The sequence below is a fragment of the Salvelinus namaycush genome, chromosome 11 (assembly GCF_016432855.1).
Source record: "Salvelinus namaycush isolate Seneca chromosome 11, SaNama_1.0, whole genome shotgun sequence".
Taxonomy (NCBI): Eukaryota; Metazoa; Chordata; class Actinopteri; order Salmoniformes; family Salmonidae; genus Salvelinus; species Salvelinus namaycush.
In genome coordinates this window covers 1,751,543-1,895,721 of record NC_052317.1, presented here as the reverse complement: position 1 = coordinate 1,895,721, position 144,179 = coordinate 1,751,543, and the positions used below count along the sequence as shown (strand labels likewise).

General features: G+C 42.4%; 3 protein-coding genes across 7 annotated transcripts; all 3 read left to right on the top strand.

Annotated features, from left to right (window-relative positions):
• The first annotated feature begins 52,613 nt into the window (after window positions 1-52,613).
• Window positions 52,614-71,410, top strand: phb2a (prohibitin 2a). 2 transcript variants are annotated; one of them, XM_039003623.1, is made up of 11 exons: window positions 52,614-52,699; window positions 54,881-55,010; window positions 60,878-60,962; window positions 61,272-61,351; window positions 62,191-62,375; window positions 62,709-62,838; window positions 66,350-66,453; window positions 67,598-67,675; window positions 68,774-68,859; window positions 69,669-70,114; window positions 70,326-71,410. In XM_039003623.1, the coding sequence occupies exons 1-10, from the start codon at window positions 52,679-52,681 to the stop codon at window positions 70,105-70,107; spliced, it is 1,338 nt and encodes a 445-aa protein (XP_038859551.1). In that variant the 5' UTR covers window positions 52,614-52,678; the 3' UTR covers window positions 70,108-70,114; window positions 70,326-71,410. The 2 variants fall into 2 exon arrangements, with proteins under 2 accessions (XP_038859551.1, XP_038859553.1); XM_039003625.1 differs by lacking the exon at window positions 69,669-70,114.
• Window positions 71,411-87,000: 15,590 nt separating this feature from the next.
• On the top strand, window positions 87,001-103,183 carry ttc19 (tetratricopeptide repeat domain 19). Of its 3 annotated transcripts, none has more exons than XM_039003620.1 (11): window positions 87,001-87,111; window positions 87,385-87,476; window positions 87,732-87,823; window positions 89,888-89,998; window positions 90,181-90,219; window positions 92,818-92,874; window positions 93,145-93,206; window positions 96,203-96,297; window positions 100,690-100,844; window positions 101,093-101,255; window positions 101,823-103,183. In XM_039003620.1, exons 2-11 carry the CDS (start codon window positions 87,461-87,463, stop codon window positions 102,029-102,031), a joined length of 999 nt encoding a protein of 332 aa, XP_038859548.1. In that variant the 5' UTR covers window positions 87,001-87,111; window positions 87,385-87,460; the 3' UTR covers window positions 102,032-103,183. The 3 variants fall into 3 exon arrangements, with proteins under 3 accessions (XP_038859548.1, XP_038859546.1, XP_038859545.1); XM_039003618.1 differs by having other exon boundaries at window positions 87,279-87,476; XM_039003617.1 differs by having other exon boundaries at window positions 87,001-87,476.
• A 555-nt stretch (window positions 103,184-103,738) lies between these two features.
• On the top strand, window positions 103,739-108,272 carry LOC120055707 (mannose-specific lectin-like). Of its 2 annotated transcripts, none has more exons than XM_039003621.1 (4): window positions 103,739-104,009; window positions 106,998-107,164; window positions 107,501-107,594; window positions 107,777-108,272. In XM_039003621.1, exons 3-4 carry the CDS (start codon window positions 107,505-107,507, stop codon window positions 108,041-108,043), a joined length of 357 nt encoding a protein of 118 aa, XP_038859549.1. In that variant the 5' UTR covers window positions 103,739-104,009; window positions 106,998-107,164; window positions 107,501-107,504; the 3' UTR covers window positions 108,044-108,272. The 2 variants fall into 2 exon arrangements, with proteins under 2 accessions (XP_038859549.1, XP_038859550.1); XM_039003622.1 differs by having other exon boundaries at window positions 103,740-103,876.
• The last annotated feature ends 35,907 nt before the right edge of the window (window positions 108,273-144,179 follow it).

Genomic DNA, 144,179 nt, shown 5'->3' with positions numbered 1-144,179 from the left:
CTTGTAATTATACTTCAGTATTCCATAGTAACATCTGACAAAAATATCTAAAGACACTGAAGCAGCAAACTGTGGAAATTAATATTTGTGTCATTCTCGAAACTTTTGGCCAAGACTGTACAAGAGAGTCAAGGAAATGGTTACCAAGTTATAGCAGCAATCTACCTCACCAAACAAAGTGAGAAGAATCAGAGCACCACATTTAAGCTGCCCAGCAACACCTGTTGGAGTGGTGTTGTCATCATGTTTGACAGTCTCCTGGAGGGGAAGGAGTCTCTGGCCATATCACAGTCTGCCGATATGGACAGCCCCATCAAGAGGATCCTGGATGATGTATTTTGGGAGAAAGTGGTAAGCAGCCTGAAACCTGTAGCAGTAGCCATTGCACGGATTGAGGTAGACAATGCCATCCTGTCTGATGTTCAGACTCCACTTGAAGATGTAAGAGAAGAAATCCGTACTGCCCTGCCCACTTCACTGTTGCTCCAAGCAGAGGAAACTGCAGTTCTGAAATATAACAAAAAGCATGAAGACTTCTGCCTGAAGCCCATACACGCCTCAGCGTACATGTTGGATCCCAAGTATGCTGGCAAGAGCATCCTGTCTGAGAGATCAACAAGGCCTATGGTGTCATCACTACCGTGTCTCGTCACCTTAGCCTGGATGAGGGCAAGGTTCTTGGCAGTCTGGCGAAGTACACTTCCAAGTAAGGGCTTCGAGATGGAGATGCAATATGGCAGTCGTGCCAACATATCTCATCAGCCATCTGGTGGAAGGGACTTTGTGGATCTGAGGCTCTTTCCCCTGTTGCCTCCATCATCCTCCAAATCCCACCAACATCAGCCATCTCAGAGTGCAACTGGTTCTTGTTTGGGAACACACACACAACACAAGGGTTGAAGAATTGGTGGCCATCTGTGCAAATTTGAGGCTTTTTGAGCCTGACAACGAGCCATCCTCAACAAAGTTGGAAAGTGACAGTGAAGATGAGGCCTCAGAGTCTGATGTTCAAGAGGTGGACATTGAGGTGGTCCAGGGAGAAGACATGGAAGCCTGAGAGGAAGACAACCAAAGCTTTAGTTTCTAGAGTATCATTTTACAGAGATGATACTTTTTGGGAGATGCATTGGATCATTCAATATTCCCTTTCTTTTGTAGTTCAGTGAAATCATCCCATGTGAAGAGTCAACTAATTTAATTAAAGTTGAATTCGTAACTACATATTTAATTATTTTTTTTCTATTTGAAGAAATGAAAAACTTGTGAGGATCAGTAATATATATTATCATTGTTCCTCTCTAACTTTCCAGTACTATGTACAGAAGAGCTCTACTAGCACTTGTGAAAGTTGTGTCGTGCAGATAAAGCACCACCACTTCTTAGGGCAGGGTTACTCACAGCCGAGCTTTGAGGTCCAGAATACTCCAGAGTACTTATTTTCCTGGTAGTTAAAAGGGGCACTGCAGTCAATGTGATTTTCCTGTTTTTTTAAATGATATTTAAACACTCTGAAATTATGAAATTGGTGATAATGCCATTTTTGTGTAAGAGCTGTTTGGAGAAAAAAATGCCTGGAATTTCAGACGGTTCAGGTGGGATGAGTTTTTGGCCCAGATCATGACTAGTGATAAACCGATGACATTTTTGGCTGATACCGATATCCGAAATGTTCCTTGCAAAAAAGAAAACGATACCGATAACCAATATTAAACATTTTAGCATTTTAGCACACACACATGGACACAGCAGTCTAAGGCACTGCATCTCAGTGCGAGAGGCGTCACTACAGTCCCTGGTTCAAATCCAGGCTGTATCACCATGATTGGGAGTCCCATAGGGCAGCGTACAATTGACCCAGCGTCGGCCGGGTTTGGCGGCATTGTAAATAAGAATTTGTTCTTAACTGACTTGCCTAGTTAAATAATGGTTACACACACACAGAACAAACAAAAAAATTGCCATATGTACGTATGTCCCCATTACCAGTAAAACATAATCAAAACCTATTTCTTTCACTTACTTGCTGTGCTGTTTCGTTGCTCAGTCTCAACCATCAGCCATCAGATTATTTCTTACCAATGACCAGAAATCTTTTATTTGCATATGGATCCTCCTACTTTGAAGGGGTAAAGTCTACACCCCTCAAACTCAACTCTGGACCTCGAAGATAGTTCCACTGCATTTTGTATTGTTCCGCTCTAATCAAGGACTGATATAGACCAGGGACACCAGGTGTGTGCAATTAATGATCAGGTAGAACAGAAAACCAGCAAGCTCAGGACCTCGTATGGTAAGAGTTGAGTACTCCTGGTCTAGACGATCCTATCCACCAATCAGGGCTGTGTATGTAAATATTTACATTTGTATCAATACGCCCACACGATCAGACTGAGCATTTTAAAAATGGCAAAAGGACGCTCAGGGATATAATTAATAAAAAATATATTTGGAGTTATCTTCATGAACAGTGACGATTTAAAAAATAAAATTAAGAAGACTGCATGAGGGGGCTTTAAGTAATTGATTGATTATCTTCACAGATTGTACAGAGATTCCACTAATCTGACTTCAAGGTTCTCTTCTCAGTAAGGTGTATTTGCCCCTCCACCCTGACATCAGTATACTGTGCATCGAGTATTCATGTTAGTGAGATAAAACGATGCCTGCCAAATGTCCCGTCATCATTTTTGCCTCAGCATGGTTTGAGGAGCATTGCAATATAGGAGGCTAGCATATGATGTGTAGCGACGAAAAATGCACTTCCTTGGAATCTTCCAACAGGCATGAATCAAATGCTGCAAACCTACCATGTTCTCCAACTTTTTCATCATATTCAGTCAGGGATCGTTACTCAAGATAAACTAGATAAGAATTAAGTCTTTGCCTTGGCAAAATGCTTTTAAAAGATTAGAGCACATAATGCACAAAAAAGGATGATCTAAAAGGCTTAAAGTGAAGTATCTGTAGCGCTAAATGGAGCGCTACACGTGCAACACAGCATTCTTAACCTAGCCCACAAAGTCTGCTGTGTGGATCGAGCAGTCATTTGAAAGATTACGGACATTTCAGCGAGACAACTTGAAGGCGAAATCAGTATGAAGGGGTTGCTTAACTTTTTCCACATTTTGTTATGTTACAGCCTTATTCTAAAATTGATTTTAAAAAATGCTTTTATCTCTCTACACACACAATACCCCATAATGACAGAGAAAACAGGTTTGGAATTTTTTACATATGTATTAAAAATTAAAAACTGCACCATGCTGTGGGTATGTTTTTCAGAGGGAGAGACTGGGAGACTAGTCAGGCTCGAGGGAAAGAAGAACGGAGAGATCCTTGATGAAAATCTGCTCCAGAGCACTCAGTACCTCAGACTGGGGTGAAGGTTCACCTTCCAACAGGACAACGACCCTCAGCACACAGCCAAGACAACGCAGGAGTATTTGTACTTATTATGGATCCCCATTAGCGTATGTTATCATGTGTGTATGCATGTGTCTGTGCCAATGTTTGTGTTGCTTCACAGTCCCCGCTGTTCCATAAGGTGTTTTTTTAAATCGAATTTTACTGCTTACGTCAGTTACTTGATGTGGAATAGAGTTCCATGTAGTCATGGCTCTATGTAGTACTGCGCACCTCACAAAGGCGCGCCTCTGTTCTGGACTTGGGGACTGTGAAGAGACCTCGTGGCATGTCTTGTGGGGTATGCATTAGAGGTCGACCGATTAATCTGAATGGCCGATGAATTAGGGCCGATTTCAAGTTTTCATAACAATCGGAAATCTGTATTTTTGGACACCGATTTGGCCGATTTAAAAAATATATATAAAAAAATAAACGTATCTTATAAAAAACAATCAATCAATCATAATCACTAGTTAACTACACATGGTTGATGATATTACTAGTTTATCTAGCGTGTCCTGCGTTGCATATAATCGATGCGGTGCATATCGTTGCTCCAATGTGTACCTAACCATAAACATCAATGCCTTTCTTAAAATCAATACACAGAAGTATATATTTTTAAACCTGCATATTTAGCTAAAATAAATCCAGGTTAGCAGGCAATCTTAACCAGGTGAAATTGTGTCACTTCTCTTGCGTTCATTGCACGCAGAGTCAGTGTATATGCAACAGTTTGGGCCGCCTAATTTGCCAGAATATTATGCAATTATAACATAACATTGAAGGTTGTGCAATGTAACAGGAATATTTAGACTTATGGATGCAACCCGTTAGATAAAATACGTAACGGTTCCGTATTTCACTGAAAGAATAAACGTTTTGTTTTCGAGATGATAGTTTCTGGATTCGACCATATTAATGACCTAAGGCTCGTATTTCTGTGTGTTATTATGTTATAACTAAGTCTATTTGATAGAGCAGTCTGACTGAGCGGTGGTAGGCAGCAGCAGGCTCGTAAGCATTCATTCAAACAGCACTTTCCTGCGTTTTGCCAGAAGCTCTTCGCTGTGCTTCAAGCCTATCAACTCCCGAGATTAGGCTGGTGTAACCGATGTGAAATGGCTAGCTAGTTAGCGGGGTGCGCGCTAATAGCGTTTCAAACGTCACTCGCTCTGAGACTTGGAGTAGTTATTCCCCTTGCTCTGCATGGGTAACAATGCTTCGAGGGTGGCTGTTGTCGTTGTGTTCCTGGTTCGAGCCCAGGTAGGAACGAGGAGAGGGATGGAAGCTATACTGTTACACTGGCAATACTAAAGTGCCTATAAGAACATCCGATAGTCAAAGGTTAGTGAAATACAAATGGTATAGAGAGAAATAGTCCTATAATTCCTACAATAACTACAACCTAAAACTTCTTACCTGGGAATATTGAAGACTCATGTTAAAAGGAACCACCAGCTTTCATATGTTCTCATGTTCTGAGCAAGGAACTTAAACGTTAGCTTTTTTACATGGCAAATTTTGCACTTTTACTTTCTTCTCCAACACCTTATTTAAACCAGATTGAACATGTTTCATTATTTATTTGAGACAATATAATACATCAATAAAATCTATTTAAAGTTAAAATAAGTGTTAATTGTTCATTCAGTATTGTTGTAATTTTCATTATTTCAAATATATATATAAAAATCGCTTTTTTTGGTCCTTCAATAATCGGAGTTGAAAAATCATAGTCGGTCGACCTCTACTGTGTACATCCAAGGGCCAGCCGTGCTGCCCTGTTCTGAGCCAATTGCAAATTCCCAAAGCCCTTTTTTGTGACACCTGACCACACGACTGAACAGTAAGTAGTCAAGGTGCGACAAAACTAGGGCCTGTAGGACCTGCCTTGTTGATGGTGTTGTTAAGGCAGAGCATCGCTTTATTATGGACAGACTTCTCCCCATCTTAGCTACTACTGCATCAATATGTTTTGACCATGACAGTTTACAGTCTAGTGTTACTCCAAGCAGTTTAGTCATCTCAACTTTCTCAATTTCCACATAATTTATTACAAGATTTAGTTGAGGTTTAGGGGTTTAGTGAGTGTTTTTTTCCAAATACAATGCTTTTAGTTTTAGAAATGTTTAGGGCTAACTTATTCCTTGCCACCCACTCTGAAACTAACTGCAGCTCTTTGTTGAATGTTGCAGTCATTTCAGTCACTGTAGTAGCTGACGTGTATAGTGTTGAGTCATCCGCATACATAGAAACTCTGGCTTTACTCAAAGTCAGTGGCAAGTCAGTGGACCTAAACAGCTACCCTGGAGTGGCTTCGGGACAAGTCTCAATGTCCTCAAGTGGCCCAGCCACTGGATCCGATCGAACATCTCTGGAGAGACCTGAAAATGTTATTCAATTCAAAAAGGGGATTTGATTTGAAAATAGCTGTGCAGCGTCGCTCCCCATCCAACCTGACAGAGCTTAAGAGGATCTGCAGAGAAGAATGGGAGAAACTCCCCAAATACAGGTGTGCCAAGCTTATAGCATCATAATCAAGAAGATTCAAGGTTGTAATCGCTGCCAAATTTGTAAGTCGCTCTGGATAAGAGCGTCTGCTAAATGACTTAAATGTAAATGTAAATGTGTTAAGAAGCAGTGCGGCTTGGTTGGGTTGTGCTTCGGAGGACGCATGACTTTCGACCTTCGTCTCTCCCGAGCCCGTACGGGAGTTGTAGCGATGAGACAAGATAGTAATTACTAGCGATTGGATACCATGAAAATTGGGGAGAAAAGGGGGTAAAATTAAAAATAAAAATAAAATGATTGAGAATTTCAATAAGCATTTTTCGACGGCTGGCCATGCTTTCCACCTGGCTACCCTTACCCCGGTCAGCAGCACTGCACCCTCCACAGCAACTCGCTCAAGCCTTCCCCATTTCTCCTTCTCCCAAATCTAGTCAGCTGATGTTCTGAAAGAGCTGCAAAATCTGGACCCCTACAAATCAGCCGGGCTAGACAATCTGGACCCTTTCTTTCTAAAATGATCTGCCGAAATTGTTGCAACCCCTATTACTAGCCTGTTCAACCTCTCTTTCGTGTCGTCTGAGATTCCCAAAGATTGGAAAGCAGCTGCGGTCATCCCCCTCGTCAAAGGGGGGGACACTCTTGACACAAACTGCTTCAGACCTATATCTATTCTACCCTGCCTTTCTAAGGTCTTTGAAAGCCAAGTCAACAAACAGATTACCGACCATTTCGAATCCCACCATACCTTCTCCGCTATGCAATCTGGTTTCAGAGCTGGTCATGGGTGCACCTCAGCCACGCTCAAGGTCCTAAACGATATCTTAACCGCCATCGATAAGAAACATTACTGTGCAGCCGTATTAATTGATCTGGCCAAGGCTTTCGACTCTGTCAATCACCACATCCTCATCGGCAGACTCGACAGCCTTGGTTTCTCAAATGATTGCCTCGCCTGGTTCACCAGCTACTTCTCTGATAGAGTTCAGTGTGTCAAATCGGAGGGCCTGTTGTGCGGGCCTCTGGCAGTCTCTATGGGGGTGCCACAGGGTTCAATTCTTGGACCGACTCTCTTCTCTGTATACATCAATGATGTTGCTCTTGCTGCTGGTGAGTCTCTGATCCACCTCTACGCAGACGACACCATTCTGTATACTTCTGGCCCTTCTTTGGACACTGTTAACAACCCTCCAGACGAGCTTCAATGCCATACAACTCTCCTTCCGTGGCCTCCAATTGCTCTTAAATACAAGTAAAACTAAATGCATGCTCTTCAACCGATCGCTGCCTGCACCTGCCCGCCTGTCCAACATCACTACTCTGGACGGCTCTGACTTAGAATATGTGGACAACTACAAATACCTAGGTGTCTGGTTAGACTGTAAACTCTCCTTCCAGACTCACATCAAACATCTCCAATCCAAAGTTAAATCTAGAATTGGCTTCCTATTTCGCAACAAAGCATCCTTCACTCATGCTGCCAAACATACCCTTGTAAAACTGACCATCCTACCGATCCTCGACTTCGGCGATGTCATTTACAAAATAGCCTCCAATAGACTGCATCCAATTTATACAGTAGGGTATCACAGTGCCATCCGTTTTGTCACCAAAGCCCCATATACTACCCACCACTGCGACCTGTACGCTCTCGTTGGCTGGTCCTCGCTTCATAATCGTCGCCAAACCCACTGGCTCCAGGTCATCTACAAGACCCTGCTAGGTAAAGTCCCCCCTTATCTCAGCTTGCTGGTCACCATAGCAGCACCCATCTGTAGCACACGCTCCAGCAGGTATATCTCTCTGGTCACCCCCAAAACCAATTCTTCCTTTGGCCGCCTCTCCTTCCAGTTCTCTGCTGCCAATGACTGGAACGAACTACAAAAATCTCTGAAACTGGAAACACTTATCTCTCTCACTAGCTTTAAGCACCAGCTGTCAGAGCAGCTCACATATTACTGCACCTGTACATAGCCCATCTATAATTTAGCCCAAACAACTACCTCTCCCCCTACTGTATTTATTTATTTAGCTCCTTTGCACCCCATTATTTCTATCTCTACTTTGCACATTCTTCCACTGCAAATCTACCATTCCAGTGTTTTACTTGCTATATTGTATTTACTTCACCACCATGGCCTTTTTTTGCCTTTACCTCCCTTATCTCACCTCATTTGCTCACAGTGTATATAGACTTATTTTTCTACTGTATTAATGACTGTATGTTTCTTTTACTCCATGTATAACTCCGTGTTGTTGTATGTGTCGAACTGCTTTGCTTTATCTTGGCCAGGTCGCAATTGTAAATGAGAACTTGTTCTCAACTTGCCTACCTGGTTAAATAAAGGTGAAATAAATAAAATAAATTTTTAAAAATGGAAAGAGCAGGTGTCCCTAATGTTTTAAATGTTATATCACTCTTGCAAAAACTACTTCATTCCTATCGTCATTCATCTTATGTCCGCACAAAAGAATGTTGAGTAATTCAATTTACTTCCAAAAAATGTCCTCAAGCAGTCTGTAGGCTATAGATTCACATCGTTTTTTTCTAGGTTATGTAGCCTACACGTGTCATTATGGCGTGAATTACTGGCTTTTGGATGACTGCTTTTATTAAAATCGTAAGCTTACCTGCACCTGGTACATAATTCAGTCAAATAGGAGGATTGTTGAAGTCGAATAGGCTAGTTCAGCACTTGGTTGCTGAACCTTTTCACCACAGAAGGCTTGGACAGGCTGTCCCTTGCTCACGGAGTTGACTGAACACGGAGTTGACACTCTGTTTTCGTATCCAGCTAGCTCCTACCCCATCGGCGAAGAGAGGTCCCGGACCATTAGTCAACGATCAGCGTTTCTCAAACGAGCCAAATTACTATCACAAACTAACGTATTGATTCTGAAAGGAGCCCGGGTCATGTTTCCAATATTTACACAATTGTAAATGGTATTTGTTTCAAAATTGCAGCAGCATTGCGCTCGGGGCTATCTATTTAGGAGGGCAGAATGAATGGAGCTTCCGTTGTCCCAACCCCTGAAGAGACAGTGCACTCTCGCTCTATCTGACTCGTCCGCTCACGTGCCCCCCCCCCCGAAATGAACGAGAATACAGCCTGAATCAACGTGAGATGTCGTTAACCCGACATGCTCTTTTGAGAAGACGCGGGCGGCAACATGAATATTTTATGACATTTCATAACAAGTACTGCTCACAGTTGTTTTTACCCCCCCCCCCCCCAAAAAGATATTCTACTATTTTTCTGTGCAGGCAGACATGTGTTATGAAGGTTAAGAGCCTAAAGCCAGCAAGATTCCCATGTCATCCATTTGTGCTTTTCAAAGAAATGGAGAAACAGAGCAGAATCTATGCAATTTTCCACTAGTCTACCAGAAGTGATAAAGCGTTAGGTTTGAGTGAAATAACTTTTTAAGAATCGTAAGTCAACCTCTCAACAGAGGCAGCCTAATCAATTTAGTCCTTGTCGGCAGTAGCTGAGATCTAATTTAGCCAAAACATGCAACCGTGGAGAGCAGGCAGGCTTGTGATGGGCGTTCCGGCTCTTTTCAGTGAGCCGGCTCATTCGGCTCAGCTCACCAAAAAGAACCGTCTCTTTTGGCTCCCAAACGGCTCTTTAAAAAAATATGTTTTGTATTTTTTCAAGTCAAACAGTTGGCGATAGTTTGACTATGATTGGTGTTAAAAAAAATCGAATTAAATTATTAAATGAAATCATACTCTACCTTAACCACAATGTATTTAAAATGCATTGGTTTGTTATGAAAATGAATGCTATTAAACATTTGCATTTAAAGTATAACGTTTTAATGTATATAAATAAAGTGCATATAAATGTAACAATTAAAAATGAATACCATCTGAACAACATAATGATAGAATATTGCACCATATCAAAGAAAAATAAATAACAATGTGAAAAACTGCAGCATCCCACTTAAAACATTAAACTGGTTCCTCTTTTCTCTCTCTTCTTTATTGTTATGTTATAACCAGCAGCACACAGCAATGTTGACCATATTTAGCTTTTATTAAAGATTTGCATTCAGAAACGCAAGCTGCCTCACTTTCGAAGGGCTGATGCGGTTTCTTCTCTCAGTAATTATTTGTCCCGTTTTTGAGAAGACCCTCTCAGAGGGAACGGATGAGGCCACTATGCAGAGTCTCCCTGTCATGACTTTAGTAAGCCGTGGGTAGACAGAGGCCTTGTTCTTCCACCAGCTCAGAGGATCCTTTCCTGAGTCAAAGGATGCCATCATCTCTACCCTGGCCATTGTCAATGCACCTGTTGATGCTCTGACCCAAGAGGAATGGGAGGTGGTGAACGAGGTGTGCAGAGTCCTGAAACCCTTTGAGCAGGTCACTGTGGAGATCAGTGGAGAGAGGTACAGTAAGCAGTTATTACTGCATCATTATTTAATCCAGTATTATTTATGTATATGAGCAGTAGATGAGAATGTACTATCAGTAGACAAAACATGAACCTGAACTAATAAGTTACTGTTCTCTCTTTTCAGCTATGTGACAGCCTCAAAAATGATACTCCTGTGTAAGTGTCTTCAGCGAATCACAGCCAGCCGCTAGAGAGAAGCAAATATAACCACAGGACATGTAACAGAGTTGATGGACATCCTATGTTCATCACTGGACAGAAAGTTCCACAGAATGGAATATAATCATGTGCTATGATAGAAAACTTGACCCCAGGTTTAAGAAGTTAGCCTTCAGTGATGCCAGAGCAATTGATGAGGCTCTTCAAAGAATAATCTCAGCAGCAGGGAGGGACAGCCCCAGCAGTAAACATGTATTTTCTACGCAGACTAAGTGAAAAAATGTATCGTTGTAACGGTTGTCCTCCTCCTCTTCGTCCGAAGAGGAGGAGTAGGGATTGGACCAAAGCGCAGCGTTGTTATATGACATAATGAATTTATTAAAGTAATGACGAAACACGAAAATACTTCAACAAACTACAAAACAAAATAAACGATGTAGACAGACCTGAACTAGAGAACTTACATAAACACGAAGAACGCATGAACAGGTACAGACTACACAAACGAACGAACAAACGAAACAGTCCCGTGTGGTGCACAGACACAAACACGGAAGACAACCACCCACAAACAAACAGTGTGAACAACCTACCTTAATATGGTTCTCAATCAGAGGAAACGTAAAACACCTGTCCCTGATTGAGAACCATATCAGGCTAAATGACAATGAACCTAAACATAGAAACACATAACATAGAATGCCCACCCCAACTCACGCCCTGACCAACTAAACACATACAAAAACAAGAGAAAACAGGTCAGGAACGTGACAATCGTCTAGAGAGGCATAACATGAACACTCAACAACAGGAAGAATAGCTGCTGCTTCGGCAAAAGCTAATGGGGATCCGAATAAACCAGTAAATACCAACATATTATGCAAAATACAGAGAGCACATTTCATTCAATTAAATTGATTCCACATCAGTCTTCATTGGGGTGCCTGATATTCTCTTGCCACTGCACAAGTAGATCTTATACAGTAAATAATTATGGGATAGGGAAAGTCAATTTCTCAGGTCAATGGACTTAATCAGACTGTTTCCTATTCTTGTCTGAGCAAATTGGTACATGGTTGCCTGTAGTGATGGGCGTTGCCTCTGTCTACCCACAGCTTACTAAACAAGGCCTCTGTCTACCCACGGATTACTAAAGTCATGACAGGGAGACTCTGCATAGTGGCCTCATCCGTTCCCTCTGAGAGGGTCTTCTCAAAAACGGGACAAATAATTACTGAGAGAAGAAACCGCATCAGCCCTTCGAAAGTGAGGCAGCTTGCGTTTCTGAATGCAAATCTTTAATAAAAGCAAAATATGGTCAACATTGCTGTGTGCTGCTGGTTATAACATGGCAATAAAGAAGAGAGAAAAGAGGAACCAGTTTAATGTTTTAAGTGGGATGCTGCAGTTTTTCACATTGTTATTTATTTTTCTTTGATATGGTGCAATATTCTATCATTATGTTGTTCAGATGGTATTCATTTTTAATTGTTACATTTATATGCACTTTGTTTATATACATTAAAACGTTATACTTTAAATGCAAATGTTTAATAGCATTCTTTTTCATAACAAACCAATGCATTTTAAATACATTGTGGTTAAGTTAGAGTATGATTTCATTTAATCATTTAATTATAATTTTTTTAACACCAATCATAGTCAAACTATCGCAAACTGTTTGACTTGAAAAAATACAAAACATATTTTTTTAAAGAGCCGTTTGGGAGCCAAAAGAGCCGGCTCTTTTTGGTGAGCTGAGCCGAACGAGCCGGCTCACTGAAAAGAGCCGGAACGCCCATCACTAGCCTGCCTGCTCTCCACGGTTGCATGTTTTGGCTAAATTAGATCTCAGCTACTGCCGACAAGGACTAAATTGATTAGGCTGCCTCTGTTGAGAGGTTGACTTACGATTCTTAAAAAGTTATTTCACTCAAACGTAACGCTTTATCACTTTTGGTAGACTAGTGGAAAACTGCATAGATTCTGCAGTTTGGGAGCCAAAAAAGCCGTCTCTTTTTGGTGAGCTGAGCCGAACGAGCCGGCTCACTGAAAATAGCCGGAACGCCCATCACTACAGGCAACCATGTACCAATTTGTTCAGACAAGAAGAGGAAACAGTCTGATTAAGTCCATTGATCTGAGAAATTGACTTTCCCTATCCCATAATTATTTACTGTATAAGATCTACTTGTGCAGTGGCAAGAGAATATCAGGCACCCCAATGAAGACTGATGTGGAATCAATTTAATTGAATGAAATGTGCTCTCTGTATTTTGCATAATATGTTGGTATTTATTGGCTTATTCGGATCCCCATTAGCTTTTGCCGAAGCAGCAGCTATTCTTCCTGTTGTTGAGTGTTCATGTTATGCCTCTCTAGACGATACATTTTTTCACATAGTCTGCGTAGAAAATACATGTTTACACTTCCTGTATCAATGACTTAAGACCCTATTGACCCATATTTGCCCACATCATTATACTTCGGAAGGAAGAGGGTTTTGTGTTGTGGATTTATAGGCTCAAAAAGACAACTGTTGACAAAAAGCTATTTCGATAGAGATTCTCCATTGACAGTCCTTTATAGTCCAGGACTAGGCTCAATCTGTTTCCGGGAAACCAGATAATATAAACCTCTTCATTAAGCTTTTACTGACCTAAAACACTCCCACATCTACATCACAAAATACAACACAACATCATCACATTTTCCATGCATGACAATAATAGACCTTTGTTGACCTATCTATTTTCATCAAAGACTACCAAAGCAGCAGACTGGATTGGAGCCAGTCTCTTCATTTGGAACAGAGACCTCTGGATTACAGACACATTTCCGTTTGGGATTAAGATTATCATTCAATTACATTTGATATTTTGTTCCCCCATAAACAGCGAGACAAGCTCATCCACAGATGGTGTGGCCAAAAACTGTGCACCAGTCACCAATGTAAGAATGATTTCAACATGGAAATTGGGATAATATTTGTTTGAGTCATTGATCATTAAGATTTCAGTCTTTAGTCACCAATTTAAAAAGAAAGTGTTTGAATTCCCAATGTGTTATTACTATGATTTCAACTACCTAAAAGCACAACCAAATTCTCTTGGAAAAACAATGTCTGATTTTTGGTTTATTTGTCATCTAAACGTGTTATCACTGAACCTTCAACCATTTAAAAGCACAACAAAGTTCAAATATACAATGTCAGATATTTTGTATTGACACAACTTAATGTGTTATCACTATTATTCATCTAATATCACAACCAAATGACCTGGATTGCAGTTGAGATTACATTAAATGTACATAGTGCAGGCAATCAACGCTGTTCAAGATTCTGCATAGATTATTATAGCAATTGTGAAGATTTCCACAAACCTGTGATCTTTGCATGCTATGTTGAACATGCACACTTTCTATGATTACATAAGAAGACATTTACAGCTACAGTAACCTCAATATGGCCATGGATGTGTTAAATAAATACTGTTACATTAGTTTGTAAGATAGCCTTAAATTTTCTCTATTTACTGTAATTACAAAAGTAATATTGAATTGTGTTTGGTTGACAACACAGCCAAATTTCAACATTTAAAATAGACGTATCTAATGCTTCAAATCAAATCAAATTGTATTGGTCGCGTACACAGGCTTAGCAGATGTTGATGCGAGTGTAGCGAAATGCTTGTGCTTCTAGTTCTGACAGTGCAGTAATATCTAACAAGTAATCTAACAATTCCACAACAACTACCTAATACACACAAATCTAAAGGGATGGAATAAGAATATGTACATATAAATATATGGATGAGCGATGACCGATGACCGAGCGGCATAGGCAAGATGCAATAGATGGTATAATATTCAGTATATACATATGAGATCAGTAATGTAGGATATGTAAACATTATTGAAGTGGCATTATTAAAGTGACTAGTGATCCATTTATTAAAGTGGCCAATGATTTGAGTCTCTCTGTGTCAATGATGGCTGTTTAACAGTCTGATGGCCTTGAGATAGAAGCTGTTTTTCAGTCTCTCGGTCCCAACTTTGATGCACCTGTATTGACCTCGCCTTCTGGATGATAGCAGGGTGAACAGGCAGTGGCTCGGGTGGTTGTTGTCCTTGATTATCTTTTTGGCCTTCCTGTGACATCGGGTGCTGTAGGTGTCCTGGAGGGCAGGTCATTTGCCCCCGGTGATGCGTTGTGCAGACCGTACCACCCTTTGGAGAGCCTTGCGGCTGTGGGCAGTGCAGTTGCTGTACCAGGCGGTGATACAGCCCGACAGGATGCTCTCAATTGTGCATTTGTAAAAGTTTGTGAGTGCGCCTTCTTCACCACACTGGTCCACACTGTGGGTGGACCATTTCAGTTTGTCCGTGATGTGTACGCCGAGGGACTTAAATCTTTTCACCTTCTCCACTGCTGTTCCGTCGATGTGGATAGAGGGGTGCTCCCTCTGCTGTTTCCTGAAGTCCACGATCATCTCCTTTGTTTAGTTGACATTGAGTGAGAGGTTGTTTTCCTGACACCACACATTGTGTCGTCTGCAAACTTGATGATTGAGTTGGTGGCGTGAATGGCCACGCAGTCATGGGTGAACATGGAGTACAGGAGAGGGCTGAGAACACACCCTTGTGGGGCCCCAGTGTTGAGGATCAGCAGAGTGGAGATGTTGTTTCCTACCTTCACCACCTGGGGGCAGCCCATCAGAAAGTCCAGGACCCAATTGCACAGGGCGGGTTGAGACCCAAGTCCTCCAGCTTAATGATGAGCTTGAAGGGTACTATGGTGTTGAATGCTGAGCTGTAGTCAATGAACAGCATTGATTTGGTTGTGTCTAATTGTGTTGCTTTCCTGGGGCTCTAGGTGATGGCTTTGTTGTGGAAGGTTTGGGAATCGCTTCCTTTTAGATGGTTGTAGAATTTAACGGCTCTTTTCTGGATTTCTATAAATGTTGTACACGGAGGATATTTTTTGCAGAATTCTGCATGCAGAGTCTCAATTTGGTGTTTGTCCCACTGTAAATTCTTGGTTGGTGAGCGGACCTCAGACCTCACAACCATAAAGGGCAATGGGTTCTATAACTGATTCAAATATTTTTTGTCAGATCCTAATTGGTATGTCGAATTTGATGTTCCTTTTGATGGCATAGAAGGTCTTCTCTCTCAGCTCGTTCACAGTTTTGTGGAAGTTAACTGTGGTGCTGATGTTTAGGCTGAGGTATGTATAGTTTTTAGTGTGCTCTGGGGCAACGGTGTCTAGATGGAATTTATATTTGTAGTCCTGGCAATTGGACCTTTTTTGGAACACCATTATTTTTCTTACTGAGATTTACTGTCAGGGCCCAGCTCTGGCAGAATCTGTGCAGAAGATCTAGGTGCTGCTGTAGGCCCTCCTCTCTCTCTCTCTGGTCAAGTTAATAGGATCATGTCAAATTGGGTGTCAATTGAAAGCTAAGAGTCTATATTTTGTTAGAAATTAATGCATATATAGATTTCTCCACCATTTTCCATCCCCCAAAAATTTAATAAGCAAAGGCTTTGATTTCTGGTCGAACAGATGGAAAATGGGTCTCAGAAAAAGTCTTAAAAGGTATTGGAAATGCATCAAAACACAATAAGGTTGAAGTAAAGACCCCTGCCAACTAATATCAACACTAATATTTAGTTTTGGAGAAATTTCTTCTGCCTAAATTTAAGGAACATTGAAATTCCGTTCCCAAAAACACACATATCTTTAAGATATTTTCTCATTTCTTTCCCTCTGGGTAGCACAGGGTTTTTGTCTTGGGGACCGAGATGTTTCTCACCATAGAGCTGCCGATGATGACAGCTGAGGAGGGAGGATAATTGCATTTCACAGAAGTAAAAAGTAAAGGTAGACCTAGGTAAGGTAGACCTCAATTAGTTACAGTTGATTTACTGATATCAAATTTGCTGATGAATTACTGATTAAAACTTGAAATTCCATGACCGAATTGGAATTTCTGCAATAGAATTGGCTACAATGGAAAATCATAGTAGTCACAAACCACAGTTAGGTTCACAAGCTTGGACAGCACAGTACAGCACAGCACAGAAGAGCACAGTACAATACAGTAAAGAAAGTAGAGTATAGTTCAATACATTACAGTACAGTACACAGTAGAGCACACTATAATATATTGTATTTTACTGTACTGTACTGTACAGAACTATACTTTACTGTACTGTACTGTACTGTACTGTACTGGCTTCTACTCTACTGGTCTGTGGTGTACTGTACGACCATATTATATAAAAATTATATTAAATCATATAAAAATTAGATCATGTTACTCCAGTGCTAGCCTCTCTACACTGGCTTCCTGTGAAAGCTAGGGCTGTTTTCAAGGTTTTACTGCTAACCTACAAAACATTACATGGACTTGCTCCTACCTACAGTGCATTCAGAAAGTATTCAGACCCCTTGACTTTTCCCACATTTTGTTACATTACAGGCTTATTCTAAAATTGATGAAATGCCCCATAATGACAAATCGAAAAACTGTTTTATTTAGCAATAAAAATATCACATTTACATAAGAATTCAGACCATTTACTCAGTACTTAGTTGAAGCACCTTTGGCAGCGATTACAGCCTCAAGTCTTCTTGGGTATGACACTACAAGCTTGGCACACCTGTATTTGGGGAGTTTCTCCCATTCTTCACGGCAGATCCTTTCAAGCTATGTTATGCTGAACAGCTATTTTCAGGTCCCTCCAGAGATTTGTGATCGGGTTCAAGTCAGGGTTCTAGCTGGGCCACTCAAAGACATTCAGAGATTTGTCCCAAAGCCACTCCTGCGTTGTCTTGGCTGTGTGCTTAGGGTCGTTGTCCTGTTGGAAGGTGAACCTTCGCCCGGGTCTGAGGTCCTGAGCGCACAGGAGGAGGTTTTCATCAAGGATCTCTCTGTACCTTGCTCCATTAAAATTTCCCTCAATCCTGACTAATCTCCCAGTCCCTGCCACTGAAAAACATCCTCACAGCATGATGCTGCCACCACCATGCTTCACTGTAGGGATGGTGCCAGGTTTCCTCTAGACGTGATGCTTGGCATTCAGTCCAAAGAGTTCAATCTTGGTTTCATCAGACCAGAGGTGGTCTGAGAGTCTTTTAGATGCCTTTTGGCAAACTCCAAACGGGCTGTTATGTGACTTTTACTGAGGAGTGGCTTCCGTTTGCACACTCTAGCATAGAGGCCTGATTGGTGGAGTGCTGCAAAGATGGTTGTTCTTCTGCAAGGTTGTGCTGTCAACTGTGGAACCTTATATAGACAGGTGTGTGCCTTTCCAAATAATGTCCAATCAATTGAATTTACCACAGGTGGACTCCAATCAAGTTGTAGAAACGGATGATCAATGGAATCAGGATGCACCTGATCTCAATTTTGAGTGTCATAGCAAAGGGTCTGAATATCTATGTTAATAAGGTTTTTTATTTTTTATTTTTTTATAAATCTGCAAACATTTCTAAAAAACTGTTTTTATTGCTGCAGAGGATAAGGTCATTAGAGTTAACGGCACCTCAAATTGCAGCCCAAATAAATGCTTCACAGAGTTCAAGTAACAGACACATCTCAACATCAACTGTTCAGAGGAGACTGCGTGAATCAGGCCTTTATGGTTGAATTGTTGCAAAGAAACCACTACTAAAGGACACTAATAAGAAGAAGATACTTGCTTGGGTCAAGAAACATGAGCAATGGACATTAGACCGGTGGAAATCTGTCCTTTGGTCTGATGAGTCCAAATTTGAGATTTTTGGTTCCAACCGCCGTGTCTTTGTGAGACGCAGAGTAGGCGAACGGATGATCTCCGCATGTGTGGTTCCCACCGTGAAGCATGAAGGAGGAGGTGTGATGGTGTGGGGGTGCTTTGATGGTGACACTGTCAGTGATTTATTTAGAATTCAAGACACACTTAACCAGCATGGCTACTACACCATTCTGCATCCCATCTGCTTTGTGCTTAGTGGTACTAACATATTTTTTTCAACAGGACACCTCCAGGCTGTGTAAGGGCTATTTGACCAAGAAGGAGAGTGATGGAGTGCTGCATCAGATGACCTGGCCTCCACAATCACCTGACCTCAACCCAATTGAGATGGTTTGGGATGAGTTGGACCGCAGAGTGAAGGAAAAGCATTCAACAAGTGCTCAGCATATGTTGGAACTCCTTCAGGAGCATTGAAAAAGCATTCCAGGTGAAGCTGGTTGAGAGAATGCCAAGAGTGTGCAAAGCTGTCTTCAAGGCAAAGTGTGGCTACTTTGAAGAATCTAAAATATAAAATATATTTTGATTCGTTTAACACTTTTTTGGTTACTACATGATCCCATGTGTTATTTCATAGTTTTGATGTATTCACTATTATTCTAGAATGTAGAAAATAGTAAAAATAAAGAAAAACTCTTGAATGAGTAGGTGTGTCAACTTTTGACTGGTACTGTATTTTCCCCAAAATTTATGGGGGTTGGAAATTATGCAGATAATTACATTGATAGAAGCTACAATCTATCTGCAATATTAAAGCTGATATACCCCCTAACAAAAATTCTAAATGAAAATGAAGGGAATGTGTCATGACACCCCATTCTTTCTGCAGACATTGTTGAATCTTACTTCGGAGTTTTTCGAAAACATGGACACATAAAAAGAGATTTTACAGAAATTCTCTTACCAAACTTTGCATCTGCACAGTTCTCCCAGTAGATGCATGTTTGTAAAATATTCAGTGTAAATTGTTAAAAGTAACTTTAAATGTTTTCTGTTTGGCATACTGACACCACTCTCTCACTCATTAACTATTTTTGTCAATTACATGAATTCTTACCAAGGACAAGTGGTGTTGGCCTCTCAGGCAATCAAGTATGTGAAAATCGATTAAAGGCCTGATTCTACCCTGGATTGTTGATTTGGAGGTAATACAATGACGGGGGCAGTCATCACTTCAGAATCACAAAGGAAGACGCTTGGTATCTCTCAGGATAGAGTCTCAAAGGTCTTACATGCCTACTGTGTGTGTGTTTGTATGTGTGTGTGTGTGTGTGTGTGTGTGTGTGTGTGTGTGTGTGTGTGTGTGTGTGTGTGTGTGTGTGTGTGTGTGTGTGTGTGTGTGTGTGTGTGTGTGTGTGTGTGTGTGTGTATGCATGTGTCTGTGCCAATGTTTGTGTTGCGTCACAGTCCCCGTTGTTCCATAAGTTGTTTTTTTATCTGTTTTTTAAATCCTCAGCAATCCAAGGAGATTTAACAGTTTTTACAGTCATTTACTTAATGGGTGCGTGCTTATTAGTAACTGGAATAAGTAGTTTCATAAATGCGTCAAGTGCAGCGTCTGGTTGCTCCTCATTACACACCACAGACCAGCAAATATTCTTTACATCATCAACATATGAATCACTACAAAAGTTTTTGTATGACCTCTTATACACTTTATTAGGCCCAACCTTTGGAACTTTGGTTTTCCTAGATATGGCTATTATATTGTGATCACCACATCCTATGGATTTGGATACTGCTTTAAAGCAAATTTCTGCAGCATTAGTAAAGATGTGATCAATACATGTTGAGGATTTAATTCCTGTGTTGTTTGTAACTACCCTGGTAGATTGACTGACAACCTGATCCAGTTCCTGGTCCTGGTTACAGTTTGACGTTTTTTCTTGAGTGGGCAGCTTGATGATAGCCAGTCAATATTTAAATCACCCAGAAAATGTACTTCTCTGTTGATATCACATACATTATCAAGCATTTCACACATATTATCCAGATACTGACTGTTAGCACTTGGTGGTCTATAGCAGCTTCCCACAAGAATGGGCTTTGGGTGAGGCAGATGAACCTGTAGCCATATAACTTCAATAGTATTTAACATTGGATTGTCTCTAAGCTTTACAGGAATGGGGTTCTGAATATAGACCACAACACCACCTCTTTTGGCATTTCTGTCTTTTCGGTAGATGTTATAACCATGTATTGCTACCACTGTATCATCAAAGGTATTATCTAAGTGAGTTTGAGAGATAGTCAGAATATGAATGTCATCTGTTACAAGCAAGTTATTGACTTCATGGACCTTGTTTCTTAGGCTACATATGTAAATATGGGTTCTTTTTAGCACTTTTCTGGGTAATTTACCAGTCATTGTTTCAACGCAGCCTTGAAATGCGTGGACAGAGTCCAGGAGCCAAGATGATTTGGATGGACTCCGTCATTCCTGTACACTATCTTCTGTTTCCAGAAGGAGTCAACGTTATCAATGAAAGTGACTCCAGCAGAGCTACAGTAGTATTTTAGCCAGATGTGTAATGCCAGCAGTCTGCTGAATCTTTCACACCCGCGACCCAACGATGGTACCCGACCTGAAATTATTGGTCGCTTTTCGTAGTCTTTAATTGCTAAAATCAGTTCTTTAAAATCAATTTTGAAATGTTCCGAGCTAGCCCTCCTGATGTCGTTTGACCCCACATGGACTACGACAGTGTCACCTCTCGGCATCTGTGGTAGAACAGTCGGAAGCAGCCTTGTTATGTCCTGTACTCGTGCTACTGGGTAGCACAGGGTTTTTGTCTTGGGGACCGAGACTCTATGGTTTCTCACCATAGAGCTGCCGATGATGACAGCTGGTGATGTTGAATGGGCCGGTCTCTCAGGCAGCCTCACGGTCTGGTGATGTTGAATGGGCCGGTCTCTCAGGCAGCCTCACGGCCATGCAGAAATATGCCTAAGGCAAAAGGTACACATGATTGCCTTTCAATAGTACTGTACTCCCACCAATCCAACAAGGATCAGTTAAACTTATCTATTAAAGCATCCATTGTTTTGAGTGACATTTAACAAATCTAAGGGCATTACAGATTGTGCGATAGATGTTTAAAGGTAATTTCAGACTAAGCCAACATAGGCACTGTTTACTATGAACACAGTGTCCACTAATGTGAGAACATTGCTTTTTAAATTTCAATCACGCTCTAACGCTGAACTCCCGACATACAGATTGACTAGAGCCCCTAAAGCAGAATCCATTGTAGAAAAGACAATTCGTGATTTAAAAAAATACCTTCAAATGATCGTGTTCCACCAATGCAGAAACTGGTGTGCATCTTGTTTCTAGGTGTTAATGAATGTATAGTTTGAAGGAGGCCTTCAAGGTCCACTCTCCATTTTGAGAAACTGGGTTGTGTTCATTAGGCACCAAACAATTTTGTGATATCCAATTGGTAGTTACAGTCTTGTCCCATCGCTGCAACTTCTCTTCACAGTCCCCAAGTCCAGAACAGACTATGGGAGGTGCACAGTACAACATAGAGCCATGACTACATGGAACTCTATTCCACATCAAGTAACTGACGCAAGCAGTAAAATTTGATTTAAAAAACAGATTAAAAAACACCTTATGGAACAGCGGGGACTGTGAAGCAACATAAACATTGGCACACCCACACCCCCCCCCCCCCCCCCCACCCCCACACACACACACACACACACATACGATAACATACACACTATGCATACACATGGATTTAGAACTGTAGATATGTGGTAGTGGTGGAGTAGGGGCCTGAGGGCACACAGTGTGTTGTGAAATCTGTGAATGTATTGTAATGTTTTAAAATTGTAATGGGGATCCATAATAAATACAAATACAAAAATACGTGCATTTTGCCAGTATGAGCTGTGTTCTTGAGCATACAATCTTGACAAAATAACTAGAGTGTAATTCTATGTTCTTTACACCCAGGTTTCATTGAAATGAATGGGAGCACCTCACTCTCTGCTAAAGTTCTGCATCCAGTGTAGCCTGCCTGTGAGACTCGCCGATTTGACATGACCAAACAGCAGTGTGACCAACAATATTACAGGAGCGCCAAGCAATATTACAGCCTCTATCAGCAGAGTACACACCGGTACTCCCCGTGTCACCAACTGGGGTGGGTGTGAAGATGACTTTAATTGAATTTCCTCACATCCTGACGTGTCGCCACTAAGTTTGGCTCAGTTTCTATAGCTGCCCTGCTGAGTTGGAGAACTGAGTGCCAACTTTCAGAGCTCTGTCTGCAGTTCAGAATGGCAGCAGTGGGAGGAGGGAAGGAAGGGGGGAGTATTAGGACATATGGGGTGCTGTCAAACCTCCATGCCTCTAAGGTCAGACGATGAGACAGCGATAACAGGGACATACTGTATGTCCCCAAAACAGCACCAGTAAAGTGAGAGACAACTTTCATTCAGGTCATTATCCACTGCTCCCATTACAATCCATGAACAGATCCAGAAAAACGTTCAAAAACTGCAGCATGTTGGGAAACAAATCTGGCGCTGTTAAAGATTGTCTTCATTACTTTGACCCAAAAGACAAAAAGCTTCTGGTATAGATTGTTGTTTGCACCTAAATCATCTGCTGACAACTAGTAACAGGTGATGGTCATTTCCGTGTACAGTAAAAAAAAAAACATGAGCACCAACATGTGAAGTTCATATCAACACTTCTATTTCGTTTTTGAGGAATTTCTCTTCCTTCTGTAAGTTTAAGAAAACATTGCCTTGTGCCTTGAAATTCAGTTGCCAAAAACCCTACATATCTTTAAGATATTTTCTAATTTCTCTACTTCGTGAATAAGGAGGGAGAATAAGGAAAGTTCAAGAAGTAAAAAAGTAAAGGTAGACCTATCAATTATTTATAGTGTTTTTACTGATATGAATTGCGTTTATGAATTATTAAGCGATTAAAACTCGGAATTCCTCTACCAAATCGGTAACGGAGTTTCCCAAAAATTGGTAACGTAAGTTCTGCAATTGAATTGGCTACAATGGGAAATCATAGTAGTCACAAACCACAGTTGGATTCACAAGTGTAGACAGCACAGTACAGTACAGCACAGTACAGTTAAGAAAAGTAGAGTATAGTTCAGTACAATATACAGTAGAGCGCACTTGTCACGACTGTCGAAAGGAATGGATCAAAGCGCAGCGTGGTACGTGTTCATGATAATTTATTCAAACTGAACACTGGAACAAAATAACAAGGTAGAACAAAACGAAACAGTTCTGTCTAGTACAGACACAAAACAGAAAACAACTACCCACAAAACACAGGTGGGTAAAGGCTGCCTAAGTATGATTCCCAATCAGAGACAATGATAGACAGCTGTCCCTGATTGAGAACCATACCCGGCCAAAACATAGAAATAAAGAACATAGAATGCCCACCCAAATCACACCCTGACCAAATCAAATAGAGACATAAAAAGGCTCTCTAAGGTCAGGGCGTGACAGCACTAGATTTTGAGTACCCTATAATCTACTGTACTTTACTGTACTGAACTATACTCTACTTTACTGTACTCAACTGTACTCTACTGTACTGAACTCTGCTGTGCTGTACTTTGATGTCCAAACTTGTGAAACATACAGTAGATGTCTATGATTAGTTTAGATTTGGTGAGGCCCGGACCAACCAAATTTGGTCTTGTTTGGGGGCAGAGCTCATTAAAATAATAGCCATTGTGTAGAATAATACCCACATTTGCAAAGTAGGATATTGCATATTTACACATTTTTGTACCTATTTAAGATACATCACCATGAAGAGAATGACAATCATATCATATCCATAAGTATGCATTTCTGTGTAGTACAGATCAGGGACCCATGATGAAATTCTGTTAACGCTATTCCGTTACCGGGTGTAAATCCACTTCACTTACTGTCGTTCAATAACCAAAATAGATGTAGTTATTGAAAGTCAGTGTGTCATGTCATCGCTGAGACTCCATTCTTTCTGCAGTTACCAAACTTTGCATCTGCATAGTTCTCCCAGAAATGTATTTGTTTATGTTGTTTACATTGTGCATAGAGTTGTATGGTTAGTTACATTTTAAAATAAATTGTTTTTCTTTGGCATACATTTTAAGTGAAAAATCTGAGTCTCAATGCAATTCCGTTACCGTGTAATTGCCCTGATTCAAAATCTGAAAAGACACAATTTGTCAAAGCTACCTCTAGCGAGGAACCAAGACACAACAAAATACCGTCCAACCTTGCAGTTCCCTTTCACTCGGTCACTGTATAACATACTATGGGGGAGTCAATCACATTCAGCTGAAGAAAACTGAAATCAAACCAAAAGGGCCAATGGATGCCGAGCCCGCCCTCGGATGCCCCCGCCTTCCTGGCAATAAATTCTTCGCTCTTCAGCTCACAATTTACAAACTTTTGAAGCACATGAAGACTACGAGATTTGACTCCGATTTATGTGCCGGTTAGTGGAGCGAGAGTACTCGTCCCCCTAGATGTTGCGAGTTTTGGGTCTTGGTGTCGGGTTTTGTGTTTGCTAAATGCTACTTTCTGCTTTGCTTGTGTAGCCAGCGCTTCCTTGCTTGAGTAAGATGGCCAGTGGTAAGAGTAAGTTCGAAAAGGCTAACCAGCCGAGTCCGGATTGTGGGGATGATATACTAGTCCTGGTTGGCTCTGGAGGGCTTTCAGAGTGTGAACTGGCTTTGGATTCGACGGGGGAGAGTTGTGTTGTAGGGGGGGCAGATCACCCGGGGGTGGATTAGCCGTCTTCTCCCCCAGCTGTGAAGCGTTGTTTACTCTTGTTTAAAGATCTTTGCAGATGAGCTAAAGGCAACCTGGGATTCCCCTCATCCAGCCAGGCTGGTGCTACCAGATTATGGCGGGTTCATGAATGTAGAGAGTTAAGGAGGGGGCCGAGGTCGTTTCCACATCACCAATAGATGGAAAGCTGACGAGTTACTCCTAGCATGGTGCTTCTGAATAAACAGTGCTGGTTCTCTGCAGATCAGCTGGACAAAGTGTAACAGGCTGAGGGTGTGGCGACCCGGTCATTGAGTGTGATCACAATGCTGCGGATGTATCATTTCAATCTGCTGCAGGAGCTGAATAAGACCGTGGAGGCGGGAAGCCGGTTTCAGAGCTTCTCAACAAAATCTGGGCTGCGGCTGATTTTGTGCTGCATCTGTCCCGGCGGTACTATCCTGGCTGTGGGGGAAAATATGGGGGTGACAGTGGTGGCTCAGTGTCACTTCTGGTTGACGTTGTCCCGAATTCCTGAGAGGAACAGGCGGCTGTATTTGGATGAGCCAGTTTTGCCAACAAAGTTGTTTGGCTCGGCTATGGAGTCCTTATAGGCGAGGAGAAACAAAAACAGGACGCTGCTCTACGGGCCCTTTTCCTACTAAAATCCTTCAATGTCCCAGTCCTTAGGATGGCACTCTGCCCCTTTAAGAGATAAAGTATGGGAGACTGGCAGCGTGCTCCATCCAGCGGCGGGCATATGCAGTTTCCCTATGGGTGATGAGGAAGGTGACAAGGGGGTACGGTCTGTAGTTCGCTGTGCGTTCATGGTGTCCTTACGTCATTGGTCCCAGAGGTCCTAGCGCCTGTCTTGAGAGAGGAGATTTCCACTCTCCTTCTAAAGCAGGCTATTTGGGTGGTCCCACGTGTCAGAAGTACAGAGCGGTTGATACAACCGGTACTTCTTAGTTCCCAAGAGCGATGGAACGTTGCGTCCCATCCTGGACTTGTGTACAAGCACCTCAACGTTTGCAAGTGTTTGGTGCTGCCTTTCGGGCTCTCCCTATCCCACGCACCTTTTCTATGGTGGTGGAGGCAGCTTCAGCACCGGTGGGGTGCCAGGGAATCAGAGTATTGGCCTATCTTGATGATTGGCTGGTCATAGAGGAGTCAAGGGAACAGGTGTAACTCTACGCTGCCACAATGGTTTCCCATATTCAGTCTCTGGGGTTCATAGTGAATCACAAGAAAAGTTGTTTGACTCCGGCTCAGCGCATTCAGTTTCTGGGTCTTGTTCTGGACACAGGTTTGAATCATGCGTTGTTGTGATGGTCGCATTCCAGCTCTGTCTAGTACGGTTCCAGCTGAGGCACTCTGTGCCTTTTCACTTGAGCCTGCGGTTATTGGGTCCGATGGCCTCTATGATAGCTGTGGTGCCTCTGGGACTTCTGTTGATGCGTCTGTTTCAATGCTAGGTGATTGCTACGCATCTGGACGCATCTTGTGACTGCCATCGGTGGCTCAAAGTATCTGTCGTGCCTAAGGGGCCCGCGACTGCTGTTGCAGGGGGTTCTCATGAGCCGGGTAGTGTCCCACAAGGTGATCACAACAGACACATCCTTACTAGGAGGGGAGTGCTGTATGTGGGCTACTCGAAAAGAGGGATTTGGTCAACAGCGTAAAGGGCACTGCATATCATTAATCTAGAGCTACTGATTGTTTTGCTAGCACTGAGGCATTTCCTTCCGATGTTGGAGAGCCAGCATGTGTTGGTAAGGTTCGACAACAGGATGGCAGTGGAGTACATCAACAGGCGGGGGGGACGTGGTCTCTCTCTCTCCAAAACCTGGCCGTTATCTGCTTGTATGGAGCAGTGCACATTTCCTGTTGCTCAGGGTGACGTATGGTCCCAGATCTCTCAACGTGGGTGCGGATCTACTTTCAAGGGGGCTCATATCTCTATGGGGTGGGTTATCGGCAGAGCCAACAGATCTTTACGCGTCGCAAGAAAACGCACATTGTTGTCTGTACTTCTCAATGAGGGATCTGGGCACTCCGTTGAGAATGGATGCTTTGGCGTATCTGATTCAGGCCACCGTGGAGAGGGTCCGTCAGGATGGTCTGCTGTTGAGTCTGGCGACTCTTCGTTGGTTCCCGGATATCAACCGCTTGTCAGGCAGGGATCCGTGGAGGGTTCCGTGTCTTCGGGATCTATTGTCCCAGGCGCACAGGAGAGTTTGGCACCCACGACCGCAGATATGGGATCTGTGGATTCGGCCCCTGAAAAGTTTGATTTGAAGGCTAGGGGTTTACCCTCGAACGTGATTACGACGATACAGTCAGCGCGTGCGCTCTCTACGAGAGGGTTGTATACATACGTAGTTGTGCTGTTGTAGCAAAGGTGAGTAGGACTCTTCCAACTTATAAATCAGAGCTGGAGACCAGGGTTCAATCCCACCTGTGACACTGTATACATGTATATACAGTGCATTTGGAAAAGTATTCAGACCCCTTACCTTTTTCCACATTTTGTTCGTTACAGCCTTATTCCAAAATGGATTAAATACATTTTGTTCCTCAATCTACACACAATACCCCATAATGACAGACAGAACATGTTTTTAGAAATGTTTGCAAATTCATCACAAATAAAAACTGAAAACTTATTTACATAAGTTTTCAGACCCTTTGCTATGAGACACGAAATTGAGCTCAAGTGCGTCCTGTTTCCATTGATCATCCTGGAGATGTTCCTACAACTTGTTTGGAGTCCACCTATGGTCCACCTGTGGTAAATTCAATTGATTGGACATGATTTGGAAAGTCACACACCTGACTATATAAGGTCCCACAGTTGACAGTGCATGTCAATACAAAAACCAGCCCATTAGGAGGAAGGAATTGACAATAGAGATCCGAGAATGGTTTGTGCAGAGTCACAGATCTGGGGAAGGGTACCAAAAAGCATTAAAGGTCCCCAAGAACACAGTGGCCTCCATCATTCTTAAATGGAAGGAGTTTGGAACCACCAAGACCCTTCCTAGAGATGACTGCTATGCCAAACTGAGCAATCAATTCGGGGAACAGTAGTTATATTCATAACTGTACTTTTTCCTAGCCTGTGGGAAAATACCACTTACCCATCAGATTTCATGTGAGGATTCAACTTGAGTTTACTTTCTGCATTGACATGGAACATTTCCTTTCATTCCATACAGTAATTTCACATGCTGAAAGCCAACCAACAAGCTGGATGTGTCAATCAAAGATTAAATCGTCTGCCTAAAACTGTCAGTTTCATAAAAGCTTGTGCCATCTGTTAACTTTATGCTATAACCATGCACTGAGTCCATATCAGGGGACATCTTTACATGACACGTTTTTGATATTCTACAGAATACAGACCATTTCCAATACATATTTTCTGTTTTGTGGATATGCACCATATCCTGACCATTTCTGAATACAAATGTGTCTTTTAGACATATAGGATATTGGGATTACTCCGAATACCACACATGGACATTTCCTATGGCCGGATATGGACTCATTCAATATCCTGAGATATGTGACATCCTATTTTCCCTCTTCATGTTGACAAATACTGACTGTATGAATCAAATCAAATTTGATTTGTCACATACACATGGTTAGCAGATGTTAATGCGAATGTAGCTTGTGCTTCTAGTTCCGACAATGCAGTAATAACCAACGAGTAATCTAACCTAACAATTCCACAACTACTACCTTATACACACAAGTGTAAAGGGATAAAGAATATGTACATAAAGATATATGAATGAGTGATGGTACAGAACGGCATAGGCAAGATGCAGTAGATGGTATCGAGTACAGTATATACATATGAGATGAGTAAAGTAGGGTATGTAAACATAAAAGTGGCATAGTTTAAAGTGGCTAGTGATACATGTATTACATAAAGATGGCAAGATGCAGTAGATGATATAGAGTACAGTATATGCATGTACATTATATATTAAGTTGCATTGTTTAAAGTGGCTAGTGATACATTTTTTATCAATTTCCATCAATATCCATTATTAAAGTGAGCTGGAGTTGAGTCAGTATGTTGGCAGCAGCCACTCAATGTTAGTGGTGGCTGTTTAACAGTCTGATGGCCTTGAGATAGAAGCTGTTTTTCAGTCTCTTGGTCCCTGCTTTGATGCACCTGTACTGACCTCGCCTTCTGGATGATAGCAGGGTGAACAGGCAGTGGCTCGGGTGGTTGTTGTCCTTGATGATCTTTATGGCCTTCCTGTGACATCGGGTGGTGTAGGTGTCCTGGAGGGCAGGTAGTTTGCCCTCCAGGAGGTGAGGTTTAGGGTATGGTGAGTGTTTTGTTCCAAATACAATGTTTTTTGAGAGCCACATTGTCTACCAGTTCCCTTCCTTGCCTTTCAATTAGTAACTAGTCTCAGCACCCAGAACCAAATCAGCTACTTGTGTAGCGCTATGGCTGTCATGACAGATTGATTAGTAACTGATTAAAACTCATAGAAAACAGATGTGATAACTCTCTTCATACACTAATCAATCAATCAGGAATAGTGGGCTTTTATGAAATGTTGATCACAAAAAAAATTAAGAATAGTGGGCTTTCGATTCGTTTCCATGTCCACTGCTGGACAGACCTTGGATTTAGTGGGTCAGTACATATGTAGGAACTTCATTAGATCACTCATCAGGAAATGCAAACTTGAAGTGTATTCAAGGTTTAAAAAGGCTTCTAAAGTTTGTAATTTCCACTTTAAAATGTTAGACTTGATTTGCCCTAATGAGAAATGTATCAACCCATACAAAAAATGACCATTAATTATAATTCACAAAATTCACATTTCCTGTTGTTGCAGGATTATTTTCCTGCTGTAGCAAGCTGTAGCAAACTGGCTCAAATTAAGATCCTACATCTGTATAGCCATAGTTGGTAGGACCAATCACCATTCACATTTTTGATGTGAATAGTCCTATCCACTATAGCTATCACTCACCTTTGGACCATGTGCAAAAGCATCATACCATTATTACGTCTGTGTATGTTTTGGTCTTCCTGAAAACTAAAATGTCTGTGAGCTGTATTTCGAGGTAAATACTCTGAGCTGACCCTCTGAGCTGGCTCTAATCTCTTGATGCCGTCGGATTTCAGAGTAATCAAATAATATTCAATCAGCTCAGTTGGCACCATGCTTTGGCCAGAGTGGGCGGCCGGCAAAGGTCGCGGGCAACGTCTGGAATCTGGCAACCCAAGCTGGTGCTGACGTCAGGGCAGATTCCGGCCAATGTAGAGGTCAGTCTGTGTTGGACATGGAGCTTGACAAAAAATAGCCCTACTCCCACTCCCGTTCTCCCCCACCCTTCTACCTCTTTTTCTCCCTGTCTCTCTCTCTAACCCCCCCCCCCCTCTCTCTGTTCCCCTCTCACACTCTGTCAATGGTGATCCTCCCAGGGCCATCTGTCCCTCTGCAGACCTAAGCATAAATCTCTCTCAAGGTGGTGGGTAGCAGTCCATCTCTGAGGGGTCAGTACAACAAATGAAACTGGGTGGAAAGTCCTTTCACTAGGGAACGTCTAAAGGCCAAATTCAATCTGATCATGGTTGGTTCGATATGCACGTTTTACTGCTTTCGCCAAGACCACATTCACGGTAAACGCTGCATATGTCGGCTCAATTGGAAATGACCTATAAATGTCAATTGCACTATAACGAGGATGTACAATATTCTCTGTCGTTCCGTGCCGTTTTGGGTGCTAAATCCCTCACTTGTTCTGTGCATGAGTACATTTGCATATTCATACAGAAACTGCACGAACTTCCATCAGCACATTTTCCCCCTGGCGCACCTTTTGGCTTTTGTTGTTTCCTAACCAATAATACATGTATATATGTGTGTGTTCATGCAACAGTAAGCACCTTATCATAATGCATATGTCCAAAACCAAAGTTATTTCAATCCCAATACCACAGACCAGGCAGGAGGCAGACTGTCAATGTTTACGGTTCTTTAATATCTTTATTTTTTCTTAATATTTAAAGGGGGTTATAGTATGAAAGCAACACAGAATAAAACACAAGGACAGGCCCAGGCATACTCACACCACATACACTTTAGAGTCCATAGTTGTTTGGCATGGAGCGTTAGTTGCTTCAGCATCGGCATCGTTGGGTTTTCGACGCGATAGTCGCGGCCTCTGCAGTCGGGTCGTGGCAGGTCATGTCTGGAGAGGGTGGAGAAAGCTTCATCAGTAACGTCATTATACTGGAAACCATTGGTACGCACTCACACGTCATTCGGCTCTTCATCCCGAGCAGGGTCACACTCATCCGGTCCCGAAGTCACTCAAACAAGTCAATAATAAATCAACCAAGACAAAGCACACAATAGGATAAATATTTAAAGCACACGAGGGAATAAAGAAAAAGGACTATATAGAACCATAGGCACACGTGACAAATATTTCCTTGTTGTATATTGCATAACGTTTTCTACTTTAGCACACAAGTTATACTCGTAACCTACGTTCGCTAATTGATTTCAGTGATGGCCTTATGCCCAATTGCGCATATGTATAGTGAATATGTAAATCATCATTAAGTGGAGACATTGACCACAGTGCCCCTCTTCCTGAGGACCAACCTATATAGTCTACCACACCCTCTCTCATTAGCACCACCAGTTGAAGAGAGTTTTCTCCCTAATTGTCTTTCCCATACGAACTTGTCTATTATCTTTTTGTGATTATTCTGATAAAGGCCATTGGAGGTTGAAACCTTAATCTTCTAACCTTGCTTAAATAAACAATGCATTTTTAATGGTGTGCCTTTTCAATAGTATACAGGGCTTTTGTTATAACCGCGGACACGTATTTTACCGCAAGGTATTTTTCATTAAAAAACTCAGACATTTTCGACATGGAAACTCGTAGAAAGATGAGCTCCGAGTTTCTCACTTGGAAGATATCATAATCAACCAATAGGAAGCTCTACACCAAAAAAAGTTCAGATTTTCCGAGTTGCCTTGAAAGCACCACATGACGCCTCCTTTCTCATCGTTTGAAGTTGCTGTCAGCTCCACGCTGAAAGCCATTTGGCCTGTTTAGTTATAGCTCTGCCCTGCCCCCTTGTGGAGCTTTCCAGTTATGGTTTCCCTATGTGATTCACTGACTCAATTATAACTGTCATTGTTAATGTGACATATTATTGTACTCTAGCAGTTATGTTACTTCATTGTAATATTGTACTATTGTTGATAACCTGATATTTTACAAAATCATCTTAATTCTATACTACCAGAAACCAAATATCTTTGCTCATGAACAAATAATATGTAATTAAACATCATAGCTGGAACTGGAGTTGCTGACATTCTTCTTACCGAGAGTTTAGGCACATTTTTTTTAGTATTAGTGTACGTACACTCCTGCAGTCTGGATTGAATCTAGGCCTAAGTTTGCCAAATGAAAGTTATTTCTTATGATTGTGTCCTTGTACAGTCTTTCAAACTCTATTTTTGTGACCGTGTCTGGAGAGAACAAGTGCAGCTCTCACTCATGAAGTGAAAACATCCTTTATTTAGGAGAGTCAAAAAACATAGACATTTCGGACACCTTGGCCTACATCTGAGTGAGAACACGTAGCAGACACAGAACAAACATATCGTAGACAATTAAGTAAAGTTGGTGTCAGGTGTGTGTGTATGACTGGAGCTGTGATGATACTGATGGTTTGTTGACAACTGTCATTTTTTAGCTAAGCCTAACCCAGCTAAGGACAGAAATGACTACATGTAGCAGGTTAGGAGAACTAACGCAGCAGGTTAAGAGAATTCATGTAGCAGGTTACAAGAATGAGGTTAAGGTTAGGAAAAGGGTTAGGCTTGGCTAAAATGCTACAGTTGTCAACAGCTGTTAAACCCCTGACGCGACAACTAGATAGAGTTGTACTCCATTTATTTAACCTTTATTTGACTAGGTAAGTCAGTTAAGAACAGATTCTTATTTACAATGACGGCCAAACCCGGACGACGCTGGGCCAATTGTGCGCCGCTCTATGGGACTCCCAATCATGGCCGGTTGTGATACAGCCTGGAATCTAACCAGGGTCTGTAGTGATGCCTCTAGCACTTAGATGCAGTGCCTTAGACCGCTGCGCCACTCGGGAACCCAAATCTAGCCACAACCTTGCAAACCATCAGTATCGTAACACCGTTCAGCACGAGTCCATGCATTGACATACAGCACCACTATGCTGAAATTGTTTGAGCCCCGTAGAGAATGTGCAGCACTTGAGGACAGCGACATGGTGCTGAAATGGGACCACAGAGCACTAGACTAGGTGACCATGTCTAAATCAGGTGCACTCTTACCTGTAACATTGTTCAGAACGTTTTTGAAGAAAGGGATATTGCCATAAAGGGCAGACAAATCAAGTGTTCTGTTCAGTATAGCTATGACTTCACTGTAAGGTAGAGAATTGGACCGCAACCATTGACTGCCTACAGTAGTGTTCTGCCATGTCCTGTAGATGAGAAGTCAATACATATTGTCATATCAATATTTTCAGGGTGTAAAATCAAAATGCAAACCCAAAATGTTGTGTACTGTCAATTGTGTTCTACTAGTCATTCATTGGAAAGATAGGGTCATCCTACCTGCCTTTTTCTCCTTGTGTATGAATCTGCCTCTTTTATCTCACATTATTATCCAGCAGTATGTACTTATTTTGCCTTTATTTAACCAGGTAAGTCATTCTCTAGTCTAGACACCACATGGCCACAGTGTAAACTGCATTACATCAGCACTTTTCCAAATATCAGCACTTTTCATATGCAAATCTACATCATCCATAATTTAGCACATGCTTATACTGCCTAGACCTGCAGCGCTCGCCAAGGTCAAAACGGAGTTGAAGCACCTTCACGGGGCCTTTTCTTACACATTCTGTAACTAAGCGCTGATGACAATAACCTATTACATTAGCCTATTAATTATGCCTTGTTCACACTGCAGGCATTAACCCTCATACTATCAACATACAGTATTTTCACATACATGGATTACCAACTGGGGTCATTTTGACCCCAAGAAGAAACTATTCGAGAAAGCAACAATCATAGCAAAATATAAACTTAATTCTTATCAAAACATCATTAGACATGTCAATTATGTTATCTAAAAAAAAAAACAGACTTAAGTACAGTTAATTGACATATTCTGTAAAACTAAAATATAAATGTTTCCCTTAAATAATGTGCAGCTTTTTTTGCCAAAGTACAATCCACATAAGTATCCACATAAAAACAGCTAAAGCTAAAAAGTGATCCTATTTCTGTGGTAAAAAATGACTGCAGTACACCAGAATTTGAAATACACGTAATTTATCCATTGATCCTGAGAGTCAATGACCAAAAATATGACTTAGTTTTATTTATCTACTTACCCCACAGCCAGCATTAGCATTGCTCCTAGTGAAGCAATGGGAGTGGAAGGGCCTATGGCAGGATGCTTAAAAAAGCATGCCCAACTCCTCAAAAGTCACTTCAAATCAAATGTTATAGCAACCCAAATACCACAATAGGTTGCACATACAGAATTTTGGAGAATATTATAGGAATTCTGATATTCATAAAACATTTCCTGTAGAATAATTTATTTGGGAGAGAATATACACCAATTGTTACCCTGATCCGTTTCACCTGTCTTGTGCTTGTCTCCACCCCCCTTCAAGTGTTGCCCATTTTTTTGTTTTTGTTTGTCTGTTGTCAGTTCGTCTTGTCTCGTCAAGCCTACCCGCTTTTTTCCCATACTCCTGTTTTTCTCTCTAGTCCCTGTTTTCTAGATTTCCCGGTTTCGACCATTCTGCCTGCCCTGACCGTGAAGCTGTCTGCCGTTCTGTACCTTGTGACACTGCCCTGGATTACTGACCTCTGCCTGCCCTGACCCTGAGCCTGCCTGCCGTTCTGTACCTTTCGGACTCTGCTCTGGATTACTGACCTCTGCCTGCTCTTGACCTGACATTTGCCTGCCCCCTGTTTTTGTAATGAACTTTTGTTACTTCGAACTGTCTGCATCTGGGTCTTATCCTGAGGTCTGATAGTACGAACTGGCCATGACTGACCCAGCAGACTCAGACCAGCTCCGCAACGCCATCTCCTCCCAAGGAGCCACCATTGGGAGACACGAGGAGTTACTCTGAGGTCTTATGAACGGATTCCAGGCCTTGGCAGAACGCCATAACTGTGCCTTGAATACATTGCTGGAGCAATTCCGCTGATTATCTGTGAGGCCGCCGGCCACGACAGTAGCCTCCCAGCCCCCCAGTAACACCGCTGCCAGCAGTGCGTCTCTCCAGGCCACCCCGGCTTTCCTAGAACCCTGCTTACCTCCTCCGGAACGCTTCGCTGGATGGTCAGGGACCTGTCAGGCGTTTCTCTCCCAGTGTTCGATCATCTTCGAGCTGCAGCCCTCGTCCTTCCCCTCGTATCTCATAACGCTAATGTCCGGGAGGGCTCTCGCCTGGGCTACTGCAGTGTGGGAACAACAATCTGCCGTGTGTTTCAGCCTGGAGGAGTTTGTGGCTGAGGTGAAAAAGGTTTTTGATTCTCCGTTGTCCGGGAGAGAGGATGCACTGAAGTTACTCCAGCTTCGCCAAGACTGCCGCAGTGTGGCGGACTATGCAGTTGATTTCCGCATGTTGGCTGCCGAGAGTGCCTGGAACCCGGAATCCCTGTTCAACATATTCCTTCATAGATTATCGGAGGAGGTTAAGGATGAGCTCGCAGCCCTGGAGCTGCCTATGGATCTCGATTCTCTCATCGCCTTGACCGTCCGGCTCGATGGGCAGTTACAGGAACGTAGGAGGGAGAGGAGGTCTGATTTCGTTCCCAATCGTTTGCCCAAGGATTCCACATTGCCTCCGAGGAACTCTGGAAATCCCTGGTGTCTACGTCCCCGAGAATCTGAGCTTACCCGAGTTCCCCCGAGAGTCTCGGAGGTCTGCCGACTCACTTTTTTCAGAGCCTCCAGCCGAACGCTTATATAGACTTAACACCCAGAGTTGTCTGTATTGCGGAACTGCTGGTCATTATGTGTCTACCTGTCCTTTAAAGAGACCAGGCTCATCAGTAGGTATGAATACTCTGGTGGGCCATAAGGAGACTTTTTCTTCTCCCCTTACACAAACCCCTCTCCATGCCATCCTGCTGTGAGGTGACCAGTCTAAATCTCCCCGGGTTCTCATTGACTCTGGGGCTGACAAGAGTTTCATGGACGCCACACCAGTCCCCTGGACGTTAGAGCACTGGATGGGCGCTCTATAGGCAGGGTTACCCATAAAACTACTCCTATCCACCTGCGTGTGTCCGGGAACCACAGTGAGTTTATACAGTTTATGCTCATCAAATCTCCTCAGGTCCTGTGGTATTGGGGTTTTCTTGGCTCCAGCGCCACAATCCCCTTATCAACTGGACTGCTGGTACTATCGTGGGCTGGAGCCCGTTCTGCCACGCCCATTGCCTGAAGTCGGCGCAGCCTGCCCCGGGACGTCTTCCTGTGGGCTTGGAAGAAGCCTCGGACCTCTCCGCCGTTCCTGCGGAGTACCAGGATCTCCGGGAGGTTTTCAGCAAGGCCTGGGTCACTTCGCTTCCTCCGCATCGACCTTATCACTGCGGGATCGACCTTCTGCTGGGCACTACATCACCCCGGGGATGACTGTATTCACTGTCGGATACGGAGACCAAGGCTATGGAGACGTACATCGAGGACTCCCTGGCTGCAGGGGGTATCCATCCTTCTGACTCCCCCTTCCGTTGCAGGGTTCTAATTTGTGAAAAATAAGGACAAACTCTGCGCCTGTGCATCGACTACCGGGGCCTCAATGACATCACGGTTAGGAACCGCTACCCGCTACCACTCATCGCCTCGGCTTTCGATCCGCTCCAGGGGGCCACTATCTTCTTTAACTTCTTATGGCTGCAGGGGCAGTATTGAGTAGCTTGGATGAAAGGTGCCCAGAGGTGCCCATAGTAAACTGCCTGCTCCTCAGTCCCAGTTGCTAATATATGCATATTATTATTAGTATTGGATAGAAAACACTCTGAAGTTTCTAAAACTGTTTGAATGACGTCTGAGTATAACAGAACTCATATGGCAGGCAAAAACTTGAGAAGAAATCCAAACAGGAAGTGGGGAATCTGAGGTTGGTCGATTTTCAACCCAGCCCCAATTGAATACACAGTGGGATATGGATCTGTTTGCACTTCCTACGGCTTCCACTAGATGTCTACAGTCTGTAGAAACTTGTCTGATGACTCTACTGTAAAGTGGGGCCGAAGGAGACAGGAATGAGTCAGGTCTGCCATGAGGTGACCATGCTCTGACCATGCGCGTTCACATGAGAGGGAGCTCTGTTCCATCGCACATCTGAAGGCAATTGAATTCTCCGATTGGAACGTTATTGAAGATTTATGTTAAAAACATTCTAAAGATTGATTCAATACATCGTTTGACATGTTTCTACTGACTGTTACGGAACTTTTTGACATTTCGTCTGCTTTTAGTGAACGCGCTTCCTGACTTTAGGTTTGTTTACCAAACACGCTAACAAAAATAGCTATTTGGACATAAATGATGGACATTACCGAACAAAACAAACATTTCTTGTGGAAGTGGGAGTCCTGGGAGTACATTCCGACGAAGATCAGCAAAGGTAAGTGAAGATTTATAATACTATTTATGAGTTTTGTTGACAGCACAATTTGGCAGGTAACTGTATGGCTTCCTTTTGTGGCTGAACGCTGTTTTCAGATTATTGAATATTGTGCTTTTGCCATAAAGCTTTTTGAAATCTGACACAGCGGTTGCATTAAGAACAGTGTATCTTTAATTCTATGTAAAACATGTATCTTTCATCAAAGTTTATGATGAGTATTTATATTTGACATGGCTCTCTGCAATTTCTCCGGATATTTTGGAGGCATTTCTGAACATGGCGCCAATGTAAACTGAGGTTTTTGGATATAAATATGAACTTTATCGAACAAAACATATATGTATTGTGTAACATGAAGTCCTATGAGTGTCATCTGATGAAGATCATCAAAGGTTAGTGATTCATTTTATCTCTATTTCTGCCTTTTGTGACTCCTGTCTTTGGCTGGAAAAATTGCTGTGTTTTTCTGTGATTTTGCGGCGACCTAACATAATCGTTTGTGGTGCTTTCGCTGTAAAGCCTATTTGAAATCGGACACTTTGGTGGGATTAACAACAAGATTACCTTTAAAATAGTATAGGATACATGTATGTTTGAGGAATTTTAATAATGAGATTTCTGTTTGAATTTGGCGCCCTGCACTTTCACTGGCTGTTGTCATATCATCCCGCTAACGGGATTGCAGCCATAAGAAGTTTTAAGTCAGACCTGCGGAACGCCTACCACCTGGTACGGATATGGGAAGGTGACAAGTGGAAGACAGAGTTCAACACTGCTAGCGGACACTATGAATACCTGGTGATGCCATTCGGTTTGACCAATGCTCCTGCTGTGTTCCAGGCCCTGGTTAATGATGTTCTCTGGGATATGTTGAACCGGTTTGTGTTCGTCTTCCTCAACAACATCCTCGTATTTTCCCACTCGTCTCAAGAACACTTTCTCCACGTCCGACAAGTCCTCCAGCGTCTCCTGTCGGACCCTGGCCTTTATGCTACAAAGCTTTTGGTTGCCCACCATGGTTCCAGACGTCTTCACGTTCGTCGCCGCCTGCACTGTCTGTGCTCAGAACAAGACTCCTCGGCAAGCTCCGGCTGGCCTCCTTCAACCTCTTCCTGTCCCTCACCATCCCTGTTCACATATATCCCTGGACTTCGTCACTGGTCTCCCTCCGCCTGATGGCAACACCACTATCCTCACGGTGGTGGACAGGTTTTCCAAAGCAGCCCATTTCATCCCCCTCCCCAAGCTAACTTCAGCCAAGGAGACGGCCCAGCTCATGGTGCAGAACGTCTTCCGGATCCATGGACTTCCGGTGGACATGGTTTCCGACCGTGGTCCTCAGTTCTCATCCCGGTTCTGGAAGGCGTTCTGCACACTCATTGGGTTGTCGGCCAGCCTGTCCCCTGGGTTTCATCCCCAATCCAATGGCCAATCAGGATCATGCCAATCAGGACCTGGAGATGACTCTTCGGTGCCTCATCTCGGCCAACCCCACCACCTGGAGCCAGCTGTCTACTCCGTATACATCCCACGTTTCATGGATCAAGGATCTGTCTCACAGCCCTCTGTCTCCCTGAGCCTGCCTGCCGATCTGTACCTTTCGGACTCTGCTCTGGATTACTGACCTCTGCCTGCCCTGACCCTGAGCCTGCCTGCCGATCTGTACCTTTCGGACTCTGCTCTGGATTACTGACCTCTGCCTGCCCTGACCCTGAGCCTGCCTGCCGATCTGTACCTTTCGGACTCTGCTCTGGATTACTGACCTCTGCCTGCCCTGACCCTGAGCCTGCCTGCCGATCTGTACCTTTCGGACTCTGCTCTGGATTACTGACCTCTGCCTGCCCTGACCCTGAGCCTGCCTGCCGATCTGTACCTTTCGGACTCTGCTCTGGATTACTGACCTCTGCCTGCCCTTGACCTGTAGTTTGCCTGCCCCCTGTTTTTGTAATACATTTTTGTTACCACGAACTGTCTGCGTCTGGGTCTTATCCTGAGGTCTGATACCAATAGAGCACTATGTGTACATTTCTTCAGTTCTACCAAGTATTCATACCACTGATGTAATGATGTGCGCCGAGAGTCAGGAAGCAAGTTCAGGGAGTGAGTGTTTCAAAAAATAAATGAAACATAATACATAACAAGAAACACAAACAACGCACAGACGGGAAACAGCCTGGGGAAGGAACCAAAGGGAGTGACATATATAGGGCAGGTAATCAAGGAAGTGATGGAGTCCAGGTGAGTGATGACGCGCAGGTGCGTGTAACGATGGTGACAGGTGTGCGCCATAATGAGCAGCCTGGTGACCTAGAGGCCAGAGAGGGAGCACACGTGACAACTGACAGACGTTTATGAACTGTTTTGACTGCAACTAAGCATAAATGAAAGGCAATTTAGATGTTGAACATGGTCATACCTAGTGATAACCAGGTATAAACATAGGTGAGTGCATAAGGTGCTCCATCTCTGCAGGTGATCTGTCTATTAGGTCAAGATCCCTCCAACAGGTCCCCGTCCACCCTCTAAGGATATGCATAACTTAATATTATGTCTCCAGGAAATCTGGAATCAAATTTTTTTTTTTTTTTAGATTTGCCCTAGAATAACAACTTTTGGAGAATACACACCAATACAGCTCTCTGTCTAGATTCAGAGCATATCGGAGTTCTTTATTGCAGTTCTATTAAGTATTTATACCGTTAACAGACATTGTGTTTTCTTTAGTGAACAACTTTTTATAATTTTGTTCCTTTTTTTCGAGGTGCTCAAATCACAGACAGGCAATAATTTCCAAAAAGTACTTAGGTCCACCCTCCTGCTCCCCCTCCCGGTGACCAGAGAAAAACCTTCCCCATACCACCCCTTCGCTGTGGGCCTGAAATCAAAGAGAGTACAAAATATGAAAATAGGTATACTGTGTACAGTATACCTGTATATATAATGTATGTATATGTTGGGATTTATAGATTGTTTATTTATATGTGTTTAGCTGAGATTATTTTTTACAGAGTCAAGTATATTTTTCCAGGCCTCAAATGTTCCATTAATATTTGTTGTCGATAATTCTAATGATATTACTTCTGAAAGTAACTGTATCCACTGGCGGATTGGGAGAGAGTGAGGTGATTGCCATCTAAAAGCCAACATATTGTTTGCGGCGATGCTGCCTGTCAGTAGTAATCATCTCTGATTGAGAGATTCAAGGAGCTAAGTAACATAGCAGACGCAACAACATCGAATATTTACATTCATGCTCTTTGAAATGAATTTTGTAACTTTGTCCTAGAAGCATTTAACTGCAGGGCACCCCCACGTCGTATCAAGGAATGTGCCTACCTGATTTAGGGGACACAGGGAACAGTTGGTAGTTGGGGCCAATTTCATCGTAAAACTTTTCCTTGGTATTAAATACAGTCTGTGAACAAATTTAAAATGTATACATTTATGGTTCGCATTACGAGATGCCAAGGTCATATTTAAAACATTTCGGTTCCATTAAAACTTCTTAGGGCTTGGCCACTTTTTTCTCCACTTCCTGCCTGAATGACGTGCCCAAAGTAAACTGCCTGTAGCTCAGGCCCTGAAGCCAGGATATGCAAGAAAACACTTTGAAGTTTGTAGAAATGTTAAAATAATGTAGGAGAATATAACACAATAAAATCCTAAATGAGAGAACATCCTCTTAGAAATTCAAGAGAAAGGTCATATTGAAAATTAGCTCCCTGGATGCAATTCCTATAGCTTCCACAGGGTGCCAGCAGTCTATGTTCAAGGTTTCAGGCTTGTAACTTCAAAAATGAATTAGAAATAACAGTTTTAGTAGAGGGACACTGTCTTGGAAATTCGTATTCGCGTGCCTCTTGAAGACATTATGCACCTGCTAAAATTGGTTTTCTATTGAACATACTTCTTTCCGAAAGAAATATTATAGTTTGATTACATTTTAGAGTATCTGAGGAGTAAATAGAAATGTATTTTGACTTGTTGAAACAAAGTTTAGGGGTAGATTTTCGGATTCCTTTTTCTGAAAGTTGAACGAGTGGATTACTCAAATCGATGGCGCCAACTAAACTGAACTTTGGGGATATAAAGAAGGATTTTATCTAACAAAATGACACTACATGTTATAGCTGTGACCCTTTGGATGACAAATCAGAGGAAGATTTTCAAAAGGTAAGTGAATATTTTATCGTTATATGTGAATGTATGAAACATGTGCCGGTGGAAAAATATTTTGATGTGGTGCGCCGTCCTCAAACAATCGCATGGCATGTTTTCGCTGTAATATCTAATGTAAATCGGACAGTGCAGTTAGATTAACAAGAATTGAATCTTTCAGCCCGATATTGTAACGGTCGTCATAGTCGTTCTCCTCCTCAGACGAGGAGGAGCATGGATCGGACCAACACGCAGAGTGGAAAGTGGTCATTATTTAATGAACACTTACACATACAAAAACAACAAACGTGACCAAACCGAAAACAGTTCCGTGTGGCACGAACACTGACACGAGATACAAACACCCACAAAACACACGTGACACCCAGGCTGCCTAAGTATGATTCTCAATCAGGGACAACGATTGACAGCTGCCTCTGATTGAGAATCATACCCGGCCGAACACAAACATCCCAACATAGAAAATCACACATAGACAAACCCACCCAACTCACGCCCTGACCAACTAAATAAATACAAGACAAAAGAAAACAGGTCAGGAACGTGACAGATATAAGACACTTATATGTACATAAATGTTTAAAATCCATCATATTTATGATTATTTATTTGAATTGCGCGCCCTCCAGTTTCAGCGGAATTTGTCCCACTAGTGAGACACTGATCCTTAGGGTTGTTCAGATTCAGTTAGATCTGTGGACCATACTTTTTTAATGGCTAGCTCAAAATATGAGCTTTCCAAAAGTTGCTTATACTGTATATTAAAGAGATCAGTCCTTTCGGGAGCCAAGATAATATATTTATAAATCCCATCATTAGATGGTCCGGCAGTTAGGTTTCCCAAGGGATTCCAGACCAGCATAGCTGACCTAAGTGGTAAATACAGAAAAAAAGGAGTTGAATGGTATGTGTATGTGTCTTTCAAATTTTGGAATGTGCTCAAACAATTACTGTCAATGTTTTCGGCAAGGATTACACATTTGGACAATTGGGGGAATGCAAAAAGGCTGTCGTTCAGATCGCAAGGAATTATTGAAGTATAAGCATGCCATTTTGATACCCAGTTACATTGTTTTTCAATTTTGCATAAAACCAATTGTGTGAGCAATAATAGGACCAAAGTGTAGTTTACATTGTTTATGGAATGTATCATGTCTAAACCTTTAGGATGGGATGAAATGCTAGTACCTGGAAATACAACTTAAAGTTTGGTATGGATAGTCCTCCTGTAGTTGGATGGAAATGATCCAACCATTATGTAGAAATGACGTTGAATATAATAATAAACTAAATTTATTAATCTGACTCCAATATTATGTGACTAAATGCAACAGGCTCTGTGAGTCTCTAGAGGACCTCGTGAAGGTAGCGAACTTTGCGTCACCACTTAGTATGACTATAATGAACATGTGTCTATCTTGAACCATTATGCAATTATTAAGAGACTAGAATCAAATAACTAATCCTGGTGACCAATAATCTAGCATTAATTTGAGACAAGCAGATCTGCACTCTATACTACTCTGTAAACTGGTCATCTCTGTATACCCGTCACAAGACCCACTGGTTGATGCTTATTTATAAAACCCTCTTAGGCCTCACTCCCCCTTATCTGAGATACCTACTGCAGTCCTCATCATCCACATACAACACCCGTTCTGCCAGTCACATTCTGTTAAAGGTTCCCAAAGCACACACATCCCTGGGTCGCCTCTTTTCAGTTCGCTGCAGCTAGCGACTGGAACCAGCTGCAAAAAACACTCAAACTGGACAGTTTTATCTCTTCATTCAAAGACTCAATCATGGACACTCTTACTGACAGTTGTGGCTGCTTCGCGTGATGTATTGTTGTCTCTACCTTCTTGCCCTTTGTGCTGTTGTCTGTGCCCAATAATGTTTGTACCATGTTTTGTGCTGCTACCATGTTGTGCTGCTGCCATGTTGTGTTTCTACCATGTTGTTGTCATGTTGTGTTGCTACCATGCTGTGTTTTCTTTTGAAGCCAGAAGTAGGCTAGTATCAGCTACATTCATGCCTATACTAGACTATGGGGATATTTTACATATGAATGCTTCCGCTCAGTGTTTGAGATCAATTGACACCATTTACCATGGAGCATTGAGATTTATTTTAAACTGCAAACCCTTACGCACCACTGCACTTTATTATATACCAGGGTTGGCTGGCCTTCTCTAGTCAATCGTAGGCTCAGTCACTGGTATACTTTTATTTACAAAGCCATTTTGGGTTTACTACTATTTTATTTGGGCATTTTTATTGTTCAGAAATGTGGTGGGTACTCTCTTCGTTCGCAAGACTTTATCCTGCAAACTGTTCCAAATATCCAAACTGAATTTGGTAAAAAGGCTTTTATGTACTTTTATGTACTTTTAAACTGGAATATCTTGTCCCGATTGGTGTTTTTAAATCATTGATGAAGGATTTTGAGGCTGATTCCCTGACCTATCAATGTTTTTAATTAGCCGTTTTATGATTTTGTTATACTCTTGTGAATGTTAGATTACCTGTAGTTTTTCGTGTTGTCTGTCTGTAATTGTGTAATGACTTTGTGCTGCCTATCTTGGCCAGGACGCTCTTGAAAATGAGATTTCAAATCTCAATGAGCCTTTCCTGGTTAAATAAGGGTTAAATAAAATAAATACAAATAAATAACGTGTTGCTGCCATGCCGAATGTTGTCTTAGGTCTCTCTATGTAGTGGTGTCTTTCTTGTCGTGATGTGTGTTTTGGCCTATATTTTTATTACATTTTTTGCCTTTTGGTAGGTTGTCATTTTAAATAAGAATTTGTTCTTAACTGACTTGCCTAGTTAAATAAAGGCTCGATAACAAAAATAAACAAATAACAAAACAAAAAAAGATCAGGTATGTCAAGGTGGTACACAAGCATATGCTATGTGTATAGTGTATATAACAACTACCAATAGACCTACTAAATTATAAGCGTATAGTCAATCAAGGAATTACTCTGTATAACGAGGAATGCATTTAGTCAAATTAACTAATATAATTTATTAGTCACAAAATAATGAACTCTCAAACAATTACAGTGTACATGAAATACATGATACATTACAGACTACTCGGAGTAAACGACTATCACCAATAGGCTAAGACTTAATGTGGTTACACGTGTTTTCAGTTCAGAAAAAACTGTGTGTGATACACACAGGAGCTTGCTAACAACTTCTCATAGTATGAAGAAATTCATTGCCCTTTTAACCAAATTCAAGCAGGAACTCAGCCCCAACCTGAATGAACAATTCTTTGCACTGTGCTAGTAAAAACAATAGACAGGAACAACACACCCAGATTCTAATCTAATCGACTCAATTTAAATGATAGGAGCGCACCCACTGTGTCGCTCCTCTTTGACCTATCTGACATCCGCCGAACAAAATAACACAGTTTCCCTGTAACAATAAATCCATAGCACTTACAGTACAATAAAACATAACAAAATGCGTAGCTCTTTATGAACTCTGGAAACAATCCAAACATGACAATTTAATTCACACAGTAGCATTCATTTTGACGATATCGTCTCCAATGGTGTCCCAGGGTTTTGTGGGAACATCCCTCCCCAGAGAAAGCCGGGAATCGGCTGTTTGCTGATGATCTGGTGCTTCTGTCACCAACCAAGGAGGGCCTACAGCAGCACCTAGATATTCTGCACAGATTCTGCCAGACCTGGGCCCTGACCGAAAATCTCAGTTAGACCAAATTAATGGTGTTCCAAAAAAGGTCCAGTCGCCAGGACCACAAATACAAATTTCATCTAGACACCATTGCCCTAGAGCACACAAAAAACTATACATACCTTGGCCTAAACATCAGCGCCACAGGTAACTTCCACAAAGCTGTGAACGATCTGAGAGACAAGGCAAGAAGGGATTTTTTGAAGTGATTTGTTTGACAATAAGATGAAAACATGACTGGTTATGTTCATGCCAAATTAAAAGGTAATAATAATAAAAAATACCAAATACCACCGTGGTCCCGTGTGGCTCAGTTGGTAGAGCATGGCGCTTGCAACGCCAGGGTTGTGGGTTCAATTCCCACGGGGGGACCAGGGTTCAATTCCCACGGGGGACCAGGATGAATATGTATGAACTTTCCAATTTGTAAGTCGCTCTGGATTAGAGCGTCTGCTAAATGACTTAAAATGTAAAAAAATAAATAAATGACATGTCTTTACTACTATAACCAGAAAAAATGTTATTAGGAGGTCCTATTAACATTTTAACAATTCGCACTCTGAATAAAGGTCATTTTTTATAAAATTGCTGTATGCGGAATTAGGGGTCTTTGGCTGTGGTGAAAATGACCCCAAAGACTAGAATTTTCAAAAAGGCCATATTGATACAGAAACACTAAACAATTATTTCGATTTATTAAGAACAAGTTGATTGACAGTCATGAAACATTTGAAGTACTGAATTACCCACCTTTGGGCTATGATAAAAAATATCGGCAGTCGGTAGTATGAGGGTTAATGCTCAAATCAATTTTGTTTTTCAAATGTAACACTACATTTCCAAACAGGAAGTTACAAGTGACCAAATGGGATTAGTGTGTGTTCAGACTGTAGTCATTTGCTGACATGGCTACGCTAGTTGTAATGGTAATGGGGCATGTGTGTGCAGTGGCGTAGGCTGATTGGTGGTGGTGCTCGGGCTTCCTTTCACTCAGAAGTTGTTGTGTAGCATGCTAAGGTGACATCAATAAAGTGGTGAGGAGGAGGAGTCTACCGTGTCCAGAAGCGATTTCACCATTCATTTTCTGGATTCAGGTTCACTTAAACATTGTTTTAAGCTTTGTTTTACTATTGACAGAGCAAGGGAATTTTTATGTTTGTGCTTTTCTTTTTATATATTTCTATCTTCTATTCATGTGCTGTTCTAATAACCAATTTCTGTGTTCATGCAAGTGGCTGATTGTAGAAATTCTCACTTATCAGTAGCTGCAATTTGGCAGTATGCCCAGACCGTGTTTTGAGAACAAACAAAAGATATCTCAGTTTCAAGGTCTCAGCTTAGAGAGGAGAAGCCTCATGAGGTGTTGGTCTGTCACATGTTATGAAACAGTATTGGTCAGTCACATGAATGAAACAAAACGGTAATGATTAATTAATTATTCTAAATCATGCAAAAATAACTTGTCTGTGTATAGCCGTATTTAAGACAACTGCTGGGTCTACCAAGGAAGAGCTCCTGATTGACATGTGTACTATGGTGTATTGAGTTGGTTGGAACCTCTCCAGCGCACTGATAATAAACAATGATTCATAAAAGATTGACTTCGGGTGTCCCTGTGTAAGAATTTCCACAACAACAGTTACAGCTGATTTCCGGATTGTATATTGATTCTCTCTCCTTAAATTGTCTCTGAATTGTTTAATCATATTTTTTGCCACCAGCTCCTGATATCAGGGCATAAAATCTACAATCTGTGTCTGGAACTAGCCTTGTGCGCATGTGCGTGCAGCTATATTATGTCCCGAGCTTGTTTTCCCCAGTTTTCCCTGGTTAAACTAGCTGGCTAGCTGAAGCTAGTTTTTGTCTTCTTTGCCAGAATTGATAAATACTGCACCCTCAACTCCTTTGCTAGTTATACAATCATGTAACTAAGAAATTTGAAAATTATTTATTGTTTTGTTGAATAATCATGACTGGTTCAAGCTATCTGTCGTGTCGGAAGACAACAGTGGCGAAGGATATCATTGCTACTTAATTAACGCGATCCAAGTTCAGTTTTGAGTTCTCTCAGCGTCATTGGCGTAGGGTTAGCTGGACATTTCTGACTACTCTTGGAACTGTGACAACGGGCAGCCTCTCCCCGCTTGGCTCGATGGGCTATGTAGTGATTTTGCCAAGACAGCCAGATATGTACACAGTCTTGTACCCTTAACCTTTTTTAAACTGACTATCGTATTTGTTGATTAAATCTGACTTTATTAGTATAATGAATAATCCAGGCACTGTACTGGACACCCCTACAGCCCCCGCAAGACGGGAGGGACCCACGAGCTCTGGGGGCCTATGCGCCTGTCATCGATGTCAATTTTTACAAAATATAATCAATCATTTTGACAGTAACTCTCCAAAAAATCTGTCATAAACCTTTTTAATTTCCATATGTACTAGGAAGCTAAGTGCTTTTTCTTGGGCTTCAGGAAGGTGACTGAAAAAGTGCCTCAGGCATTGAAAAATAACTAATTTAACTGATTGAAAGTAAGGGGATATCGGATATCAGACCGAGAGCTTCTTAGGTAGTTCTTTATGAGTTTTAGTTTAGTAAACGATCTCTCTGCAGAAGCGACAGTTACGGTAAAAACAGGTTGATTGCCGTAACAACATCAGGGAAACTGGGCAGAAGGGAGTAGTGCTTCAAATATAGCAGTTCTGTAATATCTTTAATTTAGCCTCTCATTCTCCTTAATTTCTCCTTCATAAATAGCACCTGAATAGCAGCTAAAAACGGTAGTCTATATAGCTATAGATAGTAGGCTACACTGCATAATGAGCTAGTGTTTTGAGGGTGGACTGACTGTATTATTTGCAATTAATAGACTGGTTTTAAGCACAACAACTCTATGCCTGCCATGGAAGTCTCCCAGTTGCTTTGAATGTTCAAAAGCATAGTGTAAGAACACTTTGAAAGCCTCAAAAGATAAGATGATCCAACTTTCAAAACCTTTTTGGCTAACAGCAAGCAACTAGCTAGCTGTTTAGCTTGCTAGCACAGTCACACTGTCATGCCCTGACCATAGTTTGCTTTGTATATTTATATGTTTTGTTTGGTCAGGGTGTGATCTGTGTGGGCATTCTATGTTGTATGTCTAGTTTGTCTGTTTCTGTGTTTGGCCTGATATGGTTCTCAATCAGAGGCAGGTGTTAGTCATTGTCTCTGATTGGGAACCATATTTAGGTAGCCTGTTTTGTCATTGTGGGTTGTGGGTGATTGTCTATGTGTAGTGTTTTGTGTTCAGCACTATTTTCTATATAGCGTCACGTTCGTTTTGTTGTTTTGTAAAGTTTGGTTAAGTGTTCTTCGTTATAATAAATAGAAGATGTATTCATATCACGCTACGCCTTGGTCCTCCTCTCTTCCACATTACGACGAGCGTGACACACTCATTTGTTTGTGTCAAGTGTCAATGTGCAGCGGGTAGGACGGAGTCAGGCGCAGGACACAGAACTGAGTAAAAAAACATACTTTACTTGAATAAACCACAAAAAAATAATTCCACGCAGGGAGAATACTCCAGCTCACAGAAATAGCGAACACTTAACAACGAACAAACACGCACAAAACCATGTGGGAACCAGAGGGTTAAATAGGGAATAAATAATTATGTAATGGAAACCAGGTGTGTACAATAAAGACAAAACAAATGGACAATGAAACGTAAATCGGTGGCGACTAGAAAACCGGTGACGTCGACCGCCGAACCCCGCCCGAACAAGGAGAGGCACCAACTTCGGCGGAAGTTGTGACAGTTTGCATACAATTAACAAGTTAGCGACCACATGTTCTTGTCAAACGGTCAACAGAGTAGCTAGCAAGTAACACGACATGTCAAATAAGTCTACAAACCACTTGAGGGCAAATAAATCAGATCTGACCATTCATACACAAGTCGCATGGCATGAATCAGATTTATATCTGATTTCAAACCACCATGACTAAAATGGCAGCTGCCTTTCTTCTAGCTCTTAGGGCGGGACCGCAGTGGAGAAGGTGGAGAGCTTCAAGTTCCTCGGTGTACAAATCTCTGACAAACTGAAATGGTCCACCCACACAGATAGTGGCTGAAGGCTGAAGAAATTTGTCTTGGCACCTAAAACCCTCACAAGCTTTTAGAGATAAACAATTGAGAGCATCCTGTCGGGCTGTATCACCGCCAGGTACGGCAACTGCACCGCCCGCAACCGCAGGGCTCTCCAGAGGGTGGTTCGGTCTGCACAACGCATCACCGGGGGCAAACTACCTAGCCTCCAGGACACCTACAGCACCAAATGTCACAGGAAGGCCAAAAAGATCAAGGACAACAACCACCTGAGCCACTGCCTGTTCACCCCACTATCATACAGAAGGCGAGGTCAGTACAGGTGCATCAAAGCTGGGACCGAGAGACTGAAAAACAGCTTCTATCTCAAGGCCACCAGACTGTTAAATAGCCATCACTAGCACATAGAGGCTGCTGCCTATATACACTACCCGTCAAATGTTTTAGAACACCTACTCATTCAAGGGTTTATCTTTATTTTGACTATTTTCTACATTGTAGAATAATAGTGAAGACATCAAAACTATGAAATAACACATATGGAATCATGTAGTAACCCAAAACTGTTAAACAAATCAAAATATATTTTATATTTGAGATTCTTCAAATAGCCAACCTTTGCACACTCTTGGCATTCTCTCAACCAGCTTCACCCGGAATGCTTTTCCAACAGTCTTGAAGGAGTTCCCACATATGCTGAGCACTTATTGGCTGTTTTTCCTTCACTCTGCAGTCCAACTCATCCCAAACTATCTCAATTTGGTTGAGGTCGGGGGATTGTGGAGGTCAGGTCATCTGTTATAGCACTCCATCACTCTCCTTCTTGGTCAAAATATACTTTTCGCTATACCCACAATGACATCTGCTAAACACGTGTATGTGACCAATAAAATTGTATTTATTTGACCTACGAAGGTAGTTTGAAACACCACCACACCATCACACCTCCTCCTCCATGCTTCACGGTGGGAACCACATGCAGAGATCATCCGTTCACCTACTCTGCGTCTCACAAAGACACAGCGGTTGGAACCAAATATCTCAAATTTCATCAGACTCATCAGACCAAAGGACAGATTTCTACCAGTTTAATGTCCATTGCTCGTGTTCTTGGCCCAAGCAAGTCTCTTCTTATTATTGGTGTCCTTTAGTAGGGGTTTCTTTGCAGCAATTCGACCATGACGGTCTGATTCACACAGTCTCCTCTGAACAGTTGATGTTGAGATGTCAAATCAAAATCAAATTTTATTGGTCACATACACATGGTTAGCAGATATTAATGCGAGTGTAGCGAAATGCTTGTGATGTGTCTGTTACTTGAACTCTGAAGCATATATTTTTAGGCTGCAATTTCTGAGGCTGGTAACTAATAAACTTATCCTCTGCAGGAAAGTTAACTCTGGGTCTTCCATTCCTGTGGCGGTCCTCATGAGAGACAGTTTCATCATAGTGCTTGATGGTTTTTGCAACTGCACTTGAAGAAACTTTCAAAGTTCTTGACATTTTCCGGATTGACTGACCTTCATGTCTTAAAGTAACGATGGACTGTCGTTTCTCTTTGCCTATTTGAGCTGTTCTTGCCATAATATGTAGTTGGTCTTTTACCAAATAGGGCCATCTTCTGTATACCACCGTTTGAGCCAATGACAACTGATTGGCTCAAAAGCATTAAGAAGGAAAGAAATTCCACAGGCACACCTGTTAATTGAAATGCATTCCAGGTGACTACCTCATGAAGCTGGTTGAGAGAATTCCAAGAGTGTGCAAAGCTGTCAAAGGCAAAGGGGGGCTACTTTAAAGAATCGGTTTAACACTTTTTTGGTTACTACATGATTCCATATGTGCTATTTCATAGTTTTGATGTCATCACTATTATTCTACAATGTAGAAAATAGTAAAAATTAAGAAAAACCCTTGAATGAGTAGGTGTTCTAAAACTTTTGACCGGTAGTGTACATAGACTTGAAATCACTGGCCACTTTAATAAATGGAACACTAGTCGGCAGGTAGCCTTGTGGTTAGAGCGTTGGACTAATCCCCGAGCTGACAAGGTACAAATCTGTTGTTCTGCCCCTGAACAAGGTATTTAACCCACTGTTCCTAGGCCGTCATTGAAAATAAGAATTTGTTCTTAACTGACTTGCCTAGTTAAATAAAGGTAAAAACGTAATAATGTTTTCATATCTTGCATTACTCATCTCATATGTATAGACTGTATTCTATACTATTCTACTTTATCTTAGTCTATGCTGCTCTGACATTGCTCGTCCATATATTTATATATTCCTAATTCCATTCCTTTACTTAGATTTGTGTGTATTTGGTATATGTTGTAAAATTGTTAGATATTAATTGTTAGATGTTACTGCACTGTCAGAGCTAGAAACACAATTTCGCTACACCCGTAATAACATCTGCTAAACACGTGTATGTGAGCAATACCTATGAAGGTGGTTAGAAATATCTGATTGCATGTGCTTTTATGCTGTTCAGACTGCAGGAAAAAGATCAGATTCAATTCGGCTATATACAGAACACTTGAGTTACTTCAAACTGCCAGTGTGAACAAGGCTTTAGAGACTCATAGGGGCCAATAAACCATGTAGGGACTGGATACATTTGAGTCAAATTTATGTGCAATGTGTAAAATGTAATTTTCTACAGTGAATTCAACTTCTGTACATTTCAGAATGAGACCATTGCTTTACCTCCGTTTTGTAATAATTGTACAATTTCAGCATACTGGATTGCATCATACTGGAACCTGTGCAATTTGAGGCTTTGTTTGCTGCAGCAGCTGGGTTTAGCTAGCTGAAATAAATAAAGCCTACATTTTTAATAATGCTCCACCCACAGGAAGTGCTTCTTTCAACACACGCGACCTTCGATTCACTTCAAGTTACGTTTTCCAGCAAGAACGCAGCATGGTGAATAAAGAGCCCGGTGTAAGTTAAAACCGTCATTTTTAGCAGCTAGCGAATACAGTAGCTACATTATTTGTGTAATTAACTTGGTCTTGTGCAATAATGAACATAAACGGAACGCCGTAGAAGCAAGCATGTTAGCTAGCTATGCAAACTAGCATTAGCTTTTGAATGAGAACGATAGCTGACTTAACTAGGAGGATAGATCATTCATAGCTGAGACAAATATTCTTATAGATAGTAACTCTATTAGCCTGCCTGAGACCGATGTCCAAAAGTCAGGTGTTAGTATACTGCATTAAGCGTATCCATTTGAGAATCTTTGCTAGTTAACGTTAATAACGTTAGTCCACACCCACTTGTTTTGTAATTGTCCATTATAAAAGGATGACGTTGAAGGTTGCCACGAAGATATCATGACACTAGTCTGATGAATCAGGCTGTAAAACACAATTCGTAACGTTATATCGTTACAGCCTGAGACGTGTGCAAACTCGTAAATGTTCCTTACAAGCCAGTGTTGTCCTGCTGCTCGAAATTTGAGACAAAATATCCACAGTAAACTTTTTCTTATTTTTTTTTTTAGAGATGGGCAGGTAGAGCTCCACTGTGGAGGTGTCATAATGCCCATAAAACACAGCGGTCAAACATGGAAATTGTTCCAATAGTTTTTTGGCACCATTTATTTTCCCCATATGTGATTTTAGAAACACTTAAAATGAGGTCTCGGTTTCATGTAGGCTTACCTTACCATGACCTTTTGATAACTGTAAATCTCTCTGGGACAAGGTGACTTATCAATATATTTGTCTGTATTTACTCCCCCAAAATGAAATGCTGATTAGCTCCTAATGTGGCCATCATTAAGAATTACAAATGCCATGATATGGATGAGACTGCCGAAACGAGCCAAACGTAAGAATCTCTATCTAATGTTAGTTAAATGTAGTAATGAATAAATTGGTTACATTTCTTTAAATGGACAATTGTGCACGTTTTAAATTGACACAATTTAGCAAAGGTGTCAGCTAGAGATGACCTTGCAGGGATTTGTAGTCTTGCATGATTTCTATGTTGATGCCAATTTAGCAGCTTTGCATCTGAAAGTAAATGGAGTCGAATATAGGGATGAAAGTCAGCTTGTCCGAGAGAGATTTACATGGTTATCAAAACATCACGCCTGGGTAAGGCTACACGAAACACAGACCTTATATTAAGTGTTTCTAAAATCCCTTATGGGAAAAATGATTGGAACCATTTCCCTGTTTTGACCGCTAGGTTTTATGGGTATTATGACACCACCAATGTGGGGCTCTATTGTGTCAGTTCAAATCATGCACAAGACAGTTTACAGAATTGTCCATTTTTAAAGAGATTTGGCCAATATATTCACAACTACATTTAGCTGACATTAGATAGTTAATCCAGAGATTCTTCCCTTTGCCTCGATTCAGCAGTCTCATCCAGATCATGGCATATGTACATCTTTATGTTACCCATATTAGCAATCAATTAGCATTACATTTTTTTGGGGGGGGGGGTAAATACAGGTGAATATATTACACTGTTGTCAAAACGTAATGCCAGGGTATGCTTACACGAAACAGCCATTTTCTAAAATTCCCATATGGTGAATTTGAACCATTTCCCTGCTTGTCATCAAGGTTTTATGGGTATTATGACTCAAACTGTGGTATTCTATATAGTTTGGTGGGCACCAAGGTAAAATTAGTTTTATATTCTGCCCTGATTCCGAATGTACCACTTTCATTGTCATGAATTGAATATCAAAGATAAATAACTTTACCTCCGTGCCTAACTCGGGTAAAGAATAACATCTTGTGGATATTTTGTCAAATTGAGTAGCAAAAGGCAAAACCGCGCTGACGTTAACGGTATCGTAAGTTTAAATGTCATTTTATTCAACATTGTGGCTTGTAAGGAAAATTTTGCGCACAAATGTCTTGGGTGGTAATACCAATTAATTGTGTATTAGAGCCTGATTAACCAGACCATCATAACAATATCTACAGATTTTGCTAGTAGTAAATTGTTAAACAATTTATTTTGAAGTCTGCTCCATTATGTGATAACCACATTTAAAGTCCAGCTAGCTACCACTGTGACTGATGTAATCTCTGTCTGACTGTCCTGTAAGCTGCCATTGTTTGAGCTTTCTCTTTTCTCTCCCTCATTTTACAGGGTTTGCTAGAGCAGTTGAGGCAGATTGCTGGCAGAATGGGCTCTGGTCCAAGGGGTGCAGGTCTCGGGGTCAAGCTGCTTATAGGGGCAGGAGCACTTGCCTATGGAGTCAAGGAAACCACATACACAGGTAAAGGACAAGACATATTATTAGAGCCTGACCAATTTATCGGTTATTTGTATCGATCTTTATTCCACCGATCGTGCTGATAGAATGAACAAATACGCCTGCAACTTAAATGTGTTAATGTTCTAAAATATTCAATGATTGCCTGAAGAGGGCGCGCTACGTGAGCTGCTCATTGAATATCATTCAGTCCTGTGCTATAATGGGGGAAAGTATGGTGGTTTGATGAGTGGCCGTCACTGCCAGAAAATTTGAAATAATCAAAAGTACAGTTCACCGAGCAAGCAGGCCTGTCCTTATCACGTCCTCACTTAGCTAGTTAACCCTTGTAAATCTAGCCAGCAGGGTGGTAGTTAGCCTAGCTAGCTAGCAATCCTTTGCTGCTGATGTGCTAACAGCTGTTAGCTAGTGCTGGACTGGCGCATAAATTACCCCGTCTTTTGACTTAATACAAAAATAACACTTACTGTTTGGGCTTATGTGTCGGTTTAGTTAGCTTTCCGAAATATGCAATCTACAAAAAGCAAGACAGTTGGTGCAGTTCCCTTAGTCCATGTGCTTGCCTTCATGATAAGGTTGTTGTAACTAGCCAGCTACTGTTGACAAACCACATTCCGTACAGAATGAGACTGATGCCAACAGTTGCTACAATCTGGGGTGTGAACTACGTTTCTGTTCTAGCGTTGATTGACATGGTAATAGCCCGATGAGTATTGGAGAAAGTTGAAAAAAACTGACGCTGTCCGCTAAATTATGACGTACAGCATGCATAATGCAACTTATTCTGTCGTACAGCCTCTCTCCACCAGGTGTAGCACTTCTCTTGCAGATTAAAAACAAGAAGGGAATAGTGACAGGGTAAGGGGGGATACCTAGTCAATTGTACAACTGAATGCTTTCATTTTTTGCATCATCACTGCAAGCCATCATGACTCTCAAAAGCCGCAACAGACACTGTTTACTTACGCCCTAAAAACCCTATTCAAATTTGACGTAAACCTTCAAATAGGTATGTAATGACACATTTAAACTCTTTGGTGTTTTATTTACATTTTAGAGGTGATAAGTTGGACAGATCGGGTGAAAAAGGCAGTTTGCCCACACAGCTTATCTCCCCCTATCACGCAGTAGATTTTGCTTCCGCACCCGCCATTTTTAAAAAGACCAGACGGAGATCATTTTCTTCAATCATGCAGAGAGGGGCAGCATGACGGTCTCGTCATTGATTTTGCTGGAAAGGGTAGAGATTGTGCTTTACAGTGGTATTCATATTACAGTTGACCTGGAAGTATTATGTTTTTTGGGCGCTAAAATAAGGTAAATTGTACGTTACAACGCGATGTACAAAAGTGCGTTAGCTAACTATAGCTTGCTAAATTAAAATGCGTGTTATTAAAACCAGTGCAAGCGTTTGCCTGCATAAAATGTTTTATTAATCCGTGCATGAAATTTGCAGTTGAGAGATATATAGCCAATACTTTTTGTATTGAGTAACAGTGTAATATTCATAGGGTTTGGATAAGTAATGAACTGCTAACTTATGCGAGCTCTTGTATGTGGCTGTGCCATCAAGTGGAAACCAAAAGTCAAAATTGTCTATTGTAAAATTGGCTTCATTTAAGTTTAGGCATAAGGTTAGCACTGTGGTTAGGGTTATGTTTAAAATCAAATTTTAAGAAGAGACATATTTTTAACTGGGCCGGGATTATGACTTTGTAACTAGTGACGACAGTGATTGTTTGCATGACCTTTGACTGCAGTAAAGCACTGTAGTAAAAGTTCTCAATACAAATAGTATTGTCCCTTCCACCAGGTGGCTGATGAGATATGTTGGCACGACTGCCATATTGCATCCCAAAGCCCTTGCTTGGAAGTGCACTTTGCCAGTCTGTCAAGAACCTTGCTGCGAGACACGGTAGTGATGACACCATAGGCCTTGTTGATCTCTGCACCAGACAGGATGCTCTTGCCAGCGTACTTGGGGTCCAACATGTACGCTGAGGCATGTATGGGCTTCAGGCAGAAGTCTTCATGCTTTTGATGCATTTCAGAACTGCAGTTTCCTCTGCTTTTGAGCAACAGTGAAGGCAGGGCAGTACGGATTTCTTCTCTTACATCTGCAAGTGGAGTCTGAACATCAGACAGGATGGCATTGTCTCCCTCAATCCGTGCAATGGCTACTGCTGTAGGTTTCAGGCTGCTTACCACACTCTCCCAAAATACATCATCCAGGAGGATTCTCTTGATGGGGCAGTCCATATCAGCAGACTGTGATATGGCCATTTCTTGGAGAGACTACTTCCCCTCCAGGAGACTCAAACGCGATGACACCACCCTAACGGGTGTTGTTGGGCAGATTCAATGTAGTGCTCTTATTCTTCTCACTTTGCTTGCTGAGATTGCTGCTATAACTTGATGACCCTTCACATACCTAACCATATCCTTGGCTCTCTTGAGTGTATCCATTGTTTTCCTTGAGGAGCAGATTCAATGCATGAGCACCACAGCCAATGGGTGTGATGTGAGGGTAGGACTCCTCCACTTTAGACCAAGGAGCCTTCATTTTCGCAGCATTGTCTGTCACCAGTGCAAATACCTTCTGTGGTCAAGGACATTGATGACGGCATTCAGCTCATCTGCAATGTAGAGATCGGTGTGTCTTGTTCCTTGTGTCTGCTCTTGTAGAATACTGGTTGAGGGGCGGAGATGTAGTGTAATTATTCCTTGCTCACAAACAGTCAACCATCCAGCAGAGATGATTGCAATAGTCTGCTTTCTCTATGATTTCAAGTGAAGGTCAAACAACTCTGCATCCTGCAAATTAGTAGATAAAGCATATCTGGTTGGAGGGGTGTATGCTGGGCAAAGAACATTCAGAAATCTCTTCCAATACACATTGCCTGTGAGCATCAGAGGTGAACCAGTTGCATACACAGCTTGAGCAAGACATTCATCAGCATTTCTCTGACTACGTTCCTCCATTGAGTCAAAAAACTTCTGATTCCAGGAGGACCATGAGCTGTTGCTATCCATAAGGTGTCTGATTCATAATTTTCACCTCGAATAGAAGCAGAGGGACTTTTGTCAGAGGCTGCTTGTTGTGAGCGTTAAGGGAACTTTATGCACTTGGCCAGATTCTGCATCTTTGTTGCATTCTTCACTTATGATTTAGCACAGTATTTTGCAAATGTACATAGCTTTTCCTTCTACATTATCTGCAGTGAAATGTCTCTGCATCAGATAGTGCCCGTGCCATTTTCCTGTAAAGATGTTAAAAGAAAAACAAATACAATTCCATGTACAGATGTAGTTAAGCAGTTTGATTAAACAACTCATTTGTAAGATAAATGTTTTAAAATGAAACATATATGGAAACAGGTGAATTTCACTCCTCAGTTAGCGGGCTCAAGCAAGCTAAAACCCACATGGTAGCAAAAACTAACTAGCAGAAATGTATCAAGTTAGAAATTATTTAAACACACTTTACTGTAGGCTACTATTTACTAGTCAACCAAAAAAAATATTTATGTCATATAAAATATATTTACCCCACCCAGTATTGTAATCAAAACTTACCAGAAAGCATGTAGTCCTTGGCTCAGACAGTGTAGTAGTGTGGGCTCAATAGCATCTCATTAGTGAGCAAGATCTTGAGAATTAGCTGTACATGTGATGGAAGAATACATTGTTGCAATTCCATTGAATTGGGGATAGTTTAACCAAAATATTCCACAAGACCTATAATTGCCTTGTGTATCCCACAAACAAAGGTTCACTGTTAAATCCTAACTTTTCTGATGAATTTAAGCTAAATTCCCAGGCTTAACTTCAATGGAAAAATTCTTCCCAAATTCAGGTTTCATTCAGTCAGTATAGTCCAAATTTCCATATTGCCTAAATGAATAAAAATGATGACTTACCCATTTTTCATTACTTTAAGTTTATACTGCATGAAAAAAAGTATATCGTGCAATTTTGTTAAACATTTTTTTTTAATGAATCCATTATTGTAATGTGCAAATTTATATCGGGGACTACTTCAGCAGGAGGTAGCTATCACTCACAGCCACATTGTAATCTTCAAGACCTTGAACATTTGGTTGTTTACATACAATTTATTGACCACTAGACAAACTTTCTGCTTCTCTGCTCGGAGCCTTTTGAACGTGGGGTACAGGGCAAGTCGTCTCTCCACTATTGCGTTAATAGAGAACTGGGTGTTCTTCAGTTCCCTACCCTGTTGTAACAAGGCAATCTTCATTTTGTGGTCGGTTAGTATAGCTACGATCGAGCGGGGACTTCCCTCACTTCTGCCACCGATACGGTGATCCCTTTGAAAATCAATTGTATCCACCTGTTTGTCTGTCCTCTTGAGATTACGGTTCATGAACACCTTGACCTTTTTCTTCCGTTAACTGATAGTTTATCCTCCCTTTTATTCCCATAATAACAATATTATTCTTCATACTTCTGCACTTTAGATAGTCATTTGGCTTTCATTGTTTAATTATCGTATTGTCTTTTTAGGGAGTCCACGGCAGTTTTCAATATCTTATTTTCCGCTCGTATTTCTTCCATTTTTAATACTGTAATCCGTTCCCGTTTAAGGCCTCAACCTCCCTCAATAGCCAGGCAAAAAAGCTTTTTTAACTGCTCGCTCATGCTTGTAAGCAATGCTCTGTCTTCTGGGGACACAGTTATAAAAACAGCGGCTTCCTTTCAGTTTCACGCGCAGAGCTCAAGGAAAGGTCTTGTTCTCTTCGATGTATCTGATTCTTTTCGAGCATATCAAAATGCTGATCAATAAATAGTTCAAGTTTCTCTATATTATCCAGAATGTTTGTTTTGCAGTTATCCGCAAATACTCAATTTTTATGATTAATTCATGGGACAATCTGTGCCTACCAAGCTGCCACCTCATCAACCCTCAATCGTCTTGAGACTTCTCCTTAGCAGCAGATTTTTATTTAAATTGTTGCATAAACAAGTTCTCTAATCTCAAATATTTGGTCACATGATTACATTTCTGTATGGTTTCCTAGAAAAAAGGGTTGGCTCAACTTACCACACTCTCCCCTATCAAAGGTATGTGCCTATAGTTAAAACGTGATAGCTGCAAGACCAAGTTTAGCCTCTCACTTCAATGGTCGAAGTTGTTGCGTAAATCAACCGTATATTGCTATTTTTATTTTATTTAACTAAGCAAGTCAGTTAAAAACAAATTCTTATTTACAATGACTGCCTACACCGGCCAAACCCAGATGACGCTGGGCCAATTGTGCGCCGCCCTATGGGACTCACAATCACGGCCGGTTGTGATACAGCCTGGAATCGAACCAAGGTGTCTGTAGTGATGCCTCAAGCACTGCGATGCAGTGCCTTAGACCGCTGCACCACTCGGGAGCCCGTGCTGACTCTACCTTTTTTAAAAATGGTTATGGGACTACCTTTAGCTGGGATAGCTTTTAAATTTAAAGGAGAATTGGGGGGAGGTTGACCTTACTGCTTGACAGACTAGAGACAACACTGCGCTACAAGGACCCAAGGGCTCTTTCTCAATTCGTCGTAACTCGAGTCCTATCTCCTTTACTCACCACCACCTCAAATACATTGGAGGAAAGTTTCAAAAGTAGTTATTGGATGTTCTCACATGCGACTTGGAAGAGGGGACGCGAGTAGAGGAAAGAGCAGTGTTGTCTGTTTGTCAAACAGTACGGACCCGGGGAGTTGTCAGACATTTTCTATTAATGCTATTGCATCGGTGGTCCTCATTACCATGGGATGCAAATTACCCCTGGACCATGTTTTGAAGCATCATTGCTAAACTGTACTGCAACTGGTTTTAAACGAGTTGTTACTTTTCTCCTCAGTGGAAGGTGGTCAGAGGGCCATCATCTTCAACAGGATTGGTGGGATGCAGATGGACACGGTACTTGCTGAGGGGCTCCACTTTAGGTACGTGTCCTTCGTTATCACTCACCTTTTGACCTTGACTGGCAGAGCGTTGTTGTGTTCATTAGGCTCATAATGGAGGAAAACTGCAATGAGGAGGGACTACCTGCACATGTCCAATTTAGAAACTCATTTTCGTTTTCCTTTGCGAAACGTTTTGTTTTCGGTTGTGTGCCCTAATGAACACGAACGACCCTGAACTGTTTTCAGGGGGGGATGAGGGTCAGCGGGGGATGAGGGTGATCCATATCTTTGGTGGACTGTTTAAACAAGGCTATATTCATTATCCTCACTCTACATTCTTGTTGACAGGATACCATGGTTCCAGTACCCTGTCATCTATGACATAAGGGCGAGACCAAGAAAGATATCGTCCCTAACCGGAAGCAAAGGTGACTTGATTGGACACTAATGTGTCTGCAGGGGACAGTTTTTCTGAACGTTTAATCCTGATGAAAGTTATCCTTTGTCTTGGGATGAAATAAAACCTCTTGTTTGTTGCATATGAGATGCTGTTCAGTTTTGTTTATGGAACACATCTAGGAACAACATCTGTACCTTTTTTTTTAACCTTTTTTTTTTTGTGATTTGATTGATTCAGCAAACAGCAATTCAGTCAGTGGCCTGGGCCATTCTAAACAGTTGTGTATTTGTGTAGAATGACATTCACCAAAACTAGATCCACATTTACTGAATTGTAACAAGGTCCATTCCTGCTGTTGCTATTGCAACACATTGATTCCATGGCAGGATGGATTTAATGTATTTATTTTTTTATTGCTGTTGTCCGTACAGAATGTGTTCAAAACATTATCTTGCCTCCTGGCTGCAGTGAGGCGAGTGGAAAAAACATTGGACAAAGTACATTCATTATTTTCATAGAAAAGGAAAGACTGGCAAACAGTGAATGGAGGCTATGTTAAAGGACCACTCTGATATTTAAAGCCATTTTAGCCTAGTGGTTAAGAGCGTTGGACCAATTACCAAAAGGTTGATGGTTTGAATCCCTGAGCCGGCACGATGGAAGAATCTGCTGTTCTGCCTTCGAGCAATGCAGTTAACCCCCAAAAACAACTGCACCCCGGGTGCGGATGACATGGACGTTGATTAAGGCCTTGCCTCTCTGATTCAGAGGGGTTGGGTTAAATGCGGGGTATCTCCTTTCCCCTATTGAGTCTTGAATATCACCTAAAATGGCTCCGACTCTCTCCTCCTTATCGTCTCGGTACAGACCTGCAGATGGTGAACATCGCCCTGCGTGTGCTGTCCCGTCCTGTGGCCTCCAACCTGCCTGCCATGTACCAGCGGCTGGGCAAGGATTACGATGAGAAGGTGCTGCCCTCCATCGTCAATGAGGTGCTGAAGAGTGTGGTGGCCAAGTTCAACGCCTCGCAGCTCATCACACAGAGAGCTCAGGTATACAGGAAGGGGTGGTTTTGGGAATGCTGTTTCTCTTAAAGTGCTATGGTAAAGTTGTAGTTGCTCTATTAGACTTTTGCACTACCGGTATGCACTTTATCACCTTTCATTTTGTTAAATCCCATTTTTTTTGTTAGATCTGAGTCTGTTCTTTTCTGCATTATGCAAACATTTACACTACATTTGTCCTGGCTCCATGCACCTGCAGCTTACTGAATATACTTTAATGAGTTGAGCTCAGTAATGGCCTTTTCACTTGGAACAGGTTTTTGTTTGCCAATCGAAATGCATTTTAGAATGATGGAACTAAAAGGGTTCTTCTGTCGTTAGGTGTCCCTGATGATTCGGCGGGAGCTCTTTGAACGGGCCAAGGACTTCAACATCATCCTGGACGATGTGGCCATCACCGAGCTGAGCTTCAGCAGGGAGTACACTGCCGCGGTGGAAGCAAAGCAAGTCGGTGAGGAGGCTCACGCTCATACACTTGCTATTGCATATATAGTACACTACTTTTTACCAGAACTCTATGGGATTTTGCAAATGCTAAACTACATTCTGGTATTTGAAAAACTGAATTGGGCCCCCACTTTTTGGATACAGCTGACGGATGGGACTGGGGAAATGTAACCACTCAAATTCATAGACTGCACTCTAGATCAGTGGTTCCCCAGAATGTTTTGCTTCGTGACCCACCGGTTGAAGTGTCTTTTGAGTAGCGACTCACCATAAGTGTTGAGCGGTGAAAAAACATACACGGAACAAAGAATAAGTAAAAATAGTAACTTGGCAGCAGAGAAATTGCAGTTTCAAAGCTTATCTTCTGCAATGGAGCTGAATGAAAATGTTGCATTTTCATGCCAGTTTCCTGCAATTCTATACATTTTTGCCATGGAGCTTGAGAATTGTTTTTTTCAGGACAGCTAATTTCCTACAATTGTAGGAAATGACCAAGAAGTGACCGGGTTGGTACGAATTCTCCGCTGCACTCTATCAGCACCATGGACAGCGCCCTACATACAAAAGCAAGATTTTGACCAACCAGCTAGATTGTTTCTTACCTTTTCAGAAGAGCCACATTTACGTGTCCTTAAAAATAGCCTAGAGTGCCTTTTCACAGAAAAACAGCCATTTTTCCAGCTAAAGAGAGGATTCAGAAAAAGCACAAATAGAGATAAAATTAATCACTAACCTTTGATCTTCATCAGATGACACTCATAGGACTTCATGTTACACAATACATGTATGTTTTGTTCGATAAAGTTCATATTTATATCCAAAAATCTGAGTTTACATTGGCGTGTTACGTTCAGAAGTGCCAAAACATCCTTTGATTTTGCAGAAAGCCACATCAATTTACAGGAATACTCATAATAAACATTGCTAAAAGATACAACTGTTCTGCATGGAATTTTAGATGCACTTCTCCTTAATGCAACCGCTGTGTCAGATTTCATAAAAGCTTTACGGAAAAGCAAACCATGCAATAATCTGAGTCGGCGCTCAGAGCCCAATCAAGACACAAATATATCCACCATATTGTGCAGTCAACATAAGTCAGAAATTACATTATAAACATTCACTTACCTTTGATCTTCATCAGAATGCACTCCCAGGAATCCCAGTTCCACAATAAATGTTTGTTTTGTTCGATAATGTCCATTTATGTCCAAATTGTTCTAGCGTTCAGTACACTTTCCAAACTCACGACGCGCGGGCAAGTCCAGCGGAAACTACGGACGAAAAGTTAGTTATATTACAGTCCGTAAAAACATGACAAACGAAGTATTGAATCAATCTTTAGGATGTTTTTAACATTCTTCAATAATGTTCCAACCGGAGAATTCCTTTGTCTTCAGAAAAGCAAATGGAACGGGAGCTAACTCATGTGAATGCGCATGGTCAGCTCGTGGCTGCTGGCAGACCTCTGACTCATTCCCCTCTCATTTTCCCCCACTTTACAGTAGAAGCATCAGACAAGGTTCTAAAGACTGTTGACATCTAGTGGAAGCCTTAGGAAGTGCAACATTACCAATATCCCACTGTATCTTCAATAGGAGCTGAGTTGAAAATCGACCAACCTCAGATTTCCCACTTCCTGGTTGGATTTTTTCTCAGGTTTTTGCCTGCCATATGAGTTCTGTTATACTCAGACATCATTCAAACAATTTTAGAAACCTCAGAGTTTTCTATCCAATACGAATGATAATATGCATATATTAGCAACTGGGACTGAGGAGCAGGCAGTTTACTAGGCACCTCTGGGCACCTTTCATCCAAGCTACTCAATACTGCCCCTGCAGCCATAAGAAGTTAATTACTTTTTCATTGGCAAAATAAGCAAACATAGGAATGACATGCCAGTAACAAACGCTGACATTACACATCCAAGTATATCAGACCAAATTATGAAAGACAAGAATTGTACTTTTGAATTCCGTAAAGTCAGTGTGGAAGAGGTGAGAATTGTCTATCAACAATGACAAGCCACATGGGTCTGACAATCTGGATAGAAAATTAGAGGATAATAGCAGACGATATTGCCTCTTCAATTTAAGCCTACTAGAGAGCGTGTGCCCTCACACCTGGAGGGAAGATAAAGTCATTCCACTACCCAAGAACATTAAAGCCCCCTTTACTGGCTCAAATTGCTGACCAATCCGCCTGTTACCAACCCTTGGTAAACTTCTTTTTTTTTTTTTACCATATACAAAGCTATTTCACAGTAAACAAATTGACAACAGAATTTCAGCATGCTTATAGGGAAGGACATTTAGGTATTTTTAAAACGTAAATAATCAATAAAATTTAAGACGGAATATACTGTGTTCAATAGCGGATAAAATGAAAGTGGGGCGAGTTCCAGGTCGCGCGCACCAAACAAAGTACACTTGGCTTGACACTCAAAAGGAAAGGGCTACTACTTAAATTCTTAAAGGAAAAAACATCAACCGATTTCTAAAGACTGACATCTAGTGGAAGCCATAGGAACTGCAACCAGGTGCCTCATATCTAGTTCCCCATAGAAAACCAATTGAATACACAGTGATCTCAACAACAACAAAAATTCCTGGATGGTTTGTCCTCTGGGTTTCGCCTGCCAAATAAGTTCTGTTATACTCACAGACATGATTTTAACAGTTTTAGAAAACGCTCTCTAAATCTACCAATTATATGCTTATCCTAGCTTCTGGGCCTGAGAAACAGGCAGTTTACTTTGGGCACGCTTTTCATCAAAATACTGCCCCCTGGCCCAAAGAGGTTATAGGGAAGGACACTCAACAAGCACAACACTTACACAAATGACTGACTGACTGGCTGAGAGAAATTGATACAATGATTGTGGGGGCTGTCTTGTTAGACTTCAGTGCAGCTTTTGACATTATTGATCGTAGTCTGCTGCTGGAAAAACTTGTGTTATGGCTTTACTCCTCCTGCTATAATGTTGATAGAGTTACTTGTCTAACAGAACACAGAGGGTGTTCTTTAATGGAAGCCTATCAAATACAATCCAGTCAGAATCAGGAATTCCCCAGGGTAGCTGTTTAGGCCATTTGCTTTTTTTATTAGCTACATGCTACTGACTGAGTAAAGCCAGAGTGTGTATATGCGGATGACTCAACACTATACACGTCACCTTCTACAGCAACTGAAATGACACACAAACACTCAACAAAGAGCTGCAGTTAGTTTCAGAGTAGGTGGCAAGGATTAAGTTAGCCCTAAATATTTCTAAAACTAAAAGCATTATATTCGGAACACACAACAATCGGGATCCATAATAAATACAAAACTAGCTGCATCAGATATGCTAAATTAGGGTTGGACTGAAACTACAGGACAGTAGAGCTCCAAGAGGGTTGGGCAGCCCTGCTTTAGGCTATGGTTCATTGATCTTGTCTGATGTAGTAAAGAAAGTTCTGGAATCATTTCTCTTGTCATGGTAATGTGACCACTTCGCTCTGTGTTTTCAGCCCAGCAGGAGGCGCAGAGGGCCTTCTTCTATGTGGAGAAAGCCTTGCAGGACCAGAGGCAGAAGATCATCCAGGCTGAAGGAGAGGCAGAGGCTGCTAAAATGGTGAGCTCTGAAGAGGAGACTCCACTCAACACTCACAGCTAAAGCCGGTCCCAAATCTCTTCCTAACTTTTTAATGTTATATATGAAGGGTCTGGATAGGTTTAGTGGAAGAACCAATACAATATTGCTTCCGCCTTTACAGATCTGCAAATATTGAAGGGCTTAGGCCAAATGGAGGTTTAGGGAGTGATTTGGACCAGCTGTTACACATTCCCTTCCACTCGTGTTGGTCTACCATACAGCTGAGTCCACTTACTGCTGTATCCATAGACATGGATGTATTATTTTATCTATTTCTATGGCAGCACATCACACTCTTGTGGTCGTTTTCCAGAAATCCCATTTGGAAGATTCTCGGAATGGAATAAGCAGGATTTCTGGAAAACCAGGGAATTCTGGGAAAGTTGCCAGAATTTTGCAACCCTAGATAAGATGGTAATGCTGAATAAAACGGCACTGCAGGTATGAGAATGTTCATTGATTGTCTTTTTTAAAATCCAATACAGGCAGGGAGTAATGCATCTCCATATTTTGTAAAAGCAATGCTTCATTTTTGACTTCTCCAAACGGATGTTCAGTTCCTCTGTTTACATCAGTTGTAGTTCCATCTCAAACAAGATGCCAGAGACCTTCTTTAGTCTCAGAAAAGTGATGAGCTCCTGTCTACCTTGGGAACTCTACATCTATATTATTGTCGCTTTAAGCTCTTTGACCGCTCTGAAGTGTTTGGCGAGATCAAGTGGATACTACATTTTGCTCACTTATTTACATTTCTAGACGTTTTCAAACACAGCCGATGTCTGTCAGGCTTTATTTTTTGTTTGAAATGTTTGTCATGAAATGACCATTTCGGGTCTACACATCATTGACTAAAGAGAACAAGTGAACTGGGTTTATCCTAATTTCATTCACTCTTTGAAATACCTTTCTGGTGCTTTTAGGACATGTGCATGCCACATTTAACTGACCCAACTTAACGAGTTGACTAGTGTGATTTGGGATCATGGCTGGATCATAGGCAAAGCCAGAGTCAGACCAGTAAAACCTGCTGGATGTGGACTAGGCTATGCCCTCTGGGGTATATTGAGGAACCAAGATGGCATACATTAACCCATTTGCATTTTCCTTATTTGTGTAACTGTAGTTGGGTGAGGCGGTGACAAAGAACCCTGGCTACCTGAAACTCCGGAAGATCCGAGCGGCTCAGAACATTGCCAAGACGGTACGGAAATCCAGCTTTTTGTTAATCGCTCATAGGTCCTGTTTTTTAAATACTTTAAGATTGCATTCTTTCTTCCTCCCTTACCTAATCTGACATGGTGGGATTGGTGAAAGCTATGTGATGAAACCATTGTTACATCGATCAATTTGTGTGAGATCAGTGAACAAGGTAGGAAGGAAGGGTGGTCAAAAGGGCCATAGTGATGTTTTTCCTTAGCCCACTAGATGGTGCACAATGACCACTTTCTAAAGTAGGATGCAGCTGGATTTTTGTAGTTCTATAGGCTACATTTAAGTGCAATGAGAAACCATTAGGTCTAGTTTTTTACAATGTCTTAGGCCTATCTAAAGGTTTCTGGCAAGGAACATAACTCGCTTGTGAATGTTGATGGGGGTTTGTAGTCTGTCCATCCTTTGCCCTGAATCTTTTTGCATATTCTGCAAGTGACTTTGGTCAGGTCTGCTGGCTCACCTTTTTCATTCGGCCTGAAACCGAAGAACTGCAAAACTTGCGAACATGTGCTTTTTTCCCCCCAACAAGTCGTTTTTTTCTGATTTAGCGTAAGGCAGTTACTAAGTGAAATCCCGTCACTTCTTTTTTTTTTTTTTTTTACTGTCGGAAAGCAACCTAATGGAAGAAAGAATATTGCAAATGCGCTTACCCAGATGAGCAAGATGAAATAACAATAGCCTACACTTGATACGACTATAATATTTGTTTTCAAAAGGTAGGCTAACTGATAACTGAGTATTTTTATGGACAAGAGAAACAGCCCTTCCAATTTTTAAAATCATTCTGCAGCCTGGACTAGATTTTAAAAAATTACTTCACCTAACACTGTTTTGAACAATTATTTAATGAGATTGTTTGTGCCTTTCATAACCATTTGAATAAGAAGAATGACATTATGCACCAAATCACAGCTCTGATATAACCAATGAGGCCTTTTTTAAATTGCATTTCTCGCAAATTGTGCCCTCTGTGTGCAACAAATATATATATATTTTTACGATACAATCGTATATCCACGATGTTTGTCCTGTGCAATGTCATTCCAGACATTACCCAACCCTACTGACTAATGTGTTTCATCTCCAGGTGGCAACATCGCAGAACAAGGTGTACCTGAGTGCAGATAACCTGGTGTTGAACCTCCAGGACAACACAAGCAACAGCTTCAGCAAGTAGGTTCCCTTAACACTGTTCCTATTTACCTGGGCCCATTTCATTAGGCACCAAATAGAACAGGCTGAAACAGGGCAGAATTACTTAGACTTGTCCAATAAGAAACACGCCTTGTTTTTCGTGTTGTAAAACATTTTCCATTGTGTGCCCTAATTTATTTATTTTATTCGTATAATAGCACTTTGGTTTAGTTTTAATCTCAAAGTGCATAAAATTATAAATAATCGTCTTTAAAATGAAATAAAAATATAACAAACAAGAAATATGACAATATAAGACTATGATATACACAGTTGACGAAAGGGGAAAGATGGGCCAGGGGTGGAAATGAGCCTTAAAGTCTCAGTGTAGTCAAAAATGTGATTTCCTTGTGTTTTATATGTATTTGCACACTGAGGTTAGAATAATTCTGTGATATTGTGAAAGTTATGATGATGCCCTTTTAGTATAAGAGCTTTTTGAAAAGACACTGAAATTTCAGCCTGTTTTGGTGGGATGGAGTTTTGACCTGCCTGGTGACATAACCAGGCGGTAAAGTAGTTAATAAACCAATAAGAAAGACTTAAGTCTCTCTCTGCTAATAACAGCTAGTTTTCGGTTTTCCCTTTCCCCACTCAGACCACTCCCAGACAGTCCTAGCAAAATTCTTGCTTGAGAAATGGCTCTTTGCTAAGAAGCAATTTTTAAATTAAAAAAAATATTTTTAATTGAAAGCAATCATTGGCAAGGTACTTAATTGTTACCCAGAAATTATTTGATTTTTGAGATGAGAACGGCTGCTTTGGACCTGCTTTAAATGCCCCAACAGTTTGAGCAGGTTGGGAGAAATAGGCTGGACGAGCCCTGAGATAATCAGCAAGGCTGTTCAAGAGACGCTTCCAGAGATTGAGGAAGAATTGAAGACCCCTGAGACAGCCAGTGTTCCTGTGACGCTTCCAGGGATTGAGGAAGAATTGAAGAGCCCTGAGACAGCCAGTGTTCCTGTGACGCTTCCAGGGATTGAGGAAGAATTGAAGACCCCTGAGACAGCCAGTGTCCCTGCGATGCTTCCAGGGATTGAGGAACAACATGTCTCGAAGAGCCCTGATATTGTCAGCATGGCTGCTCCAAAGATTGAGGAAGAACATGAATTGAAGTTCCATGAGATGGTCGTTGTTCCAGAGACATGGAGTGAGGCAGGAGAATACCTGGTCCCCCATATTGCGGCGGCGGGTCCCGGGGACGTGGAGCAAAATGGCGAGGCTTAAACGTAGGGTGCGTGGGATGGGGAGGGGTTAAGACAATTTCTTACCCAATGGTGAAGAGATGGTACTGGTAAAATGCATGGGAAAGAATACTCCTTTTTATTTGATTAACTAAAAATATATACGAAGAATATCATCAAACTATCTGATTGCTTGTGAACGGCCTTGTCTTAATGTAGGTTTCCTCTTTTTATTGATATGCTTTTTTCATTTTTTTTCAGTTTATCGTTGCCGAGGTAAAGGGAAGCGTCCCTGAAGAGTATGCATTCCGTATCTTCAATTTGAGCCATCTCTACACATTATACCTCTTCGCCACACAGTGGTTTTCAACACTGGTCCTGGAAGACCCCTATTCGTACAGGTTTTTCTGTCTAGTGATTCACTTGAATTATGTTATGTTCAATTTGTCTTTGAAATGGCTTTCCATATATGGTATCATGTTACAGTTGCCTGGCTTTACCTCGAATTTAAATGTAATGATGTACAGATGAATAGAAACCGGATTGTACCGGGGTCCTCACGGACCAGCACAAAGGAGCACTTACTTGTAAGGACCAGTGTACCGTATCTCCTTGTCACAGTGCCTAGCTCTCGGCCTGTATTCACAGAGCCTCAGAATTGGTGTGCTGATATACAGTAGCATTAGTTTAGCCTTTTAGATAATATGGACAGGGGGACCTGATCTTAGATCAGCGCTCTTTGTCTGAGATGCTTTTTGGATGTGGGCCCTGGTTTGAGTTAACTCCATAGTGGCACTAAATCGACTAACTACACAGCAGATGCAACCCAGTGGTTTCTTACACTCCACAAGTGTCATCACCACCCTGCCTTTATATTATTTGGTTAAATTCAGATGTGACAACGTCATGCATTGGAGAACCAACCAGAGTCCTACTCTGACATTTCTGGGAGACGGGCTCCTCCGTACTTTTACTATATTTGTGTTGTGTAACACTCAACATCAGCAGTTTTTGCCCTGGTTATACCTCTGTTTCATACCTGTTGAAAGTGTCATGCCGGATCTTCACGAAGTGTCATGAATGAATACCAATGAATCTTAATGTCCTGTGTCACGAAACATGTTACACCAGCGTAATACATCTAATTGTAATGCAAAAATTTATTTTCTTTGGTTCATGTCCCCCCCCCCCCCCCTTTCATTTAAATGTTTTTTTTTCCACTGCAATTCAAACTATTTGTTCATCTTGGCTCGAGGAAAAAGGTCTTCATTACTGTGTTCTTAATCCTAACTAGAGGCTGAAGCACTCAAATTGGGTTTGAATAAATACATGTTTTTGGATCACAACAGTGTGTCTACGTAATCTCTAACGTCAGACTTGATACAAAACTGTTTAATCCCATATGCACAATAATATCATGCTGTCCTGGGATGTCATGATACCATGCAACATTTGCAGCAAGTATTTCAGTGTGTTCCATAACCCTTATACTGGCTACTTTAACAAATTGGGGTGTATCAGATGCTAGGCTTGGGCGATATACCGGGTATTTTGAAATGCTGACTATGAATTTCAGTATCGTTTAAGCTGTTAGAGGAGTTAACCCCGGTTCGATAACCCTGTCTTCCTTGAGCTCATTAATAGTACAATGTTAATATCTGAAGATGGCAGAAAGGCTTGTATCTTTTTGGCAATGACATGGAGTGGAATGTTAGCTAAAAAAGACTGGTACCCAGACAAGACATTCAATCCACTCCTGGATCAAGATCCGTTTACCCCAGTTATTGTAATACCGTTTACCCCAGTTATTGTACAGAAACGCTACGACGGTATTACATTCTGGATACCGCCCAACCCTATCCGATGCCATAATGTGATTTTTGTAGAGCAAAACATTTGAGTGGGCACGCCCCCTTGTAGAAGATGGGGATCTGTGAAACTCACTCCTTAGCCTGAAGTGTCGCCCATTGCGCCGTTGAAAAGACCGGTTTCAATAGCGCGATAGGTTGGAACGCTTCAGGAGGGTGGTCTAGTGTGTTGGGGAGGCAGAGGTCCTGAGTTGGCGTCTCGGTATGAGCTGAATCGAGGGGAAGCTGTACTCTAAGCATGCAGCGTGAATTCCTTTACACAGCCTGCTTTACTTACACTGGCTACTATTTATTGGATTTCAGATCTACTTGTCACTATTGACCCTGTGATATTTTGGTAGTACTTTTCACACCCTTAAAGGGTGACTAAACTTCCTGATTTGGCTTTCTTTTTAGATTTGGTTCATTAAGAAATACTAGCAGCCATAACAAAATACAAAAGTGAGTTGTTTTCGGGTGTGGTTTGGTGTGTGTTCGGCAGGTGGGAAGAGTTAGCCAAATTATTTCGGCAATTAGCTTCATCTGGCTGGTGGTCGCACACAAAGTGAAACCAATCTCCGTGGCTAGTTAAGAACCGTCAATAAATTAGACAATGAGAACTAAAAGATGTGCAACAAGTCTAATTTACATGAAGATCTTTCAATATTTGTATATATTATATTTCTACAATTTAGTTAGTTTGATTTTTAAATCATTGGAATTTTTGCATATTGTTCCATGTACATAACTTAGCCCGTTGGGGATATCCAAAGTTAACCAAATGTACCACAGGCATTACGATCGGGTCACGTGCAGCTGCGAATTGATGATTACTTGTGTGCTGTGGGCAGGTTTGAAACAAACCCAACCTTCATTTACGTTGGAATGCAGTCATGACCACAAGTCTCAACTCAGTTTAGGATGAGACTGACTTCATGATCAAAATGTTCCTATTTACATTTTGTAGCAAAATTTGACAGTTGAATAAATGTTCCTGATGCCACAGTCAGTTTTGAGAAGTTGGTTTTTATGGGCAGTTGCTCTGTAAAGGCATAGTTCATTGATTGTTTGGTTAGAAAATCCTTACATTAGCTGTTTGGGGATAGTTCAACCAAAAACCAGAGCGTGGGTTGCAGTCTCTCCTTGTCCTTAGACTGCTTTCAATATAAGGAAATAAATGTAGACATTTGGCTGAACTATCCCTTAAGCCAGTGTTTCCCAAACTCGGTCCAAGGGGTTCATGTTTTTGTCCTAGCACTACACAGCTGATTCTCAAATAATTAAAGCTTGATTAATTGGTTATTTGAGTCAGCTGTGTAGTGCTAGGGCCAAAACGTGCACCCCTTGCGGTCCCGAGGACCGAGTTTGGGAAACACTGCCTTAAGGCATACTATACTGAACAAAAAAAATATGTAGTGTGTTGGTTTCTTGAGCTGAAATAAAAGATCCTAGAAATGTTCTACACACACAAAAAGCTTATTACTCTAATTTTGTGCACACATGTTTACATCCCTGTTAGTGAGCATTTCTCCTTTGCTAAATTAATCCATAGAGGTGACGGGTGTGGTATATCAAGAAGCTGATTAAACGGCATGATCTTTACACAGGTGCACCTTTTGCTGGGGAGAATAAAAGGCCACTAATGTGCAATTTTGTCACAGCACAATGCCACAGATGTCTCAAGTTGTGAGGGAGCATGCAAAAGGCATGCTGACTGCAAGAATGTCCACCAGAGAATGTCCAGTCTCGTTTTCGAGAATTTGTCAGTCCAACTGACGTCACAACCACAGGCCACGTGTACGGTGTCGTGGGGGTAAAGCAGTTTTTTGAAGTGAACAGAGTGCCCAATGGTGGCGGTGGGGTTATGGTATGGGCAGGCATAAGCTGCGGACAATGAATAGAATTGCATTTTATCGATGGCAATTTGAGATCTTAACGAGATCCTGAGGCCCATTGTCGTGCCATTCATCCGCCGCCATCACCTGATGTTTCAGCATGATGATGCACAACCCCATGTTGCAAGGATCTAAACACAATTCCTGGGACCTGAAAATGTCTGTTCTTCCATAGCCTGCATACTCAGACATATCACCCATTGCTGTGGATTGACGTGTACAACAGCGTGTTCATGTTCCCGCCAATGTCCAGCAAATTCGCACAGCCATTGAAGAGGAGTGGGACAACATTCCACAGGTCGCAATCAACAGCCTGATCAACTCTATGCGAAGGAGATTTTGCGCTGCATGAGGCAAGATGAACGGAGCAAAGTGCAGAGAGATCCTTGATGAAAACCTGCTCCAGAGCTCTCAGGACTTCAGACTGGGGGCGAACAAGATAACGACCCGAAGGACACAGCCAAGACAAGGCAGGAGTGGCTTCGGGACAAGTATCTAAATGTCCTTGAGTGGCCCAGCCAGGGCCCGGACTTGAACCCAATCGGACATCTCTGGAGAGACCTAAAAATAACTATATACTTATGTAAATGTGATATTTCAATTGTTTATTTTTTATTATAAATTAGCAAAAAAAAAACTCTAACTTTTTTGCTTTGCTGTTATGGGGTATTGTGTGTAGATTTATGAGGGGGAAAAACTATTTAATACATTTTAGAATAAGGCTGTAACGTAACAAAATATGGAAAAAGTCAGGGGGTCTGAATACTTTCTGAATGCACTGTAGGTGGTGGGCCGTAGCAAGCTATCTGCTATAGTTTTTGAGATTGATCTCTGTCAAGGGAGGAGGTTGTTTTTACATATAGTGTATTTATTTCTTCTGAACACACTTCTGTTTGTTGGCAATGTCAATTCTTGTAAATCTTTTCAAAATACTTACTTTTATGGCAAACGCCGCTGAGTACTCAACAATGAGATCTTGTGTACTATCCATGGTACTATCTCTGCTGATCACGTCTGATATTCACGTTATTCGTATCTAAGGTAGTAGACAGCTGGTGACATCTCGAGAGGGAACTCCGTCCAACAAACTACTATCAAGTTAAGCTAGTTTTATCACTAGCTACTATATCATTCCGGGGAAAGGAGCATTTTAGCTTTCAGTTTATTCCAAGTAATTTAAGACTACAAAAATGTATAGGACAAGTAGTGTAAGTCTGATACAGTGATCAAGGCAGGACCCACACATTTCATTCCTTCAGGCTAAGGAGTGAGTTTCACAGATCATTCCTACAAATAAGAAATGTCACATTATCCTGTCAATAGTTGGCGTGGATGATTGTAGAGCACCCTGCCTCTAGCTCACAAACTACATTCCTTTGCTGTGATGTGATTTATTTTATTCATTTTTGTATCTCACTTTTGCCTCACATGATCTATTCAGCTCTCCTGTGTCCTGCTCCCAGAGATCAACTAAGTGCTATTCACCAATAATGGGCTGATTCACTCAACTGTGAGGAGAACCATCCTACTGCAGTTTGAAATAGCCTTGCTGTCTCTTTTTAGACATTGGGACCACATTTGCAATTGTCTGTTTTTATTTTTCTGGATTTTATCTAATACGGTCTAGTGCATGTAAGAGTTGAAGAACACCCACTACAGATACACATGCTTGATTGAGCATCTTTATTCATTATTGTCTCCCATGACCTGTTCACCAAGTCCTGCAGTTTGAACTAGCCCTGATGTCACTATTTAGACATTGAGACCACATACAGTACCTTCAGAAAGTATTCACACTCATTGACTTTTTCCAAATTCGGTTGTGTTACAGCCTGAATTTAAATTGAGATGTTTTGTCACTGGTTTACACACAATACCCCATAATGTCAAAGAGGAATTATGTTTTTCGAAAAGTCTTGAGTCAATAAGTATTCAACCCCTTTGGTATGGCAAGTCTAAGTAAGTTCAGGAGTAAAAAATGTCTTAACAAGTCACATAATAAGTTGCATGGCCTCTGTGTGCAATTAATAGTGTTTAACCCACACAATTATCTGTAAGGTCCCTCAGTCGAGCAGGGAATTTCAAACACAGATTCAACCACAAAGACCAAGGAGGTTTTCCTATGCTTTGCAAAGAAGGACACATATTGGTAGATGGGTAAAAAAAGGTAGACATTGAATTACACTTTGGATGGTGTATAAATATACCCAGTCACTCCAAAGATACATGCGTCCTTCCTAACTCTAAAGTTGCCGGAGAGGAAGAAAACCGCTCATGGATTTCACCATGAGGCCAATGGTGACTTTAAAACAGTTACGGAGTTTAATGGCAGTGATAGGAGAAAACTGAGAATGGATCAACAACATTGTAGTTACTCCACAATACTAAAAGACAGAGTGAAAACAAGGAAGCATGTACATAATAAAAATATTCCAAAACATGCATCCTGCTTACAATTAGGCATTATAGTAGAACTACATGAAATGTGGCAAAGAAATTAACTTAATGTCCTGAATACAAAGTGTTATGTTTGGGGCAAATCCAACACATCACTGAGTGCCACTCTTCATACAGTATTTTCAAGCTTGGTGGCATCAAATCACATTTTATTGGTCACATACACATGTTTAGCAGATGTTATTTCTACCTCTAACAGTGCAGTAGTATATTACAAGTAATATCTAACAATTTTGCAACAATACACACTGATCTAAGTAAAGGAATGGAATTAAGAATACAGTATATAAAGATATGGATGAGCATCATGTTAAGGGAATGCTGTCATCGGCAAGAACTAGGGAGTTTATTTTTATAAAAATAAATGGAATAGAGCTAAACACAGGCAAAATCCCAGAGTAAAACCTGGTTCAGTCTGCTTTCCAACCGACACTAGGAGACAAATTCACCTTTCAGCAGGACAATAACCTAAAACACAAGACCAAATATACACTGGAGTTGCTTAGCAAGATGATGGTGAATGTTCCTGAGTGGCCTTAGTTACAGTTTTGACATAAATCGGCTTGAAAATCTATGGTAAGATTTGATAATGGCTGTCTAGCAATGATCAACAACCAACTTTAAGAATTTTCAATACATTTGCTAAAACATGTTGGAATAAGTCAAGGGGTATGAATACTTTCTGAAAGCACTGTATCTACTGCTTGGATAGTTCCATCTGAGCAACTGGCTTAATCTTCAACTGATTTTTGGTTGAGTTGGAGACGGGAACACAACATATTTGTTAACCTGTCAACAAGTTAGTAGGCTATTTATTGTACTTCAAATATTGATATTGAGTTGTGTTTGGTTGTCAACGCAACCAAACATCAACATTTGAAGGAGATTTATCTTCTGCTTGGATAGTTCTATCTGTGCCACTGACTTAAAGGCTCTGCATTATCAATCTGACATCTGCAGTGTCCGTATAGCATTTACTGCGATGCGGCCTCCGCAGAAGTCAGAGCATTCATACTTTTTACAGGACCTCCCGCCCGCCCCCACCTACCGTCAACCAATCATGTCAATGCGGAGCTATACGGAGCCCTCCGCATTGTTACAACAATTGCGTGACACCCTCCGTACTGAGTCTCTGGGCCACGTTGCTGGTTCAAGCATAAATTGGCTTTTAGTCTGTCTTTAATTCCGGTTTGTCTACAAATTAATAATTTATACTGTATGTTGGATTCACGTCTCCATCTCAACCTTAAATAACAGTTAAAGAATAGGGCTAAATCAAACTTTAAATGCACATTAAATAAAGGTTAAGGGTTTAAAATGGTAGATTTGGGCACTAATAAGTACCTAAATTGGAACATAGTGGCTGTACAGTAACATGCTATACATTACGTCAGAGCTCTGGCTCTGCGCTTCACAGCACTGTATGAGTTTTGACTGACAGACGTTCTGAACTTGAGCGCCGTGTGCAACAAGGTGCTCCCATCCCTCCCGGTAATTGGGCAACTTTTGCACATTTTTGGTTGTCAGGCTGAGGAAAATGCTGTAAATGAAGGTGACTCAATGTATTCTGAAAGATGAGACATTGAGGATTATAATAAATGCAGGGCTGTGTTCCAAACACAACAACTACAAGTGTACTTAAGGCACAGCTAGGAGAGCTATAGTTGAAGACTTCATACGCTGATTAAAACAGCTGTTTTTCTGAGCACTCTTTCAAATTTATTAGGACATGTAAACAGCTTAATCGACGTTTTAGGGGTGTATTTGATCTGTGCATTTGCTAGCACCGGTTGCGCAAGCCTCCATCTCTTTGTGGTGTAGTGAGTTCTGAAAGTATGCATCTTAGAAATGGTTTTCACATACAAACTTTATATGTCCGATCTCAGAATCAAATAGGCTTTGCAAAAAATGACATGGTCACTGTGGTAGAACGTTTATTTTGATTGGTGATTTTCTGCATTTATCAAAAGTCCCATAGGGTAGCCTGATTTCAGATGTATCCATGTAAACAGGATTATTAGGGAAATAGCATAGCTCAGCAGGGCTGGTCTTGGTTAAAACCCTGGATGGGAGGCCAAAGGGTATCTGTAGATAGATCAATTCTTTCAGTAAGAGGTGCTGCCCAGCCTATAGTTTTTTTCTGAGTGGATTTAACGTAAGGTACAAATTCAACATATTTATACAAGGTTTGTCTTTGTTGTCATAATCCTGTGGTTGAAATTTCACCCACAAAATTTCACCCCCAAAACAACAGTTGATTACTTTTTTCAAATCCAATGTATTTTCCATGTAGATTCCACGTCACAATATGTTGACAATTTACCTTGAAACAATGTTTATTCAACCTGTTTGTGCGCAGTGAGAACCTAGCTGTGTTTCATGTGTCTTACAGGACCGAGGATTCCCCGGGCTGACTGATGTAAACATGGACAGCATTACCGGCCCACTCATTAGGCAGGATTAGGCAACCGCATATGGATGGAAGTTTGACGAGGGCGGCATTTTCTGAGCTAAACTGACCAAGACGCACCTCCAACAACACATAAAACCTCATATAATTATGCCCAAAAATCACAACCATTTTTCTCAACCAGTGGCATATGGGCTTTTTAGGTGACACCTGATGCGGCACTGTCATAAGCAGTGCCCACTTTGTCAAATGCAGGGACGGAAAATATTGATCTCGTCCATTCCCAGCGCACCTCTCCAGGGTGCTGTTGGAGAGATGCATTGCTGCAGTGCTCCACCAACATTCTGTAAAAAATCCTGTAGCAGACATGGCATATGGTAGAAAGAGTATGTGGCCCTTTCTGTAGCCTACAGGCTGAAGATAAAATGTATGACAATGTAATGTGAAGGAAACTTTTTCCATCAGGTTTCTCTGATCAAATAGCCAAAACGAATCAGGCTACTCACACAGCTGAGCATAGCTAAAAAGAAAATACTTCTGCATTTCCTGCTGTGTAAACACATTGCAAACAGGCTGAGAATAACTCCTCCTGATAAAGTTGGGTAGCTGATATTCAGAGCTTAAGAGGCAAATTGATTAGTCACAAGAATCAGAACTAATAAAGCCAGAGGCCTGTTTTACAAACAGTGTGCCTACATCATGGATGGGCATTCATATTCATCATTTTCGCACTAGGACAGGAATTATGACGAAATAGTGGTGGTAACTTCCTGTGTAGGGGGTCCTTTGAATATAAACGGCTAGTTGCGGGGTGAAGCCAAAGGTAGCATGTGCATGACATCTTAACAATTAGTTAGCCCTGTAGGACGCCCGCATCGCTATGTATCATAAGTCTCTAAGGAAATGTGTTTATAGTAGAGCAACAATACTAACTGTCTTTAGCAAAAGCCTCACCTTCTGCTACTCAATGATGTTGTTGCATTTTGAGCTTGTAATTAGTAAGGTGAACATTTTCTTTGGCGATGAAATGTCACTTCCTTATGTATAAAATACATTTTACCAAGACAAATGTGATTATTCATGTTCTGAATCGTTCAGTGGGGGCTTTCTCTAACATATCATTAACATTATATCCAAAAAGTCACATTTCGAAACCTAGCACATCTGATGATAAGCACCGAGCTCTGTTGACAGAGCGGTGCATAGTGTAATGAATTTATACTACAGAATAGTAGGCTGATACACAGCCAATACAGTAGGTAGCGGCATGCATCTACAACATTTGTTTGGGCCGCCATAATACCGAAGAAGACATAGCGGTGCCACAGATGAACAATGAGTCAGATATTTCACCAGATGTATAAACGTGAAGCATTCGGAGTTGATGAGTGGAAGCCCAGTGGGAGAAGATGGAGCAAGATGGATTTTGGCCGACATTCTGCAAATTTTCACATCGATAAAACATTTGATCTCAGTACAGTTTTCTGTTTCCAAAACTATAGAAGATGGCGCTGTACTGGATGGCTGCCGTTTTGCAAGCTCTGACCCAACTTAGCTACTTTGTGATTATTTGGTCGTTTATTTGTACTCTATTTTTACCAAATGTATCCGCTATTATTTCTTACAACCAAAAATTACTTTTGAACATCAGATCGGCAGTTCCTTAACCCAATTCCAGCTTCTACTTCAACTTCTACTCATCTGCCCTGGGCTCTCTCTGTAATTCCGACCCAATTTTTGGGCTACCCATGAGGAAACATCAGAGTTAAAGAGGCAAGAGAGGGGGGATCCTGGTTAAGGGGAAAACCTCTGCCGTCCATTCTACTGGCCACTTGATAATAAGATGGTTGACATCCGATCGCGGATTTGCTACCAATTTTCTTAGTTTTTTAGAAACATAGCTCTCGGACAAGTTACCGCCCACGGCTATCCAACTCGGTGGATTCTTCCGCCCAGTGGGGTCAGGGAATTCGAGGGGGGGAGGGATTTGCCTCTTCATCAACACCAGCTGGTGTGCTAATTCCAGCGCGGTGGAAGTGTTGACCCACTGTTCACCCATCTTGAAATACCTGATGATCAAATGCCGACCCTTCTACCTCCCAAGGGAGTTTTCAGCTGTTATCGTGACTGCTGTAGACATTCCACCTCAGGACAATAGAAATAACAGCTGGCGCTAAACGAACTGTACAAGGCTATAAACAAGCAGGATAACCTACACCCAGAGGCTGCGTCATTAATTCAGTGTCACTAAGACACGTGATGCCCAACTTCCATCAACATGTCTCCAACTCCACAAGGGGCGATAAAGTCCTAGACCACTGCTATTCTACCCACAAGCAAGCATACAAGGCTCTCCCTCGTCCGCCATTCAGAAAATCAGATCAAGACTCCGTACTCTTGCTTTCTGTCTACAAGCAGAAGCTGAAACAGGAAGTACCCGCAATTCACTCCATTGAGAAATGGTCACCAGACTCGGAGGATATGCTATAGGACTGCTTGGCTAGCGCTGATTGGAATATGTTTAGAGACTCCGCCAAAAACATTGATGAGCTAACCACCTCCGTCACCGGCTTCATTAGAAAATACATCGGCGACGTTGTACCCACAATGAGGGTTCGCTGCTTCCCCAATCAAAAGCCCTGGATTAGCACAGCGGTTGGTGATAAACTAAAGAACAGGGCTACCGCACACAGAGCTATTGTAGACAACCCTGATGCTATGGCCGAGGACAGGAATAAGTACAAGAAGTCCTGCTATGGGACAATACCGGAATAAGTACAAGAAGTCCTGCTATGGGACAATATAGGAATAAGGTGGAATCATGCCCGCCGCATGTGGCAGGGGCTACAGTCCGTTACGGATTACAAAGGAAGACCAAATCATGATCTGCCCAATGATGCCTCTCTACCAGACAAACTCAATGCATTTTATGCCTGCTATGCCAACAACATCGAGCCTGGTGTGAAGGCAGTTACTGACAGTATTCCAGAGCTCGTTCTCAGAGCATGTGCAGAACAGCTGGCAGGCATATTCACTGTAAATTTCAACCTTTCCTTGTCCCAGTCTGTTATCACCACGTGTTCTCAGATGACGACAATCATTCCTGTACCTACAGTGCATTCAGACCTCTTGACGTTTTCCACATTTTGTTATGTTATAGCCTTATTCTAAAATGTATTATTTATTTTCCTCAACAATCTACTCACAATAACCCCAAATTACAAAGCAAAAACCCAGTTTTTAGAAATTTTTGCAAAAGTATAAAAAAAAAAAAAAAAACCTAAGACCCTATACTCAGTACTTTGTTGAAGCACCTTTGGCAGTGATTACAGTCTCAAGTCTTCTTGGGTATGATGCTACAAATTTTGCACACCTTTATTTGGGGAGTTTCAACCATTCTTCTCTGCAGATCCTCTCAAGCTCTGTCAGGTTGGATGGGGAGTGTCGCTGCACAGCTATTTTCAGGTCTCCAGAGATGTGCGATCGGGTTAAGGTCAGGGCTCTGGCTGGGCCACTCAAGGACATTCATAGACTTGTCCCGAAGCCACTCTTGCGTCGTCTTGGCTGTGTGCTTAGGGTCGTTGTCCTGTTGGAAGGTGAACCTTTGCGCCAGTCTTGAGGACCTGAGTGCTCTGGAGCAGGTTTTTATCATGGATCTCACTGTACTTTTCTCCATTCATCTTTCCCTTGATCCGGACTAGTCTCCCAGTCCCTGCCACAGAAAAACATCCCCACAGCATGATGCTGCCAACACCATGCTTCACCGTAGGGATGGTGCCAGGTTTCCTTCAGACGTGACGCTTTGCATTCAGGCCAAAGTGTTCAATCTTGGTTTGGTCAGACCAAACAATCTTGTTTCTCATAGTCTGAGAGTCCATTAGTGCCTTTTGGCGAACTCCAAGCAGGCAGTCATGTGTCTTCTACTGAGCAGTGGCTTCCGTCTGGTCACTCTACCATAAAGGCCTGATTGGTGGAGTGCTGCAGAGATAGTTATCCTTCTGGAAGGTTCTCCCATCTCCACAGACTAATTCTGGAGCTCTGTCAGAGTGACTATCAGGTTCTTGGTCACCTCCCTGACCAAGGCCCTTCTTCCCCGATTGCTTAGTTCTAGGAAGAGTTTTGGTGGTTCCAAACTTCTTCCATTTAAGAATGATGGAGGCCACTGTATTCTTGGGGACTTTCAATGCTGCCAACATTTTTTGGTACACAATCCTGTTTTGTAGCTCTACGGACAATTCCTTCGACCTCATGGCTTGGTTTTTGCTCTGACATGCACTGCCAACTGTGGTTACCTTAAATAGACAGGTGTGTGCCTTTCCAAACAGCAACACAGAGTTACACATAAACAAATGTACAGTCAATAACACAATAGAAAAATATATGTACAGTGTGTGTGCAAATGTAGAAGAGTAGGGAGGTAAGGCAATAAATAGGCCATTGAGGCGAAATAATTACAATTTAGCATTAACACTGGAGTGATAGATGTGCAGATGATGTGCAAGTAGAGATACTGGGGTGCAAAAGAGCAAGAGGGTAAGTAATATTATGGGGATGAGGTAGTTGGGTGTGCTATTTACAGATTGGCTGTGTACAAGTGCAGTGATCGGTAAGCTGCTCTGACAGCTGATGCTTAAAGTTAGAGAGGGAGATATAGGGCTCCAGCTTCAGTGATTTTTGCAATTCGTTCCAGTCATTGGCAGCAGAGAACTGGAAGGAAAGGCAGCCAAAGTAAGTGTTGGCTTTGGGGATGACCAGTGAAATATACCTGCTGGAGCTCGTGCTACGGGTGGGTGTTGCTATGGTGACCAGTGAGCTGAGATAAGGTGGCGCTTTACCTAGCAAAGACTTATAGATAACCTGGAGCCAGTGAGTTTGGTGACAAATATGTAGTGAGGGCCAGCCAACGAGAGCATACAAGTCGCAGTGGTGGGTAGTATATAGGGCTTTGGTGACAAAATGGATGGCAGTGTGATAGACTACATCCAGTTTGCTGAGTAGAGTGTTGGGGGCTATTTTGTAAATGACATCGCCGAAGTCAAGGATCGGTAGGATACTCAGTTTTACGAGGGTATGTTTGGCAGCATGAGTGAAGGAGGCTTTGTTGCGAAGTAGGAAGCCAATTCTAGATTTAATTTTGGATTTGAGATGCTTAATGTGAGTCTGGAAGGAGAGTTTGCAGTCTAGCCAGACACCTAAGTATTTGTAGTGTTCCACATATTCTAGGTCAGAACCTTCCAGAGTAGTGATGCTAGTCGGGCGGGAGGGTGCGGAAAGCAATCGGTTGAAGAGTATGCATGAGATTGCATATTATCTTTTGGTAAATTGAGTAGCATGCTACATACATTACCGGTCAAAAGTTTTAGAACACCTACTCATTCAAGAGTTTTTCTTTAGTTTTACTATTTTCTACATTGTAGAATAATAGTGAAGACATCAACACTTTGAAATAACACATATGGAATCATGTTATAACCAAAAAAGTGTTAAACAAATCAAAATATAGTTTGCCTTTGTTGACAGCTTTGCACACTCTTGACATTCCCTCAACCAGCTTCATGAGGTAGTCACCTGGATGCATTTCAAATAACAGGTGTGCCTTGTTAAAAGTTTATTCGTGGAATTTCTTTCCTTAATGCGTTTGAGCCAATCAGTTTGGTATATAGGTATGGTTGGTATATAGAAAATAGCCCTATTTTGTAAAAGACCAACTCCATATTATGGCAAGAACAGCTCAAATAAGCAAAGAGAAATGACATTCCATCATTACTTTAATATATGAAGGTCAGTCAATCCAGAAAATCTCAAGAACATTGAAAGTTTATTCAAGTGCAGTTGCAAAAACCAAGTGCTATGATGAAACTGGCTCTCATGAGGACCACGAAAGGAAGACCAAGAGTTACCTCTGCTGCAGAGGATAAGTTCATTAAAGTTATCAGCCTCAGAAATCGGCAATTAACAGCACCTCAGATTGCAGACCAAATAAATGCATCACAGAGTTCAAGTAATAGACACATCTCAACATCAACTGTGAATGTTGTGAACTGTGAATGTTGACCTGTCTAAAGGTCTTACTCACGCTCTCCGCAGCCGATGTGAGTAAGTCCTTTAGACAGGTCAACATTCACAATGCCGCAGGGCCAGACGCATTACCAGGACGGACGTGTACTGCGAGCATGCGCTGACCAACTGGCAAGTGTCTTCACTGACATTTTCAACCTCTCCCTGTCCGAGTCTGTAATACCAATATGTTTTAAGCAGACCACCATAGTGACTGTGCCCAAGAACACAAAGGTAACCTGCCTAAATGATTACCGACCCGTAGCACTCACGTGGACACAAAAGAACTTGACGCTCTCAACCTGCTCCACTACAGCCCCGTCGATGAGAATGGGGGCGTGCTCGGTCCTCCTTTTCCTGTAGTCCACAATAATCTCCTTAGTCTTGGTTACGTTGAGGGATAGGTTGTTATTCTGGCACCACCCGGCCAGGTCTCTGACTTCCTCCCTATAGGCTGTCTCATCATTGTCGGTGATCAGGCTTACCACTGTTGTGTCGTCTGCAAACTTAATGATGGTGTTGGAGTCATGCCTGGCCATGCAGTTGTGGGTGAACAGGGAGTACAGGAGAGGACTGAGCATGCACCCCTGGAGAGCTCCAGTGTTGAGAATGAGTGGCAGATGTGTTACTACCTACCCTCACCACCTGGGGGTGGCCCGTCAGGAAGTCCAGGATCCAGTTGCAGAGGGAGGTGTTTAGTCCCAGGATCCTTAGCTTAGTGATGAGCTTTGAGGGCACTATGATGTTGAACACAGAGCTGAAGTCAATGAATAGCATTCTCACATAAGTGTTCCTTTTGTCCAGGTGGGAAAGGGCAGTGTGGAGTGCAATAGATATTGAATCATCTGTGGATCTGTTTGTGCGGTATGCAAATTGAAGTGGGTCTAGGGTTTCTGGGATAATGGTGTGGATGTGAATCATTACCAACCTTTTAAAGCACTTCATGGCTATGGATGTGAGTGCTACGGGTCTGTAGTCATTTAGCCAGGTTGCCTTTGTGTTCTTGGGCACAGGGCCTATGGTGGTCTGCTTGAAACATGTTGGTATTACAGTCTCAATCAGGGACATGTTGAAAATGTAATTGAAAACACCTGCCAGTTGGTCAGCACATGCCCGGAGCACACGTCCTGGTAATCCGTCTGGCCCCGCAGCCTTGTGAATGTTGACCTGTTTAAAGGTCTTACTCACATCGACTACGGAGAGCGTGATCACACAGTCATCCGGAACAGCTGATGCTCTCATGCATGCCTCAGTGTTGCTTGCCTCGAAGCGAGCATAGAAGTGATTTATCTCATCTTGTAGGCTCGTGTCACTGAGCAGCTCGCGGCTGTGCCTCCATTTGTAGTCTGTAATAGTAATTGACTCTTTGCCTGTTTGATGGTTCTTCGGAGGGCATAGCAGGATTTCTTGTAAGCTTCCGGGTTAGAGTCCCGCACCTTGAAAGCGGCAGCTCTACCCTTTAGCTCAGTGCGAATTTTACCAAGAAGGAGAGTGATGGGGAGCTGCATCAGATGACCTGGCCTCCACAATCACCTGACCTCAACACAATTGAGATGGTTTGGGATGAGTTGGACTGCAGAGTAAAGGAAAAGCAGCCAACAATTGCCCGCATTATGTGGGAACTCCTTCAAGACTGTTGGAAAAGCATTCCAGGTGACTACCTCATGAAGCTGGTTGAGAGAATGCCAAGAATGTGCAAAGCTTTCATCAAGGCAAAGGGTGGCTACTTTGATTAATCAAAATGTAAAATAACACTTTTTTGGTTACTACATGATTCCATATGTGTTATTTTATAGTTTTTATGTCTTCACTATTATTTTACAATGTAGAAAATAGTAAAAATAGAGAAAAATCCTTGAATGAGTAATAAGTGTCCAAACTTTTAACTGTTTTGTACAGATAATTATCAGACTCAGGTTATAAACGCTGGTAAACACTCAAATACATTTCGTTAAAAAAAAATCCACAAAGGTAATGCATTGGGCCTTTACTAGTCTTGTAGTAGAGGACCAATTATTTGTTGCAATGTTTAGAATCCTCTTGACCTTGAGCGTGAAGATTCATTTCCGGGTTATGTTTTTTCGTGGCCTTCAAAATAAATGCCCTCTATAATTGAAAACATGTATTTTTTCAATAAATATGCTAAAATATTTGTATGATGAATAATATTATTGTAACTATAAGGTACAAATGCATGTTGTGTGGTTGATCGATTTTTAATTTGATTTCCGGAAGTAACTTTTTTTTCTGCCTCAAACTTCCGACTGGAATTGTTTACGACTAGAACGTTTACCGCTTTTGTCAAGTTAACGTCAGAGTTGATTTTTCGTCGCAAGTAAAAGGCAAGCTTACGAAGCAGGTTATGAAAATTAACACAGCAGGTTAGCGTAATTTTATTGAAATTGTTGTGCTTTTTACTTACATTTTCCAATAACTGGATCCCTTTTAACCATTACCAAGTGATTTTTTTATATATATAATATGGCGCTACCGGCTGTCAATCGTGCCCTCTTTGCTAATAGGAGTCAAATAAAACCATTTATTTCAGAGGTCTTACGCAACCTGTCATTAAGTAGCCGATTCAATTTTAAGACACAATCATTGCAATGTCTGAAAACGGCGACTTCTCAATCGAATGCTGTTACTGTGCACAGAAGGTCACAGCTATACCGAATATGCGAAAGCAATGGGGATGGAAATAGTCGTGCTACGAGTAACTGGACTTATGCAATGTGGAGTGCAATTGGTGAGTTATTGTCATGTTAGATAGGTTACAGTACTCTTCCTTAGTGGGTGTCATTGTCAGTACTTTAAATTGCAGTCAAAAGGCTATCATCAATCCATATTTTCCATTGATTTGCATAGCTATGAGTGCTTCATCATGAAATGCAATTACAAGAACATGTATTTGTATTTCTACATGTGAATACTCATAACCGGCCATTTAAGTCATTAAGTGACATGAATGTTTTATAATGCATCCCTCTCTCCTTCGTGATAGCGTTTTCTCTCTTCGGCAAAGCTGAGGAGGACACCAGAACTGAAGCTCAGAAGAAAGAAGATGAGGTCATTTTACTTTTGAAGAGAGCCAAGGTAGCTAATTGTCATCACTGTAGGCAACTCCTCAATGTCGTTTTTTTTTAGCAGTAATCTAAACAAGAGGGCTACAGTAGCACGTAGCCCTTGATCATGACTCTCAGTTCAATTACACATAAGTCATTGGACGAAGGTGTCTTATGTATGGGGGAGTTATGTTAAGATCCCAGACGCTCAATCTGAACGTTAAAGCACGCCGCTTGCGGTACGGTTTTGGGAGCATAAGGACTTTATTAAAAAAAAAAAATACCTAAAGGTTAAATTGATACACACCTTGGTAGTGTTCTCCATGTTACAGAGCTTGTTCATGAAAACAGACTTAAGACGAGGCAAACACCTGTGCTAATTAGCTATCTAGCTTTCTCCGAACATTTGTCTGTAAGCCAACTCGGGAAGCGTAGCGGAAATGTACACTGAACAAAAATATAAACTCAACATGTAAAGTGTTGGACCCATGTTTCATGAGCTGAAATTTTCCATACGCACAAAAAGCTTATTTCTCTAAAATGTTGTGTACAAACTTGTTTGTTTCCCTGTTAGTATTTCTCCTTTGTCAAGATAATCCATTCACCTGACAGTTGTGCAATTGATGTCTAAAGTTTTTAGGGAGCGTGCAATTGGCATGGTGGCTGCAGGAATGTCCACCAGAGCTGTTGCCAGAGAATTACATTTTCATTTCTCTACCATAAGCCGCTTCCATCGTTGTTTTAGAGAATTTGGAAGTATGTCCAACCGGCCTCACAACTGTAGACCACGTGTATGGCGTCGTGTGGGAGAGCGGTTTGCTAATGTCAACCTTGTGAATAGAGTGCCCCATGTTGGCGGTGGGTTTATGGTATGGGCAGGCATAAGCTACGGACAACGAACACAATTGCATGTTATCGATGGCAATTTTAAAGCATTAAAAATACAGTGACGAGTTCCTGAGGCCCATTAAAAAAAAATTATAATAATTTAACACGGTATTTTTGACCATCCGATGCATATCTTTTATTCCCAGTCATATGAAATCCATAGATTAGGGCCTAATGAATTCATTTCAATTGAGTAATTCCCTCATATGAACTGTAACTCAGTAAAATCAATAAAATTGTTGTTTTGCGATTTTATATTTTTGTTCAGTGTAGTTTCCTCGGATGGAGGCAACCATAGCTATATGGACCTGTGCAAAACTGCAATAGTAAGTGTATTTTTTTTTTTTTTTTTAAGGAATCTTTCTCACTGATGAAAGATAAGGACCATATGTTTCGAAAGCTGTATCGCAAGCGATTTATCATTGACTTTTCTAAATATTAAAACACAGATTCAGAATTGTAGTTCACATGAGCCAGTTGTGGGCGACGCTAATGGCTGAAAACTGTAGGGAGAAGGCAGAATGCCACCTAGAGTTTGAGAGCTACACTACCGGTCAAAAGTTTTAGAACACCTACTCATTCAAGAGTTTCTCTTTAGTTTTACTATTCTCTACATTGTAGAATAATAGTGAAGACATCACAACTATGAAATAACACATATGGAATCATGTAGTAACCAAAAAAGTGTTAAACAAATCAAATGTTATATTTGAGATTCTTCAAATAGCCACCCTTTGTCTTGATGACAGCTTTGCACACTCTTGCCATTCTCTCAACCAGCTTCATGAGGTAGTTACCTGGAATACATTTCAATTAACGTGTGTGCCTTGTTAATTTGTGGAATTTCATTCCTCATTGCGTTTGAGCCAATAAGTTGTGTTGTGACAAGGTAGGGGGAGTATACAGATGATAGCACTATTTGGTGAAAGACCAAGTCCATATTATGGCAAGAACAGCTCAAATAAGCAAAAAGAAACGACATTACTTTAAGACATGAAGGTCAGTCAATTTCAAGAACTTTGAACATTTCTTCATGCTACTCTATTTGCCAAAAGATGACATGCAATCTCATGAACCAAAAGTGCCAAGTCAATGACAGCATTTTTATTGCATCAATTCAGAGTGAACTGTTTATCTGTCAATGACATTTGTATAATATCTTTCTTTACATTATGTCCGAGTAACATTGATGTGTCTTCTGTCCCAGCTCAGTATAATGCGGGGGCAGCTGCATGGAGCCAACGGATTCCTTCACCAGGCAATTGCGCTGGCCCACCAGTCTCACAATACACAAGCAATCATCTACACCTACAGCCTGGTAAAAGCCATGATGATAAATAGTGATGTTTTTAAAGTCTCTTCTGTGCTCATGTTGTCAAGATGGAAAAAGGTGTATTTTGCTTACTGAGGCATTTTTGTAAGCGTTTTTAATTTGTCATAGCAATAAAGTTTGCATAAAAACTCTGCAGTAGATCATTTTATTTTCCCCTGTCTCTACAGATGGCAAACCTTGCCTATGTCCAAGGTGAGCTGGATAATGTGAGTAATAGCAGAGGTCGCCATCTCTTTCTCCCTTCTTCAGTGAACTACTTGCTGTCCCACTTTTGGTATTTATTTTTAAAGGTACACTCGGCAATGTGACAATGTCAGTCACTCCGTGGTTACTTCCTGCTGATCGAAATCAACAACAAAGTTTAAATCTGGCAAGAAGACTGCCACTATTAGCGCTTCCCAGTGTATGTATGCTTTAAAGGAGGGAAGAAATTAAGAGCCAATAGAGGAAGTCTTGGCATTTTTTATTCGTGTTGTTGATGTCTGTTAGCTAGAGGTCAAGATGATGTCATATTGCGGAGTCTACCGTAATAATAAATAATAATATATTTATTTTATATACAGTTGATGTCGGAAGTTTATGTACACTTAGTTTGGAGTCATTAAAACTAGTTTTTCAACCACTCCACAAATTTCTTGTTAACAAACTATAGTTTTGGCAAGTCGGTTAGGACATCTACTTTGTGCACGACAAGTCATTTTTCCAACACTTGTTTACAGACAGATTATTTCATTTATAATTCACTGTATCACAATTCCAGTGGGTCAGAAGTTTACATACACTAAGTTGAGTGTGCTTTTAAACAGCTTGGAAAATTCCAGAAAATTATGTCATGGCTTTAGAAACTTCTGATAGGCTAATTTACATAATTTGAGTCAATTGGAGGTGTACCTGTGGATGTATTTCAAGGCCTACCTTCAAACTCAGTTCCTCTTTGCTTGACATGAGAAAATCAAAAGAAATCAGCCAAGACCTCAGAAAAAAATTGTGGCCCTTCACAAGTCTGTTTCATCCTTGGGAGCAATTTCCAAATGCCTGAAGGTACCACGTTCATCTGTACAAACAATAGTACGCAGGTATAAACACCTTGGGACCACGCAGCCGTCATACCGCTCAGGAAGGAGTGGCGTTCTGTCTCCAAGAACTGAACGTACTTTGATGTGAAAAGTGCAAATCAATCCCAGAACAACAGCAAAGGACCTTGTGAAGATGCTGGAGGACACTGGTACAAAAGTATCTATATCCACAGAAACAAGTCCAATATCAACATAACCTGAAAGGCCGCTCAGCAAGGAAGAAGCCACTGTTCCAAAACCACCATTAAAATATGTCAGACTACGGTTTGCAACTGCAAATGGGGACAAAGATTGTACTTTTTGGAGAAATGTCCTCTGGTCTGATGAAACAATAATAGAAATGTTTGGCCATAATGACCATCGTTATGTTTGGAGGAAAAAGGGGGAGGCTTGCAAGCTGAAGAACGTCATCCCAACCGTGAAGCACGGGGGTGGCAGCATCATGTTGTGGGGGTGCTTTGCTGCAGGAGGGACTGGTGCAGCTCACAAAATAGATGGCATCATTAGGCAGGAAAATTATGTGAATATATTGAAGCAACATCTCAAGACATCAGTCAGGAATTTGAAGCTTTGTCGCAAATAGTTCTTCCAAATGGACAATGACCCCAAGCATACTTCCAAAGTTGTGGCAAAATGGCTTAAGGACAACAAAGTCAAGGTATTGGAGTGGCCATCACAAAGCCCTGACCTCAATACTACAGAAAATTTGTCGGCAGAACTGAAAAAGCATGTGCGAGAAAGGAGGCCTACAAACCTGACTCAGTTACACCAGCTCTGTCAGGAACTTATTGTGGGAAGCTTGTGGAAGGCTACCCGAAACGTTTGACCCAAGTTAAACCATTTTAAAGGCAATACACTCAATTAGTAATTGGTAGCATGTAAACTTCTGACCCACTGGGAATGTGATGAAAGAAATAAAAGCTGAAATAAATCACTCTACTATCACTCTGACATTTCACCTTCTTAAAAAAAAGTTGTGATCATAACTGACCTAAGACAGGGAATTTTTATTAGGATTAATTGTCAGGAATTGTGAAAAACTGAGTTTTAAATGTATTTGGCTAAGGTGTATGTAAACTTCTCCGACTTAAACTGTAGCTCTTTTCATTACAAACAATAATCTATATGTCGCTTTTTAAAACAAACATATGTAGGGATCTGGCAGTTCATAGTTGGTCTTGCACAGCTTCAGATGTCTAGGCAGTTTGGAAAGGCATGAAGTCAGTCGGTAGCTTGAGTGGAGGGTGCATCGATGATACAGACCGGTAGGGAGACAACGTCAGTCAGATAATGGTTGACAGGCCCGGAGCTCTTCATCAGGCACCTTGTCTCCTCTTCCGTAAGTAGGCTCGGTCATCCGCTATCAAAGAGTAGCACCCACCCGAGTAATGTTTTGGCGACTGTAAAAGCGGCAGAAAACATTTCGACAATAGTCTGGAACAGTCCCCCACGAGGTGAGCCTCTGCCATTGCCTCACATCACAGTCCCCACATCCTTCCAGGAACCGGAACAGGTGGAACAAAACGCCAGTGATGTGAAAGCCATTCAGTTTTACTAAGCTCATAATGCATTCATAAGTATATTCTTAAAGTATCAATTGTATATAGTTAATTGAAATGACCATTGAGTTGAGGTAAATATGCTAGATTGTACCTTTTTTTCCCTTCATGTTTGGTGTTTTGAGCTGTTTTGCCGACTTCCAGTGACCCCTGTGCTCTTCTCCCCCAGGCAGAGAAACTGTTCAAAGCGGCCATGAGTTTCATGTTGTCCGGAGGAACACCAGAGGTGAGGGTTGGTCATGTGTTTCAGTAATAGGTTAATAGAAGAGGAATGTCGTGACAACTGGACAGTAGAGTCATTGGGTACTGTGGCATCTTTCTGATTTTGAAATGAAGAGGATCATCTGTCATTTTACATCTATTGTCAGTCTGAACAAAGGAGGACAGTCTGGAATAAATAGGCTTTGGCTCTGTTGAATTGTTGTGGTGTATGTTGCGTTGTTGTCTAGACACTCAATGCTATTGCTACTTCAGTTTTCTTTCCTTCTTTTCAAAGGACGACAATGGGGTCATTGAGATATCCTTGAAGCTTGCTACCATATATGCCGGCCAGAATAAGTAAGTGGACTTCAAAAGTGGAGCAATTGAATCAATTTTGTTCTTTTACAACCAAACATACACTACCGTTCAAAAGTTTGGGGTCACTTAGAAATGTCCTTGTTTTCCATGAAAACATACATGAAATGAGTTGCAAAATGAATAGGAAATATAGTCATGATGTTGACAAGGTTAGAAATAATGATTTTTAATTTAAATAATTGCTTCCTTCAAACTTTGCTTTTGTCAAAGAATCCTCCATTTGCAGCAATTACAGCCTTGCAGACCTTTGGCATTCTAGTCGTCAATTTGTTGATTTAATCTGAAGAGATTTCACCACATGCTTCCTGAAGCACAAGTTGGATTGGCTTGATGGGCACTTCTTACGTACAATAGGGTCAAGCTGCTCCCACAACAGCTCAATAGGGTTGCGATCCGGTGACTGTGCCGGCCACTCCATTATAGACAGAATACCAGCTGACTGCTTCTTCCCTAAATCCTTCTTGCATAGTTTGGAGCTGTGCTTTGGGTCATTGTCCTGTTGTAGGAGAAAATTGGCTCCAATTAAGCACCGTCCATAGGGTACGGCATGGCGCTGCAAAATGGAGTGATAGCCTTCCTTCTTCAAGATCCCTTTTACCCTGTACAAATCTCCTACTTTACCACCACCAAAGAACCCCCAGACCATCACATTGCCCCTACCATACTTGACAGATGGTGTCAAGCACTCCTCCAGCATCTTTTCATTTTTTCTGCATCTCACGAATGTTCTTCTTTGTGATCTGAACACCTCAAACTTACATTTGTCTGTCCATAACACTTTTTTCCATTCTTCCTCTGTCCAGTGTCTGTTCTTTTGTCCATCTTAATCTTTTATTTTTATTGGCCAGGCTGAGATATGGCTTTTTCTTTGCAACTCTGCCTAGAAGGCCAACATCCCGGAGTCGCCACTTCACTGTTGACGTTGAGACTGGTGTTTTGCGGGTACTATTTAATGAAGCTGCCAGTTGAGGACTTGTGAGGCGTCTGTTTCTCAAACTAGACACTCTAATGTACTTGTCCTCTTGCTCAATTGTGCCCTGGGGCCTCCCACTCCTCTTTCTACTCTGGTTAGAGCCAGTTTGCGCTGTTTGTGAAAGGAGTAGTACACAGCGTTGTACGAGATCTCCAGTGTCTTGGCAATGTCTCGCATGGAATAGCCTTAATTTCTCAGAACAAGAATAGACTGGCGAGTTTCAGAAGAAATTCTTTGTTTCTGGCCATTTTGAGCCTGTAATCGAACCCACAAATGCTGATGCTCCAGATACTCAACTAGTCTAAAGAAGGCCAGTTTTATTGCTTCTTTAATCAGGACAACAGTTTTAAGTTGTGCTAACATAATTGCAAAAGGGTTTTCTAATGATCAATTAGCCTTTTAAAATGATAAACTTGGATTAGCTAACACAACGTGCCATTGGAACATAGGAGTGATGGTTGCTGATAATGGGCCTCTGTACGCCTATGTAGATATTCCATAAAAAATCTGTTTACCTGCTGCAATAGTGATTTACAACATTAACAATGTCTACACTGTATTTCTGATACATTTGATGTTATTTTAATGGACAAAAAAATGTGCTCTTCTTTCAAGAACAAACATTTCTAAGTGACCCCAAACTTTTGAACGGTAGTGTATATATTTTTTAATGTAAATGGAAGGTTTTAGAAGGGTCCAGACACTTTTGATGTTGATTTCACTTGTTTTTGACAAACTTATGCCAACCAGCGATTCACTTCCTCATCCTCATTGTGCAGTACGGGGGCTCTGAAAAAATACGAACAAATGCTCCAAAAACACCCAAATATATCCTTTTAGAAAAGCAACATTTATTCATACATTGATACAGGTATTTAGATATTGTACATATGAAATTGTGTAATTCTGAACTTTATCCGCAGCGTTATATTTCATTTTGTGGCAACTCGAGCAATACCTTTCCGTCTATTCTAGCAGCAGGCTACACGGAGAATGAAACAGCTGGATAGGGAAAACCGCTTGAGTCGTGCAAAATTGAATATTAGGAGGCACATTTGCTTCAAATTCCATTTAATAGATGTAAATACGTTTTGGATAGGAGCTAGCCAGCTAGGTTGAAGAGAGTGCAGCAAACACCATCAAATAGGGTTTCAAGCCAAAGCCAAGCTTTTAAGTTGAGAAAGAATTTTCTGTGGTTGGCTGTAGTCAGAGATGGGCAGTATTTCTATTACATGTATTTGGAATAATTATTTTAATTACTTTTGAGTATTTTGTATGTTGTATTACACTGGAATGAACTATACTCAAATGTATTTTGTAACAAGATACTTTCGAAAGCTGTAATTTGTATTTTCAAATGACTCTTATTTTCTCTCTTTTTTTTTAATAGTGGTTCTCAGTTTTGTGGCCCCCTTTCACCCTACATTGGTATCAAAAGTCTGATGGCATGATGGTGTGGTAAGAGAATCTGCTAAATGAACAAAATTTAAGGAGTCTATCTATTGCGCACTGCAAATGAAGGTAAATTCCATTTGAGCTGACATAGGCAGCGTTTACCGTATGCTTTGCAGTTGTTCATTTTCACATGTACATTTCTTTTTTGGTCATTTAGCAGACACTCTTATCCAGAGTGACAGTGTATTCAGCTAAGGTAGATACACAACAACATATTGCAGTTATAGCTCGAAAGAAGTTTATGTAACCGTTACGGAGAATGTTGATGCTGTTCGGCCGGCAACTTGCACATGCATTTTAAAATACTAAATACAATACTTTTGCAAAAGTATTGTATTTATTAAAAATATTTTATTTTGATAAATTGGTAATTTGGGTATTTTGTCGTTGTATTTTTTTCATTTTATGCCCATCCCTGGTTATAGTCCTGTAGTATTTTATTAAAACATGACTACATTTCGCGATCCACCCCCAAATTCTACATACCACAGTTCACCATGTATGATGTGTAACCTTATATTAAATGAATGTTTTTCTTTTTTCTCAGGAATGACCTGGCAGAGACTGGTTTCCAGTTTTGCACTGAATCCCTTGAAGCCAAGTTAGAGAAATTCAAGGAACTTCCTGCTGAGGAACAGTCAGGTATCTAATGACCAAACCTTCAAAAAAAAAAAAAAAAATTGTTTTTTTTTGTTTTTACCCACTTTGTGTATATGCTGTATTCTAGTCATAGCTCATCCTATATAACTACTGCTATACACACCTTTTACTATTCACGTACTGTCCATACTGTATACTCAAATTTACATAAGTATTCAAACCCTTTACTGAGTACTTTGTTGTACCACCTTTGGCAGTGATTACAGCCAAAGTCTTCTTGGTATGACGCTACAAGCTTGGCACATCTGTATTTAGGGAGTTTCTCAGATTCTTCTCTACAGATGCTCTCAAGCTCTGTCAGGTTGGATGGGGAGCGTTGTTGCACAGCTATTTTCAGGTCTCCAGAGATGTTCGATCGGGTTCAAGTCCAGGCACTGGCTGGGCCACTCAAGGACATTCAGAGACTTGTCCTGAAGCCACTTCTGCCTTGTCTTGGCTAAGTGCTTAGGGTCGTTGTCCTGTTGGAAGGTGAACCGTAGCCGTAATCTGAGGTCCTTAGTGCTTTGGAGCAGGTTTTCATCAAGGATCTCTCTAGTCTGCTCCGTTCATCTTTCCCTTGACCCTGACTAGACTCCCAGTCCCTGCCTTTGAAAAACATCCCCACAGCATGATGCTGCCACCACCATGCTTCATTATAGGGAGGGTGCCAGGTTTCCTCCAGATGTGACACTTGGCATTCAGGCCAAAGAGTTCAATCTTAATTTCATCAGACCAGAGAATCTTGTTTCTTATGGTCTGAAAGTCCTTTAGTTGCCTTTTGGCAAACTCCACGCGGGCTGTCGTGCCTATTTTACTGAGGAGTGATTTCTGTCTGGACACTAGCATAAAGGCCTGATTGGTCGCGAGCTGCGGAGATGGTTGTCCTTCTGGAAGGTTCTCTCATCTCCACAGAGGAACTCTGTCAGAGTGACCAGGTTCTTGGTCACCTCCCTGACCAATGCCCTTCTCCCCCAATTGCTTAGTTTGGCTGGGCGGCCAGCTCATAGGAAGAGTCTTGGTGGTACCAAACATCTTCCATTTAAGATTGATGAAGGCCACTATGTTCTTCGGGACCTTCAATGCTGCAGAAATGTGTTGGTACCCATCCCCAGATATGTGCCTTGACACAATCCTATCTCGGGGCTCTACGGACAATTCCCTCGACCTCGTGGCTTGGTTTTTGCTCTGACATGCACTGTCAACTGTGGGACCTTATATAGACAGGTGTGTGCCTTTCCAAATCATGTCCAATAAATTGAATTTACCACAGGTGGACTCCAAGTTGTAGAAATAGCTCAAGGATAATCAATGAAACAGGATGCACCTGAGCTCAATTTCGAGTCTCATTGCAAAGGGTCTGAATACATTGAAAACACAAAAATGGATACACAAATGTCTAAACCTGTTTTTGCTATGTTATTCTGGATATTGTGTGTAGATTGAGGCCATTTTTTATTTAATCGATTTTATAATAAGGCTGTAACAAAATGTGGAAAAAGTTAAGGGGTCTGAATAATTATACATACAGTTAAAGTTAGAAGTTTACATACACTTAGGTTGGAGTCATTAAAACTAGTTTTTCAACCACTCCACAAATTTCTTGTTAAAACTATAGTTTTGGCAAGTCGGTTAGGACATCTACTTTGTGCATGACACAAGTAAGTTTTCCAACAATTGTTCACTGACAGATTATTTCACTAATAATTCACTGTATCACAATTCCAGTGGGTCAGAAGTTAACATACACTGTTGACTGTGCCTTTTAAACAGCTTGGGAAATTCCAGAAAATGTTATGGCTTTTGATAGGCTAATTGATATCATTTGAGTCAATTGGGGGTGTATCTGTGGATTTATTTCAAGGCCTACCTTCAGACTCCGTGCCTCTTTGCTTGACATCATGGGAAAATCAAAAGAAATCAGCCAAGACTTCAGGGGAAAAAAATGTTGACCTCCACAAGTCTGGTTCATCCTTGGGAGCAATTTTCAAACGCCTGAAGGTACCACGTTCATCTGTACAAACAATAGTACGCAAGTATAAACAGCATGGGACCACGCAGCCGTCATACCGCTCAGGAAGGAGAGGCATTCTGTCCTAGAGCTGAACGTACTTTGGTGCGAAAAGTGCAAATCAATCCCAGAACAAAGGACCTGGTGAAGATGCTGGAGGACACTGGTACAAAAGTATCTATAGCCACAGTAAAACGAGTCCTATATCGACATAACCTGAAAGGCCGCTCAGCAAGGAAGAAGCCACTGTTCCAAAACCACCATAAAAAAGACAGCTGTGGATGTAGCTGTGGACCAACGGACAGATTTTCACAGGTCTAATGTCCATTGCTTGTGTTTCTTGGCCCAAGCAAGTCTCTTCTTCTTATTGGTGTCCTTTTAGTGGTTTCTTTGCAGCAATTCGACCATGAAGGCCTGACTCACGCAGTCTCCTCTGAACAGTTGATGTTGAGATGTGTCTGTTACTTGAACTCTGAAGCATTTATTTGGGAAGCAATTTCTGAGGCTGGTAACTCTGATGAACTTATCCTCTGCAGCAGAGGTAACTGCGTCTTCTATTCCTGTGGCAGTTCTCATGAGAGCCAGTTTCATCATAGCGGTTGATGGTTTTTTCAACTGCACTTGAACTGCACTTAAATTTCCATATTGACTGACCTTCATGTCTTAAATTAATGATGGACTGTTGTTTCTCTTTGCTTATTTGAGCTGTTCTTGCCATAATGTGGACTTGGTCTTCCCAAATGGAGCTATCTTCTGTACACCCCCCCCCCCCCTTCCTTGTCACACTTGATTTGCTCAAGAAGGAAATAAATTCCACAAATTAACTTTTAACAAAGCACACCTGTTAATTAAAATGCATTCCAGGTGACTACCTCCATGAAGGTGTTTGAGAGAAGGGCAAGAATGTGCAAAGCGATCGTCAAGGCAAACGGTGGCTACTTTGAAGAATCTAATTTTAAAATATATTTGGATTATTTAACACTTTTTTGGAGTACTACATGATTTCATGTGTTATTTCATAGTTTTGATGTGTTCACTATTATTCTACACCGTAGAAACCCTTGAATGAGTAGGTGTTTTAAAACTTTTGACCGGTAGTGTATGTCAACTTGGATGTTGGCCCACCACTTCAAGCTCAACCTCGACAAGACGGAACTGCTCTACCTCCTTTGGAAGGCCTGCCCGCTCAAAGACCTCTCCGTCGCGGTTGACACCTTCACGGTGTCGCCCTCTCAGAGTGCAAAGAACCTTGGCGTTACCCTGGACAATAGCCTGTCATTCTCTGCAAACATCAAAGCAGTGGCCCGCTCCTGCAGGTTCATGCTGTACAACATCCGTAGAGTACGACCCTACCTCACTCAGGAACCGGCGCAGGTCCTAATCCAGTCACGTGTCCTCTCCTGTCTGGACTACTGCTACTTCGCTGTTGGCTGGGTTCCCCGCTTGTGCTATCAAACCCCTGCAACTTATCCTGAACTTTTCAACCTTGCCAAGTTCTCATTTCACCCCACTCCTCCGCACACTCCACTGGCTTCCAGTCGAAGCTCGCATCCACTACAAGACCATGGTGCTTACCTACAGAACAGCAAGAGGAACTGCCCCTCCCTACCTTCAGGCTATGCTCAAACCCCAACCCGAGCACTCAGTTCTGCCAGCTTGAGTCTCTTGGCCCTCCCACCCCTACAGGAGGGCATGTCCTGCTCAGCCCAGTCCAAGCTCTTCTCTGTCCTGGCACCCCAATGGTGGAACCATCTTCCCCCTGAAGCTAGGACAGCAGAGTCCCTGCCTTCTGAAAACATCTGAAACCCTACCTCTTCAAACAGTATCTTAAATAACCCTCTTCCTTTACCAGCACTTGCACTTCTCAAGCAGACAAGCAGGTTTTCCTCCAGAACTTGCCCTGCGCTTTGCTCAATCCCTTTAACTTTTAATCCTTACAAGTCAAGTCCATGCCGATGACAGGCATTCCCATTGCACAATGCAGCCACAACCATGCTTGAAACTATGGAGTGTGTGTGGCCTGGCTGGTCTAGCAAAAATGCTTCTGCCTCATGCAGGCGTAAGTTGTAGGGCCAGTATCGCGATACTCGTTAGTATCGTTGCAAGGAAACGAAACACGATGCCCATTTTAACGTCTTTAGGAAAACAGCCCTAATGTTGTCATCCACAGTCACATGTATTTATTTTCCAAGCTAGATCACACAATACTTTACATTCAGCAGATTTTTAAAGGACCAAAGAATTTGGTCTGCTTCGTGTGACGTGATCCTCCTGAAAAGTTGTGAAACCTTGATTTTGTATGTGCATTCGACTTTTGTGACCCTTCCTTTTTGATATTGAGCTTGCTTGCTGACTGCATCCCTCCTCGTGTTTCTCCCTCTTTTCAGAGGAGTTACGGATGGAGACCCGGCTGCTGCTGGGCCTGACCTTGGACTCCCACGCTCGCTACATGGCCGCCACACACCGCCTGAGCCGGGCGGCACTGGACTACAAGCGAGCCCTACTTATCTGCCAGGAAGAGCAGGGAGAGACCCACCCACAGGTACCAGTTAAATGTTTAATCATTTTAGATAGAGAGAACGCCTGCTTTTGTTCTCTCCACAAAGTTTAATGGATTATTTGAAAATATATCAAAGTTCAAATGTTTTCTTTGTTTATTGCAACATCACTGAAATGAAGAAACAATGTTTATACAACCTAGTGGGTTGGGACCTAAAGACTTACCGTCACCTCTACTGTGGTGTTAAAGACAATTGACAAGAAAGTAATATTCTTCTTGGTCTTCTACAGTCGCTGGTGCTGCTGAGTGACCTGGCCACCATCCTGGACCTGCAGGGCCGCCACGATGAGGCCCTGCCCCTGGTAAAGCAGGCCGTGGAGCTGAGCAGAGAAGCCGGCCACCCTGACCAGCACGTGTTGTTGGGAAACATGGCAGGCGTCCTACTGCACAATGGTAAGGAGGGCTATAAATGAGGACTGAAATTCTAGGAGTGCCTCGGTTTCCTCTTTCCTCAACACAAGTCAGTTTTCAATGTCAAAACGTTAGCTTTTTATTGAGAATTACTAAATTAATGTTGCTCAGTTGGTAGAGCATGGCTTTTGCAACGTCAAGATAGTGGGTTCGATTCCCAGGACCACCCGAACAAAAAAAATGTGGCATGTATGACTAAGTCACTTTGGATAAAAGTGTCTAAATGGCATATTATATTTCTCTATGCACGTTATCCTTCTGGTACAGGTCAGTTTTATAATTTGGTGCAGCTGCATAAGTAACTGTACAGGCCATTAACATTTAATGGATAACATTTTGTTCAAGGAGGTACTGTGAAGACTTAGCGCTGTTAATATCGGAGAATATCTCTGTCGTGTTCATTACGGCACGCAACAGAAAACGTTTTAACTATTTGTAACAGAAAATAAAACTGAGTTTCTTATTGGAGAAACCCAATTCCTGTTTCAGTCCGTTTTTGTTAATTTCATGTCAAATGAACAAAATCTTTGTGTGTTCCCCCTGGTCCAGGTCTGTTTGAGGAGTCTGTGAAGCTGTACAAGGAGGCCCTGGCGCTGGCCCAGTCCGTAGGAGATGAAGAAGCAGTAGAGCAGATCCGGGAGGGGCTGAAAGAGGTGGGCAACAGGAGGAAAGCGAAGAAGGCGGAAACAGAAGCCCCCAAGACTGGGACCGAAGCCCCCAAGACTGGGACCGAAGCCCCCAAGACTGGGACCGACTGACCAGTTGGATCAACCAAACGAATATTAACACGACCCCCAAGCCATCTCTCTGAACCTTTCTGTTTGCAAATCTGAAGGGACCGAAATTTGATGGGTCATGTATGCACGAGATACGGAGCATATGGCATATAGAGTAGCTCAGGAGGAGAAGGAGAAATGCAATAACACAATCACACTGTTTTCAAGACAACAGTTTTATCTTACTATGGGCATGCAACAATCTCATCTGTGAAACCCTGCAATGTTTTTGTCTGTATTGTGTGAAATCTCACTCCAATGAGGTGTTCTTTTGTTGTGAGTTTGGCTCAAGATGTAAGGGGAAAGACTTGGAGCTAAAATAAGTAAGACCAAAGCTGGAATTCAGTCAAAGGTATGTTGTCGACAAGCGTATTGCACATTTACTTTTAAATTGCTACTCCTTTGTATTTACGCTTGAGACATCATCCGGAGCGTTTATCATGAATGCGATCTCTTTACGAACGTCGGGGAAAATGCGATTTGTTGACAACCCGCTTTTGATTGAATCCCAGCCTGAATAATGGCATCTTAGGAGAATGGCAAGTCATGTGAATGACTATAAATAAAACTGTGTAAAATATGTACAATTTATGTGTATACAACACAATAATTTCATACAGACTGGAAAGTGGCATGGGACTTAACTGTCAGCTTCAAGAGTGAAATGCCAAATCAATAATTGTATTGTTTTCCCTTTGTGTGAACAACCAAGATATAACATAAGGCCGAGGCTGCGGGTCCGACTTTTCTGGACCCCGCTTTCCAGCGGCTGGGGTCTCGTGGCTTCTGCGCATGTGGGGGATTCTGTACTTTGCCCACAATCTCTGCTCAACTCGTTGAGAACCTCCCTTCACATTTCGCACTGTCAATCGTGAATGATAATTCGTCAAATGTTACAGGTGAAACGTCCATGCTGCATCTGCATACTGCCGATTTGGTGTCAATCAGTTTCATGGGGATACAGTGCATTCGGAAAGTATTCAGACCCCTTGACTTTTTCCTCATTTTGTTACGTTACAGCCTTATTCTAAAATTGATTAAAAGTAATAATAATCCTCAGTTATCTACCATCAATTCTCCATAAGGACAAAGCAAAAACAGGTTTTTAGATTGTTTTTGCAAATGTTAAAAATATACAACTGAAATATCACATTTACATAAGTATTCAGACCCTTTACTCAGTACTGTGTTGAAGCACCTTTGGCAGCAATTACAGCCTAGAGTCTTCTTGGGTATGATGCTACAAGTTTGGCACACCTGTATTTGGGGAGTGTCTCCCATTCTTCTCTCCAGTTCCCCTCAAGCTCTGTCAGGTTGGATGGGGAGCGTCGCTGCACAGTTATTTTCAGATCTCTTCAGAGATTTTCGATCGGGTTCAAGTCCGGGGTCTGGCTGGGCCACTCAAAGACATTCAGAGACTTGTCCCGAAGCCACTCCTGTGTTGTCTTGGCTGTGTGCTTAGGGTTATTGACTCGCTTCTAGTTCTTAGGAAACTTTGCAGTATTTTGATTTTTATGTATTATTTCTTACATTGTTAGCCCAGAAAATGTTATGTGTTATTACATACAGCTGGGAAGAACTATTACTCCAACTTCCGGGATGCATACAAGGCACTCCCCCGCCCTCCTTTCAGCAAATCTGACCACGACTCCATTTTGCGCCTCCCTTCCTATAAGCAGAATCTCAAACAGGAAGTACCCATGCTAAAGACGATTCAACGCTGGTCTGACAAATTGGGATCCATGCTTCAAGATTATTTTGATCACGCGGACTGGAATATGTTCCGGGTAGCTTCCGAAAAATAATATTGACGTGTACATTGAAACGGTTAGTGTATAAGTGTATAGGAGATGTTGTTCCCACTGTGACTATTAAAACCTACCCTAACCAGAAACTGTGGATAGATGGCAGCATTCACGCAACACTGAAAGCGCGATCCACCGCATTTAACCATGGCAAGGTGACTGGGAATATGGCCGAACACAAACAGTGTAGACAAAGTGTAGTCGCAATTCAACGGCTCAGACACGAGACATATGTGGCAGGGTCTACAGACAATCATGGACTACAAAAGGGAAACCAGCCATATCGCGGACACCGGACAAATATCCTCCATTATAATTGTTAAACATGACTGACGTTTAGCCTATATATATGTCATATAAAATCTCATTCAAGTTTGGCTACATTTTCTGGCGCCTCCCTCCTGTCAGCATCGATCTGGACATGACAGACTGTACCCAATACCCATAGCCTATCACCTACACCTTGATATTTAGGCTAATTATTTATGTGCATTTACATACACATGTTTTTCTTAACAGAATAGCAAGTGTTTTTTCAGTTTAATTTGCTATTTTTGTTAATGTCCTTGTTGCCCTAGCGCGGCTATTCCCAAACTGGGGTACACGCAATGCCGTAGGGGGTACGCCAAATACAAATGTGATTCACATTTTCAAACAGTCCATTTAGATTTTCCAACGGAGCTATACATTTGGGTAATGTTTTTTTTCTCGCCTGAGTAGCCTCGTTTCACAGCCTAAAATAAAATTAAACCATCTAGTGTTCAGCGAAATAACAACACAATGTCAAATACAGGTTGGCGAGTCAAATAACTAACATCCAATCACATTAACCGTTACTCTCTTGCTGAAAACCTTCACTCTTGTGCAGACATTTAGAAACGAAGCATGCCAATTTGAAAAATAAGTCTGATGTAAAAATAGCTTTATAAATTTGATTGAAATTTGATTGATTAGACTGCCCTGGTGCCTAGGCCCTAGGGGGCCCAACCTTCAAGGTTAAGTACGTCCCTTGAAGCGAAAAAAAACAACACTATCTCCAAAATGTTAAGGGACTTCTATGAAGGACAGAGTGTTATGGATTGTCATTATTGCACCATCATAAGCAAATAAAATGATAAATTATGTACCCAAGCATTTCTTCAACACATTGTACTTTCCTGTTACACTATTCTATTACCGTCTTTACATCGTCGTTCGATCTGACACTTCACACCTGAATATGAAAATTAACAACAATGTACACGGTGTAGTAGAGTATTAGTTTATATCATCTCTATAAATACAATTTCAACTGAAGTCCATCTTCAGATTTGCAGATAGGTTAAACGACTACAGCCTGCCAGGGACATGATCCCATGTTCCCCCCTCACCCCATTCTAACTGAATTTGCACAGATAGTGATGCTCTCATAATGTCCCTTTGGATTACACTTCAGTACATTAACAGATAGCTAACTCAACCTGGATCTCAATACAGAGAACAGGTCCATTCTTCTTTCCATTTTCACAGATAAAAACCGTGTGCATGTTGGATCTAACCATATTCACAAACAAGTCAGACGCCTCTCGCAAATCTAATCAGATTATTTTAAATTACACCCTAAAAGAAGCTTGTCTATTGGTCTGGAAGGAATGCTGACTTCGGCAGAAGAGCGACGGCATTTCTGAAATAAAGGGAAAGCTACAGTTTATTTGATTTCACGTTAAATCGTGGTCAAATATTATTACGTGGTCAAATATTATTATTGATGTTGACGGTTAAATGCTGGCCTTTACTCAGAGGGAAAGAATGTGAACGACTTAGCTATTTTGTAGTAAGAAAACATTTCATATTACAGTAGCCTATGCTTTCATACCTAACCCTTCAGAGTTGATTGGTAATTGAAAATGTGTGCTCTTACATGCTTGGTGACCGTTCGACACATTACATTAAAAGTATCTCTTTCAAAGAAGAAACGGATGTGAAAGGCATTCATACAAAATGATGTTATCAGTGAAAACGGATACTTTTATTTGGTCTTCATCCACATCTTCAATCACAAATAAATACTTGTGATTATTTGTTTTTAACTTCTCCAACAGATTGTTTTACTGTAAGGGAGAGTGCACCTTCATCAAAAAGGTCAGGTTCTGAGGGAAGCTGTTTTCAAACATCAAAAGTAAAAAATAAAAAAAAATGAGAAAATACAATTGATTGATTGAAGGGAAGCTTTCCAACATTTCCAACAACTCCTTGGAAGTGGGAAAGACAAGGTTCCAACTGGAAAATAACCACTTGAACAACTCTCCCAAGTTGGAATTCCAAGTGGGAAAGTAAGAGATAACGTTGATACCCCGAGTTTACAAGTTGTGACATTTCATCACTAACCTTTCACCTTTTCAACCAAAAGATGATCAAGCAAATCCATTGACAGTGTCAAACTTATCAATGTGGATAATGTAGCTAGTGTGACCATACTCTCAATGTTAAGCAAGTTAGCTAACTTTATCATGAGCAACGTTAGATAGCTCATCTACCTAGCTAAAATATCCTTGGTTGAAGAATTTTTAAAACTAACACAATCACATCAAATGTATGACTCATAACTGGGAGATTTCCCAGTTCCGAAGAGCATTTGAGGACAGCATTAATGTGCTTACTGAAGGCCACACCGTTAGTTATATTCCTTATCCAATCTTAAGCACAACCAGTACTGGTACCTCGAAAACTAAATAGGACACATCAAAGTAACAATATATTGTAATGATCAGCTAAAGGTAGATGGTGTTGAAACAACATTCAATTCTTATCTAGAATGCAAAGCATGCCTACTAGCTAACACATTTCCATTAGCTAAATAATTCCCCAAAAATGTAGGGGCTAATTAGTCACTACTACGTACGAAATTCAGAGGAACACTTGGCCACCAAAAATCAAATGTAACTTTAAAAAACGATTTGATCTTTTAAAAGATTATCACAAGACCAGATCAAAACAAGTATTTAGCACCCTCAATGTGTCCAGCCAGATCCACCAGCTGAAGATGATTAAAGTCTAATCTAGGCAATCTAATCCACACTATGAAAGCATCTTATTTTTCAAGATTCCAGTCCAATTAACTACCACACGTTTTACTGGGTTCTTGGGTGTCTTATGCATCTCAGTGTCCATTCAGCCATGAAAGAAAGCCTTCTTCTGCTTCGATCTCCTCCTCCACTCTCTCCGTCTTGCCCTCTTCTCCATGGGTATAAAAAGGACAGTTCTTTACCAGCTTCACTTCATCTGGAACCTCCAGCCTCATCAATCCAAACTACTGAACCACACACGGCCTGTGAGTATCATAACGGGAGTTTACCAACTTAAGTTTCTGGGTATAGCATGTATCCTGCTAAATGCTGTGTTACGGGAGATAACTCCCAGCAGTGATTTCAATAATCTAAAAACGGAAATGTCTTTGGAGGACACTTAAACTCTTGCCAACTGTCAAAATGCCTCATGTGAAGGGTGTTATTCATCTTTTGAAAGGTGGTCCATTATTGTACTATTTCAAAAAGTATTCATTTATACATTTTTGCCATGGAAATATTTGCTAAGGGAATTTAGAAAATGCAAGGTATATATTACGTTTTTTGCTAAGCAGGGTTTACTTACTTATTCTTTATTTCAGAATCATGAGCAGGAATTACATGTCCAAGTATGATGAGATGCGTAAGGGAGACTACATATGGTCCAATAACAAGGAATACAAGGCAGTTTTCCAGGTAGGTTTGAAACGTCTTTAAAGCTGCTATATAAATACATTTACAGATAGACGGACAATGTGTCATCTTGCAGTCAGCTGAACTAGGATAGTGTCTCCCAAACGGTGTGTGTGTTTGCACCTACCTAAAACCTTCCAAATTGTTCTGTGCATACCACAATCCTTTATCTCTCGTCTACACAGGAGGACGGTAACTTTGTCATCTATGGCTGGAGGCAGATGTGGTCCTCTGACACCGCCGGCCAGGTTGACGCCTACCGCCTGTGCATGCAGGACGACTGCAACTTTGTCATGTACAAGAGGGATAACAAGACGATGTGGCAAACCAAGAGCCAGGGTCAAGGGTTCAAGATGTGCCGCATGTACCTGCGTAACGACGGCAACCTGGTCGTTGAGAAGGACGGAGAAGAAATGTGGAACTCTTCTTCCTCAAAGGGCCACAAGCAGTGAATGTCCTGACCGCAACTGGCTCTGTCCTAAGGGTCATCAAGGAAGATGACTCCTCTCACTCTGTACCATAAATCAAATCCCTGTGTTCCAATATCCACATTAACATACCACTTAGAATGAAGTGATGTGCTGTGTATGAGTTGTAAGTGGTATGCTAGTGTGTATATCAGAACATAGCCTTAAGGTATCTGACTCACAGTGAAAAGATTATGCAATAAACATTTTAAATGCCCCAAAACGTTCTTGTGAATCATATGTTTTTCAGTTCCTGATGCTTGTCCATATGATTTTTTGGGCCCGATGAGAAATGCATCCTTCTTTCCATGAAGTAATCACTGGTCTGATAAAGTTGGCAAGAGGAAAGCCTTAGGTTGCTAAGTTGGTCACACTTTATTTTGATAGTTCCCTATAGATTATCTAATTTGTTCACTTGTAGCTTGCTGTTTGGACAGTCAGTATTCCAAAACAGATTTGAAAAACAAAACTGATTTGAGCATTAAGGCCTGCAATGTGAACACAGCTTTAGACTCCCCATGTCCAATCACTGTGGTTCAAACCATTTAAATACATCAAGGAAAAGAAACAAGCTCTCTCTTGATGGTCCCACTTTCATGAAGTGAATTTCCAGCAAAGATTCAAATATGACAAGGAAGGAGCTTCCAAAAGAACTCAGAGTTAAGGTTGTTGAAAGTTGTAAAACAAGGCAGGCTCTCTTAACCTGACTGGCCTTCAGACCTGTCAATCACTTATCAAAAGTCCAACCAATCAGGGTGCTTGGACGCACACCAGGGCTCCACCCCGCACACCTCAAGAAGATGCAAATTGTGTAGGGATGGACTTTCACATGCTGGTTTTCTATCTTGAAGTGTTGTGCATCCATCAAACATAACCACAATCATATAAAACATCTTCAAATGGAAACAGATGTGTGTGTGTGTGTGTGGTGGTGACTATCAAGAGTACAGTGATGGGCCTCAACATCATGTTCTAACCGGACAGCACTATAGTGGACAGAACCAAACCAATCAGCATTAAGTATATAGTGGGTGAGGGCATATCCAGCCAACTGCTCAGACGAGCTCCAGCTAGCCGTTACTTTTCATGGTCCTAGGTCTTGCCGGATTTAGAGACCAACAGTTTTTTCATGGTCCTTTGTATCGTCGGATTCTGACCTGCTATAGTTGATATGTTGAGGTGCTCCAAAGAAGAGTCAAGAGACAACAGTAACCACCCGCCTCAGCCCACACCGCCACACAAAGCCATCATGCACCTGAGGAAGTCCCTACACACCTCTCTCATCTAAGAGACTACCAGGCCTTCTCCAGTTGGAAGATGCAGAAGGAATACGAGGACCTGTGTCATGAAATCAAATCGATCAAATGTATTTATGTAGCCCTTCTTACATCAGCTGATATATCAAAGTGCTGTACAGAAACCCAGCCTAAAACCCCAAACAGAAAGCAATGCAGGTGTAGGAAAAACTCCCAAGAAAGGCCAAAACCTAGGAAGAAACCTAGAGAGGAGCCAGGCTATGAGGGGTGGCCAGTCCTCTTCTGGCTGTGCCGGGTGGAGATTATAACAGAACATGGCCAAGATGTTCAAATGTTCATAAATGACCAGCATGGTCAAATAATAATAATCACAGTAGTTGTCGAGGGTGCAACAAGTCAGCACCTCAGGAGTAAATGTCAGTTGACTTTTCATAGCCGATCATTGAGAGTATCTCTTCTGCTGTCTCTAGAGAGTTGAAAACAGCAGGTCTGGGACAGGTAGGACGTCCGGTGAACAGGTCAGGGTTCCATAGCCACAGGCAGAACAGTTGAAACTGGAGCAGCAGCACGGCCAGGTGGACTGGGGACAGCAAGGAGTCATCATGCCAGGTAGTCCTAAGGCATGGCCCTAGGGCTCAGGTCCTCCGAGAGAGAGAAAGAAAGAAAGAGCGAAAGAGAGAATTAGAGAGAGCATACTTAAAATCACACAGGACACCGGATAAGACAGGAGAAATACTCCAGATATAACAGACTGACCCTTGCCCCCCGACACATAAACTACTGCAGCATAAATACTGGAGGCTGAGACAGGAGGGGTCAGGAGACACTGTAGCCCCATCTGATGATATCCCCGGACAGGGCCAAACAGGCAGGATAGAGGGATATCACTAGAGGGATATCTTCAACCACCAACTTACCATCCTGAGACAAGGCCGAGTATAGCCCACAAAGATCTCCGCCACGGCACAACCCAAGGGGGGGCGCCAACCCAGACAGGAAGACCACGTCAGCGACTCAACCCACTCAAGTGACGCACCCCTCCTAGGGACGGCATGGAAGAGCACCAGTAAGCCAGTGACTCAGCCTCTGTAATAGGGTTAGAGGCAGAGAATCCCAGTGGAGAAAGGGGAACCGGCCAGGCAGAGACAGCAAGGGCGGTTTGTTGCTCCAGAGCCTTTCCGTTCACCTTCACACTCCTGGGCCAGACTACACTCAATCATATGACCTACTGAAGAGATGAGTCTTCAGTTAAGACTTAAAGGTTGAGACCGAGTCTGCGTCTCTCACATGGGTAGGCAGACCATTCCATAAAAATGGAGCTCTATAGGAGATAGCCCTGCCTCCAGCTGTTTGCATAGGAATTCTAGGGACAATTAGGAGGCCTGCGTCTTGTGAATGTAGCGTACGTGTAGGTATGTACGGCAGGACCAAATCGGAAAGATAGGTAGGAGCAAGCCCATGTAATGCTTTGTAGGTTAGCAGTAAAACCTTGAAATCAGCCCTGGCCTTAACAGGAAGCCAGTGTAGGGAGGCTAGCACTGGAGTAATATGATTTTAAAAAATAGTTCTAGTCAGGATTCTTGCAGCCGTATTTAGCACTAACTGAAGCTTATTTAGTGCTTTATCCGGGTAGCCGGAAACGTAGAGCATTGCAGTAGTCTAACCTGGAAGTAACAAAAGCATGAAATTATTTTTCTGCATCATTTTTGGAAAGAAAGTTTCTGATTTTTGCAATGTTACGTAGATGGAAAAAAAGCTGTCCTTGAAACAGTCTTGATATGTTCGTCAAAAGAGAGATCAGGGTCCAGAGTAACACCGAGGTTCTTCACAGTTTTATTTGAGACGACTGTACAACCATCAAGATTAATTGTCAGATTCAACAGAAGATCTCTTTGTTTCTTGGGACCTAGAACAAGCATCTCTCTTTTGTCCGAGTTTAAAAGTAGAACGTTTGCAGCCATCCACTTCTTTATGTCTGAAACACAGGCTTCTAGCCAGGGCAATTTTGGGGCTTCACCATGTTTCATTGAAATGTACAGCTGTGTGTCATCCGCATAGCAGTGAAAGTTAACATTATGTTTCGAATGACATCCCCAAGAGGTAAAATATATAGTGAAAACAATAGTGGTCCTAAAACGGAACCTTGAGGAACACCAACATTTACAGTTGATTTGTCAGAGGGCAAACCATTCACAGAGACAAACTGATATCTTCCCAACAGATAAGATCTAAACGAGGCCAGAACTTGTCCGTGTAGACCAATTTGGGGTTCCAATCTCCAAAAGAATGGGTGGTGGTATCAAAAGTAGCACTAAGGTCTAGGAGCACGAGGACAGATGCAGAGCCTCGGTCTGACGCCATTAAAAGGTCATTTACCACCTTCACAAGTGCAGTCTCAGTGCTATGATGTGGTCTAAACCCAGACTGAAGCATTTCGTATACATTGTTTTCAGGAAGGCAGTGAGTTGCTGCGCAATAGCTTTTTCAAAAATTTTGGAGAGGAATGGAAGATTCGATATAGGCCGATATTTTTTTATATTTTCTGGGTCAAGGTTTGGCTTTTTCAAGAGAGGATTTATTACTGCCACTTTTAGTGAGTTTGGTACACATCCGGTGGATAGAGAGACGTTTATTATGTTCAACATAGGAGGGCCATGCACAGGAAGCAGCTCTTTCAGTAGTTTAGTTGGAATAGGGTCCAGTATGCAGCGTGAAAGTTGAGGCCATGATTATTTTCATCATTGTGTCAAGAGATATAGTACTAAAACACTTGAGTGTCTCTCTTGATCCTAGGTCCTGGCAGAGTTGTGCAGACTCAGGACAACTGAGCTTTGGAGGAATACGCAGATTTAAAGAGGAGTCCATAATTTGCTTTCTAATGATCATGATCTCATGAATTTATTACTTTATTACTGCTGAAGTGAAAGCCATCCTCTCTTGGGTAATGCTGCTTTTTAGTTAGCTTTGCGACAGTATCAAAAAGAAATTTCGGATTGTTCTTATTTTCCTCAATTAAATTGGAAAAATAGGATGATCGAGCAGCAGTGAAGGCTCTTCGATACTGCACGGTACTGTCTTTCCAAGCTAGTCGGAAGACTTCCAGTTTGGTGTGACGCCATTTCCGTTCCAATTTTCTGGAAGCTTGCTTCAGAGCTCGGGTATTTTCTGTGTACCAGGGAGCTAGTTTCTTATGACAAATGTTTTTCGTTTTTAGGGGTGCAACTGCATCTAGGGTATTGCGCAAGGTTAAATTGAGTTCTTCAGTTAGGTGGTTAACTGATTTTTGTCCTCTGACGTCCTTGGGTAGGCAGAGGGAGTCTGGAAGGGCATCAAGGAATCTTTGTGTTGTCTGAGAATTTATAGCACGACTTTTGATGCTCCTTGGTTGGGGTCTGAGCAGATTATTTGTTGCGATTGCAAACGTAATCAAATGGTGGTCCGATTTGCTATCGTAAATGTTAGCAACACCTCCGCCTTTGCGGGATGCACGGGGGATATGGTCACTAGTGTAACCAGGAGGGGAGACCTCATTTAACACAGTAAATTAGATAAGATGAGAGCATCCCTCCAGCTAGGATGGAGTCCGTCACTCCTCAACAGGCCAGGCTTGGCCCTGTTTGTGGGTGAGTCCCAAAAAGAGGGCCAATTATCTACAAATTCTATCTTTTGGTAGGGGCAGAAAACAGTTTTCAACCAGCGATTGAGTTGTGAGACTCTGCTGTAGAGCTCATCACTCCCCCTAACTGGGAGGGGGCCAGAGACAATACTCAATGCCGACACATCTTTCTAGCTGATTTACAGGCTGAAGATATGTTGCGCTTGTTGACCTCTGACTGTTTCATCCGAACATCGTTGGTGCCAACGTGGATAACAATATCTCTATACTCTCTACACTCGCCAGTTTTAGCTTTAGCCAGCACCATCTTCAGATTAGCCTTAACGTCGGTAGCCCTGCCCCCTGGTAAACAGTGTATGATTGCTGGATGATTCGTTTTAAGTCTAATACTTTGGGTAATGGAGTCGCCAATGACTAGGGTTTTCAATTTGTCAGAGCTAATGGTGGGAAGCTTCGGCGTCTCAGACCCCGTAACGGGAGGAGTAGAGACCAGAGAAGGCTCGGCCTCTGACTCCGACTCGCTGCTTAATGGGGAGAACCGGTTGAAAGTTTCTGTCGGCTGAATGAGCGACACCGGTACAGCATTTCCCTCCAGAAGCCATGAGAAAGTTGTCCGGCTGCGGAGACCGTGCGGGGGGATTTATACTACTATCTGTACTTACTGGTGGCACAGACGCCGTTTCATCCTTTCCTACACTGATATTACCCTTGCCTAACGATTGCGTCTGAAGCTGGGCTTACAGCACAGCTATCCTCGCCGTAAGGCGATCGTTCTCCTGTATATTATGAGTACAGCGACTGCAATTAGAAGGCATCATGTTAATATTACTACTTAGCTTCGGCTGTTGGAAGTCCTGACGAACCATGTCCAGATTAAACATCCGGAGTGAAAAAGTTGAATGAAAAAAAGTTGAGTGAGGGAAAAACTAAAAATATAAACGGTAATTTAAAAAAATAACAAAGTTGTCAGGTAGCAAAGGTTGGCAACAAAACGCACAGCAGCACGTGACCAGGAAGAGCTCACGAGGGCGTACTCTAGGCCCTCCCAGCCTGAGTAACCACCGTGGGAGCACATCTCCACCGCTACTCTCCTGACTGTCACCTCTCTAGGCCCCCTTTGGCTAGAGCCATCGTCATCGTCGCGGAAGTGCCACCACAGCCAATACTCCCTTAGTTGGCCCGGTTACTTCCCTGAGAAACACTACTCCAGGCATCCCCGGACAGAGTATTCGCCACATCCACAGGACCGTTGGCACTTTCACTACATCCTGAGGTTGCCCAGCTATAAACCAAATCATTGTTGCTCCAAGCCCCCCTGGGCGCCACTTCTCTCTGAGGTGGCCCAGCTGCTCCCCCGACCAACATCCTGCTAGCCCCCCCACCAGCCTGAGACACCTGAGCACCGGGTCAGCTTCTGCTCTCCAGAGATGCCTGGCTTCCCATCAGATCAACAACTCCAGAGTGGACAGTCCACCACACCAAGGTCTGCACCCCCCTCAGCCAGAGTCTCGACTAGCCATAGTTAAGGAGCCTCCCACTCCAGTTGTGGAGCCAACCAGCTGCTGCCATTGGCCCTGTACTGGCTGCCGTTGCAGATTCGTCCTCTCCTCCCAGTGGGGACCCCCTGCTGCTCGAGCCAGATGCTTGGGTGCCCAAGGTTCAACTGTCTGCTACCCTGGAACCTTCAGCCACAAAGACTCCACCTGTTCTCCCTCACGAGCCTCTCCCTGCTCCTGGCCAAGCCTGCGGTGGATTCTTCGCCCGCTCTTAGCATGGAGTCACAGCCTGCAGCTACTGCAGAGGTAAAGTACAGCCCAGACGTTGGGGCTCCTCCAGTCACAGCCTGGTTGGATCAGCACCTTCCAGTCTTTCAAGTTCAGCCTGCGCCACAAGGACTCAGCCTGCTCCTGCTGGCCCGGCCCTGCCAACCCCTGCCTGGTGGGACATACCGGTCCCAGGCCTGTGGTCCCTGCAGCCCTGCCTGCTAGCACCCTGCTAGCTCCAGCCCTGAGAACTCAAAGACCTCCAGACCTCGCCTCAGGGGACCCTTCAGTCCTCTCCATGGGGGACCCGATGGACAGTCTCCAACTGGCCGTCAGTCTCCAACTGTACGGTGTCTGCTGTCTCCAGCACTAGTCGGCCCTCAGTCCCTAGCCCAGGTTGGTCATCAGGCTCCTGCCCGGCTAGGCTCAGAGTTACCAGTTCCTCTAGTAGGCCCAGAGCTCGACTGCTCTCCAGCTCTCAGCCAGTTTCCCTGTCAGGTCCAGAGTTGTTCTCTCTATCAGCTCCAGAGTCAGTTTCCCTGTCAGGTCAAGAGTCAGTTTGCCTGTCAGGCCCAGAGTCAGTTTGCCTGTCAGGCCCAGAGTCAGTTTGCCTGTTAGGTCCAGAGTCGCTTTCCCTGTAAGGTCCAAAGTTATCAGCACTAGGCTCCCAGCCCTTAGCTGTTCTAGTTTCACTTTCTCCAGCTCTAGCCGGCCCTCAGTCCACTGCTCCGCCAGGCTATAGGTTCTCTGTCCCACTGGATTTGCAGCCTTTGCCCTCAGTTGGTCTGCAGCCCCCAGCCTCAGGTCAGCAAGCAGTCAGGTCCCTCAGTGCTACACGCCAAACCTCCTGCCCTAGTTCTAGGCCCTGGGTCTCCTGTCCTGCTAGGCTCTAAGTTATCTGCTTCTCTAGGTGTGCAGTTCCTGCCCATAGACAGTTCGGAACCCCAGCCTCAGCCGGCGCCCAGTTGCCTGTCCTACCGCTAAGCTATAACTTCTCTGTTCAGCTAGGTTTGCAGCCTCCCGCCATACCTGGCTTGTAGTCCTCAGCATTAGTAGTAGGTTCCAAGTCCCCTGCCCCTTCAGGCCCCGAGTTTCTTGCATTGCTAGGCCTGACCCGTGCACCGCCTGCTGTCTCCAGTTCTGAGTGGCCACCCGCCTCCTGCACTGGAAGATCCTCTGGCCCTTGCGCCTGGGGAACCACCTGACCTCGTCTCTGGGGCCCAGCTCGCTCCTGCCTCCAGATCCCTGATGAGGCTCTCCGAGGGGTCCCCACTGGTCTACCAGGGGAGCCATTGTCTTCAGAGAGAGTCACCAACTCCAGCAGCAGCCAGTGAGCTGCCAACTACAGTTGTGACTGGCATGCCACATTCCTCCACCGCAGTAGGCACGGCTCTTCCTCCAGCCATGGCCAGCCTCCGGCACCATACTCAACACCAATGGATGGGCCCCAGCTGCCTGTCCCTGTGTCTCCGTGCACCTCCTTCATGGGTTGATCCCTTACGTGCACTGGTGCCGGCACCCTACTGGCCCCCATGGTCCTCTGAAGTGACGGTAGTAATCAGCTGCCCTTCTAGTTCAGCCAGATGCACACTAGGACTGGACCCGATCCTGTCTGTTCCCTTAACTGCTATGCCCCTCTGCCCTGCCGGATTGGACTAGACCCTTTCAGGACTAAGCCCCCCACTAAGGCCTTTTAAGATGTGTGGATTTCCACCAGAAATCCAGGGGCGGATGTCAAAAAAGGCTGTCCCTCTTAACCTGACTGGCCTTCAGACCTGTCAATCACCTATCAATTCCAACCAATCAGGGCGATTGGACGCACCTCAACTCAGAGCATGTTAAACTACCGTCTCGAGAAGATGCAAGTTGTGTAGGGATGGACTCTCACATGCTGGTTTTCTATCTTGAAGTGTTGTGCATCCATCAAACATGGATGCACAACAAAATCATATAAAACATATTCAAATGGAAACAGATGTGTGTGTGTGTGTGTGTGGTGTTTTTATCTGTTTTTGCAAAGTCAAAGAAAATGTCAAAGTCATTGAATATTCCTTGGGGCACTGTCAGGGGAATTATTGTGAAGTGGAAAAAGTTTGACACCACCCACACAGTACCTAGATCAGGCCGTCCATCTAAAATAAGTAGAAGGGGATTGAGGAGACTGAAAAGGGAAGTCACTGTGAGGCCTATGACAACTTTAAAAGAGCTACAGAAGTCTCTGGCAGAGAGACCATGTTGACTATTCAACAATTTCAAGAACTTTCCACAAACCTGTCCTTTATGGGAGGGTAGCAGGAAGAAAGCCTTAAAGTTACTGTCCAGTGAAATCTCATTTTTAAAAGCTCATATTCTGTTTGCTCATACCCAAATACAGTTCCGGACAAATATAATATTTTGGCACCTTTGCACTTTTCTTAAAAGTTGCAATATGTAACTTTCTGAGCATCCTGACCAAATTCACATAGAAATGTAAGTTATAGATTTGCCATTGAAAGCAAGTCTAAGAAGCGGTAATTCTGTTCTATGTGCGCTATATCCTTCCTGGTCTTAAGTTTTGTTTTTGCATCTTTTACTTTAGTTTACACCAGCTTCAAACAGCTGAAATGATTTGGTTATGGAAAAGATATTTCAAAGCAGTTGATATTGTACAATGATTCTCTACACTATAATTGCTTGTTTTGTCACTATTAGAATTGCATAATTCTATTAGAATTTTAGCAACCAGGAAATATCGTATGCATAGTGCATCTTTAAATAATTCCATATTTATTTTATAATATGTTTAAATAGAAGAAAAAAAATTGTTCTCCACGCCTTATTGGATTTTCAACATTGCAGAACCAATTTTATTTTTGTAAACTTAAGTTTACAATTCTAATTTAGAAAATAAAGATAAATGGCATGGACACAATTATTGGCACCACTTTGGCCAAGATAACTGCCGACAAATGCATATTGTAGCCATCAATGAGCTTGCTGCACCTTTCTACTGGCAATTTGGCCCACTCTTCAGCAGTAAACTGCTCTAATTCTTCAATATTTGAGGGGGGCCCTCCACCAATTGCTGTTTTCAGCTCTGGCAATAGGTTATGGATGTGATTCAGATCAGGGCCCGGTTTCCATAAAGCATCTTAAGGTTAAGTTCATCGTAAGAACCTTTGTAGGAGCATTGTTAAATCTCCTAGCTGTTTCCTAAAACCATTATTACTAAAGTTTCCCTTGAAAACACTAGTTATTTACCGACTGTCTCAGACCACTCATAGAACAACTAAGTGCATCGCTAGATTTTTTTTGGCCCTTTCCGAGTCACTTTATACGCAGAAGATCTCCGTTAAACATAAACATCTTGATTCTATCTGTCTCTCTAAGTTCCCAATGTCTTTGCAGTTGTTCCCTGGGCCCTATGTTCCCTCAATATATTATTCCCTCAGCCCTAAGTTGTCTTCTAAATAACAAATATTTTACATAGCTTTAATTTTTCACACCCTTGATGTACACATCTTTTGGTGGGTTTATCCCTGTTGCATGATAAAACAGAGATGGGCATTATTTCAATTTATTTTGAGTATTTTGTAACTTGTATTTCACTAGCCTGAACTACAATGCAATGTATTTTGCAATAGGTTACAGAATTTTTTAAATAATAAATACTTTTCTATAAAATAATATATAGCGGCTCACAATTTTGTGGCCCCATATCACACGGCATTGGTATCAAAAGTGTTATGGCACTATGATGTGGTAAAAGCGTCTGCTAAATGGCCAAAATGTTATGTGAAAAGGAACACTTGCAAAGCACACCGGGTATTATTCGAATTATCTCCATCCTGAAACAAGGCCAAATTTGATTCCAATACAAATTATTTGGCAATAAGCATTTGTACCCATTTTGATTGAAATTGGTTCAGTGGGTACTGAGGGATCACAGGGTTGAGGGAACATAGGGCCCAGGGAACATAGGGCCCAGGGAACATAAGTTAAGGGAAGATAGGGCACAGGAAACATAAGGCTGAGGGAACATAGGGCCCAGGGAACATAGGGCTTAGGGAACCTTCGTAGGGGCAGCTCTAGCGGGGCAGCTCTAGCAGGGCAGAAACATAGGGCTAAGGGAACATATAGTGGCTTGCGAGAGTATTCACCACCCTTGGCATTTTTCATATTTTTTTGCCTTACAATCTGGAATTAAAATAGATTTTCGGGGGGTTTGTATCATTTGATTTACACAACATGCCTACCACGTTGAAGATACAAAATATTTTTTCTTGTGAAACAAACAAGAAATAAGACAAAAAAACCTGAAAACTTGAATGTGCATAACTATTCACCCCCCAAAGTCAATACTTTGTAGAGCCACCTTTTGCAGCAATTACAGATGCACGTCTCTTGGGATATGTCTCTATAAGCTTGGCACATCTAGCCACTGGAATTTTTGCCTATTCTTTAAGGCAAAACTGCTCCAGCCTCTTCAACTTGGATGGGTTCCACTGCTGTACAGTAATTTTAAATCATACCACATATTCTCAATTGGATTGAGGTCTGGGCTCAGGCCATTCCAAGACATGTAAATGTTTCTCCTTAAACCACTCAAGTGTCGCTTTAGCAGTATGCTTAGGGCCATTGTCCTGCTAGAAGGTGAACCTCCGTCCCAGTCTCAAATCTCTGGAAGACTAAAATAGGTTTCCCTCAAGAATTTCCCTGCATCATTCCTTCAATTCTGACCAGTTTCTCAGTCCCTGCCGAAGAAAAACATCCTCACAGCATGATGCTGCCACCACCATGCTTCACTGTGGGGATGGTGTCAAGAGATAGCATTTTCCTTGATGGCCAAAAAGCTCAATTTTAGTCTCATCTGACCAGAGTACCTTCTTCCATATGTTTGGGGAGTCTCCCACATGCCTGTTGGCGAACACCAAACGTGTTTGCTTATTTTTTTCTTTCAGCAATGGCTTTTTTTTCTGGCCACGTTTCCGTAAAACCCAGCTCTGTGGGGTGCACGGCTTAAAGTGGTCCTATGGACAGATACTCCAATCTCCGCTGTGGAGGTTTGCAGCTCCTTCAGGGTTATCTTTGGTCTTTTTGTTGCCTCTCTGATTAATGCCCTCCTTGCCTGGTCCATGAGTTATGGTGAGCAACCCTCTCTTGGCAGGTTTGTTGTAGTGCTATATTCTTTTTTTTTAAATTATCATGGATTTAATGGTGCTCCATGGAGCACCATTTTTAGTTTCGGATATTTTATAGTTTGTTTATAGTTTGTTTATGTTTATAGTGTTTATAGTTGTGTTTGTTGTGTGTTTATAGTTTATAGTTTGTTGTTGTTTATAGTGTTTATAGTTTCGGATATTTTTTTATAACCCAACCCTGATCTGTACTTCTCCATAACTTTGTCCCTGACCTGTTTGGGGAGCTCCTTGGTCTTTATGGTGCCGCTTGCTTGGTCGTGCCCCTTCCTTAGTGGTGTTGCAGACTCTGGGGCCTTTCAGAACATGTGTATATATACTGAGCTCATGTGTCAGATCATGTGACACTTAGATTGCACACAGGTGGACTTTATTTAAGTGACTTCTGAAGGTAATTGGTTGCACCAGATCTTATTTAGGGGCTTCATAGCAAATCATTTGCTGGTACGCCAAATAAAAATTTGGTACGCCAAATAAAAATGTGGTTCACATTAAAAAAATAATAATAAGAAGAATGTTTTTCATTTTTTTCTTCACATTTTCAAACAGTCCATTTAGTAAGGCCCACGTCCATAGAGACACATACCAGCTCTACTGGTAGTACTGCTACTACCAGAAGTACTACATTTGCACCTGTCAACAACACAAGTTGTTCTGTTTCCACGAGCACATCCAATGCTAGCATCAGTAATTCTACATTTGTTGTTAGCCTAGCTAGCATGGACACCGCCCCCTTATCCGGGAAAGCACCGAACAACAGACATGGATGTTGTTCCATCGAAGAGGTGCTAATATGATGAGAACTACATTGATTTGGGGTTCACTTATATTGTGAGTAGTGCCATTCTTCAGCCACAGTGTGTTATATGTGCAAAAGTACTATCTCACAACTCAATGAAACCTTCACTCTTGCGCAAACATTTAGAAACAAAAACATACCAATTTGAAAAATAAGCCACAGGAGTTTTTTTTGTTGCAAGAATTAAGACGACTTTCAAGTAGTAAGACATGTATAAAAGCAAAAGATATCATTAATAAGAAGGGGCTAGAAGCGACTTATATGGTGAGCTACCGAGTGGCTAGGACAGGCAAGCCCCATACTACTTAATTGTTCCTGCTGCCGCGGATATGGCTGGGACAATGCTGGAGGAAAAGGCCAAATAAACTATACAGACAATGCCTTCATCAAACAACACTGTTTCACGACACATCAGTGACATGGCAGGAGATGTTTTGAAACAATTACTGCTTCGCATACAAGCCAGTGAATTCTATGCGTTACAGCTGGAAGACATCCTCTTATGCAAACCACTGGAAGCCAGGACAATAGGAGAGGATATTTTTAAAGTAATGGACAGCTTTGTGACATCAAATGGACTTTGGTGGTCAAGGTGTGTTGGTATCTGTACTGATGGCTCAAAAGCCATGACAGGGAGACATAGTGGAGTGGTAACGTATGTGCAAGCAGTTGCTCCTGACGCCACTTGGGTACACTGCAGCATCCACCGAGAGGCTCTTGCTGCCAAGGGAATGTCTGGCAGCTTGAAAGACATTTTGGACACTACATTGAAAATGGTTAACTTTGTTAAAGCAAGGCACCTGAACTCTCGTATTTTCTGCACTATGCAATGATATGGGCAGTGACCATGTAACGCTTTTACAACATACAGAAGTGTGCTGGTTATCAAGGGGCAAAGTATGGACACGTTTTCTGGAATTGAGAAACGATCTTAAAGTTTTCTTTACTGACTATAACTTTCACTTGTCTGACTGCTTGAAAGATAACCAGTTTCTCACATGACTGTCCTATCTGGGTGATGTTTTTTCTCGCCTGAATGATCTGAATCTAGGATTACAGGGACTCTCCACGACTATATTCAATGTGCAGGACAAAATTGAGGCTATGATTAAGAAGTTGGAGCTCTTCTGTCTGCATTAACAAGGACATCACACAGGTCTTTCTATCATTGTATGATTTTGTTTTGTGTGCAAATGAACTCAAGCTTACGGTCAAATGTGATATACCGCAGAACCTGAGTTGGGTGCGCAATTACGCAGGTACTTTCCCGAAACGGATGACACAAACAACTGGATTCGTTATCCCTTTCATACCCTGCCTCCAGTTCACTTACTGATATCTGAACAAGAGAGCCTCATCGAAATTGCAACAAGCGGTTCTGTGCAAATTGAATTTAATCAGAAGCCACTGTCAGATTTCTGGATTGGGCTGCGTTCAGAGTATCCAGCCTTGGCAAATTGTGCTGTTACCTATGTGAGAGTGGATTGTCGGCCCACACTACCATGAAAACTAAATACAGGCACAGACTGTGTGTGGACAACGATTTAAGACTGAGACTCTTCCCAATACAACCCAACATTGCAGAGTTATGAACATCCTTTCAAGCACACCCTTCTCATTAACCTGTGGTGAGTTATTCACAATTTTCGATGAACAAATAAGGTTTTATATGTACGATAGTAATTTTTCCAACAATTGTTTACAGACAGATTTTTTCACTTATAATTTACTGTATCACAATTACAGTGGGTCAGACGTTTACATACAGACTGTGCCTTTAAATAAAGAGCAACATTTTTGATTATTATTATATTATTATTTGTGCCCTGGTCCTATAAGAGCTCTTTGTCACTTCCCACAAGCCGGTTTGTAACAAAAACTAATTCACACTCTGTCACCCCCTGGCCTTAGTTATCTTTGTTTTCATTATTTATTTTAGTTAGGTCAGAGTGTGACATGGGGAATGTTTGTGTTTTGTCTCGTCTTGGGTGGTTATATGGTAAAGGGGGTGTTGGGTTTAGTGTATGGGTTTGTGTTCAGTGAATGTTTCTAGGTATGTCTATGGTTGTCTGAGTGGTTCTCAATCAGAGACAGATGTCTTTCATTTGTCTCTGATTGGGAGCCATATTTAAGGCAGCCATGGGCATCATGTGTTTGTGGGTAATTGTCTATGTTCTATGTTGCATGTGTGCACTTAGTTCAGGTTTAGCTTCACGATCGTTTGTTTTGTTCATTTTGTAAGTGTTTGTTTTTTCCTTCATTAAAAGAAGATGTATTTTTCACGCGCTGCGCCTTGGTCCTCTCTCTCTTATCAAGACGATCGTGACACACTCAGTCTTATGTTCTTATGTTTAATAAATGTATCGTACAGTGTGTGTATTGTACAGTGTGTGGCAAGCTTACAATGATGGCAAAAAACAACATTTGAGAGTGCGCTGACCCTGGTGCTAGAGGGGGTACGCAGCTAGAGGTTGAATGTTTGAAGAGGTACAGGACTATAAAACGTTTGGGAACTACTGCTCTACAGGGACAAGGGCGCAGATATGCTGCTGGTAGTGGCTCAACGTTTGGAATGCCATATAACACTGGCGTGTCATTCATGATCGTGCCCTGCCGGGCGTGAAAACTCCTGTATACTGATCTACACAGGTCGATTGCTGTGCTGTTCAGAGCTACATGGCTGCATGGGAATGGTCTCAAACTAAGGTTAACTCAGTATAACTTGTCGAATGGCCTCGCCAACAATCTATCGCAGCAATAATCAGAGGCACATGTTTCATAAGTCTGTAAGCTATTCATATTTTACATTAAGTTGGCTTACATAATCGAAGCCTTTCACAAGTGGTGCTTTGCAACATTAGTAATTATATAATTTGATTCGTCTGCAATTCATATGGAATATTTGATCCATGCTTTATGAGCTCAGTAGACCTATTAATGCCTTTAACTCTCATCACTCTTGGTGTTTTTACTTAATCTACTAACGACTACCGCCCCGTAGCACTCACTTCCGTCATCATGAAGTGCTTTGAGAGACTAGTCAAGGACCATATCACCTCCACCCTACCTGACACCCTAGACCCACTCCAATTTGCTTACCGACCCAATAGGTCCACAGACGACGCAATCGCAACCACACTGCACACTGCCCTAACCCATCTGGACAAGAGGAATACCTATGTGAGAATGCTGTTCATCGACTACAGCTCAGCATTTAACACCATAGTACCCTCCAAACTCGTCATCAAGCTCAAGACCCTGGGTCTCGACCCCGCCCTGTGCAACTGGGTCCTGGACTTCCTGACGGGCCACCCCCAGGTGGTGAGGGTAGGTAACAACATCTCTACCCCGCTGATCCTCAACACTGGGGCCCCACAAGGGTGCGTTCTGAGCCCTCTCCTGTACTCCCTGTTCACCCACGACTGCGTGGCCATGCACGCCTCCAACTCAATCATCAAGTTTGCGGACGACACTACAGTGGTAGGCTTGATTACCAACAACGACGAGACGGCCTACAGGGAGGAAGTGAGGGCCCTCGGAGTGTGGTGTCAGGAAAATAACCTCACACTCAACGTCAACAAAACAAAGGAGATGATTGTGGACTTCCCCTATCCACATCGACAGGACAGTAGTGGAGAAGGTGGAAAGTTTTAAGTTCCTCGGTGTACACATCACGGACAAACTGAATTGGTCCACCCACACAGACAGCGTTGTGAAGAAGGCGCAGCAGCGCCTCTTCAACCTCAGGAGGCTGAAGAAATTCGGCTTGTCACCAAAAGCACTCACAAACTTCTACAGATGCACAATCGAGAGCATCCTGTCGGGCTGTATCACCGCCTGGTACGGCAACTGCTCCGCCCACAACCGTAAGGCTCTCCAGAGGGTAGTGAGGTCTGCACAACGCATCACCGGGGGCAAACTACCTGCCCTCCAGGACACCTACACCACCCGATGTCACAGGAAGGCCATAAAGATCATCAAGGACAACAACCACCCGAGCCACTGCCTGTTCACCCCGCTATGATCCAGAAGGCGAGGTCAGTACAGGTGCATCAAAGCAGGGACCGAGAGACTGAAAAACAGCTTCTATCTCAAGGCCATCAGACTGTTAAACAACCACATTTACATTTACATTTAAGTCATTTAGCAGACGCTCTTATCCAGAGCGACTTACAAGTTGGTGCATTCACCTTATGATATCCAGTGGAACAACCACTTTACAATAGTGCATCTAACTCTTTTAAGGGGGGGGGGGGTTAGAAGGATTACTTTATCCTATCCTAGGTATTCCTTAAAGAGGTGGTGTTTCAGGTGTTTCCGGAAGGTGGTGATTGACTCCGCTGACCTGGCGTCGTGGGGGAGTTTGTTCCACCATTGGGGTGCCAGAGCAGCGAACAGTTTTGACTGGGCTGAGCGGGAGCTGTACTTCCTCAGAGGTAGGGAGGCGAGCAGGCCAGAGGTGGATGAACGCAGTGCCCTTGTTTGGGTGTAGGGCCTGATCAGAGCCTGAAGGTACGGAGGTGCCGTTCCCCTCACAGCTCCGTAGGCAAGCACCATGGTCTTGTAGCGGATGCGAGCTTCAACTGGAAGCCAACCACCACTAACATTTAGTGGCCGCTGCCAACATACTGACTCAACTCCAGCCACTTTAATAATAATGGGAATTGATGGAAATTATGTAAAAATGTATCACTAGCCACTTTAAACAATGCCACTTAATATAATGTTTACATACCCTACATTACTCATCTCATATGTATATGTATATACTGTACTCTATATCATCTACTGCATCTTGCCATCTTTATGTAATACATGTATCACTAGCCACTTTAAACTATGCCACTTTATGTTTACATACCCTACATTACTCATCTCATATGTATAGACTGTACTCTATACCATCTACTGCATCTTGCCTATGCCGTTCTGTACCATCACTCATTCATATATCTTTATGTACATATTCTTTATCCCTTTACACTTGTGTGTATAAGGTAGTAGTTGTGGAATTGTTAGGTTAGATTACTTGTTGGTTATTACTGCATTGTCGGAACTAGAAGCACAAGCATTTCGCTACACTCGCATTAACATCTGCTAACCATGTGTATGTGACAAATAACATTTGATTTGATTTGATTTAATCTCGTCATAAACAAAACGTATTCCGTTTACCTGATTTGTCGTGTCAGTCCCTGCAATCAGTTCTCTTTCGAATAATGCCGATATTATGCAGCCTCCCAGCTGCAAACCATGTGACAGGGTGGCAATCGAAGTAATATGTGACCCGATTCAGGAAACTAGGCGTATGTCACAAGTCACGACTTCACAGGAGAGCTGTTTGAACGTAAAAAATATTTTTTTATCAAAATGCGTTTTTTGGGGGCAGAAATGCCTTGAACATGTGAACTTTCATGTGCCTTGATATCAAACAAGTATGCCATCTGTAAATACGAATAAAATGGTTAATATATGAGCCCAGTTGGTTTAGCCACAGAAAAAGATAGTAACCTTCCCGCAAGCCATGATTGGCTGAGATAATGAGTGGGCTAGACATATCAAGAGATGAGTTTGGATTGGTCTACCATATAGCACGAGTCTGTCTATTGGAGCTGGTCAGTATGTTTAGGTAATCGTGTCGAGAAAAAAAAAAAGTAAATAGTAAAACTGCATAAAGGTAATGTCAAGTTATAGTGTACTGTTAGCTAGATAACGTTAGCTGGCTGGCTCGCTAGCTAACGTTATGTGTATGTTCTCCACTTTCTGGGGGACCGAGTTTTGAAATCCGTGGAATTTGAGTATGATAGCTAAGGAGATGGAGAAAAGCACCAGTCTGAAATACATAATCAAACTTAGGCAGCCATGCATGGCATCAGACAGGAGACACGTCCAACCATGATGTATACTGGTAAGATTTTCAGATATTACACGTTTCTAATTTTGACAGAAAGTGGTTTCATTTCAAGTGTACTGTTAGCTAGCTAACATTAGCTGGCTGGGTCGCTAGCTAATGTTATGTGTATGATCTTATTCTTCGTATCTCAGACACATTTTCTTGACTAGTTATAGCCATAGAACCTGGTGGTTAGCTACCGGCAGATTCATGCAGGGTAGTAACGTCATGAATTCTGATGATGGTCCATTGTTTAGCTAGCTAGCTACATGTCTTAACAAAAGACTCCATTCTAATTTTGACAAAATATTTTCATTTCAAGTTAAAGTGTACTGTTAGCTAGCTAGCTAACGTTAGCTGGCTGGCTTGCTAACTAACGTTACGTCATGCATTGGGATTCATTGTTTACCTAGCTAGCTATCTAGCTACATTTTTTAACAAAAGATCCTCGTCTTAGTGTGCCACTGCTCAGAATAACTGATGCATTTTTGAATGCTGAACACACATTGAATAAGTTCAGTGTCAGTAAACGCCAGCAACAAAGCATAATTCAATTGTTGCCAACAGCATAGGTACAGTCACCAATGCTCTGGATAACATGAAAAAAGCCTAACCAGCTCTGCTAGGGCGAGTAAAATGGTCAGAGTGTGTTGTTCTCTCATTATGTGGCTGGAAGTAGCTTACCAGATGTTTGCCAGTTAGCTTGGGTGCTTGACAACCCTACGTATTGTCCAATGTGCGCTCTGAACGCGAAACCACAGAGCGATAGGGCGAGTAATCTTCAGTGAGCTGTTCTCTCTCTTAGATGTCTGGACGTAGCTGGAAAGTTAGTACAGAACGCACAGATCAACTCTTAAAGAGATGGGTGGGGCTAAGGCTTAAGAGGGTGTGAACAATGCTGAATGGGTGTAGACAAAGAAGGGCTCTCCAATAGTTGCCCAATAGTAGTACCGAAACATTGAAATACGGTTCTCTCAAAAGTGAGTTTACAAGTTGATCAACTTTGAAAGCAGAATTACTTTCCCATTGTTTCCTCAAGTGCAGTGTACGATATACCATTTTGTAGCTCTGAGTCTCTACTTTTATCCAATTTAAAAAACAGAAATTTTAATGTTGCTACATAGAACCGAATCCAGATGGTGAGTCACATATATCAACTGTGGCTTTCAGTTTCAGTTACGTTGCCCGTAGCTTATTAATGCTAATTTCATGGTTTTGTCAACATTCAAAAAGAATTGCTCTTGTTATAGGTGGAGCTTCAGTCTCTTACGAACCGGGTGACATCATGCTGAACTGATCCGGGAAAATGCTTCTTTATGCAAGCTTCAAACATCCCTCTGGTTGCAAATTAAGGCTACTCAGCAAGGGGTTTACTATGCTGGTTCCTTTACTGCTAGCGTGCAAGGTTCATCTGGCACCTGCACGGGTTTGGGTAGCACTCCGTTTTTCATAACACTTTTACTCAAGTGCCTTGTTACGGTTGCAATAACGCTTGATCTCAGATCTCATTATGGGTTAGACAGTTGGTTCTCAGTAGGGGTTTACTATGGACGCTTCCCATCCGTGTACTTTTGGGGGGACTTCAGGCTAGTAGTCTGCAGTTCATTGGTTTAACGTTACGGATAATTGGTTACTCTTTAGTGGGCCTCAACTCATAGGCCTTGCATAAGCGTGTCGCACACTCGGCGAATCACATTAGTCAGGCACTACGTGTAGTTGCTTTGACTAGTGCCATCTTTTCCCATTTTTATCCAGTCAGCACAACTGTTCATCGCAACAGTACAGTTTTAATCTCCAACCCAAGCTACTTACTACTTAGTATTTTCGAGCATATGCTCGCAGACAAGGTGGTTCCCTCCGCATTGATGTCTCCACGAGGTTGTCTTCTTACTGGTTTTCCATGGTTCACAACTCCTCCCATCAACTCCTCCCATTACTTCCTTCACATGATTTAGGGTTTCTGATCTGGTCTTTTCACCTTAAATCACTAGCCTCACTCTTAAGCATTCTAAATCGGGTTCCTGGGGTACTATCATAATAGCTCGCACTTACACTCAATCCTTTGTAATGCAGCCCTGACCACCGCAGCTACATATATAAGTATAATTCCACCATCACTCACCAGCAACTACGGGTTGTCCTTTATTTAAAGGGGGAGCTCAAGCTGATCCTAACTGTTATAGACCTATTTCTATTTTGCCCTGTTTATCAAAAGTTTTGGAAAAACTTGTCAATAATCAACTGACTGGTTTTCTTGATGTCTATAGTATTTTCTCTGGTATGCAATCTGGTTTCTGCTCAGGTTATGGATGTGTCACTGCAACCTTAAAGGTCCTCAATGATGTCACCATTGCCCTTGATTCTAAGAAATGTTGTGCTGCTATTTTTATTGACTTGGCCAAAGCTTTTGATACGGTAGACCGTTCCGTACCATACTGCCTGTCACCAAGGGTGTACCCCAAGGCTCGATCCTAGGCACCATGCTCTTCTCAATTTACATCAACAACATAGCTCAGGCAGTAGGAAGCTCTCTCATCCATTTATATGCAGATGATACAGTCTTATACTCAGCTGGCCCCTCCCCGAATTTTGTGTTAAACGCTCTACAACAAAGCTTTCTTAGATATATAAAAGCTTTCTCAGCCAACATTCTACAAACTATATTAAAAAGAAATGGGAGGAGGAACTTAACATTGAAATAACTGATGAAACATGGTTGAACATATTAGAGACTCAACAAAGCTCCACCAACTCAAGGTCATGGAGAGAATTCTGTTGAAAGAATGTTATACGTTTCTTCATAACACCTAAACTGAAATCAAAACAGACTGGCTCACTACACCCTTGTTGGAGAGAATGCGGTCTATTGAGGGCGGACCACTCTCATATCTTTTGGACTTGCCCCGCAATCGAAACTTACTGGGGAGAAATAAGATCTAACATTGGAAAAATAACGGGATTTGACATTAAACAAACATTCATTTCTTTGTACTTGGGTGAAATACCTGATAACTTACACAATAGAGAAAAGTACCTCTTGAAGGTCCTACTGGCAGCCAGTAAAAAGGTTGTCACTAGGAAATGGCTACAAAAAGACTCTCCCATAGTGACACAATGGATAGACATTGTAGAAGAAATACACCACATGGAGCGTATGACCTTTGCTTTAAGAACTCAACAGGAGAGAGGTCAAGAATACTGGGAAAAATGGGTTTCGTACTTGGAAAAGGTCTAATTCAAAGATGTCAATGTAACTAATATGATGATATGATGATGAAGGTATGACGTGCACTGTAACTGCCAGATCTTTTTTGTTGTTCTTTTATTTGACTTTATTTGTACTTTCTTTGTGTTCCTACAATAAAAACAAAGTATATAAAAAAAGAAGCTTTCTCTGCCCTTAACCTTGTTCTGAACACCTCCAAAACAAAGGTCATGTGGTTTGGTAAGAAGAATGCCCCTCCTCCCACAGGTGTGATTACTACCTCCTGAGGGTTTAGAGTTTGAGGTAGTCATCTCATACAAGTACTTGGGAGTATGGCTAGACGGTACACTGTCCTTCTCTCAGCACATATCAAAGCTGTAGGCTAAAGTTAAATCTAGACTTGGTTTACTCTATTGTAATCGCTCCTCTTTCACCCCAGCTGCCAAACTAACCCTGATTCAGATGACCATCCTACCCATGCTAGATTATGGAGACGTAATTTATAGATCGGAAGGTAAGGGTGCTCTCGAGCGGCTAGATGTTCTTTACCATTCAGCCATCAGATTTGCCACCAATGCTCCTTATAGGACACATCACTGCACTCTATACTCCTCTGTAAACTGGTCATCTCTGTATACCCATCGCAAGACCCACTGGTTGTTGCTTATTTATAAAACCCTCTTGGCCTCACTCCCCCCTATCTGGGATATTTACTGCAGCCCTCATCCTCCACATACAACACTTGTTCTGCCAGTCACATTCTGTTAAAGGTCCCCAGAGCACACACATCCCTGGGTCACTCGTCTTTTCAATTCGCTGCAGCTAGTGACTGGAACGAGCTGCAACAAACACTCAAACTGAACAGTTTTATCTCAATCTCTTCATTCAAAGATTCAATCATGGACAATCTTACTGACAGTTGTGGCTGCTTCGCTTGATGTATTGTTGTCTCTACCTTCTTTCCCTTTGTGCTGTTGTCTGTGCCCAATAATGTTTGTACCCTGTTTTGTGCTGCTACCATGTTGTGCTGCTGCCATGTTGTTGTCATGTTGTGTTGCTACCATGCTGTGTTGTCATGTGTTGCTGCCTTGCTATGTTGTTGTCTTAGGTCTCTCTTTATGTAGTGTTGTGTTGTCTCTCTTGTAGTGATGTGTGTTTTGTCCTATATTTTTTATTTAATTTACAAAATTTATTTGTATTTTTAATCCCAGCCCCCGTCCCCGCAGGTGGCCTTTTGCCTTTTGGTAGGGCGTCATTGTAAATAAGAATTTGTTCTTAACTGACTTGCCTAGTTAAATAAAGAAATAAAAAATAAAAACTAGGTCACTGGTTATGTTCAGCTACACCTTATGTTCAGCTACACCTCATATGTTGGGCCCAATCTATTTGACATCTCTCAGCAATGGCTACTTACCATAGCTATCAATAGCTACTTCAGTTGGCGAGTTTCCAATGACACACATACATGTGCCGGTCATTCATATCACACCCAGCTTTTGGGTCAGACACTCTTTGGTACGTGTCCCTCTCGCTAGTTTACCGCATGCACGACTGGGTTCAAAGCAGCAAACATTTCATATCTTACAAATCGCATTACAGCATGTGTGGTTGGGTTTTGCATACCACTTGGGTCCAAAGTTCGACTAGCGTTTAATGTTACTCGTGCATATCATATTACGGCATGTGTGGCTGGGTAAACGTACACACAAGACGTCTAATTTCAACCAAACACATTGCACGATTTTAATCCTGCGCTCAGCGCACTTGCATTAATGAACATTCCATTTGATACTTTCCATTACAGCATAATTGTACTTTTGTTCTATCCTTCGCATGCATCTCTTTTACATCTATTTATCTTGTCTTCAATCTTTAGATCCAACCTTTGCTCCACCGTGTCCCTTCTCCCTGGTGAGTAACTCATTCATTTTGGGGGGTTTCGATGCCAGCTGCTCAACACAAGGCAACCTGTCATCAGCATCTGTCTCTGAGGAGCATTCCTCTGAGACGAGGCCTACCCCCAACCTATTCAATTATATTCCGTATGGCGTTCTGTCTCTGTTGTCATTCAGTTAAGCCTGTACTTGATTTAAATGTAGTTACGAAAGTTCTGAATGGCTCAGCCTTGTTTATTAATCTAGCGAACACATCGTTCACATCACTTCCTATCTCACTCATCAGCGTAGCAGGTATTTATATGGTAGTGGTTATAATGATTCCTCATCAGCGTAGCAGGTATTTATATGGTAGTGCTTATAATGATTCCTCATCATTATAGCAGGTATTTTTATGGTAGTGTCATAATGTTACCTCATCAGCATAGCGTCAGGTCTCTCCTTCTTTACTATTAGCAAGCATGCGGAATGTCATGCACCTATTAACTTCAGCCAATGAGCAGGGCACACTAATCAAATCACATTTTATTAGTCACATGTGCCGAATACAACAGGTGTCGACCTTACAGTGAAATGCTTACTTATGAGCCCGTAACCAACAATGCAGTTTTAAAATTTAAAAAATACGGATAAGAATAAGAAATTAAAGTAACAAGTAATTAAAGAGCAGCAGTAAAATAACAATAGCGAGACTATATACAGGGGGGTACCAGAGTCAATGTGCGGGGGCACCGGTTAGTTGAGGTAAAATGTACATGAAGGTAGAGTTATTAAAGTGACTATGCATAGAGGATAACAACAGAGAGTAGCAGTGGTGTAAAGGGGGGGGGGGGCAATGCAAATAGTCTGGGTAGCCATTTGATTATGTGTTCTGGAGTCTTATGACTTTGGGGTAGAAGCTGTTTAGAAGCCTCTTGGACCTAGACTTGGTGCTCCGGTACCGCTTGCCATGCGGTAGCAGAGCGAACAGTCTATGACAAGGGTGGCTGGAGTCTTTGACAATTTTTAGGGCCTTCCTCTGACACCGCCTGGTATAGAGTTCCTGGATGGCAGGGAGCTTGGCCCCAGTGATGTACTAGGCCGTTCGCACTACCCTCTGTAGTGCCTTGCGGTTGGAGGCCGAGCAGTTGCCATACCAGGCAGTGCTGCAACCAGTCAGGAGGCTCTCGATGGTGCAGCTGTAGAACGTTTTTGAGGATCTGAGGACCCATGCCAAATCTTTTCAGTCTCCTGGGGGGGAAATAGTTTTTGTCATGCCCTCTTCATGACTGTCTTGGTGTGCTTGGGCCATGTTAGTTTGTTGGTGATGTGGACACCAAGGAACTTGAAGCTCTCAACCTGCTCCACTGCAGCCCTGTCGATGAGAGTGGGGATGTGCTCTGCCCTCTTTTTTCTGTAGTCCACAATCATCTCCTTTGTCTTGATCACGTTGAGGGAGAGGTTATTGTCCTGCCACCACACGGCCAGGTCTCTGACTTCCTCCCTATAGGCTGTCTCGTCGTTGTCGGTGATCCGTCCTACCGCTGTTGTGTCAATGGCAAACTTAATGATGGTGTTGGAGTCGTGCCTGGCCATGCAGTCAAGAGTGAACATGGAGCACAGGAGGAGACTGAGCATGCACCCCTGAGGGACCCCTGTGTTGAGGATCAGCGTGGCAGATGTGTTGATACCTACCGTTACCACCTGAGGGCGGCCCGTCAGGAAGTCCATGATCCAGTTGCAGAGGGAGGTGTTTAGTCCCAGGGTCCTTAGCCTATTGATGAGCTTTGAGAGCACTATGGTATTGAACGCTGAGCTGTAGTCAATGAATAGCATTCTCACATAGGTGTTCCTTTTGTCCAGGTGGGAAAGGGCAGTGTGGAGTGCAATAGAGATTGCATCATCTGTGGAGCTGTTTGTGTGGTATGCAAATTGGAGTGGATCTAGGGTTTCTGGGATAATGTTGATGTGAGCCATGACCAGCCTTTCAAAGCACTTCATGGCTACAGACATGAGTGCTACGGGTCGGTAGTCATTTAGGCAGGTTACCTTAGTGTTCTTGGGCGCAGGCACTATGGTGATCTGCTTAAAACATGTTGGTATTACAGACTTGTACAGGGAGAGGTTGAAAATGTCAGTGAAGACACTTGCCAGTTGGTCAGCGCATGCTCGCAGTACCTGGTAATCTGGTAATCCGTCTGGCCCTGCGACCTTGTGAATGTTGACCTGTTTAAAGGTCTTACTCACATCGGCTGTGGAGAGTGATATCACAGTCTTCCGGAACAGCTTGTGCTCTCATGCATGTTTCAGTGCCATTTTCCTCGAAGCAAGTATAGATGTAGTTTAGCTCGTCTGGTAGGCTCGTGTCACTAGGCAGCTCTTGGCTGTGCTTCCCTTTGTAGTATGTAATGGTTTGCAAGCCCTGCCACATCCGACGGTGTAGTACGATTTGATCTTAGTCATATATTGATGCTTTGCCTGTTTGATGGTTCGTCGGAGGGCATAGCGGGATTTCTTATAAGCTTCCGGGTTAGACACAGTCCTGTAGTTTAGCATCTGCTTCATCTGACCACTTTTGTATTGATCTAGTCACTGGTGCTTCCTGCTTTAATATTTGCTTGTAAGCAGGAATCAGGAGGATAGAATTATGGTCAGATTTGCCAAATGGACGGCGAGTGAGAGCTTTGTATGCGCCTCTGTGTGTGGAGTAAAGGTGGTCCAGAGTTTGACAAGGAGTATTTATATGTAAAACGGATTTAAGTTTCCCTGCATTAAAGTCCCCGGCTACTACTAGCGCCGCCTCTGGATGAGCGTTTTCTTGTTTGCTTATGATGGAATGCAGCTCATTCAATGCTGTCTTTGTGTCAGCCTCTGACTGGTGGTATGTAAAGAAACAGCTATGAAAAATACAGATAAACTCTCTAGGTACATAGTGTTGTCTACAGCTTATCATGAGATACTCTACCTCAGGCGATCAATAGCTCGAGACTTCCTTAGATATCGTGCACCAGCTGTTGTTTACAAAAATACATAGTCCGCCACCCCTCGTCTTACCAGACGCCGCTGTTCTATCCTGCCGGTGAAGCGTATAACCAGCCAGCCAGTATGTTGATAGTGTCATCGTTCAGCCACGACTCCATGAAGCATAAGATATTACAGTTTTGAATGTCCCGTTGGTAGCTTAATCTTGCGCGTAGGTCATCTATTTTATTCTCCAAAGATTGCACGTTTGCTTGCAGAATGGAAGGAAGTGGGGGATTATTCAATCGCCTACGAATTCTCAGAAGGCAGCCCACCCTTTGGCCCCTTTTTCTCCACCTCCTCTTCACACAAATCACGGGGATCTGGGCATGTTCCCGAGAAAACAGTATATCGTTTGCTTCGTGCTCGTCAGACTCGTTAAAGGAAAAAAAGGATTCTGCCAGTCCGTGGTGGGTAATCACAGTCCTGAAGTCCAGAAGTTCTTGTCGGTCATAAGAGACGGTAGCGGCAACATTATGTACAAACTAAGTTAACAAAAATGTAAATAAACAAACAAAAAAAACAATCAGCATTCTTTTAATCAGCATTCTTGCTGATTAACCTATGGGCTCACTCGTGCAATAATCACTTTGCTTTCTTTCAACCAATGGGCATACATCTAGAGGAGTGTAACGATGTGCGCTGAGAGTCGGGAAGCAAGTTCGGGGAGTGTTTTTAATAAATAAACGCAACATAATACAAAACAAGAAACACGAGCAACACACAGACATGAAACTGAAACAGAAACAATGACACCTGGGGAAGGAACCAAAGGGAGTGACGTATATAGGGAATGTAATCAGGGAAGTGATGGAGTCCAGGTGAGGCTGATGACGCGCAGGTGCATGTAACGATGCTGACAGGTGTGCGCCATAACGAGCAGCCTGGTGACCTAGAGGCCGGAGAGGGAGCACACGTGACAAGGAGTATTTATATGTCAACTCAAACCTTGTGTATCCCACTTGCTGTTTTGCAGCAACAATCTTCCAACGACCTTCCACCTCCCAACCACCCTGTTCTCCCATGGGGGAGTTTCGAAGCCAGCTGCCCAGTTTAGGGCAACCTGTCATCAGAATCTGGCTCTGAGGAGCATTCCTCAGAGATGAGGCCTACCCCAAACTATTCAGTAACATTTCATTATTGTATTCTGCCTCTGTTGTCATTCAGTTAAGCCTGTACTCAAATGAACTAGATTTTCCCCAAACATACACTGTTAAAATGAAGTGCTTTGTAACACCAAAGCAACTGACCTGCTACCAACTTGAAGGAGACGAAGCCTTAACTTTGCTGGAGTATTGAAACACATCAACCTGAGAGTGTGTGGTAACACGCCTTAATCAAATGTTCTGCAACACTTTGCCAGAGACTGGGAGCACTAACAGAAAGGGTTGAAAACACTATTTTGATGTTTCAAGTCCTGATTTGGTGTTGTTTCCTCTCTCTGAAGCTTCTGAACACCATTCTGTTTTGAATCGTGTCTAGTGCAGAAATAGATCATTTTTTCTGAAGTGTCTTAATGTTTAACAGTGCTTTAAGTATTTGATCATTTTCCATTATATACCATTTTGGCAGGCATTGTCAAGTAATGTTCAAACCACCAGCAGTAACTGGAGGTTGAACTGCAAGAATTGAGGATTCTGCACTTGCCTCTTCCATTGACAATCATGAACTCTGGAATGGGTGCTGTCCTCAATGAACGTCAATATGTCTGACAGTTTTGATATGTGTTCATCATGATCCATTACACCTCATGGTGCAACAAGCTTAATACTAGTGTAGACTCCTGGATAGATTCCTGTCTGCCTGTCTCTATCTGTCTTGAGCATTCGCTAGCAAAATTGCAACATTGTATTCAAGTCAATTATTACATCTTCAGTCATTGTGGGAAAGCATCGTTACATTTGCAGTTCTGAGCCAACCTGGATACTAAGGAGATCCTGAAGGAAATCTAAGGAGATCCTGAGGGAAATCGACGAGTATCAACAGCTTTATGCTATGGAGGAACATCAAACTCCATCTTGGAAAAATCTGGCTACCTCACAAAATAACTCTAAGCCGACAGAAAAAAGAAAGACAAATTAATCTACAGACACGGACGATTTACTTACCATTGAAGTAGAGGCTAGTGCTCTTGCTGGAATCCATGCAACACTTCAAAAATTGTGTGAGGAGGTAGCAGGGCTGAGGGGGAGCTTGTAGTTTAGCCAGAGTGAAGTGAAGGTACTCACAGCCAAGGTAAAAACCCTTGATTCCAACATGGAATGTCTTCTCAGGGAAAACAGGGTGATGAGGGAGTCGCTACTAGACATACAAAGCCGTAGCATGCGTGAAAATCTAATATTTTCTGCGATTCCCGAGGACGCATCCAATAATCCAGAGGGGGTGATCAGAGAGTTCATGCAATCCGATTTGAAACTTCCTCTAGAGACTGTAAACAAGGTGGCTTTCCACCGAGTGCACAGACTTCGAGCGACAAGACCAAGGTTCCCCGACCGATCGTCGCAAAATGTGAACACTACCAACAAAAGGATCAAAAGCAGGGGGAGGTTAAAGGGACCAAATTCTGTCTCAATGACCAATTTCCCCAGGAGATAAACGAACGTCGCGAGAGGCTGTATCCTGTACAGAGGCAACAGAGTGAGAGGGGTAAGCGTTCCTTTCTCATTGTGGACAAATTCTTTATAGAAGGACAGCTCTGAGACAGCTCCATGACACCATGGCTGTACTAAATTCTACGGAGATGTCATTTTACAACCCCAAAAAATTATGGGAACTAAAAATATCTGAACACGCTCGTATACACAAACTTGATGTCTCCCTCTTCTCTCCCCTCTATTGTCGAGAACTTTTCTATAATTTAATGTTTTTTGTTTGTCTATCTTTTGTAAGTCTTTGGCTACATGTTAATCTGTTTACAACAAGCAATGGGAAGATATCAGAACTGGGATGTTGGGGAATAATAACATATTGTACGGGATACATTTGTACTGTAGTGAAGCCGTCTATATAGTAATGCAAGGTCTCTTTCATGATCGTGTGAGACGTCAATTGCTATGGAAATGCTGGGATGTGTTTTTCTATGAAAATGATGTACTTATAACGCAACTATGATACAATATGGATTACAATTATCATCCTGAATATTAAGGCTATACTTGCTGCATGTTACACACAGACACTCAACCATGTAAATTGGCTGGGTTATTATTTATTTAGACATCACACATTATAGTCTTACTCTTATCCAGACATACACACTCACTAAATCACATCGAATATCACACACATCTGTTAAGCAGAGCAACACAGGGGAACCCAAGAGCAGACTCAGATGAGGAAACGGGGATGAATGAAGCAAAATATTTGTTACACAGGGAGATATGGAGTGCAGATCCGGGGAAGCTCGGATGAGTTGCAGAAAAACCAGATGTAGAGACTGAGGTTGGAGTTAGCTGAGTAGAACAGGGTAAACAGGTCCTGAGGGGAATCCAAGGTAGTGGTGGTGAGTAAAATACAGAGCAAGGTAGTTGGGTGGTGAGACTGCAATGAGAGGACAAACGGTGTCGGGCAGGGAACCAGGCACAGCAGAGTAACAGGATCTTGAATAATCATAAATGGCTAGAATCATGAACTGACTGAGCAGAGATTACGATCTGGCAGAGTGGAAGTGGCAGGACTGAGTATATGTAGAGGTCTTGGTTATGGAACGAGTTGCAGCTGGTAGGGATCTGCTCTGTCTCCAGCACACCTGTCTCCAACCGCACAATCACACAGAGAGGGAGAGGGAGCGAGAGAGAGAGTGTACAGGGGGAGCAACTGCAGGTCTAGAAGACACCGGATGAACACCAGAGGGCGTAGCAGGAGCAGATGTGACACACATCAACCTACTCAGATCTACTACACAGATAATATCTTAACTAAACTTTCTAACATCTTTGGCATTGGCTCACAGGCAAACAGGCAAGAGAATAAAACAAATATTACTGGAACCTGTTTCTTGAATTCTAAACATCAGACATTTTAAATCTCTAATTTTGACCGTCATAATACCTCTTATGGCAGTAACTTTACAAGCACTAATTATGGTGGATTTAGACTGAGAATGGTATCTAGTTATGGTAAGGGGTGAAATAAGTATAGCCAGTTATAATTGTAACAGTTTAGCAGGTTAGAAAAAAAGATCAGTCTTTACGTGGCTAAAAGAAAAGGAATATAACATATACTGTTTACAGGAAAATCACTCTACATCCTTAGATTAAGTTGCGTGGAAAAAGGAATGGGGTGGTGAAATAATTCTCCGTCATGGACAAAGGAACTCAAAAGGTGTGGCGATATTAATAGAAATGTCGATCTGAATGAGTCGCAAGAAAGGTGGACCCTTTTGAATATGAAAGTGGATGAAAAACAGATTTGGCTCATTAATCTACAGTTGAAGTCGGAAGTTTACATACACCTTAGCCAAATACATTTAAACTCAGTTTCACAATTCCTAGAATCCTGGTAAAAAATCCTTGTCTTAGGTCAGTTAGGATCACCACTTTATTTTAAGAATGTGAAATGTCAGAATAATAGTAGAGAGAATTATTTATTTCAGCTTTTATTTCTTTCATCACATTCCCAGTGGGTCAGAAGTTTACATAAACAATTTAAAGGCAATGCTAATTGAGTGTAACTTGGGTCAAACATTTCGGGTAGTCTTCCTCAAGCTTCCCACAATAAGTTGGGTGATTTTGGCCCATTCCTCGTGACAGAGCTGGTGTAACTGAGTCAGTTTTCTAGGCCTCCTTCCTCGCACACGCTTTTTCAGTTTTACATTTACATTTACATTTAAGTCATTTAGCAGACGCTCTTATCCAGAGCGACTTACAAATTGGTGCATTCACCTTATGATATCCAGTGGAACAACCACTTTACAGTAGTGCATCTAAATCTTTTAAGGGGGGGGGGGGGGGTTAGAAGGATTACTTTATCCTATCCTAGGTATTCCTTAAAGAGGTGGGGTTTCAAGTGTCTCCGGAAGGTGGTGATTGACTCCGCTGACCTGGCGTCGTGAGGGAGTTTGTTCCACCATTGGGGTGCCAGAGCAGCGAACAGTTTTGACTGGGCTGAGCGGGAACTGTACTTCCTCAGAGGTAGGGAGGCGAGCAGGCCAGAGGTAGATTAACGCAGTGCCCTTGTTTGGGTGTAGGGCCTGATCAGAGCCTGAAGGTACGGAGGTGCCGTTCCCTTCACAGCTCCTTCACAGCATCCGTAGCGGATGCGAGCTTCAACTGGAAGCCAGTGGAGAGAGCGGAGGAGCGGGGTGACGTGAGAGAACTTGGGAAGGTTGAACACCAGACGGGCTGCGGCGTTCTGGATGAGTTGTAGGGGTTTAATGGCACAGGCAGGGAGCCCAGCCAACAGCGAGTTGCAGTAATCCAGACGGGAGATGACAAGTGCCTGGATTAGGACCTGCGCCGCCTCCTGTGTGAGGCAGGGTCGTACTCTGCGAATGTTGTAGAGCATGAACCTACAGGAACGGGTCACCGCCTTGATGTTAGTTGAGAACGACAGGGTGTTGTCCAGGATCACGCCAAGGTTCTTAGCACTCTGGGAGGAGGACACAATGGAGTTGTCAACCGTGATGGCGAGATCATGGAACGGGCAGTCCTTCCCCGGGAGGAAGAGCAGCTCCGTCTTGCCGAGGTTCAGCTTGAGGTGGTGATCCGTCATCCACACTGATATGTCTGCCAGACATGCAGAGATGCGATTCGCCACCTGGTTATCAGAAGGGGGAAAGGAGAAGATTAATTGTGTGTCGTCTGCATAGCAATGATAGGAGAGACCATGTGAGGATATGACAGAGCCAAGTGACTTGGTGTATAGCGAGAATGGGAGAGGGCCTAGAACAGAGCCCTGGGGGACACCAGTGGTGAGAGCACGTGGTGCGGAGACAGATTCTCGCCACGCCACCTGGTAGGAGCGACCTGTCAGGTAGGACGCAATCCAAGCGTGGGCCGCGCCGGAGATGCCCAACTCGGAGAGGGTGGAGAGGAGGATCTGATGGTTCACAGTATCAAAGGCAGCCGATAGGTCTAGAAGGATGAGAGCAGAGGAGAGAGAGTTAGCTTTAGCAGTGCGGAGCGCCTCCGTGACACAGAGAAGAGCAGTCTCAGTTGAATGACTAGTCTTGAAACCTGACTGATTTGGATCAAGAAGGTCATTCTGAGAGAGATAGCAGGAGAGCTGGCCAAGGACGGCACGTTCAAGAGTTTTGGAGAGAAAAGAAAGAAGGGATACTGGTCTGTAGTTGTTGACATCGGAGGGGTCGAGTGTAGGTTTTTTCAGAAGGGGTGCAACTCTCGCTCTCTTGAAGACGGAAGGGACGTAGCCAGCGGTCAAGGATGAGTTGATGAGCGAGGTGAGGTAAGGGAGGAGGTCTCCGGAAATGGTCTGGAGAAGAGAGGAGGGGATAGGGTCAAGCGGGCAGGTTGTTGGGCGGCCAGCCGTCACAAGACGCGAGATTTCATCTGGAGAGAGAGGGGAGAAAGAGGTCAAAGCACAGGGTAGGGCAGTGTGAGCAGAACCAGCGGTGTCGTTTGACTTAGCAAACGAGGATCGGATGTCGTCGACCTTCTTTTCAAAATGGTTGACGAAGTCATCCGCAGAGAGGGAGGGGGGGGGGAGGAGGATTCAGGAGGGAGGAGAAGGTGGCAAAGAGCTTCCTAGGGTTAGAGGCAGATGCTTGGAATTTAGAGTGGTAGAAAGTGGCTTTAGCAGCAGAGACAGAAGAGGAAAATGTAGAGAGGAGGGAGTGAAAGGATGCCAGGTCCGCAGGGAGGCGAGTTTTTCTCCATTTCCGCTCGGCTGCCCGGAGCCCTGTTCTGTGAGCTCGCAATGAGTCGTCGAGCCACGGAGCAGGAGGGGAGGACCGAGCCGGCCTGGAGGATAGGGGACATAGAGAGTCAAAGGATGCAGAAAGGGAGGAGAGGAGGGTTGAGGAGGCAGAATCAGGAGATAGGTTGGAGAAGGTTTGAGCAGAGGGAAGAGATGATAGGATGGAAGAGGAGAGAGTAGCGGGGGAGAGAGAGCGAAGGTTGGGACGGCGCGATACCATCCGAGTAGGGGCAGAGTGGGAAGTGTTGGATGAGAGCGAGAGGGAAAAGGATACAAGGTAGTGGTCGGAGACTTGGAGGGGAGTTGCAATGAGATTAGTGGAAGAACAGCATCTAGTAAAGATGAGGTCAAGCGTATTGCCTGCCTTGTGAGTAGGGGGGGAAGGTGAGAGGGTGAGGTCAAAAGAGGAGAGGAGTGGAAAGAAGGAGGCAGAGAGGAATGAGTCAAAGGTAGACGTGGGGAGGTTAAAGTCACCCAGAACTGTGAGAGGTGAGCCATCCTCAGGGAAGGAACTTATCAAGGCGTCAAGCTCATTGATGAACTCTCCAAGGGAACCTGGAGGGCGATAAATGATAAGGATGTTAAGCTTGAAAGGGCTGGTAACTGTGACAGCATGGAATTCAAAGGAGGCGATAGACAGATGGGTCAGGGGAGAAAGAGAGAATGTCCACTTGGGAGAGATGAGGATCCCAGTGCCACCACCCCGCTGACCAGAAGCTCTCGGGGTGTGCGAGAACACGTGGGCAGACGAGGAGAGAGCAGTAGGAGTAGCAGTGTTATCTGTGGTAATCCATGTTTCCGTCAGTGCCAAGAAGTCGAGGGACTGGAGGGAAGCATAGGCTGGGATGAACTCTGCCTTGTTGGCCGCAGATCGGCAGTTCCAGAGGCTGCCGGAGACCTGGAACTCCACGTGGGTCGTGCGCGCTGGGACCACCAGGTTAGAGTGGCAGCGGCCACGCGGTGTGAAGCATTTGTATGGTCTGTGCAGAGAGGAGAGAACAGGGATAGACAGACACATAGTTGACAGGCTACAGAAGAGGCTACGCTAATGCAAAGGAGATTGGAATGACAAGTGGACTACACGTCTCGTATGTTCAGAAAGTTAAGCTTACGTTGCAAAAATCTTATTGACTAAAATGATTAAAAAGATACTGTACTGCTGGCTGGTGAAGTAGGCTAGCTAGCAGTGGCTGCGTTGTTGACTTTGTTTGAAAGTGTAGCTGGCTAGGTAACCTCGATAACCTCGATAATTACTATGTATCTAGCTAACACTACACTAATCAAATCGTTCCGTTGTAATGTATTATAGTTTCTACAGTGCTGCTAGTCGGTAGAAGTTGACTAGCTAGCTAGCAGTTGTTGACTTAGTAGGAGAACGGTGGCGCGGCGGACGAAAATAGTTGGCTAGCTAACCTCGATAATTACTCTAAACTACACAATTATCTTAGATACAAAGACAGCAAAGACAACTATGTAGCTAACTAACACTACACTAATCAAATCGTTCCGTTGTAATGTATTAGTTTCTACAGTGCTGCTAGTCGGTAGAAGTTGACTAGCTAGCTAGCAGTTGTTGACTAGGTAGGAGAACGGTGGCGCGGCGCGGCGGACGAAAATAGCTGGCTAGCTAACCTCGATAATTACTCTAAACTACACAATTATCTTAGATACAAAGACAGCAAAGACAACTATGTAGCTAGCTAACACTACACTAATCAAGTCGTTCCGTTGTAATGTAATAGTTTCTACAGTGCTGCTATTCGGTAGAAGTTGGCTAGCTAGCTAGCTAGCAGTGTTGACTACGTTAGAAGGACGAAAATAGCTGGCTAGCTAACCTCGATAATTACTCTAAACTACACAATTATCTTTGATACAAAGACGGCTATGTAGCTAGCTAAGAAAAATTGCTCAGATCAAACAAATAAAACCGTTGTACTGTAATGAAATGTAATATTGCCTGTGGAGCGAAGCGAAGTGCGACTACTCGCTCCAACCCGGAAGTGAAGACCAGTTCTGCCCACAAATGTTCTATAGGATTGAGGTCAGGGCTTGTGATGGCCACTCCAATACCTTGACTTTGTTGTCCTTAAGCCATTTTGCTACAACTTTGGAAGTATGCTTGGGGTCATTGTCCATTTGGAAGACCCATTTGCGACCAAGCTTTAACTTCCTGACTGATGCCTTGATATGTTGCTTCAATATATCCACATCATTTCCCTTCCTCATGAAGCCATCTATTTTGTGAAGTGCACCAGTCCCTCCTACAGCAAAGCACCCCTGTGCTTCATGGTTGGGATGGTGTTCTTTGGCTTGCAAGCCTCCCCTTTTTTCCTCCAAACATAACGATGGTCATTATGGCCAAACAGTTCTATTTTTGTTTCATCAGACCAGAGGACATTTTTCCAAACAGTATGTTCTTTGTCCCCATGTGCAGTTGCAAACCATAGTCTGGCTTTTTATGGCGGTTTTGGAGCAGTGGCTTCTTCCTTGCTGAGCGGCCTTTCAGGTTATGTCGTTATAGGACTCATTTTACTGTGGATATAGATACTTTTGTACCCGTTTCCTCCATCATCTTCACAAGGTCCTTTGCTGTTTTTCTGGGATTGATTTGCACTTTTCGCACCAAAGTACGTTCATCTCT

Excerpts from the sequence above, each read along its gene's own strand:
- ttc19 (XM_039003617.1), top strand. The coding sequence starts at position 87,212 with ATGGCGCTACCGGCTGTCAATCGTGCCCTCTTTGCTAATAGGAGTCAA. Across the intron at positions 87,824-89,887 it reads TACTTTTGAAGAGAGCCAAG|CTCAGTATAATGCGGGGGCA; the intron begins GTAGCTAATTGT and ends CTTCTGTCCCAG. Across the intron at positions 100,845-101,092 it reads AGGGAGAGACCCACCCACAG|TCGCTGGTGCTGCTGAGTGA; the intron begins GTACCAGTTAAA and ends GGTCTTCTACAG.
- phb2a (XM_039003623.1), top strand. The coding sequence starts at position 52,679 with ATGGTGAATAAAGAGCCCGGT. Across the intron at positions 55,011-60,877 it reads CAAGGAAACCACATACACAG|TGGAAGGTGGTCAGAGGGCC; the intron begins GTAAAGGACAAG and ends TTTTCTCCTCAG. Across the intron at positions 67,676-68,773 it reads CTCAGAACATTGCCAAGACG|GTGGCAACATCGCAGAACAA; the intron begins GTACGGAAATCC and ends TTTCATCTCCAG.
- LOC120055707 (XM_039003621.1), top strand. The coding sequence starts at position 107,505 with ATGAGCAGGAATTACATGTCCAAGTATGATGAGATGCGTAAGGGAGAC. Across the intron at positions 107,595-107,776 it reads AATACAAGGCAGTTTTCCAG|GAGGACGGTAACTTTGTCAT; the intron begins GTAGGTTTGAAA and ends TCGTCTACACAG.